The sequence below is a fragment of the Macaca nemestrina genome, chromosome 5 (assembly GCF_043159975.1).
Source record: "Macaca nemestrina isolate mMacNem1 chromosome 5, mMacNem.hap1, whole genome shotgun sequence".
Taxonomy (NCBI): Eukaryota; Metazoa; Chordata; class Mammalia; order Primates; family Cercopithecidae; genus Macaca; species Macaca nemestrina.
In genome coordinates this window covers 21,317,877-21,462,055 of record NC_092129.1, presented here as the reverse complement: position 1 = coordinate 21,462,055, position 144,179 = coordinate 21,317,877, and the positions used below count along the sequence as shown (strand labels likewise).

At 36.8% G+C, this 144,179-nt stretch overlaps 3 protein-coding genes and 1 pseudogene across 5 annotated transcripts; 2 read left to right on the top strand and 2 right to left on the bottom strand.

Annotated features, from left to right (window-relative positions):
• The first annotated feature begins 11,431 nt into the window (after nt 1–11,431).
• Nucleotides 11,432–44,787, top strand: LOC105465481 (G protein-coupled receptor class C group 6 member A). Its single transcript, XM_011713929.2, has 6 exons — nt 11,432–11,625; nt 26,491–26,794; nt 29,198–30,034; nt 35,648–35,860; nt 40,498–40,621; nt 43,430–44,787. The coding sequence occupies exons 1-6, from the start codon at nt 11,432–11,434 to the stop codon at nt 44,542–44,544; spliced, it is 2,787 nt and encodes a 928-aa protein (XP_011712231.2). The 3' UTR covers nt 44,545–44,787.
• Nucleotides 44,788–68,010: 23,223 nt separating this feature from the next.
• Nucleotides 68,011–85,178, top strand: LOC105465479 (family with sequence similarity 162 member B). The gene is given in 7 exon segments (XM_011713926.3): nt 68,011–68,016; nt 68,731–68,765; nt 68,767–68,916; nt 68,918–69,009; nt 69,159–69,267; nt 78,740–78,848; nt 85,122–85,178. Coding segments are annotated over 7 exon segments (504 nt in total). The 3' UTR covers nt 85,125–85,178.
• Nucleotides 85,179–88,260: 3,082 nt separating this feature from the next.
• LOC105465480 (karyopherin subunit alpha 5) lies at nt 88,261–143,103 on the bottom strand. Of its 3 annotated transcripts, XM_011713927.3 has the most exons (15): nt 141,237–141,440; nt 141,024–141,129; nt 133,268–133,401; nt 130,597–130,698; nt 130,361–130,460; nt 125,914–126,008; nt 122,611–122,742; nt 119,594–119,682; nt 107,435–107,534; nt 101,582–101,745; nt 99,491–99,569; nt 97,985–98,110; nt 97,194–97,321; nt 94,087–94,265; nt 88,261–91,730 (listed from the first exon to the last, which is right to left on the bottom strand). In XM_011713927.3, the coding sequence occupies exons 2-15, from the start codon at nt 141,094–141,096 to the stop codon at nt 91,543–91,545; spliced, it is 1,689 nt and encodes a 562-aa protein (XP_011712229.1). In that variant the 5' UTR covers nt 141,097–141,129; nt 141,237–141,440; the 3' UTR covers nt 88,261–91,542. The 3 variants fall into 3 exon arrangements, with proteins under 3 accessions (XP_011712229.1, XP_070952448.1, XP_011712230.1); XM_071096347.1 differs by lacking the exons at nt 141,024–141,129; nt 141,237–141,440 and adding an exon at nt 143,085–143,103; XM_011713928.3 differs by lacking the exon at nt 141,024–141,129 and having other exon boundaries at nt 88,262–91,730; nt 141,237–141,439.
• Nucleotides 111,618–111,713, bottom strand: LOC112423865 (U2 spliceosomal RNA; annotated as a pseudogene).
• Nucleotides 143,104–144,179: the final 1,076 nt, after the last annotated feature.

Genomic DNA, 144,179 nt, shown 5'->3' with positions numbered 1-144,179 from the left:
GAGGATTGGGGTCTAGGTTGTGAGGAGTCATGCATGAGTCACCGAGGAACTGAAAGTTAGGAGTTTTGTGGCTGAAGATGTCCAAGCAATGGGTAATGAATCATGCAGAAGAAATACGTGCTGAAATTTATATTTTAGGTTTATTTTGATGAGATGATACTAATAGCTTTATATGTGGTAACAATATAAACATTATTACTATACATTATGTTTTTAGGATCTAAATTTAATAAATTTCAGAAATACTTATGTTCATTGCTTCATTCCACAAATATTTATGGAGAGCCTTCTATATGAAAGTCTCTGATTTAGCCACTCAGGTGACAGTGTTAGGAGGAAAAACAAAAACGGACAAAAATTCTTGCCCTCAGGTAATTTAAATATTCAACAGTACATTCTTTTATGAATATTGGAAAAATTATAAAGGGTAGAAAATTTGAAACCTATAATTTTCTTTTCTTTCCTTTTTTTCCTTCCTTTCTTCTGCTGTTCTCCCTTCCTGATTTCCTTGCTTTCCGCTTTCTTTCTTTTTCTTTGTAGAATCTGTATCCCTCTATTCTAATGTACTAGATAGAGATATTTAATCATAAAAATGATGACTAAAAATTTTTAAATACTTCCAAATGCTTGTAAAGTTCAATATCTCAAAACTTTTGAAGACTGTTAAGCTGCCAAAACTATGATAGTTATTATGAAAAGTTCTGTGAACATTTTAGTATCATGTATTATTTAAGAGATAGAATACAATTGTAAATCAGTCCATTCTCCCACTTCTGAAAACAAAATTATATGACTTAATTGCCATTAATTTTTCTCAATGGGTATAAATAACCATGAGAGTCACATTGGCTAAATGAAATAGACAAGAAAGAATCTCACCAGAGGTTGTCTGGTGTTTTATCTTAATGCATTCCTAGGATGTATGATAAATTCACCCATGAGCTCCATTAACTCTATTCTCTAGAAGGCCATATGGAGTCATCTAGCACAGAAGTCAATGTGACATTTATGACTTCAGTGTCTCTTGGACATTAGGAGAGGGCTATGGGGTAGAAAAGATAAAAACACAGTCTCTGGATCCAGATCGATGTGGATCTGAATCCCAACTGCAGCATTTAGGGCATGCCATTCTCAGCAAGCAACAAAATTCCTTCAGCCTAGGATTTCTCTTATTTAAAATGCATTTATTAATATAACCTACCTTTTGGATTTTTAGCATAGTGATTGAAACATAATATTGTTCATTCTACATTATTGGCAAACAATTAGATTTAGATGTCCGAATAACTGAACTAAAAGGTTAGCCTTTGGAATATTTCAAACATCACCATATTAACCTGATAAATCCACAGTGACCCAAGCATCAGTCTGAAGGTGGCCATTTAACTAACTAACTAACAAACATTTAGTTTATCCCAAAACTACTCTCGTCAAGGTCATCAATGTCCTTAACATTGCTAAACCCAGTGCTCAATTTTTAGTCCTCATCTTATTTCACCTAAGCAGCATTTGACAATATAGATCAATCCTCGAAAGTGTTCTTTACCTCCTGAGTCTTCTCCTACCTCACTGGTCGCTTCTGCTCATTCTTCTGCTGTTTCTATCCTCGACACTGGAGTGTCTCAGGAGTCAGACTTTGGACCTCATCTCTTTAACATCTTCACTAATATTTGATGAGAAGATCTCTTCTAGTTCCATGGCCTTAACACCATATACATGATGATGATTTTTCATATTATATTTCTCACCCAAACATCACTTCTGAATATTGCACTCATATATTCTATTGCCTTGACACCTTTATTTAAATATGAATTATAAATATTTCAAACTGAAAGATCCAGTGTTGAAATTCTGGTATTTCTCACTCTGAATCTGCTACTCCTGCATTCTATTCTTCTGAAGTAATTGCAACTTGGTGCTTCCAGTTGCTCAGAATGAAAATTTGTAGTCATCCTTGACTCCTCATTTTTTTCTTGTATCCCATGTGCATTATGTCAGCAAATCCTGTTGGCTCCATTTTTTAAAATATATCCCGATTTTGCCTACTTTTCACTTCCTTTACTACTACCAGCCTTATCAGAGCCAACATCATCTTGCCTGAATTATTACAAGAGTTACCAAGTAGCCTGCAATCTATTCTCAACAGAGACAAAATGATCTTTAAAAATCTAAATCAGAATATATCACTCTGCTAGTCAAAACCTTCCAGCGACTTCCAATTTCAAAGTAAAAAACAAAGTTCTGAAAAAGCCCTTACGATATGGCTGTCAGCTCTCTAATATTTCTCACTCTGTTCCCCTTGCTCCCTTTACTCCACATCATACATCCCTGTGCTATTCTGCTGGGCTCCCTCTTCAGGTTGTTCCACTCACCTCTGCCTGGATCACTTTTACTTCCCACATCCACATGCTTCCCTCCCTGACCTGCTCTAAGTCTTTGCTTACATATTATCTTCTTAAAAAGGCCTTTACTGACCAACTTGCCTGACTAAAATGTCAACCCTACCCTAGAACTTCCTATGCCCTTCACTGCTTTATTATTTTTCAAAATCTTCTTAATACCTTCTAAGATGTTACAAAATATATATTTTTGTCATTGCCTGCCTTCCCTATTAGGATGTAAACTTTATAAGTTTTTTCCATCCTATTTCGTTCACTTCTGTTTCTCCAGCACTAAGAACAATACCTAAAACATAGTAGACACTCAGTAAGTATATGATGAATAAATGAATATATCATAGGCATGGTTTAATATGCCTCTTCAACAAGAAAAGAAAGCATCTATAGGCAAATGAAAAGTAACTTTGATCAACTGCTAGGTAATTATCTGAGGCTAATTTAGATAAAGTAAGCAATTCTTACAACAGAATTGCTGATATAAATGATCCAAGTTGTCTCTATACATTCCTAAAGCGTTGAATTGCTACGTAATCAGTTTACCTGTGACTGTACCACAAGAAATTTGATAATAGCACAAGTATATCTATGATTCAACCTCATTTCTTGTTTCCAACTTGTATTTTCTACTTTACCAATTTAAAGAATTATACACATTTATTTCTACAGTATTTGAGGACAAATAGATGGATTCAGTTAAACAAAACTACTGTTGATTGAAGAATCTAATCAACCAGAATTCTATACAGCAGTCCTAGGTAAATTTGTTATCTTTTTAAATTGGTTATCTGTTACACTGTCTTTTCTAATTATAATAGAGAGGGTTTTCTACCTTTTTTTTTTTTTTTTAAGAGTTCTAGTATCACGTCCTACAGGTAAACTTTCAAAGGAAACTCTCGATGATTGCTGGTCAACTGAAGCAGCTAGATCATCAGTAATTCACCAAGCTGGTCTAACCATAGTTGTCTGCATTTGTTTAAGGGATTAAATCTGTTGGTTGTCTAAAATCTCAAGGAAGAAGACCTGATATTGTCTCTCACACAGTGTCCTATTGCCCACTCAAAATTGCCAACCTCATATTTTTCCTTACATTAAGTAGAAATCTATAATGGCATGTACTCCTATTCCTGAACAATCTTTTACAATCTTTTCACTGATAGCCTATTCCTTATGAAAGAATTTCTGAATCTGTTGTCTAATTACTTTTCATTTGAGTTGGCCTGTTTCTTGCTACTGAACAGAGCCTAAAGTGGCATGTGTAGCACATATAAAAGGTTATTTATCCTTAAAACATAAACACGCCACACTCACAACATGAACTGTGAACCTGATGGATGATGGGATATGTCTGCTGAAAACAAATAACAAGTAAGTAGTGGGAAGTCTTTTGGGCTTACAACCAGGCAGGTGCTGACTATATTGTGTCATTAAGAGAGGAGCGCAAAGAATGGATAAATAGGAAAGCAGGTGTTACCGATTCTCCCAAACAAATCCTCATTCTGACATCACAGACTGGAGAAAACCAATGTGAACTTGGAGTTTCTGCTTTTAGCTTCTGAGTGTTCCTCACCAACATTCAGCTTTCAGAGCTGTTCCAGGTATTGCAGTTTTCCTAAAGCTACATCCACCGGGTTAAGAAAAGCAGTCTAAGCTGTAATCACTCATGCCTGTGCTATTTCAATGTACTCGTTCATTCATCTGACAACTAGTTATTGAATGTCTACCATTCATAAGTCCTGTTTAAGAAGCTGAATATATTTTAGTAAATATGTGCATATAATCTCTGTCCTTATAGAGCTTTAAAATAATGGAGGAGGTAGACAATACACAAAAAACTAACAATGATAGATATTGATAAATGCTGTGAAGAAAATGAGCACGTTTTCTGAGGAAAGTCACATTGAAGCCAAAATCAAACACAAGAAGGGTGAAAATACTCTGGTATTAACATTTGCAGGATTTATGTGCCCTCAACTTTGAGTCCAACATGGTAATCTGGGTTTCTTGCCAATTTAAGCATTTGTTGTGTGTGGAATGTTCTATCACAGATTGTGGGGATCTAGGGGCACAGTTTGTGATTCCTGAAGAAAGTTTATTTTATATATCCTATATTATTTATTTACTACATAGAAAAGACAGCTAAGTTAGTTAGTTGTTGAATTGGACTATGTGTATATACATCAGAAAATTGAAAAGAGAAATTCAATCAGCTAATTTTTATATCAACGGCACTAAAGTAGTAATTTGGCAGATTTATTTTTCATTGAATTTATACTTTAGCTTGATATCAAAATGGTTTTTAAGCTTATGCAACTTGCTATACAAAAAGACTGAAACCTTTTGGTATTTTTTAATGACTCTACTGAAAATACAGTTGCAATATGAGTGATTCAGTCAGTACCCAAAAAGAAGATGAGGCAATGATTAAACACTAAGCTGAGTAACCGGTAGATACTTTGGGATTTGGGGGGTGGAGGGTTGCTTGTTTTACAATTAGTGCTGAGTTGGATGAAAGAAGTAATTTTTATGACTAGTAGTGTAATATCGGGGCTAAGAAAGAGGATGATGGAATACCATGTTGCCATTCTATAGGAGACAATGAAAGACAGAGCTGGATAGTATCCTAAAAGATTAGAGCTCTTCCCTGAAGTGGTGGGAACATATACATGTATATACATGTATATTAAAATCATACAGTTGACCCTTGGACAATGCAGGGGTTAGAGGTGCTGCACCTTCCCTGTACAAAGCATCCCAGAACTTAACTAGTAATAACCTGTTGTTGACCAGAAGCCTTACGAATAACCTAAGCAATCGATTAACACATATTTCTTATGTTATATGTATTATATGCTATATTCTTACAATAAAATAAATAAAACATTATTAAGAAAATCATAAGGAAGAAAAAATATATTTCTATTCATTAAGTGGAAATGAATCATCATAAAGGCCTTCATTCTTGTCACCTTCACTTTGAGTAGGCTGAGAAGAAGGAGGAAAAGGAGAGATTGGTCTTACTGTCTCAGGTATAGCAGAAGCAGAAGAAAATTCATGTATCCATGTAGTTCAAACCCATGTTGTCCAAGGGTGAATTGTGTGTGTCTATATATATATATATGTATATATAGACACACACACATATATATATTTATATATATGTGTATATATATATCTCTTCAATTTACAACAAAGTATTTTAATAACAATTCATTTTTTGTATGATTGTTAGAAAATAATTTTTTGTTGCAGCACTATTTACAATAGCAAAGACATGGAATCAACCCAAATGCCCATCAATGATAGACTGCATAAAGAAAATGTGATACATATACACCATGGAATACTATGTAGCCATAAAAAGGAACAAGATAATGTTATTTGTAGAGGCATGGATGGAGCTGGAAGCGGTTATCCTCAGCAAACTAACACAGGAACAGGAAACCAAACACTTCATGTTCTCACTTATAAGTGGGAGCTAAACAATGAGAACACATGGGCACAGAGAGGGGAACTACACACACTGGGGCCTATAGGGTGGATCGGGGGAGGGGAGAGCATCAGGGTAAATAGTTAATGTATGCTGGGTTTAATACCTAGGTGATGTGTTGATAGGTGCAGCAAACCACCATGGCACATGTTTACCTATGTAACAAATCTTCATGTCCTGCACATGTATCCTGGAATTTAAAATAAAATTTTAAAAAATAGAAAATAGTTTTGAAAAGTGAACACTTGACTTCTTCTGTACCAATAAAACCTTATAGATTATTACTACTGCTTAACTTCACCAGAAAATTGCCACCTTCCCTATTTCACAGTAAGGTAAGCAGATCTGGTCTTAGGGTAGTGATCTAGCTGAGTTCTACACTTGGATGAATGAGAAGGAATTTGTGGACAATAATACATTGTTAACAATCTTTTCGCTGATGGTATTAAATGGTGATGTGTATCAGGCACATGAAGTTGTTGGTGGGAGATTAGTGAGGATCATTTGAGTTACAAACAGGTAACAACAAAGGCAGGATCATTATCTCAGAAAACATTCCTGTGTTTCCTGAAAGCAGGCTTCAAATCTGTTCTAATAGATTTGACAGTGTTCTAATAAAACAGACAGTGGTTCTTCACATTTCTGGGGCTAAATGTCCCTTTGATAATCTGATGACAGCACTGAATGTTCTCCCCAGAAAAATCTACATATGCATATTCACTCAAAACTTTTATACAATTTCAAAAGATTCACAGACTCTCATGAAGTCCATCCATAGACCTCCTAGGGTACCCTAAGTAAGATAAAATGCTGTATGTTGCCCATTAAAGAAAATTAATTACCTAATGTTAAAACTACACATTAAATAAGAAATGCTAGGCGGGATTTCAATTACAGACCAGGTACAGCAGGAGAAGAAAATGGAGCAGGATGAAGTAGAGTGTTGCAGTGATCAGTGATAGTTCAATATTAAATAGTGCAGTGATGGAATAATAAGCCAGCTGGGCAAGTACAGGGAAACAGGGCACCTGGTGAGGGAAGATACAAGAGAACCAAAATCTGACTTGGTTATTTTATGACCTTGTTAAGGACCAATCTTTCTCTTTTTTACATATTTGAAATTCAGCTAAATGAAATAACTTTCTTAGCTATGCATCCAGTGGGGCCCAGTGGGGATTTAGGCTTTTGCTTGTAATTTTACCTCTAGAAGAGGTTTTATTGAACTCTTCATTTAAGGTGCAGTGATATCCCTCTAGCATTCAATACTTATTAAGCAATATGAATTGATATTTTTATTTTCTTGGGTAAATGATAATAGCAATAGACTGTAAAAGTTGCTGATCATATCTAGTGAGAGCTATAGCTTGGATTCATTTTCTGGGGCTCATCTATCTACTATGAGCTTATTGATGATCTGTTAAGATGAGCAAACTGATCAATATATTTGTAATGTGATTAAATGCATACATACACAAGTAAATAATAACATTATAATAAGTAACATGTAATTGCAAGACATTTAGAGTCTTTAAACTCATATATGTTTGTTAAACTCTCTGGACAACCGAAGTTGTCCTAATAAAAAAGCCTGCCATTTGAACTATGAGATACACAAAGAAGTATAAAACTTTTATCTCAATCTTCAAAAAGCTTCAATCTAGTTGAAGAGGTAATAGTAAGCACGTGAAAAATTAGAAAATAATGGGAGGATTAAATAAGCTTGTAAGCTAGTAGCACAAGAGATGCCAGTTGAACGTGCCTAATTGTGGGATTCATGGCTTAGTGCTTATGGTTGTGTTTTTAAGGGCAAAATCTCTCCTGTTGTGACTTCTTGATAAGGAATTATTGAGAAAGACAGGCACACCACAAGCAGAAAAAAATGCATTCAAATTTAATGTTGATGAAATAAAACGGAATTGGAAAATTGTGTTTTGAATACCTGCTTGTTTTGGCTAAATATATTTTTGTTCATGCTGCCCTGAAAAACAAAAGGAAACTGAAGCAGTTTGACAATATGGAATGATGGGTCAGAAGTCATTCTTAAGTTCTGTTTATTTTCCCCCTAGGCTGTAGATATTGGCATCTACCCTCATAACATTGGTGTCAGCTTCTTCCCTTCCAGAGGCCACGCTCTGACCTGTTCCATCAGGCTGACTCCACGTGCAGCGGCATAGTCAGCTGCCTGCCTCGTGTGGGCTAAAGATCCCCCGTGAGCCCCTGCCACGCTCTACCTCCCTCGACCCCCTCTTGCAGACAACTGAAATGCCATTGTTATAAATGGATTCCTTTAATCTTGAAGACGTTTCTGTTTTAAAAATCTTATTGCAGATGCAAATAGCACTGAAAATAATTTTGTAGTGTCATTGTTAAGTTGAAACTCAATGAAGTATGAAAGACAGGTGTGCAATTGAGGAGGGTGAGTGGGAACCTGGAATAACAGGAGGGAAAAATAAAATGTTAAAATAAAATAAGATGTGTGTCAAACCTCACCCTCTTGAGGTCTTTCTTGAGTGCAAATGTGGTATTCCCTGCCCCTGCTCCCAGAGTATCATTTCCAGCCTGATCCCATCTTCATGCAGCCTTTCATCAGTGGGAAGCCACCCCATCTTCAGTGCTACAATCTCACCATTTTAGAATAAAGTATCTTTAATCATTGACGGTATTTTCCTACTAGGCTTGTTCAACCAGGATAATGGTATCTTTATGATAATTACTTGGGGAGTGATACTTTCTTACTTCCCTCTAAGTTATTTTAACCAGATAGCCCTCCAGGTAAGGCTAGTTACAAAGAAATATAGACTCTTGAGATCAAAAGGAGCAATAAGCTAGTCCTGTCAGTAATTCATATCTCAAAAATTTTTAAGAGGTTTTACCCTACAGAAATAGTTACTTAAGATAAAAATCAAAATCTTTTGGAATAGAAGTAGTTATTGTTGTCATTTATAATGATTTTTTAAATAGAAAAAATATAGTAACTGTACATTCTAAATTATGGCTAAAAGTTCTATTCCCAATAATAGGGAATAGAACAAGAGTGACGATAATGTTTCCAGTGGAATTCTAAAGTAATTAACATATTCTATATCTTCCTTCAAGTTTAACTTAACAATGGATTTGCATTCCAACGTGACAACAACCAGCTAGTAGTACTATTACAAAAGTCATTTCTACCATGCATTTAATGCTTGACAAAAATCTTTGAACAATGATTTAGCCAGCTGTAGAAAGCACTACAAATTTGACTGGGTGCAGTGGCTCGTGCCTGTAATCCCAGCACTCTGGGAGGCCGAAGCGGGTGGATCACCTGAGGTCAGGAGTTCGAGACCAGCCCAGTCAACATGGTGAAACCCTGTCTCTACTAAAAATACAAAAAATTAGCCAGGCGTGGTGGAACACGCTTGTAATCCCAGCTACTCGGGAGGGTGAGGCAGGAAAATCGCTTGAACCCTGGAGGTGGAGTTGCAGTGAGCCAAGATCGTGCCATTACACTCCAGCCTGGACAACAAGAGCGAAACTCCATCTCAAAAAAAAAAGAAAGAAAGAAACCTCTACAAATTTAGGAAATGATAACTTTCAGTTTAGTTTTGGCAAGGGAAAGAAGGGAAACGAACTAATTATTCAGTGCGTGCTAGAATACAGGAGCCGTGCAAATCAAACCAGCTTGTCTCACAACATATTTGTTAGATAGAGTACCTCAACTCCTTTATAGATGAGAAAATTATTTTTCAGAGAAGTTAGGTAACTCATTCAGTGTCACACAGCTAAGTAGTGGGCAGAGCAACCCAGGTCTATCTGATTCCAAACTTTGGGCCCTTTCTGCCACGTGATACTTCATTTTACAGCGCAAAAGTCTTTTTAGATGTTTTGTTTTCCTACCTTCGGAGGCTCCTTTAAAGACATAGTTCTTCAAACTTAGATTATATTTATTAAAATTTTAAAAGTGCCTTATCTTTACATTTCATCAGATTACAAAGACCCTAAATATTGTTGAAACTGCAACCTAAAAGACATTATTGGCATAACTTTTGTCATTGATTTTTCAAAGAAATGTCATCTGAATAATGCATCTTCAGAATCACTCTGAGTTGCTTAATACTTACTATAATTTTGCTGGGAATTATCTGGATTTCTCATTTTTTAGTTTAGTTTTCCTGAAATCATTTTTGAACTTGTAATTACATAAGACCTTTGAGGTTATCCGAGCAAAATAACTAAATTCATGAAAATATAAATCCATCCGACACCAAACACACACATACACCAATAAGTAATAAGATTAAGATGAGTAAAATGTAATTGCTAAACATTTCAAGAGTCTTCAGACTCATGTATGTTTGTTAAACTTTCTGGGCAACTGAAGTTAACTGGTTTTCATTCTAATAGAAAATCCTGCCATTAGTAAAAATGCTAAGACTTAAGAAAACATTTGAAGCTGCATGATGAGCTGTGACTTCTCCACTCCTCAGCTGGTATAACCCTACTGGACCATGGAATCTAAGCCTAATTTAGATAATGAAAAAATGCCACAGTGGCCATGGCACTCTTTCATTTTTTTGAAATTTCTTTAAATGTATCTGCTACTCATCAAACAAACTGAATGTATTGGATTTGAAACTGCTTGCCCATGAGATATTCATTTTTAATAAAATATTTTTAAAAGACTGATTTTATTAAATAAATTTTAAAACTTTGAACTTTTTCTTAATGGTGACTACATCATTGAGGTTTCTCTATCCTCTGTTAAATTCCAAAAGACACCCATCAAATTATGTTAGTTCAGATTCCTAAGTATTTAAGAATATATAGCCTGAAATTAGTTCCAAATTTATTAAAATATAGCATCCACAATAGTGGAAATGGCAATGATCTATGAACAGACCTTTCTTGTTCAAAGCAAAATACTGTATCAGACAAGTTTCATCTTGTTTTTAGTTTTACCCATCTTCACAAAAGCTATGTATTTCTAACACAGGGAAACTGGAAATGACAAATACCTAATGTGGGAGTGACAAATACCCAAATTTAACTGAATTTCATTTTTTAAATAGAGCTTTTCAGGAAAAAGAAAAGCAGGATGTTTTTTTCTAAACACCTGATAAACTATATTGAATTATTTGTGCCTTGAATGTGATACCTTTTTGAAATGTAGAGCTGTCTATTTCTAAAGTGGAAAAACTCTTCCAAACTGCTGCTTCTTGAAAGTTCTACATTCTGCTTCAAAAGAAATGCCAACGTGACTCAGGGCCCTTGACATATCACTAGAGTGAAAAAGTACCATTACAGTTAGACTTGTGTTTATAATTCTATCAGCTTTTACATCACATGACTGCTATCACATTATCTCTAACACTGGAGTGTTAAAAAGTCTATGTTCTCATTGGTGAAATAACTGTTTTGACTGTCATCAAGTATCTGAATACTGAGTGTTTCTGGCCCTTGACACTGTCCTATACCTTATAAGGTGTTTACAGGTGAAATAGGAATCTTGTTGGCACTCCATGCACTTAAGAACTCACATGAACTGAGCAAATGAGATGGAAACATGGCATTATTAATTATACTAATTACCTGCTTTATGATTATTCTTGCTACTTCACAGCCTTGCCAGACCCCTGATGACTTTGTGGCTGCCACTTCTCCGGGACATATCGTAATTGGAGGTTTGTTTGCTATTCATGAAAAAATGTTGTCCTCAGAAGACTATCCCAGACGACCACAAATCCAGAAGTGTGTTGGGTGAGTAAAGTCTCAAAAAATACATTTAGATTTCAAGATTCTGTCATGAGACTAGGACATATAAACTGTTGACTTGTATTAATATCTAAATCATTTTAAAAAATAAACTCATATATATTTTTTAGGTTGCATATGGTTAATCTTGCAATCTTTCTTTAAAAGAGTACTATAACAGCCCTATATGTATAATGAAACAACTTCCAAGTGCAGAGGATATGAATGCTTTTCATTAATATATTTATTTAGATTTTGCCTTATAAAACAATGCCTGAAGTCACTTGAGAAGACATTGTGGCCTATTTTTCACTACAAGCATACATAGCCCACATGTATTTCTATCACAGAAAACATGTATTTTATTTTAAACACAGATCTATTATTTAATGCTTTGTTTAAAATAGACTGTAGCTGAATTTTTTCATACTAACATTTCATTTTTTTTTTCAACACTGCATTCGTTTCATTCCAGAAATAGTCTAACTCTTTCCTGATAAATTAAGACCCTCCTCAACTCAAAGTGCTCCTTCCTCCTGGATGAACACTTTGTGTCATGAGAGCTTACCTATGAGAAAGACATTTCACTGGCACAGTGTAATGTGGAAAGGTAAAGCTGGGTGGAAGGTGTTGCAAATGGATTTTCCTTAAGGAGAAGAGGATATTCTAATTCTCATTTCAGTTTTGAGACAAGCTAATTTTGTAAACTTAGGTAGATCACTTAAACTCTGAGTTCCAGTTTCACTGTCATGTGTATTTTCTCATCTGTAAAACAAAGGCCTGGATAATCTCTAAGGACACAGGCAGCATCAGCTGCTGTTGCTATGGAATGTGCTCTTCATGCCTCCTTCCAACTCTAAAATTACCATTCTACTTTTATGTTTCTGTGTCTAAGTTTAATCTTGTTTTTTCTCTTACCTTTCTTTCTTTATCGACGAAGTATTTCCCAAGCCCTCTAAAAATACTTTTAGATAAAATGTGATCCCCTGTCATACTAAGATTTCTTGGCATTCTCCCTAAAAGTTAGGCACTTTTAGCTATTGTCATCATAATCATTGATTAGCAGGAATACCAGAGAATAGTAAAAAACATAATAACAATTAATGAAGATTTTCAGAGCACTACTTTGGCACACAAAGAATGGCTGCAGAGTTGAGGCCCGCAATTGCAGGCCAACAATTAAGGATGGAAAACACTGAATAGCTATTTGACCAAATAAGGAAATTTCCTATTTTAAAAAATCACTCAGTTGAAAATCTCTTACCTTTTTGTCACTCATCAAGAGAAATGGTACTCACTCAACATTGCACAACTACTTATTAATTGCCTACATTACCTGTACCCTATTATAGGCACTGGCACACTAATGTGAATACGCCAAGGAGGTTCCAACTCTAATGGAGTTTACACGTGGTGGCCTCTGAAAATATTATACAGTTTAATGTCAGACAACCTATTCGTTTACCCTTTTTCTCTTCTATGTTTCTCTTCTTTTAATTCATACATATTAGTTTACATATTTATGAGGTACATGTGGTATTCTGTTATATGCCTAGAATGTGTAATGATCAAGTCAGGCTTTTTGAGGTGTCCATCACTTTGAGTACTGTCACTTCTATATATTGGAAACAATTCAAGTCCTCTCTTCTGGCTATGTTGAAATATACAATACATTGTTGTTAACTAGAGTAACTGGGCTGTCAAACGACTGAACTTCTATCTTTTATCTAACTATATGTTTATACACATTAACCTACCTCTCTTTATCCCCTCTCCTTCCCATCTTTATCCACCCACCTTCCCATCCTCTAGTACCTTTATAATGTCAGCTCTCTACCTTTATGATATCAATGTTTTTATCTCCCACATACGAGTGAGAACATATGATATTCGTCTTTCTGTGCCTGAGTTATTTCGCTTAACATAATGGCCTCCAGTTTCATCTATGTTGCTGCAAATGATATGATTTTATTCTTTTTGTGGCTGAGTAGTATTCTGTTGTGTATATATAGCACATTTTCTTTATCTATTCTTCTATTGATGGACACAAGTTGATTCCATATCTTTGCTATTGCAAATAGTGTTAGTTATGGTAAGCATGTGAGTGCAGGTATCCCTTTAGTATACTGATTTCCTTTTCTTTGGATACCCAATAGTAGGATTACTGGATTACATTTATCATTTTTAGATTTTTGAGAAATATCCATACCGTTTCCCATAGGAGTTGTACTAATTTACATTTTCTCCAACAGTGTAGATGAGTTCCGTCTTCCACATGTCCTTGTCAGCATCTGTTTTTGTTTTTGTTTTGTCTTTTTAGTAATAGCTATTCTAACTGGCGTAAGAAAATATCTCAGTGTGGTTTCAATTTGCATTTCTTTGATGATTAGTGATGCTGAGCATTTTTTATATACCAGTTGGCCATTTATATGTCTTCTTTTGAGAATCATCTGTTCGTGTTCTTTGACCACTTCTTAATGAGATTTTGCTTTCTTATTGTTGAGTTGTTCAATTTCATCTATATTCTGGATATTAGTCTTTTGTTGGATGAAGAGTTTGCAAATATCTTCTCCCATTCAATGGCTGTCTCTTCACTCTTGATGGTTTCCTTTCCTGTACAGAGATTTTTATTTTAATATAGTAACATTTGTTCATTTTTATTTTAGTTGTCTGTGCTTTTGAGGTCTTACCCATAAAATCTTTGCCTAGACTGATGTCCTTAAGTGCTTTCCCTGTTTTCTTCTAATAGTTTTATAATTTGGGATCTTATGTTTAAGTTCTTAGTCCACCTCAAGTTGATTTTTATATACAGTGAAGGAAAAGAGTCCAGTTTTATTCTTCTGCATATGGATATCCAATTTTCCCTGTACAATTTATTGAAGTCCTTTCCCCTGAATATGTTCTTGGCTCCTTTGTCAAAAATCAGTTGGTAATAAATATGTGGATTTATTTTTTAGTTGTCTATCCTGTTTCCCATGGTCTATGTGTCTATTTTTATACCATGCTGTTTTGGTTACTATAAATTTGTGATATAATTTTGTCAGGTAGTTTGATGCCTCCAGCTTTGTTCATTTTGCTCAGGATTGCTGTGGCTATTCTGGCTTTTTTGTTGTTGTTGTTCCATATTAATTTTAGGATTTTTTAAATATTTGTGAAAAATGATATTGACATTTAATAGGGATTGCATTTACTGTGTATGTTGCTTTGGGCATTATGGTCATTTTAACACTATTATTTTTTCTGATCCTTGAGCATGAGATATCTCTCCATTTATTTGTGTTCTTTTCAATTACTTTCATCAGCATTCTGCAGTTTTCCTTGTAGAGATCTTTCACCTCCTTGGTTAAATTTATTCCTATGTATTTTTTTGTAGCTGTTGTAAATGGGATTGCTTTCTTGATTTTTTTTTCAGCTATTTCACTACTGGTGTACAAAAATGCTATTGATTTTTATATGTTGATATTGCATCCTGAAACTTTACTGAATTTGTTTATAAGCTCTAAGAGGTTTTTTTGTGGAGTCTTTTGGTATTTCTAAATATAAGATAATGTCAACTGCAAAGAGGGACAATTTGACTTCCTCTATTTCAATGTGTGTGCCATTTGTTTCTTCTCTTGCCTGATTGCTTTGGCCAGGACTTCCAATACTATGTTGAATAAGACTGGTGAAGGTGGGCATCCTTGTCTTGCTCTACTTCTTAGAGAAAAGGCTTTCCACTTTACCCAGTCGGTATGATGTTAACTATGGGTTTGTCATATATGGACTTTATTAATTTGAAGTATGTTCCATCTGTGCCTAGTTTGTTGAGAGGTTTTATCGTGAAAGGTGTTGTATTTTATCAAATACTTTTTCTACATCTATTGAGACGATCACATAGTTTCTGTCCTTCATCCTGTTGATGTGATGTATTACTTTTACTGATTTGTATATGTTAAACTATCCTTGCATGGTTGATATTACACTTAATCATGGTGTATTATCTTTGTGATACACTGTTGAATTCTATTTGCTAGTATTTTTTGAGGATTTTTGTGTGTATGTTCATCAGAGATATTGGTCTATGGTTTTCTGTTTTTATTGTGTCCTTATCTGGTTTTGGCATTAGGGTAATGCTGGCCTCATAGAATAAGTTGGAGAGAATTCCGTCCTCTTGAACTTTTTGGAGTAGTTTGAGGAAGATTACTAATATTTCTTCTTTATATGTTTGGTAGAATTCAGCAGCAATCCATCTGGTTCTGAGCTATTATTTACTGGGGCTTTTTATTACTGATGATTTAATCTTGCTATTTGTTATTGGTCTGCTCAGGTTTGCTATTTCTTCCTGATTTAATCTTGGTAGACTGTATGTTTCCAGGAATTTTCACATTTCCTCTAGGTTTTTCCATTTGTTAGCATGTAATTGTTCCTAATAGTTTCTGATAATCTTTCGTATTTCTGTGGTATCAGTTGTAATGTCTCCTTTTTCATCTCTGGTTTTGTTTATTTGGGTCTTCTCTCTTCTTTTTTCAGTTAGTCTAGTCTAGTGATTTATAAATTTTGAAGAATCAACTTTTCATTTTATTGATCCTTTGTGTTTTTATTTTTTAGTCTACATTTCATTTAATTCTGCTAGATCTTTATTATTGCTTTCCTTCTACTAATTTTGGGTTTCATGTGTTTTTGCTTTTCTAGTTCCTTAAGGTACATTCTTAGGTTATTTGAAATCTTTCCACTTTTTTGTTGTAGATGTTCATTGCTATTTACTTCCTTCTTAGTACTGCTTTTGCTGTATCCCACTGGCTTTGGTATGTTGTTGATATGGTTTGGATCTGTGTCTTTGCCCAAATCTCATATCAAATTATAATCCCCAGTGTTGGAGGTGGGACCTGGTAGGAGGTAATTGGATCATGGGAGCAGTTTCTTATGAATGGCTTAGCGCCATTCCCCTAGTGCTGTTCTTATGATACAGTTCTCATAAGATCTGGTTGTTTAAAAGTGTGTAGCATATCCCCTCTCTCTCTTTCTTCCTCCTAATCTAGCCATGTAAGGTGCCAGCTCCCCCTTTGCCTTCTGCCATGATTATAAGTTTCCTGAGGACTCCCAAGTCCCAAGTTGCTAAGCAGATGCCAGTGTCATGCTTCCTGTACAGTCCACAGAACCATGAGCCAATTAAACCTCTTTTCTTTATAAATTACTCATTCTCTGGTATATTTTATTCAATGCAAGAATGGGCTAATACAGAAAATTGATACCAGAGAGGTGGTGCATTGCTATAAAGATACCTGAAAATGTGGAAGCAGCTCTGGAACTGGGTAATGGATAGTGGTTGGAACAGTTTGGAGGGCTCCAAAGAAGATAGGAAGATGAAGAAAAGTTTGGAGCTTCCTAGAGACTTGTTAAATTGTTGTGACCAAAATGATAATGGTGATATATATAGACAATGAAGTTCAGGCTGAAGAGGTCTCATATGGACATGAGGAACTTATTAGGAACTGGAGTAAAGGTTATCTTTGCTATGCGTTAGCAAAGAACCTGGTGGCATTGTGCCCCTACCCAGGTATCTGTGGAACTTTGAACTTGAGAGTGATGATTTAGGGTATCTGGCAGAAGAAATTTCTAAGCAGCAAAGCAGTCAAGAAGTTGCCTGGCTGCTTTTAATAGCCTAGTTCATATGTGTGAGCAAGGAAATAATGTAAAACTGGAACTTATATTTAAAAGGGAAACAGAATGTAAAAGTTTGGAAAATTTGCAGCCCAGCCACGTGTTAGAAAAAACAAAACAAACAAACAAATAAAAATTTCTGGGGGAAGAACTGAAGCTGGCTGCAGAAATTTGCATAAGCAAAGAGAAGCTGAATGTTAATAGCCAAGACAATGAGAAGACTTCAAAGGAATTTCAGAGACCTCCATAGCAGCCCCTCCCATCACAGACCCAGAGGCCTAGGAGGGCAGAATGGTTTCTTGAGCTGAGACCAGGGCCCTGCTGCTTCTTATGTCCCAGCCACTCCAGCTCCAGCTTATACCAGTGTCCCCTGGGTATGAGACATGGAGTTAAAAGAGATTATTTTGGAGCTTTAAGATGTAATGATTGCCTTGCTGGGTTTTGGATTTGCATGGGACCTGTAGGCCTTTTCCTTTAGCCAATTTCTCTCTTTTCAAATAGGAGTATTTACCAAATGCCTGTACTCCCATTGTGTCTTAGAAGTAACTAACTAATTTTTTATTTTGCAGGCTCATAGGCAGAAGGGACTACTCAGATGAGACTTTGGACTTTCAACTTTTGAGATAATGCTAGAATTAGTTAAGACGTTGGGAGACTGGTGAGAAGGAATGATTGTATTTTGCAATGTGAGAAGGACATGAGATTTGGGAGGAGCCAGGGATAGAATATAAAAGTGTGTTACATCTTCCCTCTCTCTTTCTTCCTTTTGCTCTGGCCATGTGAGGTGCCAAGGCCCCCCTTTGCCTTCCACCTTGATTGTATATGTCCTGAGACCTCCCAAGAAGCTGAGCAGATGTCAGCACTATACTTCTGGTATAGCCTGCAGGACAATGAGCCAATTAAACCTCTTTTCTTTATAAATTACCCAGTCTCAGCTATTGCCTTATAGCAATGTGAGAAGAAGCTAATACATTCATGTTTCCATTTTCATTTGTTTTAATAAGATTTCTGATTTCCATCTTAATTTCTTCATTAACCCAATGGTTATTCAGAAGCATGTGGTTTCTGCTGATTTGTATAGTTTCCAAAGTTCCTCTTGTTATTATTTCTAATTCTAGTCCATTGCAGCCTGAGAATATATTTGATATAATTTTTATTTTTGTAAATTTGTTAAGACTTGTTTTATGGCCTAATATATGGCCTGATCTGGAGAATGTTCCATGCACTGATGAGAAGAATGTGTATTCTACAGCTATTGGACCAAAAGTTCTGTAAATGTCTGTTAGGTCCACCTGGTCTAAAGTTCAATTTAAGTCCTTTTCTTGAGATGAAGTCTCACTCTGTTGCCCAGGCTGGAGTGCAGTGGTGCAATCTTGGCTCACTGCAACCTCCACTTACTGGGTTCAAGTGATCCTTCCACCTCAGCCTCCCAAGTAGCTGGCATTACAGGTGTGTACCACCATGACTAGCTATTTTTGTATTTTTAGTAGAGATGGTGTTTCATCATGTTAGCCAGGCTGCTCTTGAACTCCTGACCTCAAGTGATTCATCCTCCTCAGCCTCCCAAAGTGCTGGGATTACAGGGGTGAACCTGGTCGTAAGTTTGTTATATTTTTGCTGATTTTCTGTCTAGATGATCTGCCTAATGCTGAATAGGGTGTTAAAGTTTCCCACAATTATTGTATTGCAGTTTCTTTCTCTTTAGATCTAGTAATTTTTGCTTTATGAATCTGGGTGCTTCAGTGTTGCTTGCATATACATTTTAAATTATTTCCTCTTCCTGGATTGACTCCTTATCATTATATAATGACCTTATTTTACTTTTTCTACTATGTTTGGCTTACAGTGTGTTTTATCTAATATAAATATAGTTACTTCTGCTCAATTTTGGTTTTTGTTTGCATGGGATATCTTTTTCTATCCCTTCACTTTCACTCTATATGTGCTTTTATATGTAAAGTGCATTTCTTGTAAGTTGCATATAATTGGATCATGCTTTTTTTTTTCATTTATACAGCCAGTCTATATCTCTTTTTTTCTTTTATTTATTTACTTATTTTTATTATACTTTAAGTTCTAGGGTACATGTGCACAACGTGCAGGTTTCATACATAGGTATACATGTGCCATGTTGGTTTACTGCACCCATCAACTCATCATTTACATTAGGTATTTCTCCTAATGCTATCCCTCCCCAAGTCCCCCACCCCCCTACAGGACCCAGTGTATGATATTCCCCTCCCAGTGTCCAAGTGATCTCATTGTTCAATTCCCACCTATGAATGAGAACATGCAGCATTTGGCTTTCTGCCCTTGTGACAGTTTGCTGAGAATGATGGTTTCCAGCTTCATTCATGTCCCTGAAAAGGACATGAACTCATCCTTCAATGGCTGCGTAGTATTCCACGGTGTATATGTGCCACATTTTTTATCCAGTCTATTATTGATGGACATTTGGGTTGGTTCCAAGTCTTTGCTATTTTGAATAGTGCCACGATGAACATACGTGTGCATGTGTCTTTATAGTAGCATGATTTATAATCCTTTGGGTATATACCCAGTAATGGGATTGATCAAATGGTAATTCTAGTTCTAGATCCTTGAGGAATCGCCACACTGTCTTCCACAATGGTTGAACTAATTTACACTCCCAACAGCAGTGTAAAAGCGTTCCTATTTCTCCACATCCTCTCCTGCATCAGTTGTTTCCTGACTTTTTAATGATCTCCATTCCAGCTGTTGTGAGATGGTATCTCATTGTGTTTTGATTTGCATTTCTCTGATGGCTGGGGATGATGAGCATTTTTTCATGTGTCTGTTGGCTGCATAAATGTCTTCTTCTGAGAAATGTCTGTTCATATCCTTTGCCCACTTTTTGATGGGGTTGTTTGTTTTTTTCTTGTAAATTTGTTTGAGCTCTTTGTGGATTCTAGATATTAGTCCTTTGTCAGATGGGTAGATTGCAATAATTTTCTCCCATTCTGTAAGTTGCCTGTTCATTCTGATGGTAGTTACTTTTGCCATGCAGAAGCTCTTCAGTTTAATTAGATCCCATGTGTCTATTTTGGCTCTTATTTCCATTGCTTTTGGTGTTTTAGTCATGAAGTCCTTGCCCATGCCTGTGTCCTGAATGATATTGCCTGGGTTTTCTTCTAGGGTTTTTATGGTTTTAGGTCTAACATTTAAGTCTTTAACCCATCTTGAATTAATTTTTGTATAAGGTGTAAGGAAGGGATCCAGTTTCAGCTTTCTATATATGGCTAGCCAGTTTTCCCAGCACCATTTATTAAATAGGGAATCCTTTCCCCATTTCTTGTTTTTGTCAGGTTTGTCAAAGATCAGATGGCTGTAGATGTGTGGTATTATTTCTGAGGTCTCTGTTCTGTTCCATTGGTCTATATATCTGTTTTGGTACCAGTACCATGCTGTTTTGGTTACTGTAGCCTTGTAGTATAGTTTGAAGTCAGGTAGCATAAGATACTTCCAGCTTTGTTCTTTTTGCTTAGGATTATCTTGGCCATGTGAGCTCTTTTTTGGTTCCATATGAACTTTAAAATAGTTTTTTCCAATTCTCTGAAGAAAGTCATTGGTAGCTTGATGGAGATGGCATTGAATCTATAAATTACCTTTTCACAATCTCGATGCTTCCTATCCATGAGCATGGAATATTCTTCCATTTGTTTGTGTCCTCTTTTATTTTGTTGGGCAGTGGTTTGTAGTTCCCCTTGAAGAAGTCCTTCACATCCCTTGTAAGTTGGATTCCTAGGTATTTTATTCTGTCTGTAGCAATTGTGAATGGGAGTTCACTCATGATTTGGCTCTTTGTCTATTAATGGTGTATAGAAATGCTTGTGATTTCTTCATATTGATTTTGTATTCTGAGAATTTGCTGAAGTTGCTTATCAGCTTAAGGAGATTTTTGGCTGAGATGATGGGGTTTTCTAAACATAGAATCATGTCATCTGCAAACAGGGACAATTTGACTTCCTCATTTCCTAATTGAATACTCTTTATTTCTTTCTCTTGCCTGATTGCCCTGGCCAGAACTTTCAACACCATGTTGCATAGGAGTGGTGAAAGAGGGCACCCCTGTCTTGTGCCAGTTTTCAAAGGGAATGCTTCCAGTTTTTGCCCATTCAGTAGGATATTGACAGCCAGTCTATATCTCTTAAGAGGGGAATTTAATCCTTTTAAATTCAAGGTTAATATAGACATATGAGGCTTTGTTCCTGTCATGTTTTTGCTTACTGTTTGTTTTATGTATTTTATATTCCATTCTTTTTCTCATTTTTTGTCATTGTGGTTTTGTAGATGAATATCTGTAGTAGTATCATTTGAGTCCTTCCTCTTTTTTACCATTGTTTTACACTTTGTTGTGTTTTCACCATGATAAGCATCATCATTTCACTTCCGGGTATAGAACTCCTTTGAGCATTTGTAGGGCCAGTCTAGCGGTGTTGAATTCCCTCAGCTTTTGCTTGTCTAGGAGCAACTTTATTTCTCCTCCATTTAGGAAGGATTATTTTTCTGGATATAGTATTCTTGGCTAACAGGGTTTTTGCCTCAGCACTTTAAATGTATCATCTTCTTCTCTTCTGGTCTATAAGGTTTCTGCTGACATATCTTCAATTAGTATGATGTGATTTCCTTTAGAGGTGACTAAATTCTTTCTGTTTTTAGAATTTTCTTTGTCATTGACTTTAGACATTTTGACTATAATGTGCTGTGCAGAATTTGTGCATTGTATCTGTTTAGGGATTGCTGGGTCTCCTGTATCTGGATGTCTAAACCTCCTACTGGATGTGGAAAGTTTTTATCTATTATTTTTATCTATTATTTTGTTATATATGTTTAACTATTTCAATATCTCTTTACCTTCTGGGATATCAATAATTTGTATATTTGATCACTTTATGGTGTTCCATATATCATGAAGGCTTTGCTTAGCTTTCTTTTTTTTTTTTTAGACGGAATCTTGCTCTGTCGCCCAGGCTGGAGTGCAGTGGTGCGATCTCAGTTCACTGCAAGCTCCACCTCCCAGGTTCACGCCATTCTTCTGCCTCAGCCTCTAGAGTAGCTGGGACTACAGGTGCCCGCCACCACACCTGGCTAATTTTTTGTATTTTCAGTAGAGACAGGGTTTCACCATGTTAGCCAGGATTGTCTCGATCTTCTGACCTCATGATCCTCCCGCCTCGCCCTCCCAAAGTGCTAGGATTACAGGCGTGAGCCACTGCACCAGGCCTGTTTAGCTTTTTTTAATTCTTTTTTTTTTTCCTTTATATTTTCATGGCTGGCTTATTTCAAAAGTTGAACCTGAACTGTCTTCAGGTTCAGAGCTTCTTTCATCTGCTTGAGCTAATCTATTGTTGAAGCTTTCAAGTGTTTTATGTTGTTCATTCAATGAATTGTTCAGTTGCAGAATTTCTGTTTGATTCTTTTACAACATCTGTGTCTTTGGTAAACTCATTCATATTCTGAATTGTTTTTCAGATTTCTTTGTAGTGTTTTTCAGAATTATCTTGTATCTCACTATCCTCCTTTAGAATCTGTAATTTGGATTATTTTTCTGGAATTTCATTAATTGCTTTTTGATTGAGATATGTTTCTGGAGAATTATCGTGTTTCTTTTTTTAAAAAGTTATTTAAATTTTTTTTCTTAAAGACCATTATTATAGTATATCTTCCTTTAAAAATGTCATCTTTTCTGGCTTTTTCATGTTTCCTGTGTTCTTATGTTAGTATATGTACATCTGATGTTTCAGTTGCTTCTTCCAATTTTAAAAAATTTGCTTTTGTAGGGGGAGAACGCTTCCTAAGGATGAATAGATAGTTTTGGTTGGGCAGGGTACTTTGACTTTTATTGTGGTTGCAGCAGTAGTATAATTACTTTGATTTCTTTGGCCATGACTAGCATAAGTGTCATCTGACATTTCCTCAGTGGCCTAGGGTACAGTTATTCTTGGGACTATGATGCAGCTTTGCTGGTGACTGGGATGCCAAGTAAGCCAGTCTTTGAGCCCCAGTGGTGTTAGCAATGGGCTGAGTATGCCCATCCTTGTGTCCCAGGGCAGCATTCCCTGGTGTTAGGCCAAATCAGGTCAATTCTTGGGCCTCCAGGTGCCTTACTCAAATACTGGTAGTGGAAGCCATGGAACCAGCAGGTGAGTGATTTCTTGGGCTCTTGGGACACTTGTGTGGCATGCATGATGGCAATGGCAGTGACAGGATGACCTTCTGAGTCCTGAGTGGTGCTCACTAATGTTGGTTGTGCCAATGATAAGCTGGGCTTACTTCTCTTTTTTAATGGAAATTGTAATGTTTAATTAAGGAATTAAAATTTCTTAATTAAATTTAAAATTTTAGTAAAGAGGGATTTTTTGGGTTTTTTTTGTTTCTTTTTTAATTTTTTTATTATACTTTAAGTTCTAGGGTACATGTGCATAATGTGCAGGTTTGTTACATATGTACATGTATGCCATGTTGGTGTGCTGCACCCATTAACTCGTCATTTACATTAGGTATATCTCCTAATGCTATCCCTCCCCACTCCCCCTACCCCACAACAGGTCTCGGTGTGTGATGTTCCCCTTCCTGTGTCCAAATGTTCTCATTGTTCAATTCCCACCTATGAGTGAAAACATGCGGTGTTTGGTTTTCTGTTCTTGTGACAGTTTGCTGAGAATGATGGTTTCCTGCTTCATCCATGTCCCTACAAAGGACATGAACTAATCCTTTTTTTATGGCTACATAGTATTCCATGGTGTGTGTATATATATATATATATATATATATATATATATATATGCCACATATTCTTAATCCAGTCTGTCATTGGACATTTGGGTTGGTTCCAAGTCTTTGCTATAGTGAATAGTGCCACAATAAACATACGTGTGCATGTGTCTTTATAGCAGCATGATTTATAATCCTTTGGGTATATACCCAGTAATGGGATGGCTGGGTCAAATGGTATTTCTAGTTCTAGATTCTTGAGGAATCACCACACTGTCTTCCACAATGGTTGAACTAGTTTACAGTCCCACCAACAGTATAAAAGTGTTCCTATTTCTCCATATCCTCTCCAGCACTTGTTGTTTCCTGACTTTTTAATGATCGCCATTCTAACTGGTGTGAGATGGTATCTCATTGTGGTTTTGATTTGCATTTCTCTGATGGCTAGTGATGATGAGCATTTTTTCATGTGTCTGTTGGCTGCATAAATGTCTTCTTCTGAGAAGTGTGTTCATATCCTTCACCCACTTTTTGATGGGGTTGTTTGTTTTTTTCATGTAAATTTGTTTTAGTTCTTTGTAGGTTCTGGATATTAACCCTTTGTCAGATGAGTAGATTGCAAAAATTTTCTCCCATTCTGTAAGTTGCCTGCCCACTCTGATGGTAGTTTCTTTTGCTGTGCAGAAGTGCTTTGGTTTAATTAGATGCCATTTGTCATTTTTGGCTTTTATTGCCATTACTTTTGGTGTTTTAGACATGAAGTCTTTGCCCATGCCTGTGTCCTGAATTGTATTGCCTAGGTTTTCTTCTAGGGTTTTTATGGTATTAGGTCTAACATTTAAGTCTCTAATCCATCTTGAATTAACTTTTGTATAAGGTGTAAGGAAGGGATCCAGTTTCAGCTTTCTACTTATGGCTAGTCAGTTTTCCCAGCACCATTTATTAAATAGGGAATCCTTTCCCAATTTCTTATTTTTGTCAGGTTTGTCAAAGATCAGATGGTTGTATACGTGTGATATTATTTCTGAGGGCTCTGTTCTGTTCCGTTGGTCTATATATCTGTTTTGGTACCAGTACCATGCTGTTTTAGTTATTGTAGCCTTGTAGTATAGTTTGAAGTCAGGTAGCGTGATGCCTCCTGCTTTGTTCCTTTGGTTTAGGACTGTCTTGGCAATGTGGGCTCTTTTTTGGTTCCACATGAACTTTAAAGTAGTTTTTCCAATTCTGTGAAGAAAGTCATTGGTAGCTTAATGGGGATGGTATTGAATCTATAAATTACCTTGGGCAGTATGGCCATTTTCACGATATTGATTCTTCCTATCCATGAGCATGGAATGTTCTTCCATTTGTTTGTGTCCTCTTTTATTTCATTGAGCAGTGGTTTGTAGTTCTCCTTGAAGAGGTCCTTCACATGAAGAGGGATATTATTATTCAGAGTTTTGATATTACAGTTTCTTTTCAGTTCATTACATTTTGCTAAATTAAGCTATTTGAAGATTACTATTTGTCATTGCAAACCATGGTTTGCAATGACAAATAGTAATCTTCAAATACTTTAACTTATTAATATATTTTTATTATTACTTACTTTATTATTTTAGGGAGGGGAGAGGAGTATCTGGCCAAGGAGCAAGAAGTGCAAAGTTGGAATGTCCAAAGAATAGCAAAAAGTTTAATCTGGCTATATCAGTGAAGCAGAAGAAAACATAGCAAGAGATGCATTTGTAGAGATAGAACCATCTAAACATGGTTCACAATGGCAAATAGTAATATTCTAATAGTTTAATTATCAAAACTTAATTAACTAAAAAGAAACTAGAATATCAAACCCTGAACAATAATATCCCCCTTTATTCATTTGTAAAAAGTGTATTGAACCCTTATTATATATTAGGCACTATTTGTAATATTTTGTATACAGTGGTGGATGAAATAAACTTAACAGTAAATCAGTAATCAGACAACTCAGTGCTCTGAAATAATCACAGATCAAGATGTATAAAAAATATCATCTGAATGTGGAAATAGCTATGCCTCAGAACTAAGCCTCAGTTAGGCTTTAACCAAAGCTGTCTAAATGTAATTCTTAAGAGTCTTATTTATCTGGTTTCCAATCCCACAGATTAGAATCAGAAACTAAAAGACAGGCTTATGAGTCTAGAAAGCAAGCATTTTGACAGCAATAAAATGCTGATCTCTAACAACAAAAAGGAACAAAAATCAAACATATCTTCATATTGATTTGTTCAAAATGATCAAAAAATCATCAAGAAAAGTTAATCCTGTAACATAGACTCCTTTTAAGAAACTGTGGGTTCCTATATTACCCTTTATAAATATTTTCATGAAAAATTGTTTTTAAATAAAATTTAGATCCTTTAAGACGTAAGATTCACTAATCCAGAAATTTTTATGAGGAGATGTAGGCAAAATGAGATATGGGCATGTCCATAGAAGAGTTATGTTCTGATTTCAAAAAAACTTGTTTCCCAACAGCTTTGAAATATCAGTCTTTCTTCAAACTCTTGCCATGATACACAGCATTGAGATGATCAACAATTCAACACTATTATCTGGAGTCAAACTGGGGTATGAAATCTATGACACTTGTACAGAAGTCACAGTGGCAATGGCAGCCACTCTGAGGTTTCTTTCTAAATTCAACTGCTCCAAAGAAACTGTGGAGTTTAAGTGTGACTATTCCAGCTACATGCCAAGAGTTAAGGCTGTCATAGGTTCTGGGTATTCAGAAATAACAATGGCTGTCTCCAGGATGTTGAATTTACAGCTCATGCCACAGGTAGGTTTTGTGCTACCTCCATACATTGATTTTGATCACATTTGTTATTATGAAAGGATCAGGAAAACCTGAGGAAACTAGTTAGGGAGTCACTTTTACTCTAACCTTTCTTTCTCTTTAGTTAAAGAAAGGATGCATACCATTACAGAGGGTATAGTGGAAAAGTACTAACGGAGTAATTACCCCTCAATCTATCAGGTCTAGTTTCTGACTGTTTTCAGCTTGATTTGTATAAGACACAAACATCTTTGGGCCTAAACTGCCTTGTTTCTAAAATAACATCAGTCACATGCTATGAAGAAACTAAAGAGACTCAGGAGTAAGGAGACAGAGAGGTCAAAAGAAGACTTCTTGAGGAAGTGACATTTAGTCTCAAGCTTGAGTGAGGAGTGTGAAGGGAGGATGAGGGAGGGGAGAAAGAGTATCTGAGAAAGTAGCAAGTGCAAAGTTGGAATGCCTGAAGAATAGCAAAAAGGCCAATCTGGCTAGATCAGTCGAAGCAAAAGGAAACATAGTAAGAGATGCTTATGTAGAGATAGGCAAAGCCTGGGTCATGTAGCATCTTGTAAGCCCTGGGACAGTTTGCATGTTGTTCTGAATATGATGGGAAGGCATTGAGCAAAGACTATAGAGCTATTTCTTTCCCTGGAATGCAAGCCAATAACCAGAAAGTAAGCAAAAAGTTCTCTGAAAAAAACAAATCAGATATCAGAGCACTGTGTACTAAGTTCTTGAACATTGCTCAGAGTCAATTAAGTCTCTTTAGCTTTCATTGTGAAATCACACTACTTTGTAACTCTCTACATCACTGATTTCTAATCTTAAGGAAGAAGAGAAGCCAAAAGTTAGAAAAGAAAAAGGTTTATATTCAGATTATTAAGAAATGACCATCTGACAGAAGTGAGCAGACAGAAAAAAATATATATATATATGTAACATAATGAAAATGTGTATAAGAATTCAAAATACATAACTTTTTGGAGGTAGAGTAAATAAATGCATATACATACAAAGACTATTAGAGTTCCATTATATTATAGTGACGTGGGTAATAAAAAAAATGTAATCCAAAATGATTAAACAAAAAGAACTATTTATCAAACACATCAAAGATAAGGCTTTGGCTTAAAAGTTCTAGACTATGTATGATACTAGTTAGGTGATAAGTAAGGAAAACAGACTTAACAACAACTGGCTAATGCAAAAATGCAATTTCTGTAATAGACAGCAGAAAAGGTAAGGGGACGTTCCATGGGTAACACTAATTTTAAGAAAGTTCAGCTCTTAATGTGGCTGAGCATAGCAACATCAGGTACTTGGAAGGTAACTTAGGTTTACTGAAAGTGTGCTCTTATCTATTTAAATTTTCTCCTTTAATCTTAGCAAGAATCTTATAACTTTACAGTAAAGAAACATTAAATAACATTCCCAAATTTATTTGAGTTGGGATTCTAACAGTTTATCTTGTTCCCAAGCCTATTGTCTTTCCACCACACCACATGGCAGCTGCAAGTAGGTAAAAAAAAAAAAAAAAAAAAAAAAAAAAAGAGAAAAGAAAAAAAAAAGAAGGAAAGAAAGAAAAAAAAAAGAAATGCTGAACAAGTGACATGTTGCTATTGCATCTATAGAAGGTAATAATTCACCAAAGCTATGAATCAGGCAAAACTTTGTGTACATTAAGTAGGTCTTCCAAAAATGCTGATACTTATTTGACTAGATCAGGAGTCAGAAAACTACAGCCTGTGGACCAAATGTGGCTCTCATGCTCTTGAGGTTCCAAGCTAAAAATAGTTTTTACATTTCTAAAAGGTTGTAACAAAAAAAAGAAAAAAGATATGACAGAGACTATACATGACCAAAAAAGCTTAAAATATTTTATATCTGGTTCTCTACAGGAAAATTTTGCTGATCCCTGGACAAGATGATTATTTGACTGATTGACTTTACCTAGAATAAAATCACCCAAATTATGCATTAGACAAGATTTTGAACACACTGATGTTCCAAACAGCATTTTGTTTATGTGATGGACTGCATTTTTCCTGTATTTACCTCTAAGTATTTGAATAATATCCACTCTTGGCCCCCTGCCAGCGATACAAGATAGATATAGAGGAATATAGAGGTGTAAATGGAAAATGAGATAGAGCCTGAATTCTCAGAAGGCCTGTACTAAACACAGTATGAAATAATTAGAAAGTCGTGATTCTAAACCATCATCGGGGCTAAGTATCATGATTTAAGCTGTTTGTAAAGTAGTAATTCATAGAAGAAGGATGAAAAAGGCTAGAGAATTTAAAGAAAGTCGTGAAAACTTACAGCAATCAAAGAGAGGAACACCTACTGTGAACAGTCACCTGGAGTTCATCAACACCATAACTAAAATATTCTGTCTATTTCCAGGTGGGTTATGAATCAACTGCAGAAATCCTGAGTGACAAAATTCGCTTTCCTTCATTTTTACGGACTGTGCCCAGTGACTTCCATCAAATTAAAGCAATGGCTCACCTGATTCAGAAATCTGGTTGGAACTGGATTGGCATCATAACCACAGATGATGACTATGGACGATTGGCTCTTAACACTTTTATAATTCAGGCTGAAGCAAATAACGTGTGCATAGCCTTCAAAGAGGTTCTTCCAGCCTTTCTTTCAGATAATACCATTGAAGTCAGAATCAATCAGACACTGAAGAAAATCATTTTAGAAGCCCAGGTTAATGTCATTGTGGTATTTCTGAGGCAATTCCATGTTTTCGATCTCTTCAATAAAGCCATTGAAATGAATATAAATAAGATGTGGATTGCTAGTGATAATTGGTCAACTGCCACCAAGATTACCACCATTCCTAATGTTAAAAAGATTGGCAAAGTTGTGGGGTTTACCTTTAGAAGAGGGAATATATCCGCTTTCCATTCCTTTCTTCAAAATCTGCACTTGCTTCCCAGTGACAGTAACAAACTCTTACATGAATATGCCATGCATTTATCTGCCTGCACATATGTCAAGGACACTGATTTGAGTCAATGCATTTTCAATCATTCTCAAAGGACTTTGGCCTACAAGGCTAACAAGGTTATAGAGAGGAACTTCTTCATGAGAAATGACTTCCTCCGAGACTATGCTGAGCCAGGACTCATTCATAGTATTCAACTTGCAGTGTTTGCCCTTGGTTATGCCATTCGGGATCTGTGTCAAGCTCGTGACTGTCAGAACCCCAACGCTTTTCAACCATGGGAGGTACTAACTCACACATCCAAGAAAAACTCTCCTACCATTATTTTCCGCATTTCCTTCCCTGTTTTAATTTGCAAAGATTTATATTCATTGCTCTTAATCCTATTCCTTTTATAAATAGACACTTTCAGTGTTTAAATAACCTGCATTTCTATCATAGTGCCTTACTCTTGAAGATAATAGAGTTGTATTTTATCTTCACTTCCTACTCTGACCTACCAAAGTTGTATTCTTTTATTTCCCACGAAAATTATTTTGATGATGCTATTTTCCTTGAGTCATATAAATTATCACTTTTAAATGCACTTAAAAAAACACAAGAGTTAGAGCTGACATGTTTAATAATCCTTTTGTTTTTTACTAAATATGATGGATGAGGAAACTAAAGCTAGGAAGTACCAGAAATACAACTGCAGTCTAGGTCTTCTGACTCCACCTTCCTTGCTTTTCACTGTCTTTAGTGGTTTATAATCACAACATTTATAGTTAAGACTCTCAATTAGGATGGAGGTAGAGTAAATAAATACATATACACATAAGACCATTAGAGTCTTTATGTGTATATGTATATACGTAAAGGACTTGGACTCCAGTATTCGTCAAAGGAATGTTGTTAGGTCAGTTATGATATTCCAGGTTTAAAGAAACCAGCAATTGTGTGTAAAAGAATTTTTTCCCTTTCTTCTCTTTGATTAGTTTGGGGAAACTTAAAATTTAACATGGTTTCATTTAGTGAAAAATTTCCATTGTGCTTTCTCAAATGCCCTTGAACAAGGCATTGAAAACTACATTGCTTCCTTTAATAATGATGTTTTACTTATTAGAAACAAATTTCTCAATAACGTGTATTCAGAGACAAACTTGTGTGTCCTGAGGCAGAATCATGTTACAAAATATGTATTTTTTAAATTTGTAAGAGAAAAGAAGGTAAAAGAAATAAGACAATTCTTCTGATCATACAAGTGGATATCTAGAACAAGTTTTTTCTACTTTTGTCATTTTTTTTTACTTTAAACACCCAAAAATACCATCTCTGAGGTCTGGTATGACAAGTTAACATTTGGGAGGATCATGCAATGGTGGGAGGGTATTTTAAATTGCTCATTTTTAAACTACTTTTTACCTTATAAATACAAAGCCAAAAATCTAATAAAGAGGTAAAACTAGAGATTAGGACCTTTTCTCAAGTGCAAACACTCTTAAAATATATATATATCTATATATAAAATATATATATATAGTTATGTCTGATGACTTTAAGACACCTATATGAAAGCATTCCCTTTGTAATATAAAACTTTAATGATGGTGGTAAAAGCCATAAATTATCTTTTTTAGATCATCATTCTTCACTATATTCCAAGGTCAGTACAAAGTTTTCTAATATATTCCAAGGCTTTTGGCCTGGTGCACTGCAGAAAAACAGTTTTAATTTTTAAAATTAGACTACAATAATAATACCACCACATAGAATTTTAGAAATAAGAGATTGAGAAAGAGACATAGAGAACAGTCATAGAGACAGATGACATAAAGTGGAGCGGAGGGGCGGTTATATGAAGAACCTCATAAGGACAAAGAAATGCAAATAGCAAGAGTTATTCACCACCTGAAGATATGGGGAAAAATAGAGAAAGTATTTTAAATTAGGAATAAGTCTCAAACATGTTGATGATAAGATTTGAGAAGAAATCATCTAAGCAGAGTCTCCTAAAATGTTTTATTTAAACATGAGGAGCCTGGAGTCATTCTTTTTGCCCCCAGAACCTGTTAATCTAGAAACAAACAGAAACAGATTGGAAAGGAAGAACAGGGGGATGACTTGCTCCTTTGATCATGACATGAGTGAGCCATATCAAGTCAGTGCAAGAGTCAGTAAGACAAATAATACAAAGAGTTATCCTTTTATAAAGAAATCTCTGTAGACTTAAATTTTAAAGATCAGCAACATTTAGGGTCCCTAGTCAATGATACATTCTTAAGGATTACTTTGTACCCTAGCAAAATTCACTAATATTTAAAGAGTACATTCTAAATGATTTTAGATTCAAATAATTTTAAAGGGGTTAAGTTTTCCCAGTGTTTGAGGATAGTACTTACTTTGACCCTATATGTGGTGATATTTGTGAGCCATACTCAGGGACAGCACAGTCATGCTTGTTTTACTTCAGCAGATTTTTGATGTTTCTCAGATGTGTGTGGAGGATACCACTTCCTTGCTGTGACCAGTGATTTTGGTTTTCTTTTTGGTTTTCCTTTACTTCTGATGATATATAAGCTAGTAAGTGATGTGCGAGAGATGAAAGAATGTCTAATAGTTAAACTTCTATTCGTATACTTATTTAGCAAATGTTTGGTGTCTCAATGTTTCAGGCAATGTGTTGGGTGGTGAAGATATTATGGAGAACAGGACAGAATTCCTTCCCTAAAGGAATTATCTGTCCAGTGATGTGTACAATCAAACAATTAAGGAGCTGATTACAATGTAGGATGGTGCATTATAGTGTTTCATATAAACACAAGATGGCGGAGAAGTACTTAAGTGAGACAGCTAATCCAGTATTACCAATTCAGAGAATATTCTCCAAAAAACATGACCTCTGTGTGAATGCAAGGAAGAGTAGCAGTTAGCCAGAACAGAAATATTCCAGCAAAGTCCCAGAAAAGAGAGAAAAGAAAGCATAGCATCTTCAGGAAGCAGGAAATCATGCTATATGACTGGAGTCTTGCAAGAGAGCTATAATGAGTTAGTGAAGGACTAACTGAATGAGTTAGTGAAAGATATTATTAGAGCCTTGTCCATCAGGGCATCTCAAACTTTGATGTGCAGTTGACTTTCTTGGGAATCTTATTATCTGTTAATTCAGTAGTTCCACAGTGGGATTGAAAAGTCTACATTTTTAACAATGTCCCAGATGATGCTGATACTGCTAGTATAGGGACACCCCCTTAAATGGAAAGGCTGCAAATTATGTTCAAAGGTTTGAACTTGACAGAGGATAGGGCAGCTAATTAAAGACATTCTCAGGCAGGAGAGTGATATGATACTTTTTCCATCCAAGGTGAATTGATTAGAGGGACACAAGACTGAAAGGAGAAAGACCAATTTGGTAAATCAGACATAAGATAAGAATGCCTACAGGTAAGACAATAAGGATGAAAAGATGTATACATGGATATTGAAGAGGGAGGATGAAGAGCATTTGAAGGTCGATTGGATGTAAATGATGACAGAGAGCAGGAAAAGTGCTGCAGATGATTCCAATATGGGACAACTGGTGTCATTTGTCAAGCTGGAAACGTAGAGAAAAGTGGAGGTCTGGTGGGAGTAAGAAATATTAAGCATTCCATTTTGGAGATGTTGAATTTGATGACTTTATGAAACATGTATTAGTAAGTGTAGCAAGGTAGTTGCATATTAGTCCAGAAGTCAAGAGAGACATGAGAGTAATTTTGGCATGGTAAGATAATAATAACTAATAATTTTTAAAACATATGGTATTAGATACTGATATACACCACCTCTAATCTTTATAAAATATGGTAGGCCGACAGGACTCATCCTCTTTACATTGCATCTTGAAGAAGTGGTAAGAAGAAGTGTTTCTAGTGACCAAGACTTGTCAGAGTTTAGAGATGGAAGAAACCTTAACAGTAAAGATCTATCCCATGGTGATTCACATAGTTAGCAATGAAACTGCTGCCCCAGCCTTAGATCAGTGTATTTTCTCCTACACAATGGAAAACTTCACAAAAGAAGGCATAGTCTGGGCATCAGGACACAGATGCAAGGCTGTTTCCTCTGCTCTTCTCTAACTTAGCCATGAAGATACCTCTTTCCACAGTAACCTTACTTAGGGAGGTAGAGCAGACATCAGCACAGTTAGAACAATGGAAAGCAATATCAACCACATCACCTTAACTGGTGTGATTCCTGGCCATGTGTGCTTAAAAACTGGGCATTATCATACACAGGTGAATAAGATGATAATTGAAATGCAAATCCCATTCTCTAAATTTGTAGTGTCAACTAATGGTGAATTTCAGAGTCTCCATGAAAAATGTTTTTAAATGCTGTGAAAAAGCATTTAACAGCTTAATAACAGCTTAAGAATTACCTTACTTCATAGCAAATGTTTTATTATATTTAATGAGTAATGAAAATACTGTTGTATTTGCTTCCACCCTGTTTCCTGTAAGAAGAAGCATAAAATTGTGGAAGTTTATTTACATTATACAATTTTATGATTATTTACAGAACAAATATGTGTCAGAACTTTAGCCTATAAAGCCTAATTAAGCACAGGAAAAAAAGAGGTAGAAATTATAGTTCAAACACTTGTGTGGAAGAGGATATGCTCCCTAAAGAACTGAGTCACTGGGGTTTACATGTATATATTGCTTAAGGAAAGAACAGAAGAAACAAACCAGTCAACAGATAGAAGTGAGAACATTGGAAGTAGGCTCTTGCATATTCTTTCATTTTTGTTCTCTCCTTTTTTTTTTCTTCCAGGCCATTGCTAGAATAAAATTTTGTTAGTGAATTCCACCATGTTAGATCTGATATCCTGCTTCTTTAAAGTAACACTAATTAATTGATATCCATTAAAAGAGCTAAGAAATCTGTGGAGACATAAAATAAATACACACATGTAGAGATTCTGCTAAAGAAACATTTCTCATTGACGTTATTATCATAGCTAATCTATTTACTTGAAAATGTAACTTATTTTTTATATTCTATTGACAAAAAATTGAAACACTCATAAAAAGTTAACTCAAAAGAAAGAGAATAGAATTGTCTTCAAATAGAATAATTTCTGCCTTATTCTATAGATTTTCTACCCAACAAAAGCCACATAAAACCATAGATTTAGGTAATAAATGGGCCATTATGAAAGCATTCGGAGAGGATATTTATTTGGCTTACTTATATATTAAGTTAATGTTGAAGCCAGAACAGCAGCCTGTTTCCCTACCTTCTAGTCTATTGTTCTTCCACTACAGCACAACCTCAATATGGCTACCCCATTTGTAAGCAAAATATTTTTTGTCCTAACTCTGTAGTATACAAGTTCTCACTGTACAAACTGGGTAGCAAGACAGGCAACTTATCCTTATATTTCTTTCCTCTCAAGTTAAAAAATAAATCATTTTGTGAATTAACTTAGAAATATAATTTAAAGATCACTTTACCACATAATCATTGAAACAAACTTAAGAACCATTGGAGATAATAAGATAGAAAGTAATTGTACCTGTCAAGATTTCATTGATGAGAGATGGAACCACAGTTAGATCCCAGGTGTCTATACCAGGGGACCTATTCTAAAATTCTGTAGGATAAATGCAGATACTTAGAAACAACCATTCATAGAAATTAACTTGCTTTTCCAAATTTATATGGCAAAAGTTAGGCAGAAATGAGGCTAGAACCCAAGTGAAATTCATTCTCAATTTGTTGCCAGATAGTTAAGAATTCTGGAACCAGTGATCTATAATCTTTTTTCTCTCATTTTTAAGTGATATACTTTATAAGGCAGTGTTATCATTAGAATAACGAACACACTTGCAACATTTATTTTAAGAGCTTATTTCTGTTTTTACTTTTTATAGTTACTTGGTGTGCTAAAAAATGTGACATTCACTGATGGAGGGAATTCATTTCATTTTGATGCTCATGGGGATTTAAATACTGGATATGATGTTGTGCTCTGGAAGGAGATCAATGGACACATGACTGTCACCAAGATGGCAGAATATGACCTACAGAATGATGTCTTCATCATCCCAGATCAGGAAACAAAAAATGAGTTCAGGAATCTTAAGGTAATCTTGTTGTAGGCTGCTTTGTAGCACTCAAAGCAATTGGTACCTCAACTGCAAAAGTCCTTGCCCCACCAAGACCTCCAGTGACCTTCTTGCCTGTTTACTGTCCCCACCTTTCCTCCTCAAATTCCATGGTCAACTATTTAACTCCCCCTTGTACACCCTCAATTCCCCTGCCCCTCTCTTCATCATACTCATCTGGCCAAGCACAATCCCTGTTAATCAAGTTTCTGCCTAATCAATGTAGCTCCTATTTAGCTGAAGTTGGCAAGAAAGGAAAGGAAAGGGAAGGGAAGGGAAGGGAAGGGAAGGGAAGGGAAGGGAAGGGAAGGGAAGGGAAGGGAGGAAGGAAGGAAGGAAGGAAGGAAGGAAGGAAGGAAGGAAGGAAGGAAGGAAGGAAGGAAGGAAAGAAGGAAGGAAGGAAGGAAGGAAGGGAGGGAGGGAGGGAGGGAGGGAGGGAGGGAGGGAAGGAGGTAGGAAGAGAGGGAGAAGGAAAGAAAGAAAAAGAAAGAAGAAAGAAAGAAAGAAAGAGAAAGAAAGAAAGAAAGAAAGAAAGAAAGAAAGAAAGAAAGAAAGAAAGAAAGAAAGAAAGAAAGAAAGAAAGAAAGAGAAAGAAAGAAAGAAAGAAAGAAAGAAAGAAAGAAAGAAGAAAAGAGAAGAGAAAGGAAAGGAAAAGAAAGGAAAAGAAAAGAGAGAACAGAAAAGAGAAGAATAGAAGAGAGCTAGGGAGGGAGGGAGGTCGCTGACTAGTCTCATTTTAAATTCATGATCTCTAGCTTCCAGTGGGCTCTTAACGCTGCAGGGCAATCAGATTATTGCCCTAGTTCATGCACTCACTCACCTTCCTAGATGGCTATTTTATGCCTTCTCTTCTATCCTCTGAGATCAGTACATCTTTCCCGTTCTCACTTCAGTTAACTCTATTTTCTGTTCTAACAAAACTGAAACATCAGAAGAGAATTCCAGTGGCCCCTGCCACCACATCAGGGGTACAGAAGGCCAGTACCCCTGCCTTCCATCTGGCACTATAGATGGACTGTCTGTGCTTCTATCCAAGGTCAGCTCCTCCACTTATTCAAAGACATTACGTTAATTTTATACTCTCTCTCCTTTATTCTCAATCATTCCTTCTTCTACATTATCCACTTAATGAAATAAATAGGTCATTATTTCTCTCATCTCAACAAACAAAGAACCTCTGTTGTTCCCTCAAGCTTTTCTTTGTATACTCTATTTCTCTTCAGTAAAACTCCCTGAAACAGTTGAATGCATTTAGTGGCCCCAATTTCTCTCCTCCCATACTCTTTTGAATCCTCTTCAATCTATCGAAATTGTTTCTGTCTAGCTCACCAAAGTTAATAAAGCCGAATATTATCATATATTCACTTACCAGCTAATTATTCTCCCCCCAATGACATCTTTTCCTTGTTTGCTTCCATCACACTACATTCCCTTGATTTTCTTCCCGTGTATCTGGCCACTAATTCTCTGTCTCCTTTGCTAGTTCCTCATCATTCACACTACCTCTAATCATTCAGGTGCCCAGGACTCAGAACTGCTCCTCTTTTTGTCTACCCCTTTCCTTAGTGATCTCATCCAGGTTTGGGGCTTTAAATGATATTATACGGGAGACTGATGACTACTAGATTTTTATCTTCTGACTTCTAACCCAAATAAATAATCAACTGCCTAATTGACATCTCTACCTGGATGTGTAGCAGTCAAAACAGAGCTGATATTCTCTCCCAACCTACTCGCCTCTCAATAAACAGCAACCCCCTTCCCCTAGTTGCTCATGAGAAAACCTGCTGGGATTCTTGTCACCTCTCTTTCAGTGACACTCCATAACCAATGAGTTTTACTTTCAAAATGTGTCCAGAACCTGACCACTTTTTACTACCTACTCCAGTGCTGTTGCAATCACTTCTCACCCAGATTATTGCAGAAAGTTTTCTGCCTCCTCTCTTAACCCTTCGGTCTATTTCCTTTTTTTTTTTTTTTTTTTTCCCCGAGATGGACTCTTGCTCTGTCTTCCAGGCTGGTATGCAATGGCGCAATCTCAGCTCATTGCAACTTCTGCCTCCCAGGTTCAAGCAATTCTCTGGCCTCAGTCTCCTGAGTACCTGGGATTACAGGCGTGCACCACCATGCCCGGCTAATTTTTGTATTTTTAACAGAGATGGGGTTTAACCATGTTGGCCAGGCTAGTCTTGAACTCCTGACCTCGTGATCTGCCTGCCTTGGCCTCCCAAAGTGCTGGAATTACAGGCGTAAGCCACTGCGCCGGCCCCCTTCAGTCTGTTTTCAAAACAGAGATACAAGTGGTCCTGTAAAACATAGTGCTCTGCTCAGAATCCTTTGATGGCATCCTATTTCTCTGAGGGTAAAAGCCAGTGTCTAAAACTTCTACACAATCTACCTCCAGTACCACCCTGACCTTATCTCCCACCCTCCCCTTACTGTACAGTCTTCCTGCAATCCCCACAGGCTTTTTGGTCTTCTATGCGTGTCTTCCCTTCTCATAGCCCAAGCACTTTGCCCTTGCTATTTCCTTTGCCTATAATAATTTTCTCTGATGTTCATGTGGTTAATTTTCTTATTTCTTTCTGTCTTTTCTAAAATGTCACCACCTCAGTGAGGCTTTCTCTGGACACCTTATTTAAAACTTGCAACATCAACCTAGTAGTTCTTATTCACTGTCCTATCCTTATTTTTCTCCTTAGCACTTATAACTTTCTGTCATTCTGTGCATTTTGCTTATTTTAACTCTGTCACTCTTGTCAACTAGAACTTAAGTTCTATGAGCTAAATATTTATGTCTCATTCCCCACTGTGGCTTCAACAATTAGAACAGTGCCTAACATAGATAGGCACTCAACCAATATTTGGTGAATGAAAGAATGAACATAGTAATGCTGTAAACCATTTTCCTTAATCAGATTTCCCCTGGCTGTAAAAGTTTTAGTAAAGCAAGACACTTTTTCCTTGAAAGACATAAATGTAGCCATTCTTCTGTGTTCTCAAACTTTCGCTGTCATCATCTTCATTTTTCTTACCATTATCCTCACAACTACATTACGAACCCAGCACTCTGCTAAACACCGTAACTCACACTGAAACTTTTAAAACATGCTCTGATTCATTTTCTTTTTGAATACAGAGATGGCTATTATTTTTGCAAGAAACACTGTTAATTGCTATAAAAATATTTATCTCCAGACTCTGTAGGGAATTCGCTTAATGAAGAGAAGGTGATAGAATGACAGGTAATTATGTGAGGCTCTTAGTGACTAAATGGAAGGGGCTGACCACTATGAACAGAGAGACAAGTCTTCCCTTCTGATGGAGACACCTATAATTATTTCAAGGATACACTAAAAACCAACAGTATCTGAAATCATTTAGGTCAGATTTCTGGATTTGTCAATTTGCAGGCTAGTTGGGGTATTGACATTTCTGGTAAGTCACAAGAACTCATAGTACAAAACATCAGATAATCCTAAATCAATTGAAGCCTAAAGTAATCAGTACAAGATTTTAGACTGTCTTTGCTCTTGATGCGGAGGGAGAGAAGGGACCCTAACAAGGTCCGGCTTTATCTCGTAGTTAAATCCTTTTGTGTCCTCTGAGCACCCTCCAGGAGAGTGGATACTTTAAAAGTTTACCCTGGGGAATTCTCAAGGCATATATACTACCTGGTGAAAACCCAGGTCAGCAATAAGTGGAGAGAAGAAGAAAACCAGTGCTTGCAGACCCAGGGCCTACTGAATCTTTTCTTTTCTATCTCAGACAGATCAATTGTATCTTCCAGAGAAAGACTGGTTAGCTTAGTACTTCAATTGTGTTCCAGAGTAGGAAATAATGGATAACAGAATCTTGAGAAAGACTCATTTAACCATTCTGCCCTGCTCCAACGGTAAAAGTGACAAGACAAAGCAAATTTCTCTCACAAGATATGCCATGAAAAAGGGACTATGAATAGAGAATAATAACATAGCTGAAATGCAAAGAATTACTAGCTAGGGTTCCATAAAAGTAGAACACTGCATGTAATTCAAATTGTGACGTGCAAATTATAACTTGAATTCTCAAGATTATTTAAATATTATATATTTAGGGCTGTCTTTTAAATCTAATATTCTAATATTAGAGTATTAAGTTTTAAATTTTATTTTAAACTCATTTTTTTTTTTAGTTTTTAGAGTTAGATAGGACATGATCCTTGCCAGCATGATAAGAACTTTCTTTTAAAGAATACAAAAATCTAGCCATGTGCTATTTTCTTATCTAGTGGAACCCCTCATTCAACATGGGATTGAAACTTCCCAACCATCATTATTTTCTTTAGTTCTAGCATTACACATTTCTCCCTCTACTAGGGACTTTCTGAAAGGGCTAATTTCCATAATTTGCTTACAGAAGTTTTTAATGCGACAAAAACTGTGTTCTTCTTAAAGCAGCTTCTCCATCTTAAAAGCTTGTTTACATTTCCCAAGATGGAAAAAGAGTCTATAATCCTATGAAAACAGACCAAAATAGTATTTAGTAAATATATCTTAAATTAAGCCGAGGATAATTGATTAGGATAATTCTTTTTACAAATTTACTTGTGATTTTTTTTTTCACCTTTAATATAGCAAATTCAATCTAAATGCTCCAAGGAATGCAGTCCTGGGCAAATGAAGAAAACTACAAGAAGTCAACACATCTGTTGCTATGAATGTGAGAACTGTCCTGAAAATCACTACAGTAATCAGACAGGTAATTACAGTCACTCCACATGGATAGTGATACATGTGAATCATTCCTCTTAGGTTTTTTTTTTTTATTTGCATGAATTTGATTTTGGTTTGTTTTTTCATTTGAAAAAATTTAAAAAGCTTCCCATGCTCCTGTGAAATTAAATTCCAGTGAAGTTTCATTTTATCTTGGAATTTGCTCTATTGTGTCAACAGGTGCACAGCTAATAAACAATAGAGATGTAAAAGTTACTTTACTTCCAAGGGAAAATGTCATCCCTTCACTCATGTTTTCTAAAGTATGTAACTCTTAAACTGATGCAACTTCTCCGTCAATTTTGTCCATGTATTCCTATACAGATGTGCTTGGCTTGTAACTGAGGTACGAAAAAATACAAATAAGTAAACGCTGAATTAACTAAACATAATAGAAACCCAGAGGCACCTGAAGTTGAGAAACAGGTGTGCACATCCTGATGATCTCATTATGTCTACCAAGAACAAAAGTTAAACCTGAAAGCAACTTCTTCTGTGAGACAAGGGACCAACTATTGACAGGGATGAGATGCTGGTAACTGACTGTTTGCCAACCCTATCTTTAAAAAATTTCACAAGATGAAAGCAAAATACACAAATTAAAGTATGAGAGTGAGGTCAGCAGCTTTAGGAGCCTAAAAAGAAACTATGAGCACTTTCCCTGGAGTTCAGCCTAATTTAAAAGCATCAGATTTCCTTGTTTATTAGAGCATTCCCATTCATCTTGTAGAAAAGCTGAGAACTCCAGAACTGGAATAGTCCCGAGATACCTATTCTTTTTGCTTATTGGCTTCAAGGAGAAAAGTACACCAATGAAAATATTCCAAGTTTCATGTTCTGTTATTGTGTCACACAAAAAAAATGTCATTTATTCCAACCTGAGAGTATCAGAACTTTATATGTATCTGCATTTTATTATCTCACATTTAAAATTTTCCCATTCCTTGGTATGTTTAATAATGTTTATATTAGTGGAAGTAAGCATTTAAATGATGAATAAATAAAAATGCTATACCACCGCCTAAAAAATAGATAATTAGGGAGGGAGTTTTTCAGGCAACATGGTAACTAGCAACTATCTTCCAAGTGACAGAAATAAAAACACCAAGGAGTATGTAACATTTATTTTCCATAAAGATGTACGGGACTCTTTAAAGGCTGTATCTGGGTTTTCTTTTGGTAACCAGGGTAAGTTGCTTCCAAGAACAAATGTAGAAATGTAGAAGACTGAAGACAACTTAGAGGATAAGCTAGGAGTTAGGAAAGCCTAAACGGATACCATCTGCTGTTCCTTTCTATGTCTCTTAACACACAGCTCTCATGCCTAGATGAGGCCAGTAAATGTCCACTGGACGAATAAAATGACAGACACTAGCAACTGTGGTTACGGGGCAAACAGAAAAGAACAGGTATTTTCAGGGGAATAGAGTTCAGAAAGAGGAGGAGGCTGGAAGGGTCATGAAGTTTATAAACAGAAATACAACCTTACTTTGAGGTTAATAAAGAAGAGAACACAAAATTTTAAAGAGTTGTACAGACACTGTGGGGTGTAATCTGATGAATGCCCTGACAGAGGCCCTTTGGTTGCAGCTGGGACTCACCAACTTTGGGTGGCTGGAATGGGGAGCAAATGTAATATCACTTCTAGAGATACAACTCTAACATCAACTGTTTGTGCTGCCCTGCAGCCAGAATCAGCATAAATACTTTTCAAAGTTATCACTTCCAGTGCGAGAGGCTCCGATTTACCCACTACTTGGAAAAAAAAATAAACTTTAATTCTTCAATTGCCATTGACTGCAATTTTGCATTATCTCACTTTTAGAAAGAGACTTCAAGCTTTTAGAGTAACCTAGCCATAGTGCCTCTTCTTTTAAAAGAATTGCACCCTTATTCATGAGAGCAGCTCCCATACATTGAGGGTCTTCTATGTGTAATGGTCTGTGTGAAGCATTTTACATTTATTATCTCATTGAGTACGGCATCCCAATAAGGCAGAGTCTTTTCATTTTATTATTTTTTGAGATATGGGAGATTCCGAAACAGGCTCAGAAAGTTCCGTTAGTTTGTTCAAGTTTACAGGAATTACAAGTGGAAGAGATAAGAAAAGCTATGTCTGGCCGGGCGCGGTGGCTCAAGCCTGTAATCCCAGCACTTTGGGAGGCCGAGACGGGCGGATCACGAGGTCAGGAGATCGAGACCATCCTGGTTAACACGGTGAAACCCCGTCTCTACTAAAAAATACAAAAAAAAAAATTAGCCGGGCGCGGTGGTGGGCGCCTGTAGTCCCAGCTACTCGGGAGGCTGAGGCAGGAGAATGGTGTGAACCCGGGAGGCGGAGCTTGCAGTGAGCTGAGATCCGGCCACTGCACTCCAGCCCGGGCGACAGAGCGAGACTCTGTCTCAAAAAAAAAAAAAAAAAGAAAAGCTATGTCTGATTCCAAAGCCTTATTCTTAAGAGTGCTGGAGCCATCATCTATAATAGCAAATGCATAAGAAGCTAGCATGTATTCTGAGTATATTCATCTCCTAAACATTTACAATCCAGCTGGCTTTTTTTCTCTCTCTCTCTTTTTTCTCTTTCTTTTCCTTTCTCCTAACTTTTACCTTTTCTCTCTCACTTTCTCTAAGTTTGAGCATGCTTTATTTTAATAAGTAACCAACGTGACAATCATCTGTATCTGTTCTCTAGTCAGAACTATTACAGAAGGCGAATCTCATTTGTAGTATTGTGGACTATCACCTAGTTTAAATGTTGACAATGTAACTGTCTCCTCTGTCTTCTGTCTTTTAGATATGCCTCACTGCCTTTTATGCAACAATGAAACTCACTGGGCCCCCGTTAGGAGCACTGTGTGCTTTGAAAAGGAAGTGGAATATCTCAACTGGAATGACTCCTTGGCCATCCTGCTCTTGATCCTCTCCCTACTGGGAATCATATTTGTTCTGGTTGTTGGCATAATATTTACAAGAAACCTGAACACACCTGTTGTGAAATCATCCGGGGGATTAAGAATTTGCTATGTGATCCTTCTCTGTCATTTCCTCAATTTTGCCAGCACGAGCTTTTTCATTGGAGAACCACAAGACTTCACATGTAAAACCAGGCAGACACTGTTTGGAGTGAGCTTTACTCTCTGCATCTCCTGCATTTTGACGAAGTCCCTGAAAATTTTGCTAGCCTTCAGCTTTGATCCCAAATTACAGAAATTTCTGAAGTGCCTGTATAAACCAATCCTTATTATCTTCACTTGCACGAGTATCCAGGTTGTCATTTGCACACTCTGGCTAATCTTTGCAGCACCTACTGTAGAGGTGAATGTCTCCTTGCCCAGAGTCATCATACTGGAGTGTGAGGAGGGATCCATACTTGCATTTGGCACCATGCTGGGCTACATTGCCATCCTGGCCTTCATTTGCTTCATATTTGCTTTCAAAGGCAGGAAATTACCTGAGAATTACAATGAAGCCAAATTCATAACATTTGGCATGCTCATTTACTTCATAGCTTGGATCACATTCATCCCTATCTATGCTACCACATTTGGCAAATATGTACCAGCTGTGGAGATTATTGTCATACTAATATCTAACTATGGAATCCTGTGTTGCACGTTCTTCCCCAAATGCTATGTTATTATTTGTAAGCAAGATATTAACACCAAGTCTGCCTTTCTCAAGATGATCTACAGTTATTCTTCCCATAGCGTGAGCAGCATTGCCATGAGTCATGCTTCACTGGACTCCATGAACAGCAATGTCACAATGACCAATCTCAGCTCTAGTGGCAAGTCTGCAACCTGGCAGAAAAGCAAAGATCTTCAGGCACAAGCATTTGCACACACATGCAGAGAAAATGCCACAAGTGTATCTAAAACTTTGCCTCGAAAAAGAATTTCAAGTATATGAATAAGCCTTAGGAGATGCCACATTCCAGAATAAAATGTTTCCAGGGTCTTTGCATCTAAGATATGCATTTACTTTCCCAGCAAATATGTCATATATATTTCCTTGCCACCATCTTTACCAAGTTTTAGTTGAACAGTCACTCTGTTCAATCACCTATTGAATTGAGCCTTCAACCTGAAACTCCCTTCATTTCCTACCTCTTTCATTGGTCTCCATCTTTACCTGCTTCCTCTTAGGCACATCGTTAAAGACTTCTCTTCTATTCAAAGTTGTCCCATAATGTGTCGTCCTTACTCCATTCCCAACCACTTCTTTTCAAATCTCTTTGGATTCTCCTCTGTTGAACATTTTTACTTTTCTTCCACTGTTCAGTGTAGTTGAACAAGATTTGAGCAATTACTATGAACCAGGTGATATGCTAAATAACAAGGTACAAAAGCAGCAAGGTGTCATTGCTGATCTCAAGGAGCTCAAAATCCAAGGTGAATCAGGCACATGTCAACATCTTCAATTAGTGTGAGGAAGTCTATGATTATAATGTATATAGAGTGTTACAGTGGTATAGAGAAATGGCACTCAACCACACTGGGAGAGGATGGGAGGGCTTAAAAGAAGACTTTAAATAAACAGTATGATGGTTAGGTGAAACCCTGAAAGATGAGTAGGAGTTAGCTAATTAGAGAAAGCACAGAAAGGTATTCTAGATAAAGAAGGAAAGTGGGAGCAACAACAGAAAGTGTGACAAGAAGGTACATTCAGGGAACTACCATCGTTTGGGTATTACTGGAGAGGAGCACTCTTTGGTATGTAGAGGTTAGGTCATGAGAGAATTCCACCCATTGGAGTTTCTTGCTAAGGAGCATGAGTCTTCGTCCTGTGGGCAGTGGGTAGCCATTAAAGTGTCTGGCACAGAAGGGACAAGTAGCTCAAACTCCCCAGAATGATCACTCTGATACAAGGTGGAGGATGGAGTCTAGTTAAGAGAGGATTAGGATCTGTACCAGGGAATAGAAAGGGGGATATGTATGTGAATTCAAGCTATATTATAGAAGGTGGTAATTTATTTGAAGTGGTTGGTGAAGAATGAGTTATAGGCTTCTAGTCTGGTTAATTGAAAGGTGGTATGTAATATAGGAAGAAGAAGTAACTTAGAGTAGAAGATGGAATGTTGAATTTGAGATGCCTGGAAGAATTTTTAGATGTATCAAATATTCACATAAACAAAAGACTATGAGCTCAGGGGATGGTGGTCAGGGCTGGTGATAAGGATTTGGATGCCATGTTCACATTGCTCCCATCTGTATAAACCACAAATATACAAAATAACACTGTGCCCAATCTTTACTTTTTCTTTAGCTGTCACCCTCTTTCTTCCTCCATCTCACAATAGACTGTTAAGAGGAAGATTGTCATTATTGACTTGTGACCTATTAGTTCTCAGTTCATTTAAAATCTGGCTTCTAGTTCACCTCTGATGAAATAGTTCATGGAAAGTTTACCTGTTACTCTTTATTTCTCAAACTTGATGATTATTTTTAAGTGTTTATCTCCCTTGAATCTTAACTAGATTTCTGATCTAACTCTTCCTCATTGAAATTCCCCTTCTTGGTTCCCTCTGTAATTTATAAAGCCTTCTATGAGTCAAACTCTTAAGTCTGATGCAAAGGCTCTTCTGGTTCTACTCTGATACCCGGGCCATTGCATTTTAGTCTCCTTGGCAGATTTGTCTTCCTCCACTTGACTATTAAATGTATTTCCCAGAGTTTCATCCTCAACCTACATCTGTTTTCCTATAACACACTCTCTTGCTACAAAATTACCCAGCTCTCTGTCTTAACTTTGACCCAAATGACTCCCCAAACCATATCTCTGGCCCAGGTCACTCTCCAACCAACCTGGTTGCTTGTCCCCCCTCATACTTCAAAGTCAATATTCATAAAATTGAACTCATATTTTCCTTCTCCTTACTCCTCCTCCTGTTTTTCATTTCTCAGTATGTAATAGTACCACCTTTGGGTTAGTGGGCCCCTGGGATGCATCCTTGACTCTACTGCCTGCTTCACAGTCCTATACCTTTAATTCATCACCTGTATTTATTTTCTAACACCTACGTTTTTCAAAACCTTACCATAATCTGTATCCCTGTCATCACTTCCTTAATCCAGGTCTTCTTCACCTCTTTTATAGATTGTTGCAATAGCCTTCTCATTTGACTCTGACCTCAAATGTTTTACTCTAAATATAGAGGAGGTATTGCTAAACCTTCTATTCACTTCCACTAGATCTCTTCTATAGTAAAAGCCTCTTCATGTTACTAAATTATTTAAAAATCTATAATAAGTCAAAAGTCCTTATCTTGATACCGAGGCTCTTCAAGTCCAGCACCAACTTCTACTCCTTCCTGCTTAATGAAGCATGCTTCAGAATTGGCAAACTGCTGGTGATTGTTGGTGATTGTTCATCCTCATACCATGCTGTTTCAGGTCTTGGAGCCTGGGCCCTTCCCTCTGCCTTGATATCCTCTCCACTTCTTGTCTTTCTGAAACACTCTAGCTAAATCCACTAGACACAATTCAAGTATCTCCTCTTCTATGAAGCCTTTTTTTCTGCTCCTGTTATAGCACATATTACATTTTATTGCATTTACTTGCTTTTATCTTAATTTAACACTTATTGAGTTCCAATGCATACCAGACATAATTCTATGCACAGGGATTATTAAAAAGTTAAAAAAAAGAAAAAAAGGCAAAGTCTCTGCTCTCAAAGAGTTTACATTCCAGTGTTTTCACCATTTTGCAGTGAAGAGTCAATTCTTTAGTAATAATTCTCTCAACTGCCCTTTCCTCTCTAGGACTACTACTGTCACCACAACTAATATCACCCCAATTCAGGCTCTTACAACTTCACATCTTTGCTGTTGAAATATCCCAAACTAGTTACCTACCTTAGGATTTGCAGTCTAATACGTAGAATACATCATTACAGAATCAATCTTTCTCAAATTCATTCCAATACTATCAAGCTCCTCTTCAGAAAAATTTAATAACTTCCCATTGTCCTTAGAATTAAGTTGAATTTTCCTGCCTTGCTAAGCAAGACTTTCTGCAGCCTTGCTTCAACACAAATTGAATGTTTTTTTAAAAAAAAAATACTAATTTTAGTTTTCTGCTTATCCTACATTTATTCATATACAATATAGTGATAATGTCCCATAAAAATTGTTATGGAGAGAAAATATTCTGATGTACATGAAAATGTTAAGAAATTATTATTCTGTTTGTGATTTCATTGACTTACTGGTCTGTTGATATGAAAACAATTTCTCCTATTGACATGAGAGCAAAGTTGTAGGAGAGTTTTCATATTCTTAAGTGTTGTCTCCCAAAACAAAAATCGCAGCACTGTTGTGCCAATAGAACAATAAAAGAAATATTGTTTCATAAGAGTTGTGAGTTTTACTGCAATTACATAGCTTTCAACAATTATTCTGGAGGAAAAATATCCTACTTAACCTAAGAAATTAAGTTTTAAATTCCTTGAAGCCAAAACTACATCCTTATCATCATTTGAAAAACACAAGTAAGAGAATGACTATTTTACTTTATCTTTTTTTTTTTTTTTTTTCTCTGAGACAAAGTCTTGCTCTTGTTGCCCAGGCTGGAGTGCAATGGCACAATCTCAGCTCACTGCAACCTCTGCCTCCCAAGTTCAAGCGATTCTCCTGCCTCAGCCTCCCAAGTAGCTGGGATTACAGGTGCCTGCCACCATGGCTGGCTAATTTTTTGTGTATTTAGTAGAGACAGGGTTTCACCATGTTGGCCAGGCTGGTCTCAAACTCCCAACCTCAGATGATCCGCCCACCTTGGCCTCCCAAGGTGTTGGGATTACAAGCATGAGCCACCGTGCCCAGCCTTTCTTTTAACTTTTGAGGCCCTTAAATTCAATTGGGTGTAAATTGAATAATTTCTAACTCTTTTTGGAATAAAGGATTTCCTCCCCTTTTATTATAAAGGCTATACTTAAATATTATTTTTAAAATAAGAAAAACAAAAGTGAAAAAAGTACCTATCCATTCCAACTAATCAGCAATCCTTCACTATGTAAGTATTCAACTCTTTAAAATTTGTCTTGATAAGTCCAAATTGTTATTTAGATAGAAACTTTTCCATAGTCAAGACAAACTAATCTGGGGCAGGGCAGGGGTAAGGTATTTAGAATGCAGTGTCAGTTTGACTCATATAGTTATCCCCTACCCTGCCCACAGGGACACACATAGTAAAACACTTTATTGCTAAAATGCAGAATGAGGGAATAACACACATTGCACCATAGCTTTTATTGGCAGGATCAAATGAGAAGCAGGTCAACTCGGATTGTGATGATCTCAAGAGCAAGATCCACCTATAATTGTTATGATGTGTCTGGATTTTGTACAAGGCCACACCAAAACTGGTACTCAATAAATATTGAATGAGTAACTTTTAACATTCTCATGAATATTCTTGAAATCTTGTTCACAACAGTAACTCAGTGACTTTTCCCGACCTTCCCTCTGATATTAGAATCTCCACATCTCTTAAACTGTCTTTAATCTAAACCCTCAAATAGGCCCCTGCTGCCATTATCAGCAAAATAAGACTTACGGAAAGTTAGAGTGGAAAACAATTAATGCGTAATCCTCAAAACTTGGGTGAAGGGAAGATGGAGAATAAGCTTGTAGACAACTAAACACAGGAGTGAAAAGTGGAACTTCCTTTGTGACATAAAAAGGAAAGGAGTATCTCCACGCCATACTTTTTTTCACCTTCTTGCCAGTCGCTGTGCAAAAGTAGAGCGGCCATCTTGGACCATGAGATGAAATCTGCAAGGTGAAAAGGACAGAGCAACAAGATGAAAGAGGACTTGATCCCCAACACTGTGGAGCTGCTCTTGCAGCACTGCACCCCTTACGCTTAGAGCATATGGAACAAGAACAGACTGATAAATTCATGTGTGGGCTTTCTGTCTATTTTAATGAGTGACCAAGCACAAAAACAATATGAAGAATGGGAGAATCAACATAGTATGTAGATGCACTCACATTCAAGAGTCTCTTGTAGGAAAATCTCAAGTGATTGAAATTTCTTACATTTATAACTTCTCTTAATTTTTCTAGTAACCTGGAAGTACATTTGCAGACAAAATTAGATTACCAGAAAATGAAATTTTCAGACCTAAAAACAAATGAATCAAATAAATTCACAGTTTTACATATAGCCAGTTTCACATCTGTAAATATGTGGACTTGATCTGTGTTTTAGCTTGTTAGACATAGAAGGGCATGACTAAAAGTATAGAATCTTAAATAAAGTATAATATCCAGTCTGTAAATATTTTTAACTTTATTTTTAACTGACAAATAGAACTTATATATATTTATGGGGTACAATGTGATGTTTTGATGTATGTTTACAATGTGGAACGTTTAAGTCAGACTAATTAACAAACACACATACTTATCATTACTGTGGTGAAAACCTTCAAAATTTATGCTTCAAGTAATTTCAAAATATACGATGTATTATTATTTATTTTAGTCACCATTCTGTGCAATAAATTATTAAAGCTTATCTTCCTGTTAATGGAAACTTTCTACCCTTTGATCAGTATCTCCTCTTCCCCATTTACCCTTCCCCTCCCTAGCCTCTGAGAATCACCATTCTACTGTCTACTTCTGTAAGGTCGCCTTTTTTAGATACCACATGTAAATGAGATCATGCAGTATTCCTGTGCCTGTTTATTTCACTTAGCATAATGTCCTCCAGGTTCATCCATGTTGTCACAAACAACATGGTTTCCCCATTTGTAAGGCTGAATAGTATTCCTCTGTTCCCCAATTAACCAGTGAGTCTGTGGTAGTATATTTCTCATCTAAAGGGCTATCCATTGTAAATACTCCGACAGAAAACATGAGAGCAAAATTCTGGGAGTTGCCAGTGTAAAACCAATGAAATTAGAAGAATTGCTATGTCCTTTCATAAGACTAAATAGAAATGAGAGCAGCTAGTAAGACCCCTATGATGGTAAACAGAAAAGAAAAAGTGAAGTGTTGACAGGGTTAATTTGTTACATTTGCAGCCACTTATTTCCAAAATAGATTGAAATTAATTTTACAATAAGAAAACATATTTATTAAGGTTCTTAAAGATGTTTACAATTAAACATATAACAGAACAAGGCCAATAATAATCATTGAAATCTAGGCTGACTATAGTGGTTTCTCTTGTACAAAATTTGGCAGTGGACATCACAGCAGACAATAGAAGTGGACACCACAGCCCTCAACAGGTACAGCCTGCAATGATATTGGAAATTTTATAGTCTAGGAGGCTTGTTTTCTGTTCTCAGCTCCTTCCATATCTGCTGTGTAATTCTGTAAGTTCCCCACCCTCTTCACAATTCTTTTAGGAATCTTCCCACTCCATGTGCGACTGGAAACGCTGTAAAACCAGAATGATGGAAAAGTGGCTCAGACTGAGCCATAAGACTTGTTATGGGTCCTTTCTGGCCTCGGAGGGAAACAGAAAAACTCCTTCTGATTTAGGTTTGTGAATGATAGGATTTCTGACAATCGTCTTTCCTGCAAATGTAGGAAACCTGTTTGAGGCAGGAGATAATGAGGTAAAATGAACAGTGAAGCCGAGTAAAGTGATAGAGAGAAAGAGAGAGAATTACATGACCACGTTGATTTAGCTGTGCCTAAAGCTGAACTATCCTTAGACCTTTTAGCTATGAGAGCCAATACATATTCCCTTTTATATTCAGCTTATTTTACTTGGATTTCTATCATTTGAAACTAAAGCATCATAACTAAAACCCTTGTGCTTCACATCAATGGTTAACCTTTTCCCACCTGTAAAATGAAAAGCATGAACCAAATTATCTCAGATTTCCTTCTGAGTCTAAAATTTTACAGCTCTAAATTAATTGTGCATTGCTCTAGGACAGGGCTATTATCTTACCTGTTTTGATAGCCAGAATTTCTGGCAGTTAGTAGGGTCTGAATAACTATCTCTTGTATTAAATTTTTTAAATGGTCTGTCCACTCTTTAAACCTAGCCTTTTGTAAAGCAGTTACCTCTGTTATTTTTGCTTTCTTATGTCCCCTCTGTATCTCTAATAAAATACAGCGTCAAGCACATGTTCACAGGTTTCCCTTCCAGGGAAAGAGAGCTAAATAATGTTGGTGAGGCTGCACGCGGTGGCTCACGTCCATAACCCCAGCACTTTGGGAGGCCAAGGTGGGTGATCGCTTGAGCTCAGAAGTTCAAGACCAGCCTGGGCAACATAAGGAAACCCTGCCTCTTCAAAAAAAAAAAAAAATAGCCTGACGTGGTTGTGCACACCTGTCATCCCAGCTACTCAGGAGGCTGAGGTGAGAGGATCACCTGAGCCCAGGAGGTCGAGGCTGACATGAGCCGTGATGGTGCCACTGTGCCCCAGCCTGGGTGACAAAGTGAGACCCTGTCTCAAAATAGTAATAATAATAACAACAATAATAATAATGTTGGTAAAATGATGAGAAATACACATTGTACTATTGATCTGATACCATGGTAAATATAATAATTCAAAAGAGTTATTTATTATTGACAGAATCCAAGCTAGAGAGAAAAATTATTAATCATTCCATTTATAATTAACTTAAGATTTGATATTTCTTGCTCTGTGGAAAACAGGGAAAAAGTAAAAGGATTCATTGAATCAGTAGCTAAAAGAAGCATAAGCCAAGTTTTAGAAATTTAGTTCATACTTCCGCTAAAGTTTATGTTCAGACCTCCTTTACTTTCGGGTACCCTTTACATATACATACACACACACAGAATATACATATATATACACACACACAATTATATCTACACATAATATATATATGTAAATGAGTGTGCATGTGCTTGCACACGTGTGCACATGCACACACACACACCATTTGCCCCTCCAGGATGGGGGAGAAAATAAGAAGTCCCTCTGCTAAGACACATAAGAGTGGATTCTTTTCCTTTCTCTAAGATGCAGTGTGTACTGTGCTTTGGTTGTTACCCTAATAACCTAGTGTACGACTCACCCAGAGTAGATTTTTCAAGATCCCAAGTCGGTGCTTGGAATGAAGTTCTAGCATAAGCTGAAAAGACAGAAGCTGGAAGTTAGATACATAACGAAGTTTCCAGTGGTGACAGAGGGAAGAAAACTTGAGGATCCCACTGTCAGTGGGCATGGGTGAGATGAATTGCTATATAAAAGTAATGATTGTCCAAGAAGTCTCAGTGTTTATACAGCATATATACTTATAAATCTCACACACACACACACACACACACACACACACACAAACTTCTACTATTTTCTGTTAACTTCCCTATAACCATATACAAGGAGTTTTGGTGGGAAAAGTGAGGGAGAAAGGTTGGTCACAGAACTGTCTTCTCTTCTTAGTAAATAACCTCAGGCATGTTGGAAGAAGAAACGCCATATACACAGCCTTCTCTGATGTTACTTGCCAGGAAAACATCTGTATTTCCTTGTTCTTGGTATTACAGTTGTGCGATACTTTTAATTTCCCAAATAAACTTTTCTTGCTATTACGGAAACTTAACAGTGTCGTTTTTCACCTGAAAAATGATAAAAATGTCTATCCAGTCTACCATATGAGGTTATTATAAAGATCAGAAGAGATAATGCACATTAAAGTACTTCAAAAGCTATAAATCACTGTCCAAAATATTATTACTATCCTCACCACTGTTAGTATTTGTTTTCACAACATCTTGTGAGGTGGGTAACTATTACTAAGGAGGAAATTAAGGAACAATAAGATTAATTGTCTTGCTTAAAGTTGTATCTCTATTTAGTGTCCAAGTTGAAGTGAATTCAGACACCCTGACTTAGTTCTAGAACACCATGTCATATACAATGAAAATCAAAAAAAGAAAAAATTTCCAGAATTTTATATGAACACTTTTTTTTCATACATTTTACCTATGTTGTTTAAACTTGAAAGAAAGAGAGAAACAGAGGGAAACAGAGAGAGATTAGATATTTTTACAGGCATCCAAGTCAATGGATCAGGTTAGAGTCATAAACCTCTTTTTCCATGAATCAATCAAAACAATGTATTGAACAGGAGGAAAGGATAGGTTTCACAGAGTGTTTACCCAACAGTAAAGATACAGATATTCTTAGACCTTCAATGTATGTTAAATTTACTAGTTTGGAAATAGGAATTGTTATGTACTATCAATGAAAAGGTAATTCAGAGCAATTTTTGGAAACCAATTTGTCTCCAAATATCTAGATTTGCTAATATCTATCACAATTAAAGAAAAATATAGGCTGAGCTCATGCCTGTAATCCCAGTGCCTTGGGAGGCTGAGGTAGGAGGATCACTTGAATCCAGGAGCTTGAGACCAGCCTAGGAAACACAGCAAGACCTTATCTCTACAAATGAATTTAAAAAATAGCCTAGTGCATGTCATGTAGTCCTAGCAATTCAGGAGGCTGAGGCAAGAGGATGGCTGGAGCCAGGAGTAGGAGACTGCAGTGAACCATGATCATGTCACTATATTCCAGCCTGGACAACAGAGCGAGATCTTGTGTATAAATAAATAAATAAAATAAATAAAAAATAGTAAAAAACATAGTCTCTGACTTAGGAAATCCACTGTTAGAAATTTAGACCTCAGAAACAAATTCTCAACTACACAAAGATATATTTATTTACAGGAGGCTCTTTGTAATAATTCTTAACATTTCAAAAATTTCAAACAACAAATATCCATAAAGAATGAATTATATAAGCTATGATTCATTTTATTGAAAAGACTGCTCAGCCATTTTAAAAAGTGAGGTAAGCTTATATGAGTAGATATTTGCAGAATAGCAAAATTGTCACATGTATGATATATGTAAAGAGTGGAAAGACATGTATCTAACTGATAATGCTGGTTTCCCTTAAAGAGTGCATGATTGGCCAGGCACGTTGACTCAGGCCTGTAACCCCAGCGCTTTAGGAGGCCAAGATGGGTGGCTCACCTGAGGTCAGGAGTTCGAGGCCAGCCTGCCCAACATGGTGAGACCCCTGTCTCTACTAAAAATACAAACAGAATTAGCTGGGCATGGTGGCGTGTCCCTGTAATCCCAGCTACTCGGGAGGCTGAGGCAGGAGAATAGCTTGAACCAGGAAGGCAGAGATTGCAGTGAGCCAAGATCACGCCATTGCACTCCAGCCTGGGGGACAAGAGCGAGACTTCGTCTCAAAAAAAAAAAGAAAGAGCGAATGATTGAGTAGACTTTCTCTTTCTATATTTCATTTTTATGTCAATTTTCATTACAATGAACATGTTTTATCTCAGAATAAAAATGTAAATAAAACGTCATTTCTAAACTGTCCATTTACTGATTTCACGTAATCACAATGAAAATCATTTTTTAAAATACTTTATATAATGAAAATAGAAAAATACATGCTAAGGAATATTCTAAAAAGTAATAAAGGTGGAAGAAATGTCAGGAAGCACAAGTCCCTCCAGATAAAGTAACAATAATTAGATGATGCAATATTGATACAAAAATAAATATAAATAAAATGGGATTTTTAAAACCCAAATATATTCATTTATGTTTTAATCTAAATATCTGACAAAATAAGAATCACATGATTTCAGGAAATGAACATTACTTAATAAATAGAAAGGGGCATTTATACTACAATATGGAAAAGATTGATTTAGATCTAAAATTTACACACTAAATGAACACCATGTCAATTATTTGGAAACAGAAATCCTAAAAGAACACTGGGTACAGTGGCTCACGCCTGCCTGTAAACCCAACACTTTGGGAGGCCAACGTGGGCGGATCACCTGAGGTCAGGAGTTCAAGACCAGCCTGGCCTCTACCAAAAAGCATACAAAAATTAGCCAAGTGTGACGGCACGCAACTGCGGTCCAACTACTCTGGAGTCTGAGGTGGGAGGATCACTTAAGCCTGAAGGTGAAGGTTGCAGTGAGCCAAAATCAGGCCACTGCACTCCAGCTTGGGTGATAGAAGGAAATCCTGTTATTTAAAAAAAAAAAAAAAAAGAGGAAGAAGAAGAAGAGGAAGAAGAAGGAGAAGGAAAAGGAGAAGGAGAAAAGAAATGCCAAAAGAAAAAAAAAAGCAAAGCATTAGTTACACAAAACAAAGAGATGCTGATATTCCCAGAATTTAAAGTGTAAAGAAACATTATATTACTCAGATATTTTTTTCATTTGAACTGTTTCTTTAAGTCAATATCCCGGAGTAAAATTGTTGGCATTCTCTCTCTCTCACACACACACACACACACACACACACGTTTACATAGTTCTTTGCAGGTGTTGGGAATCCAAATCAAATTCAGGACACATGCTTTGACAAATATTAGAGTATTTATAGTCGAATTAAACAAAATACCTGAACTCAAACCCACCCAGAACATCATCCATACTGTAATTAATTGCAACACGTAAAATAAAAAACAACGTAAGTGTCCGCCATAGAAATAAAATGAACTATATCTTTATAACACAATATTAAGATGCCATTTACAAAAATAAAGATTATGCTGCAAAATTGAAATGTTTATGAAATAATAAGTGAAATTTTCAAAATGTTATGGGTGCTCTAGAACTCTCCATTAGGAATGATTATATGTGGGATAAAGAGGAAAAACAGAACTCTGTATAAATGTGGATAAAGATTCTAAAGAAGCATAGAGAAATAGAAAATAGTTTGCGTTCAGAATGTGGGAATATGAGATAATTTTATACTACCTGTAATGTTATTTAACAATATATATTTTAAACCTAATGGGGTCTATTGAAATTGCACATGTGACAAGAATAAGATGTTCCTGGTCAACTTGAAGCTGTATTGCCACTAATTACACTAGAAATGTAATAAATGTGAACTGGATGTCCTAAAAGCACAATCACTTTCTAGTAAATGGAATGCCAGTTGCCATTGTCTGGAGGCTGAGAAGAATCATGAAAAAACACATGCCTGAAACCATGTATATTTTTAGTGAAAAGACTATTGTAGAATGTTATTAGATTAATTTTTGTGTGAGTGACTTTAAACTCTTAATTGGATTCCAAGCATGTCAGACATAGGCAAAATGACTCTAATTGCCTCACTTTTCCTTCTGACGCTTGAGAATAGCCCATATTTAGACTTTTTTACAACCAAAAGATAAAGAAAAAGGACAGAAAGAAAAAATATATATTTGAGCTACAGAATACAGACTGTGAGATAGCTGAGGGCAGTGGGAGGACGACTCTAGGAACTTAGTAAAATGCCCCATTCTTCGGTTATTTGTAGAACGATTTGAAGATACTGCTGCCACCTTGTGGGCAATTATATTTTTACTTTTTATTTATAGACAGAACAGTGCAATTGGAACTAAGACCCTCACTGAATATTTATAGAACAATTTCGTGATAAGCACTAATATCGATGTTTCCGTTTATTACAATACTGAAGAATACAGGCAATAAAACTAAAAAATATGTTTTATGGCCCGGCGCGGCACTTTGGGAATCGCAGCACTTTGGGAAGCCGAGGCGGATGGATCACCTGAGGTCAGGAGTTTGAGACCAGCCTGCCCCAAATGGTGAAACCCCCGTCTCTACTAAAACTACTAAAATTATCCGGGCGTGGTGGCGGGTCTCTGTAGTACCAGCTACTCGGGAGGCTGAGGCAAGAGAATCGCTTTAACCTGGGAGGCGGAGGTTGCAGTGAGCCGAGATCGCGCCATTGCACTCCAGCCTGGAAGACAGAACAAGACCCTGTCTCAAAAAAAAAAAAAAAAAAAAAAATTGTCCTTTCTTCCAAATATTATAATGCATACGAATAAAATCATCATTGCCGGGTGCCGTGGCTCACGCCTGTAATCCCAGCACTTTGGGAGGCCAAGGCTGGCGGATCACGAGATCAGATCAAGACCATTCTGACTAACGCAGTGAAACCCCATCGCTACTAAAAATAAAAAAAAAATTAAAAAAAAATAATTAGCCAGGCGTGGTGGCGGGCGCCTATAGTCCCAGCTACTCGGGAGGCTGAGGCAAGCAGAATGGCGTGAACCCGGAGGCAGAGTTTGCACTGAACCGAGATTGAGCCACTGCACTCCAGCCTGGGCAACAGAGCGAGACTTTGTCTCAAAAAAAAAAAAAACAAATCATTAAATACTTTTTAACTTTTTCACTACTTATTCATTCAGTAAACATTTTCCAGTGTTACAATATTCAACCCCTGGTACAAGCAACAAGAAAAATTATTTCAGCATTTCAAGTATCTTTCATAATGTGTGTCCCGGCTCACTGGTTGTTATAATAAACACCAAATATCATCTGATTTTCCCAGCTTAACTCTTTGTATTCAGTATTAAATTCAAGGGTTTCTTTGATGCTAAAGATATACTTGCATTTTCAACATATAAATGAAATAAAAATTACAATTTCAAAGTCTTTAAAACTCTTCATTCGAAATGTATGCATCATATAAAGTTAGTTTCCTGGAACAAAGCGTCAGTTGCTCCATGCTGATCATAGCTATGGCCTTCATGGAAGGAAATTATGTGAAATGCTAGAGCTTCAGAGCTAAATCAAACCCTAGTGTTTGATTTGTCTTACAAATCAGCAAGAAAAAAAAAATCTCAACAAAAAGTGGGCGAAGGACTTGAACAGAAAAGTCTCAAAAGAAGCAATACAAATGGCCAACAAATATATTTTTTAAATGCTCAATATCACTAGTTGTCAGGGAAATGCATATTAAAACCACAATGAGATACCACCTTACTCCTGCAAGAATGACTATAATTTAAAAATAAAAAAATAATAGATGTTGGCGTGGATGTAGTGAAAGGGGAACACTTTTACACTACTAGTGAGAATGTAAACTAGTGCAACTAGGATGGAGATTCCTTAAAGAACTAAAAATAGAACTACCATTTGATCCAACAATCCCACTACTGGGTATCTGCCCAGAGGATAAGTAGTCATTATAGGAAAAGATACTTGCACATACATGTTTATAGCAGAACAATTGGCAATTGCAAAAATGTGGAACTGGCCTAAACGCCCATCAATCAACATAAAGAAAATGTTTTTAAAATATATATATATATAGTATATATATACACCATGGAATACTGCTCAGCCATAAAAAGGAATGAATAATGGCATTCACAGCAACCTGGATGGAGTTGGAGACCATTACTCTAAATAAAGGAACTCAGGAATGGTAAACCAAATATTGCATGTTCTCACTCATAAGTGGAAGCTAAGCTGTGAGGACACAAAGGCATGAGAATGACATAATGGACTTTGGAGACTCAGGAGGAAGATTGGGAGGAGGTGATGGCTAAAAGGCTACACATGTGCGACAGTGTACAGTGCTTGGGTGACGGGTGCAGGAAAATCTCAGCAATCACCACTAAAAAACTTTTCCATGTAACCAAACACCACCTGTTTCCCAAAAACTATTGAAATAAACTTTTTAGAAAGGCAAAAAGGAGAATAGATAAATAAATATTTTTAATTTAAATAAATAAGCTTCATAATATCTAGTATTGCACTGATTTAGATATTTAATTTCTAAAAATTGAGATTATTCTTTTTTTCCCCATTTATGAGTAGGCAGGGATAATGGAGATTGTTCTTATCACTAAAAATGACTAATGGATTCTAAAAGTACTAACATGTTTAAAACCTGCAAAATATTTCATCCAAGCGGCAGAGAACAAATAGTCCACAGGATGGACTTTAAGGAATAGCATGAGGAGTGAGTGCAGGGGAGTTAGGAGAATAAAGTTACGTTATTGTCATGCTCTATCAAATCCTACTTTTCATCTATAATGAATACAATAAAGATTTTTATTCACTTCCATTCAGAAATTCCACTTCTAGGTAAATACCCCAAAACAAACTATTGCACATGTACCCGATGAAATTTGTCAAGAACGCTCATTGAAACATCTTTTACAATAGTAAAAAATTGAAAAACAGAATAGGCAAGCAATGTATAAAAAAAAAAGGAGACTACAGAGCATGTAAAATGAATGTATTAGTGCAACAGTAGTAATATAGATACATTTCATAGACATTGTTGGATAATGAAAACATTTGTTAGAAACATTTGTTGAATAATGAAAACAATGTTAGAACATTGTGATCTCACCCTAGGGAAGTCTCCTAGTGATTGTTGAAGTTGAGGGAAGAAAACAAAACTGAGCCTACTTGGCCCAGTCCCTTCTATGAATCTTGCTACCTGCAAAGAGGAATGACACATTCTGGTCTATTCCTTATGCCATTCATTTCATAAAGTAGACTCTGGCATGGTTGGGGGGTCTGCAGGTCCAGGTAGTCTAGGACTTCATAAGTCAGTCAATGTCATTCTAGGGCTCAGTACTAGGAAGGCCACTGCCTGCAGACGCCATAGCTTTCAATCAACTTTATGAATAATAAAGGTAAACTTTGCTTTGCTATTAGCAGACTATTCTTTTGTATCTCAACTACTTTAAAATTGATGGGAAACAGAGGTGTCATTTATTGAGCCTCCTCATATAGCCTGATATTCTACAATTATTATAATAGCCATAGTTTGTATTTAGTGACTACTACTAACATTTTTAATGTATTGTATTATGTAATTTACATTTTAGTCTTTCCCTAAAATTTTATATTTTTCTCCTTTGTATACTCTGTACGTTTTTGTGCATTTGTACTTTGTGATAGAGATTCATCTTGTACTTAATGCAACCAATTACTATACGAGGCACGACATTTTTCACTTATATATAACTAAATTTATTTTATGAAAGCAATTATTGTAGCATATATAAAAGCGACCTTACAATTCAATTTTTAAATAAAGCACTTATACAACTAGCAAGTGCTTCAAACACTTCTTTAAAGAGTTTTTTAGAGCAGTCTAGCTTTTTAGGAACTAGCTTTGAAGGTTTTAGATGACTATTAGAAAAACGTTGGAAACACTTCAAATTCAGAACATAATGGTAGTAATAGAAATAAAGATGCTAGGGCCGGGCGCGGTGGCTCACGCCTGTAATCCCAGCACTTTGGGAGGCCGAGGTGGGCGGATCACAAGGTCAGGAGATCCAGACCACGGTGAAACCCCGTCTCTACTAAAAATACAAAAAATTAGCCGGGCGCGGTTGTGGGCGCCTGTAGTCCCAGCTACTCGGGAGGCTGAGGCAGGAGAATGGCGTGAACCCGGGAGGCGGAGCTTGCAGTGAGCCAAGATCGCGCCACTGCACTCCAGCCTGGGCGACAGAGCGAGACTCCGTCTCAAAAAAAAAAAAAAAAAAGAAATAAAGATGCTGAAGTACAAGAGTTTCCATCACCATCAAAAATTTTTGCATGATTTTAGCAGAGCTTCATTACTGAATTAATACATCTCATTCTGTAGGTGCCATAAATTATTTCTCTTTGGAGTTATTATTTAGTCAAAGTAGACACTGACATTCCAAAAATAATTAAGTATATATTCAAGGAGGCAGCTGTTTCAATGTTTAGGGTTTGATTTTTGGATAGCATGGTATAGATAGATTTTTGGCTAGATAGGTACAGTGCTGGGCCTCTGAGAGTAAACGTTTGACACTTTGCATTTGAATGAAAGAAGAAAAAGAATGAGCAAAATATAATAGCTGATTTTTAATCCCCAAAACATTCTGTGCCTTAGGTTATCCAGTTTCAATTTTGAAAAACTTCCCTAAATTTTGGTATTTTAACCTAGCACAGAGGTCTTGTTAGAGAGCACTGATAATTAAATGATTTTTGGTAACAGTTCCTTGCCAATTATCTTTAACAAATTTTATGGCAAATTTTAGCTATCATGATGATAAACTATTAAGTTAGTATTTGTAGATAGTGGTATAACAAGAAATATGAAAAAAAAGGTTACACTGCAAATTGGAAATCGGTAAGAGTAGTCTCAAATAAAAAGATTTGGAACAGGAAAAAAAATTATTTTGATGAGTCGATTTTTACCCCTGAATAGGCAGAATGTTCAAATAGGTTGGTTTCCAATTTCGAAGAGAACATGGCCTTATAATCCAAGAGAGAGCCAAGTGGTTTAGAGTAGTTAAAGAGGAATTATACCAACGCATGTAGGACAACGGGTAGTTGTCCTAAGATAATCTGAGGTGGCATCATTCATGGTGATTAGGAGAGAACAACCTTCTTTTACTGTAACTACATAGGTAGGAAATTACATTGTGTATCTATTATGAGTGTGATTAATTTTGCTGACACCTATGTTTATGAGGGGGTGGTATGGGATGAGGAGCTGCAGAAGCACTAGCAAGTCATCAGAAAACTGCATCCAGGTGGGGTGTGGTGGCTTACACCTGTAATTACAGCACTTTGGGAGGCTGAGGCGGGTGGATCACCTGAGGTCGGGAATTCAATACCAGCCTGACCAAGATGGAGAAACCCCGTCTTTACTAAAAAAAAAAAAAAAAATTAGCCAGGCGTGGTGGCACATGCCTGTAATCCCAGCTACTTGGGAGGCGGAGGCAGGAGAATCGCTTGAATCTGGGAGGCAGAGTTTGCAGTGAGCCGAGATTGCGCCACTGCACTCCAGCCTGGGCAATAAGAGCAAGACTCCACCTCAAAGAAATGAGAAAAAGAAAATTCTATCCAAGCATGCAGATTTGAACCATGTAGTCATTATTGTGGATTAAGGATGGAAAGCCTGTAGCAGATTTAATTTCTTGGAATGATAAAATGCTAACTTTGTCATGCAAAATTGTTACTCAGAGCTTAAGAGTTTGAAATTAATCATTGGGTCCAGAGGCTGCTTCACCATAAAGTGATTAGGCAATTGCACACAATCTGACATATATAAGAAAGTCTTGATAGCTACTGAACTAGACTACATAACTAGACAAACATAACCTTTCTGCTAAAGAATGGGAGTGACATAGCCCTTGCAAATGGACTTATTTTTTTTGCTGTCTTGTTCCAATGTGCATGTATTTCAGATTTGCAACTTCTAAAACAAAAGCTTTGTATTATTGAAAATATGAAAGGCTTTGAACTGTTCTTATCTGCAGGAATAGTTAACCAAACCTCCTTTCTCCTGAATGCATTTATCAGACTAATGTTTAAAACAATGGGACAACAAGCAACTCAACCAACTCAGTCATCCCCTAGTGAGCACTGGTCACACACACAATTTTTACCCCAGCCCTCCAAGCCAGAACTAAATCGTTATGTTAGTTGATAGCTGCTGTACATCACTATTAGTACCATAGAGTAATTAAATGTGACCTACCTTCCTGTGGTTAGTGACATTTTGTGTCTGGGGATATAACAAGGACAGAGAATTTGAATCGGACCATGCAAAGTATGAAAGCAGAAGACTTTGGAAGAACCCTCCCAGAATCATTGTGATTTTTTCCAGGGCTGTTTTTCTGTTTTGTTTTTTGTTTTGTTGAGACAGGGTCTCACTCTGTCACCCAGGCTGGAGTGGAGTGGTGCGATCTTGGCTCACTGCAACCTCTGCCTTCCAGGCTCAAGCAATCCCCCCACCTCAGCCTCCTAAGTAGCTGGGACTACAGGCCTGCACCGCCATGCCCGGCTTCTTTTTTAACTTTGTGTAGAGACGAGGTCTCATTATATTGCCTAGGCTGGTCTGGAACTCCTGGGCTCAAAGCAGTCCTCCTGCCTCGGCCTCTCAAAGTATTGGGATTACAGGTGTGAGCCCCTATGCCTGGCCTCAGGGCTGTTTTTGTATTCTGTGGATAGAGATTTGAGAGTTAGGGTTAGAGAAAGAATAGGGAAGAGCTTGGCACCATGAAAGTTTTGCATGATTACAACCATGTTTTAGAAAGCTCTCTGTAGGCTATGCAAAGGAAGGATTGGAGAAAGAATTAACCAGAAGTGGGGAAAATGCTTTGGAGGTCATTATAATAGGATTGTTGAGAGATAATAAAAGACTGAACTACAAAAGTGAAACTGGGAATCAAGAGGAGTAACATGAAGACCTGTAAGTAGAGCTCATCGATCTTGCTTGACATCTCATTTTGAGCAGAACTACAGGGTAAAAAGCCAAACCACCCAGAGCTGAGGTATAAAGAGGAAAAGACAAAAATTGACACAATTTAAAATATGCTTCTTTTTTTGAGAGCTCTGTTGGAATGAGGTCAGGCAATATCTGTCATCCATCCATTCCTTTATCCAACACATATTTGAGAATCTGCAAGTGTGCTAGGTACTGTGCTATATCCTGACCATCATATAGTGATGTCCCGAGACCATCAGGGTTTCCCTGGTCATGGAGATTGCATTCCGAGACAAAGCATGTATGCAACACACAGAGATTGGCAATTGCCAAGGAGAAAACACGGTAATGAAATAGAGGGTGGGAGGAGGGGTAGGGCAACTTTCGCTAGCTTGGACAGGAAAGGCCTCTAGAAGGTGGTGACAGCTATACTGAGACCTAAAAAATGAGGAAGATGGCCGGGTGTGGTGGCACATGCCTGTAATCCCAGCACTTTGGGAGGCGGAGGCGGGTGGATCACGAGATCAGGAGATTGAGACCATCCTGGCCAACATAGTGAAACTCCATCTCTACTAAAAACACAAAAATTAGCAGGGCATGGTGGCATGCACCTGTAGTCCCAGCTACACGGGAGGCTGATGCCAGAGAGTTGATTGAAGCCAGGAGGCAGAGGTTGCAGTGAGCTGAGACTACGTCACTGCACTCCAGCCTGGGCAACAGAGCGAGACTCCATCTCAAAAAAAAAAAAAAAAAAAAATGAGGAAGAGGTGAGCATGTGAGATGAAAGGAAATGAAAAGACCCTGACATGAGAGCAAGCTTTCCCCATTTGAGAAAGTCAAAGGAGACCTGTGTGACTGGACCATATAGAAAAGAGGGAGTGGCTGGAGTTGAGCTTGAAAAGGTAGGCAGGTCCAAGTCATACAGGGCCCTGTAGACCCTGGTAAAGAGTTTCCATTTTATTCTAAGCACAATGTGCTTGGAACCACTGGAATGTTTTGCCAGGATAAACAGATGATCTGATTTATGGTTTTTTTTTTTAAAAAAAGATCACAACCGGAATAAGTTCTGATGTTATCATGAGCTCTGACCCTAAGAACCTAGGCCAAATTAAGACCTTTGGCATCCTCAGTGCTGAAAATGCTATGGTCTTCATCAACCCATATGTAAATATATATTCAGAAAACAAGTGTGAGGACATTTTACAAATTTCTGGTGCTCCCATGAGGTTTGTTTTGTTTTGTTTTGGTTTTTGTTGTTGTTGTTGTTTTAATTCTAAATTTCGGAATAATTTCAAAACGCTCCCTCATGTTTTCGGTGCCTTTTCTGTTGTTGGTGTCCTAAGCATATGCTTAGTGCCTAATGAATAATCAGGCTCTCATTTGGACCACCCACTTAATAAGGTTACCCCAAGCACTGGAAACCCCTGTGAGCTGAGTCTAGAGATAAACTGTCACTTTAGCACTTTCCCTACAGAAAGACTAGCAGGGGATTGAGAAACAAGTTTGTTAAAGTCCCGCTCAGGCCTTTCTTTGGGAGCAAGTCATTTCCTGATGAGGGAACCTCATCCCAGCTAAACTGAGAACTCCTCAGGGGCAGCACTACAGCTCTATCTTTGCATCCTCTGCCTTGGTCCAGCAAGAAGCACACAGTTTCCAATTAAGAAAAAAAAAAATTACCCACACTGTCCAGTGTTTATGGAATTACTTTATTTAAAATCTAGTCCTAGTTATAACAGTGTATCTTAAGAAGTAACTAAATTAGCTATAGAAAATGAACATGTGAGCCATTCTAATCAAAAACAAGGCTTGAAGGAACAATACTGACAATCATATGTTCAAACAAACTGCAAATTACATGAACCTTTGAAATGAAAAATAACGTAGAACAGAGTGAGTAAACTAAAACCACATGGATTAATAAGCTCTGTGATGGACAGAGATTTTTGTTTGGTTACCTGCTATAACCTCAGGAATAAAACAGTATCCAGCACGTACGAAGCACTCAATCAATATTTGTTTAGTGAATAAACATGCTGGCTAGGCATGGTGGCTCATGCCTGTAACCCCAGCACTTTGGGAGGCAGACGCAAACAGATTACCTGAGGTCAGGAGTTCGAGGCCAGCCTGGCCAACATGGTGAAACCCCATCTCTACTAAAAAACGACAAAAATTAGCCGGGTGTGGTGGCAGGTGCCTGTAATCCCATTTAGTGGTAGGCTGAAGCAGGAGAATCACTTGAACCCAGGAGGCAGAGGTTGCAGTGAGCCGAGATCACACCACGGCACTCCAGCCTGGGCAACAGAGGGAAACTCCATCTCGAAAAATAAAATAAATAAAATAAAAATGTGTTGTCCTCATTAGAAAAAGAAATAAAGGAATATAATTAGCGTATTATTGTATTACAAGTTTATTCAAATTTTTTTAATTTGTTCTAATTATAGAACTGAAAAAAATCTCTAATGCAGCTATAAGTAATTTATTTTATGAAGACCACTGCCGAATAGTGATATTTTAATCCCATCAGGGATAGAGAACAGCAAATTGTTCTTTCTCTCATGACTTGAGCTTATTCTGTTGACCTGTAGTTCTGCAATACTGGAGAAGCTCGAAATAGAAGCCCTGTGTGTATGTATGACATTTGATTCCCTCCAGGGAAATAAACATATTTCCCTTGTTTAATATTTCTTAGTGAATTATTAACAATTGGTTGTTTCTCAGAGGTGGCTTTCGCTAGCTCTATGGATACTCCGTCTCAGTGATGTGAAGACAAATAAAATACTAATAGAAAAAAACACATTTAATAATGGAAGAGCAGTATTAGCTATGGTAACATACTTTCTCAGGCAGGAATTCATTCAGTTGAATTTTATAAATATTTATTTGGAGACTGCCATGTGGTAAGGAACATGATACACTGGACATATGAAGTTTAAAAGGACATAGATTGTCCTCAAGCATCTCAGACTTTTTTTTTTTTTTTTTTTTTTTTTTTTTGAGACAGAGTCTCGCTCTGTAGCCCAGGCTGAAGTGCAGTGGTGTGACCTCGGCTCACTGCAAGCTCTGCCTCCCCGGTTCACACCATTCTCCTGCCTCAGCCTCCCAAGTAGCCGGACTACAGGCACCTGCCACCACGCCCAAGCTAATTTTTTTTTTTTTTTTTTTTTTTTTTTTTTTATCATTAGAGACGGGATTTCACCATATTAGTCAGGATGGTCTCGATCTCCTGACCTCAGGATCCTCCCGCCTTGGCATCCCAAAGTGCTGGGATTACAGGCATGAGCCACCGTGCCTGGCCGCATCTCAGTCTTTTCTTAAACTAGCCTAGGTGCAGACTATTCTGTTTTCAAAGACTTGTATTCATCTATTCATTTATTTAACAAATACTTATTAAATATATACTAAGTGCCAAGTTTTCAGCTATATCTTGGGAATATAATAACAAATCCTGAAGGTCAGGGAGCTCCTAGTTCCCCAGAGGAGATATCATAAATTAAAATACCCTTGTGTTTTGGGACTAAACAATGTGAAGGGAAAGAAACCATTATTTTCTGAAGTATTATTACACACCAGGGACATTTAGAGGGACATTGCTAACCATGCTTTCTAATATCTTCTCACTCTACTCCTGCTTATTTTTTTTCACCTGGTTTTATTTTTCTTCATCCTCACCTGATGTCATCACCACTCTATCCCCAGGTCTGAGAGGTAGCTGGCACATAGTTGGTTATTGGTGGTCATCGCATGAATAAATCTAAAAGATAGGAATTCTGGTTTTACAAAAGAGACCAAGCCTTATAACTTAAATGATTTACTGCTCGCGATTGTGCAACTTTTAAGTCACAAATCTGGGATTTAAACCTACGTGTGAAGGCAAAGTCCATGGTCCCTCTGCAAGCGCTCCTCTAAATGCATGTCTTCACAGAACTATTAACCCCTCCTTTTTTGTTTAACACTGTTACGTAAAAAGAAAAAAAAAACTGGGCTGGCAGTTACAGAAAAGTTATTGCCTTCAAGAGCCTGACAGTCTAGTTAGGAAGAAAAATATCTAGAAATCCAACAAGCGTAAAGCAGTGTCTAGATAAGGAGGGAACCTCACAGGCAGTGACAGGAGAGGAGGGTGAGCTGGGCCTGGTGCTGGGCTGATGAGCACTTTGACTTGGCAGGAGGTCTGTTGTCTGTGGAACAAGATCAGTAAATTGCTTGTACAACGCTTCTCTCCCATCACTGAATCTGAATCCCTGTTACCATTCAATGCCTGAAAATAATAGATTCTTCTACCTTTTAGCATAGAGGAGATGGTGGAAGATAACAGAAGAAAGGCACATGTTGAAGAGAGTGTGGAGAGTTTGTGGGTTGAGATGAAGAGGTAGGAGGCTGGCATGGCGGCTCATGCCGGTAATCCCGGTGCTTTGGGAGGCAGAGTCCAGCGGATAGCTTGAGGCCAGGAGTTGGAGAACGGTCTGGGCAACATAGTGAGATCCTATCTCTTAAAAAAAAAAAAAAAATAGTGGAGCTTGGTGGCGCACGACCAAAGCCCTAGCTACTCTGGAGGCTAAGGCGGGAGGACTACTTGAGTCCAGGAGTTCGAGGTTACAGTGAGCTATCAGCATGCCACTGCACTCCAGCCTGAGTGACAGAGCCAGCGGCTGTCTCTGAAAAGAAGAAAAGATAGAGAAAGACAGTTGGAGGAACTGAGTTGTTTTCCATAGGAAAGAGAAAAGGTATGGGGGTGGGAGAGGATGAAGTGAGGAGCTAACTTCAAGAAATCTCATCCAGAAGTTCGTGGAGTGCCCTTACACTTACTGGGAAATGTCTTCATTTCCTGCACTTGGAGGATTGTTGTCTCTTCCTGGAGGAGAGGATTTAGATTTATTCTCCTGGGGAACAAACGATGGACTCAAAGGCTAAAAGCCTAGCGGAAACACATTTCTACTCAATACAAAGAATTTAAAAGGAGCTGCACGCACTGTCTCAGGGGGTGGTGAGCCTGTTTCAAACGGAGGCAGGCTGACTTCCGGAGGAACCAGCCCCTAGGGCCTTGACGCCCTGATCCGGGGTCGCTAGCCGGGGGCGGAGACGGGGACAGCGAACTGAGTGTGCGAGCGCCAGGGGTTCCAGCTGCATGTCCCAGGCTCTCCGGAGCGCTGCAGGGCGGGACAAGGAGAGCTGCGGGGAGAACGCCTGTGGCTGGGTCCGGAGGTGCGGGTGCGGCGCGGGAAAAGCGGGCAGCATGCTCAGGGCAGTCGGGAGCGTACTGCGCCTCGGCCGCGGGCTAACAGTCCGCTGCGGCCCCGGCCACGCCGCGGCCCGCACAGGCTCTTCCGCCCCGGGGTCTCCCCTGCTACTCCAGCGGCGGGGCCCCCAGCAATTCTGGGCCCCAAGGTCACGGTGAGCCAGGGCTCGGACGGGGAGGTCCTGGGAGCGGGGAGGTTGCGGGAGGGCAGCCAGGGGCCGGCCCGGGAGTCGGTTTGAGGGCGCCCTGGTCCTCTGTGCCGGTCAGTCAGTTCCCTCGTCCATCTGGTTTCCTTTCGCTGCAGGGGAGATTCACCGAGTTCCCGCGCAGCGCCGGCCTTCGCAGTTCGACAAGAAAATCCTGCTGTGGACCGGGCGTTTCAAATCGATGGAGGAGATCCCGCCTCGGATCCCGTAAGTGTAGCGAGCGCCGCGCGGAAGAGAGTCAGTCGGTCCCCGGCCGCTCGGGTGCGGGGTCACCCACCTTCCGACCGCGGCCACCTAGGAGCGAAAGCGGCCGCAGTGGCAACACTTAGCAATAGCACCCACCACACACGGAGTTCACCTACACACACCCCGCCTCCAGTGCGGTGTGTCAAGAGTCAACTAAGCTTTCAGGGAGATTGCAGAAGGTGGGTGAAAACTGAGAGGCTCAGGGGACACCAGCATCGCCCAGATTGCCGGTCCCCAGCAAGCCCCGAACGGGGAGGCAGTGGGGCTCTTGTGCCAAACAGGCCACGGTCCTCGCGAGCATCCGGATGGCTGCGGGGACGCCAGACGGCAATCCACGCTTTGGCCGGAGGCGCCCCCCTACCCCACCCAAGGAAGGGGTTCCCTGATCTTGGCTTGCGGGGCGGCTGGGCGGGGCCGGGTCTCTGGAAAAAAAGCCGCATCCATGCGGCCTCCTCTTCTGGGGCAGGAGACGCCTGGCGGACGCGTTTCTGCAGCCCTCGAGGCTCCGGGTTTACTCAGGGTGGGACGCGCGGGAGTCAGCACCATGGGCGTCTTCAGCGTGCTAAACCCACCAAGACAGAAGATAAAACTCAAGCTATTAACTCCCCCTCTAGAGTAATGTAACCTGTAAATTAAATGCTAATAATAAGTAAATGTAACTTGTAAAAAAAATCTTTCCAAAGTTTCTGTTTCTGCCAAGCCCAAAAACCTTTGCAGCATTTTTACAAGGGATTGGGTAAAAAAGAGAGGGACAGAAACTAAGAATAAAATCAATCTACTACTTTTTAAGTTTACCTTAAAAAAAAATAGTAAAGCCATAACGCGAAAGAAGGATTTTAGAGATTCTGTGCATTGGTACAATGTAATGAATGCCTATTAGAATGGAAAATGGAAACTGGGCCTATTTTTCTGTTTTTCACATGGTGCCTGCAATGTTATTGTTTATAAACAATTGCAGTTTATCAGTTAGCAAAGCATCTCAGATAGATGGGGGCGGGGTGGGAGAACATGGCGGGAAATGTACACTCAATAATGAATTCTGAAGCATTTTCGTTCTTTTATTGGAGCAAGTCACTAACTGGGAAATGGACATGGAATTTGAAATAACATTGCATTTGAATCCGTTTTCAGTATTTATTCAACTACAGAGGCACTTTCTAAGATTACTTTTCCACGAGATCTATACACTCCAAACTACAGACTTAGCTGAAAGCAAAACTTAGCCTCACAAAAGTCTTTATCATCATAAGCTCTGGTTATCGAATTGTAATTGATTCCTGAAAATTTAATACATTAAATGCCAAACAAAAGTAAAAAATAATTAAAATTAAAAAGCCACCACCCTCAATTGGTTTGAATTTTTATTTCTAGTGGCCTAACCGAGCAATCAAGAGTGTAAAGAACCAACATTATTGTATATTGTTCGTCGAGAAAACCTATGCCCAGTATTGCATTTAACATAGCTGTATGTGTGAACAGACTCATTTTACAGAAACAATTTAATTTCCCCAAGATCATAGTCAAAAGATGTATTATAAGCAGGAACACTTCACTAAGAACAAGATGCCTATAAAAAGCATTGCAGTTTTGCATTGGAAACAAAAAGTATTTGAGTATTTTTCATTTTATTATTTTTCTATAATTTTTTAAGCATTACTATTTAAGAGAGAGATTCCTGTTAAACTAAGTGTCACACTTACAATGTAAACAGCTTTTACCTTTTAATGGACATATAATGAACAAGTGACCTATAATTTTTGTATCATACACTAATTATGTTTAATAATAACTGTACTTTGTCTTGTTTTTCTCAGTGCTAAACTAATTTGTTAGATTAAAGACAAATGACTAGGTAAAAAAGATCAGAGCTTCTAAGTTCCATCTGGAATGAAAGTTAGCAGCAAATATAATCTAATAATTTCTCCATACTCACTAATTGGACCTGTTTGCAACTAACATCTTAAAACTTACATCATTCTGCCTAAAATCTAAAGAAAATAGGCTACATAGGAGTTTTCTATAGTCTTTCAACCAGTGGAAAAGTTCAAAAGTTTTCTATTTTTAAAAGAAAATGCAACTTTGTCTTTCTGGATTTTTTTTTCAATGCAACTACACTCTATTTAAACTTCACATAGATAGAAAAGACTGCCAATGAATATATTCTTATGAATGAAATTCTTTATGCCTATTCGAATATAAACTGCCACTTCATATTATTGAAAATTGTTAAAGTTTATTTCAACGTAAAAGTCCCACAGACATGATGGCTTTTGTATCACTACTTTGTAAGTAGTATTATTAAAATCTTGGACAACATGCATAAAACTATGAATGAATAAGAATATCTAAAATTTAAGTATACCAAATTTCAGAATAATAATAACATGAAAATGAAGGTCTCTTTTATCTTTTTCTTTGGCAAATTATTGTGATTTTGATCACTTTTTAAAAAAAATTATTGGCCGGGCGCGGTGGCTCAAGCCTGTAATCCCAGCACTTTGGGAGGCCGAGATGGGCGGATCACGAGGTCAGGAGATCGAGACCATCCTGGCTAACACAGTGAAACCCCGTCTCTACTAAAAATACAAAAAACTAGCCGGCGAGGTGTCGGGCGCCTGTAGTCCCAGCTACTCCGGAGGCTGAGGCAGGAGAATGGCATAAACCCGGGAGGCGGAGCTTGCAGTGAGCTAAGATCCGGCCACTGCACTCCAGCCCAGGCTACAGAGCAAGACTCCGTCTCAGGGGCGGAGCAAGATGGCCGAATAGGAACAGCTCCAGTCTCCACTCCCAGTGCCAGCGACACAGAAGACCGGTGATTTCTGCATTTTCAACTGAGGTACTGGGTTCATCTCACTGGGGAGTGCCGAACGATCGGTGCTGGTCAGCTGCTGCAGCCCGACCAGCGAGAGCTGAAGCAGGGCGAGGTATTGCCTCACCTGGGAAGCGCAAGGGGGAAGGGAATCCCTTTTCCTAGCCAGGGGAACGGAGACACACAACACCTGGAAAATCGGGTAACTCCCACCCCAATACTGCGCTTTAAGCAAACAGGCACACCAGGAGATCATATCCCACACCTGGCCAGGAGGGTCCCACACCCACGGAGCCTCCCTCATTGCTAGCACAGCAGTCTGTGATCTACCGGCAAGGCAGCAGCGAGGCTGGGGGAGGGGCGCCCGCCATTGCTGAGGCTTAAGTAGGTAAACAAAGCTGCTGGGAAGCTCGAAGTGGGTGGAGCTCACAGCAGCTCAAGGAAACCTGCCTGTCTCTGTAGACTCCACCTCTGGGGACAGGGCAATAACAAACACAGCCGAAACCTCTGCAGACGCAAACGACTCTGTCTGGCAGCTTTGAAGAGAGCAGTGGATCTCCCAACACGGAGGTTGAGATCTGAGAAGGGACAGACTCTCTGCTCAAGTGGGTCCCTGACCCCTGAGTAGCCTAACTGGGAGACATCCCCAACTAGGGGCAGTCTGACACCCCACACCTCACAGGGTGGAGTACACCCCTGAGAGGAAGCTTCCAAAGCAAGAATCAGACAGGTACACTCGCTGTTCAGAAATATTCTATCTTCTGCAGCCTCTGCTGCTGATACCCAGGCAAACAGGGTCTGGAGTGGACCTCAAGCAATCTCCAACAGACCTACAGCTGTGGGTCCTGACTGTTAAAAGGAAAACTATCAAACAGGAAGGACACCTACACCAAAACCCCATCAGTACATCACCATCATCAAAGACCAGAGGCAGATAAAACCACAAAGATGGGGAAAAAGCAGGGCAGAAAAGCTGGAAATTCAAAAAATAAGAGCGCATCTCCCCCGGCAAAGGAGCGCAGCTCATCGCCAGCAACGGATCAAAGCTGGACGGAGAATGACTTTGACGAGATGAGAGAAGAAGGCTTCAGTCCATCAAATTTCTCAGAGCTAAAGGAGGAATTACGTACCCAGCGCAAAGAAACTAAAAATCTTGAAAAAAAAGTGGAAGAATTGATGGCTAGAGTAATTAATGCAGAGAAGGTCATAAACGAAATGAAAGAGATGAAAACCATGACACGAGAAATACGTGACAAATGCACAAGCTTCAGTAACCGACTCGATCAACTGGAAGAAAGAGTATCTGCGATTGAGGATCAAATGAATGAAATGAAGCGAGAAGAGAAACCAAAAGAAAAAAGAAGAAAAAGAAATGAACAAAGCCTGCAAAAAGTATGGGATTATGTAAAAAGACCAAATCTACGTCTGATTGGGGTGCCTGAAAGTGAGGGGGAAAATGGAACCAAGTTGGAAAACACTCTTCAGGATATCATCCAGGAGAACTTCCCCAACCTAGTAGGGCAGGCCAACATTCAAATCCAGGAAATACAGAGAACGCCACAAAGATACTCCTCGAGAAGAGCAACTCCAAGACACATAATTGCCAGATTCACCAAAGTTGAAATGAAGGAAAAAATCTTAAGGGCAGCCAGAGAGAAAGGTCGGGTTACCCACAAAGGGAAGCCCATCAGACTAACAGCAGATCTCTCAGCAGAAACTCTCCAAGCCAGAAGAGAGTGGGGGCCAATATTCAACATTCTTAAAGAAAAGAATTTTAAACCCAGAATTTCATATCCAGCCAAACTAAGTTTCATAAGTGAAGGAGAAATAAAATCCTTTACAGATAAGCAAATGCTTAGAGATTTTGTCACCACTAGGCCTGCCTTACAAGAGACACTGAAGGAAGCACTAAACATGGAAAGGAACAACCGGTACCAGCCATTGCAAAAACATGCCAAAATGTAAAGACCATCAAGGCTAGGAAGAAACTGCATCAACTAATGAGCAAAATAACCAGTTAATATCATAATGGCAGGATCAAGTTCACACATAACAATATTAACCTTAAATGTAAATGGACTAAATGCTCCAATTAAAAGACACAGACTGGCAAACTGGATAAAGAGTCAAGACCCATCAGTCTGCTGTATTCAGGAGACCCATCTCACACGCAGAGACATACATAGGCTCAAAATAAAGGGATGGAGGAAGATTTACCAAGCAAATGGAGAACAAAAAAAAGCGGGGGTTGCAATACTAGTCTCTGATAAAACAGACTTTAAACCATCAAAGATCAAAAGAGACAAAGAAGGCCATTACATAATGGTAAAGGGATCAATTCAACAGGAAGAGCTAACTATCCTAAATATATATGCACCCAATACAGGAGCACCCAGATTCATCAAGCAAGTCCTTAGAGACTTACAAAGAGACTTAGACTCCCATACAATAATAATGGGAGACTTCAACACTCCACTGTCAACATTAGACAGATCAACGAGACAGAAAGTTAACAAGGATATCCAGGAATTGAACTCATCTCTGCAGCAAGCAGACCTAATAGACATCTATAGAACTCTCCACCCCAAATCAACAGAATATACATTCTTCTCAGCACCACATCGTACTTACTCCAAAATCGACCACGTAATTGGAAGTAAAGCACTCCTCAGCAAATGTACAAGAACAGAAATTATAACAAACTGTCTCTCAGACCACAGTGCAATCAAACTAGAACTCAGGACTAAGAAACTCAATCAAAACCGCTCAACTACATGGAAACTGAACAACCTGCTCCTGAATGACTACTGGGTACATAACGAAATGAAGGCAGAAATAAAGATGTTCTTTGAAACCAATGAGAACAAAGATACAACATACCAGAATCTCTGGGACACATTTAAAGCAGTGTGTAGAGGAAAATTTATAGCACTAAATGCCCACAAGAGAAAGCAGGAAAGATCTAAAATTGACACTCTAACATTGCAATTAAAAGAACTAGAGAAGCAAGAGCAAACACATTCGAAAGCTAGCAGAAGGCTAGAAATAACTAAGATCAGAGCAGAACTGAAGGAGATAGAGACACAAAAAACTCTCCAAAAAATCAATGAATCCAGGAGTTGGTTTTTTGAAAAGATCAACAAAATTGACAGACCGCTAGCAAGACTAATAAAGAAGAAAAGAGAGAAGCATCAAATAGACGCAATAAAAAATGATAAAGGGGATATCACCACCGACCCCACAGAAATACAAACTACCATCAGAGAATACTATAAGCACCTCTACGCAAATAAACTGGAAAATCTAGAAGAAATGGATAATTTCCTGGACACTTACACTCTTCCAAGACTAAACCAGGAAGAAGTTGAATCCCTGAATAGACCAATAGCAGGCTCTGAAATTGAGGCAATAATTAATAGCCTACCAACCAAAAATAGTCCAGGACCAGATGGATTCACAGCTGAATTCTACCAGAGGTACAAGGAGGAGTTGGTACCATTCCTTCTGAAACTATTCCAATCAATAGAAAAAGAGGGAATCCTCCCTAACTCATTTTATGGGCCAACATCATCCTGATACCAAAGCCTGGCAGAGACACAACTAAAAAAGAGAATTTTAGACCAATATCCCTGATGAACATCGATGCAAAAATCCTCAATAAAATACTGGCAAACCGGGTTCAGCAACACATCAAAAAGCTTATCCACCATGATCAAGTGGGCTTCATCCCTGGGATGCAAGGCTGGTTCAACATTCGCAAATCAATAAACATAATCCAGCATATAAACAGAACCAAAGACAAGAACCACATGATTATCTCAATAGATGCAGAAAAGGCTTTTGACAAAATTCAACAGCCCTTCATGCTAAAAACGCTCAATAAATTCGGTATTGATGGAACGTACCTCAAAATAATAAGAGCTATCTATGACAAACCCACAGCCAATATCATACTGAATGGGCAAAAACTGGAAAAATTCCCTTTGAAAACTGGCACAAGACAGGGATGCCCTCTCTCACCACTCCTATTCAACATAGTGTTGGAAGTTCTGGCTAGGGCAATTAGGCAAGAGAAAGAAATCAAGGGTATTCAGTTAGGAAAAGAAGAAGTCAAACTGTCCCTGTTTGCAGATGACATGATTGTATATTTAGAAAACCCCATTGTCTCAGCCCAAAATCTCCTTAAGCTGATAAGCAACTTCACCAAAATCTCAGGATACAAAATTAATGTGCAAAAATCACAAGCATTCTTATACACCAGTAACAGACAAACAGAGAGCCAAATCAGGAATGAACTTCCATTCACAATTGGTTCAAAGAGAATCAAATACCTAGGAATCCAACTTACAAGGGATGTAAAGGACCTCTTCAAGGAGAACTACAAACCACTGCTCAGTGAAATAAAAGAGGACACAAACAAACGGAAGAACATACCATGCTCATGGATAGGAAGAATCAATATCGTGAAAATGGCCATACTGCCCAAGGTAATTTATAGATTCAATGCCATCCCCATCAAGCTACCAATGAGTTTCTTCACAGAATTGGAAAAAACTGCTTTAAAGTTCATATGGAACCAAAAAAGAGCCCGCATCTCCAAGACAATCCTAAGTCAAAAGAACAAAGCTGGAGGCATCACGCTACCTGACTTCAAACTATACTACAAGGCTACAGTAACCAAAACAGCATGGTACTGGTACCAAAACAGAGATATAGACCAATGGAACAGAACAGAGTCCTCAGAAATAATACCACACATCTACAGCCATCTGATCTTTGACAAACCTGAGAGAAACAAGAAATGGGGAAAGGATTCCCTATTTAATAAATGGTGCTGGGAAAATTGGCTAGCCATAAGTAGAAAGCTGAAACTGGATCCATTCCTTACTCCTTATATGAAAATTAATTCAAGATGGATTAGAGACTTAAATGTTAGACCTAATACCATAAAAATCCTAGAGGAAAACCTAGGTAGTACCATTCAGGACATAGGCATGGGCAAAGACTTCATGTCTAAAACACCAAAAGCAACAGCAGCAAAAGCCAAAATTGACAAATGGGATCTCATTAAACTAAAGAGCTTCTGCACAGCAAAAGAAACTACCATCAGAGTGAACAGGCAACCTACAGAATGGGAGAAAATTTTTGCAATCTACTCATCTGACAAAGGGCTAATATCCAGAACCTACAAAGAACTCAAACAAATTTACAAGAAAAAAACAAACAACCCCATCAAAAAGTGGGCAAAGGATATGAACAGACATTTCTCAAAAGAAGACATTCTTTTGAGACATACAGCCAACAGACACATGAAAAAATGCTCATCATCACTGGCCATCAGAGAAATGCAAATCAAAACCACAATGAGATACCATCTCACACCAGTTAGAATGGCCATCATTAAAAAGTCAGGAAACAACAGGTGCTGGAGAGGATGTGGAGAAATAGGAACACTTTTACACTGTTGGTGGGATTGTAAACTAGTCCAACCATTATGGAAAACAGTATGGCGATTCCTCAAGGATCTAGAACTAGATGTACCATATGACCCAGCCATCCCATTACTGGGTATATACCCAAAGGATTATAAATTATGCTGCTATAAAGACACATGCACTCGTATGTTTATTGCAGCACTATTCACAATAGCAAAGACTTGGAATCAACCCAAATGTCCATCAGTGACAGATTGGATTAAGAAAATGTGGCACATATACACCATGGAATACTATGCAGCCATCAAAAAGGATGAGTTTGTGTCCTTTGTAGGGACATGGATGCAGCTGGAAACCATCATTCTTAGCAATCTATCACAAGAACAGAAAACCAAACACCGCATGTTCTCACTCATAGGTGGGAACTGAACAATGAGATCACTTGGACTCAGGAAGGGGAACATCTCACACAGGGGCCTGTCATGGGGAGGGGGGAGGGGGGAGGGATTGCATTGGGAGTTATACCTGATGTAAATGACAAGTTGATGGGTGCAGCACACCAACATGGCACAAGTATACATATGTAACAAACCTGCACGTTATGCACATGTACCCTACAACTTAAAGTATAATAATAATAAATAAATTTAAAAAAAAAATTATTGCAAAAGTCATGAAGGAAATATTTTTCTAACAGGCATTCTCACGAACTGGATAATAGTGTCTTTTTGGGGTAGCATGTGAAGGGACAAGAGATTGGGAGGCCAGTGAAAAAAACAAAGTGATGAAAATGAGTTTAAAAAAAAAAACTGTTCAAATGGAAAACAAAGCCTACTTAACAAAGAGGCTAAATATGCTTTAACTCTTCCTTTATCCAACTTAGTGAATAAAAACAATGGAGAGCAAGTTAGCCTCTTTAGTAGTTATATTTCGTGGAATTAGAAACTAATATTCTATACAGTGGTTTCATAATGGCTAACATTAGTTTAAGATCTGAATAAATACTTGTTAATTTGAAATTGGTAAAAATAACCAGCGAGCATTTCAATGTCTTTCACATGAAAATGTCATCGAATGCAGTTTGCATTCAGGGAATTTTTTGGAATGTTTACAAGGCAAATTATCTATCATGCCTGTCAGAAAACCATATTACTTATACATATTTAACAAAATACACATCTTCATTTAGGCCAGAAATGATAGTCACTGCAAGAAACAAAGCTCGAGTGAAAGCTTGTTACATAATGATTGGACTCACAATTATCGCCTGCTTTGCTGTGATAGGGTCAGCCAAAAGGGTGAGTACCTCCTTAAGAGGGCAAGTCAGTTAAAAGGGTGAGTACCTCCAAAAGGGTGAGTACCTCTTTTTAAGTACCTCCTTAGAAGAGTATCTCACCAAAAGGGTGAGTACCTCCTTAGATCAAAGGGTGAATTTTAACAAATGTCATGGACATTGCTCTCGATTCAGGATTACTGCTGTCTTTTAATATAAGAACAATTTTGTCTTTGAGACTTGAAGTCATATATATATAAAATACTGGAGACAAATTCGTTCATGGAAATTTGAGTCAACAAATCAACACTATATGACCGGGAGGGACAAATGCTTGTTTCAACTTAAAAACAAAAACAAGACAGTTTACACCCTGGTTAAAATCTGCAGAAGACAGAGAACTTTGTCGTTGAATGTTATCCAGACTAGGTCATTCATTATATCAGGAACTCAATTAGCTGTTGCACAGAGATATGAACTAGTTAGAAATGCAAAGGTTGGAAGTGATTGCCAAGGTCATCTAGTGTGTCTGGATCCTGTATGTCAGCCCTTTCCTTGCCATTCCCAATGTATGGTTTCTGTTTAATACCTCTAGAGGGAAATTAAGAGCTGACTACCCTCTAATTTTGTTTTCTGCCTCCCAAAATCCTTCCATCTACTGGTCACTTTTTACCACAAAGAGCAGCCCCACAAGTATTTTGACATTTCTAACACATCCTTAAGAGTATTTGCTTCTTCAGTTTTAACCACTCTAACAACTTCTTTGTACCTTGGAGCTGTTCTCAACACACTCCATTTTAACAGTGCCCCTCCTCATCGTGGCACCTGCAACTGAAGCCATTAGATGTGGATTATAACATTTTTGGTTATGAACACTGCGTTTCAATAGTGCATACATATCATTCATAATAGTTTGCTTGGCTCCATAAACCTCACTCTCTGGGCATACTTAGCTATTTACTATTCTGCCCAATTCTGTGATTCTGTCCTTTACTCCTCAGGTGCCCAGGTATATCTGAGCCCACTAACTTCACGCAGGGGTTAGGACTTACAAGCCTACTGATATTATATAAATGTCTTTTCATTCCTATTAGCCTGGAAAAAAAATCTATGCCATGAAATGGTTCTCACCAAATGAGAAATTTTTTAATGTTTACTGGACTCAACACTCAAGCATGTAAATAAATAACTTTGATAATATTTTGTTTTTAACCTAACCTTAAATAAATGACTGCCTGCCAAATTGATGATTCTCTAGTTTCTAGGAATATTTTGATGATTGGTGTATTGCCTCAGCTACATCAAAAAGATAAACACTGATTAGACAATTTGTGTACTTAGAATCACCCTCTAATAATTTATTTATAATGGCACTTTAATGTTTTTTAATAGTAATCACAAGTTTCCAAATGAGACATTAAGACCAATTACACTTAATATGTATTTTATGAGCAAGTTGGCCTATTAGAGATCTACTGATGTCGTCATTTTATTTTCAATACATATGATTTGAATTGAAGGAAAGATTTTTTCATTTCCTATTAAAATTCCATATTTCAAATATAATTCTACTATAAATCAACAGCCAGGGTTTTTCTCTGTGTGAATCTGACACAAAAAGTAGCAACTGAGAATAAATTGAGTTTTATGTATAGCATTAGTTATTGCTGTTTCCTCTTCTCCAAAAGTGTGACAGCAAACATTGATTTTCAATCATTAATACACTAAACACTTTTGAGCACCTGAGACATGCCAGGCACTCTGCATTTTATTATTAGAATATCATGGAATTAAAATACAGGTATTTTGTAGTAGGGAAAATGGAGAGTGATCAAGTAAACACATAAACTAAAAAGATCTGAGGAATTCTTAGTGCAATGAAGGAAAGGAACAGGATGATAAAATAGTAACACTCTAGGAGAGGCCATTTTTGATGGAGTGGTCAGGCAAGTCCTCTCTGAGGAGGATGAGAATAAGCTAGCCATGAGAAGACCAGGGGAAGGAAAGAACTGCATGTGCAAAGCTTAGAGATGAGAAAGGGTCTGGTGTGTTAAGAAATTAAAAGGAGCTAGTGTGGATGGAGTATAATGAGCAAAGAGAAGATGGTATGAAACGGAGAGTCCAGATAGTATCCGGCCTATGGGTCACTGCAAATAGTTCAGGTTTTTAAAAATACATTGGGGAATCCAATGAAGAGTTTTAAGCAAGATATGACAAGATTTAAAAGTTTTCACTCTCCTCTTTATTCAAAACCCAGTGAAAAGAAAGATCAGAAATAAGGACCCTACTTAGAATAGCAACAAACAAAAAAAAGCTAAGGCACGTAAGAATGAAATTAAAAATCAAGCAATATCTATATAAAGGCAACTTTTAAACACTACCAGTGGTCACAAGAAAAGGTATAACCTAAGAAATTTTTATTTGGAATAGGAAGACTTGACATTTTAAAGACAGCAAACTTCTCTAAGTCTGTAAAGTTGACATGACTGCAATAAAAACAGCAATAGGATTTGTTTTGGTAGAAAAACGGAGTCTAAAATTCATATATAAAAATAAGCAAAATATACAAGAAATACTAAAAATAATAGTTCTAAGGGAGGACTAGCTCTAAAATATATTAAAACAAAACAACAACAATAATTAAAACTGCAGTACTGACATACAAATAGGCAACTTAATAAAACTGAATTCAAATCACATAAATAACCCACTACATAGGGATTTAATATATGAAATAGTGACTCTGTATATGAGTGGAGAAAGATAAATTAGTCAAGAAATGATATTGGGACATTCCAACTATACTTTCTACATAAAATAAATTGCAGTGGGATATAAGATTTTCACATTAAATGCGAAGCCTTAAAATCACCAAAAGAATATATGAGGGAATTCTTTAGAGTAGTTGGGCAGACATTTCTAAATATAGAACAAAACTGAGAAGCTATACAAAAGAAAAGATAGGTAAATTTAATCATATAAATGTATTTAAAATTCTGCTTGGTAAAAAAGTGCCATAAATAAAGTAAAAACACAAATGACAAACCGGGAGAAATACAAAATAGATCACAAACTAAGAGCTAATTTTCTTAAATTTTAAGGAGCTCCACTAAATAAAACAGCAACAACCTTTTATTTAAAAAAAAATGGGCAAAAGATACAAAAAGGCAGAGTTTGCAGAAAATAAAATGCACATGCCTCTTAAACACAGGAAAAGAAGTCTAGCCGTCCAACTATTTCATGCTTTCTGTCTCCTCAGACCTTACACTTCCACAGTCCTCCCCATTGATGACCTTTCCTTTCACCTCACTGAGAGAATTGTAGCAGCCCAAGGAGCAGTTTCCAGTCTTATGACACATAATCCTGTATATTTTGCTTTTCTGCCTATTATAAATGATCCTTGCTCCAATCTAGAAGCTCTTATTAATTGTGCTGTGGATCCCATTCCATTTTGCCTTTTCAAGAATTTCATTCCAGGAATTCTCAGGTTTCTTTGCTCGTCATTAGTTTTATTTCTTCTCTACTGTATCATTTTTTATCAAAACATAGAAATGTTTCTATTTCCCTCTTCAAAACCAAAAACAAAACTTCTTTTGATATAGCTGCATTTCTCTGTGGCAAACCTTTTCAGTAGACCTGTCTATATACACTGTCTCTGATTTCCTGTCTCATTCCCTGTTTGATCAGGCTGGTGCCTCAAACCCTCCACCAAACTGCTGTTTTCAAGGTCACCAATGATACACTCATCTTCATTGACCTATCAGCATTTGACACAGTTGGTCTCTCCACCTCTTTTTTCTTTAATTTACATAAATTGTGTTTTGCTTGTGTTGTTTTTTCTTTTCTTTTTTTTTGGCGGCGGGGGGAGGGATGTGGATGAGAACAGGGTCTCACTCTCACCCAGGCTGGAGTGCAGTGGCACGATCATGGCTCCCTGCATCCTCTGCCTGCCAGGCTCAAGGGATTCTGCAGGTTCAGCCTCCTAAGTAGCTGGGACCGCAGGTATTAATGACCAGGCCTGGCTAATTTTTTTTGTATTTTTTGTAGAAATTAGTTTTTGCCATGTTACCCAGGCTGGCCTCAAACTCCTAAGCTCAAAGTGATCCTCCTGCCTTGTCCTCTCAAAGTCCTGGGATTACAGGCATGAGCCACTGCATGCTTCCAATAAATTGCACTTTTGTATATTTCAAAATTGCTAAGAGTAGATTTTAGCCAGACGCAGTGGCTCACGCCTGTAATCCCAGCACTTTGGGAGACTGAGGTGACGTGGGCGCATTGCTGGAGGCCAGGAGTTCTAGACCAGCCTGGGCAATATGGTGAAACCCCGTCTCTACTAAAAATACAAAAAACTAGCTGGACATGGTGGTGCACGCCTGTCATCCCAGCTACTTGGGAGGCTGAGGCATAAGAATCACTTGAATCTGGGAGATAGAGGTTGCAGTGAGCCGAGATCATGCCACTGCACTCCAGCCTGGGTGATGGAGTGAGACTCTGTTTTGAGGGGGAAAAAAAAGAGTAGATTTTAAATGTTCTCATCATAAAAAAGGGTTTGTAAGGTGATAGATATGTTAATTAGCTTGATTTTTATCATTTCATGATGCAAATATATTTAAAAAACACAATATACCCCATATATACCATTATTTCTCAATTTAAAATAAAAAATACATTCATGACAGAAAGAAAAAAAATGTCTAAACAAATGGAAAAGCAAAAAATTTTTTAAATATGTTAACATTAAACTAGTATTTCTGAATCTATAGTCACTGAGCTAACTACAATATCGTGATTAAGTAAGATTAAAATCTTTTTAATTTTTGAAATGTTGATTATACTTTAAAAACTCATTTGTACAGCTGATTATTTAAAATTGGAATATCAATTAGTAGAGTGTGACATCTTTCAAAACATAGACTCTAGGGAGAACAATAAAAAGGGGTGTTTGTTCATTTAAAAAAAAAGGATTTTTCCCCTTTTAAAGTAACCAGTATAATTTCCAATTCCAACAAAAAACTTAGTGGCAAATCCCCAGCACTAGGATAGATTTGAGTTTTATGGGTACAACTGGAATACCTCTTCTTACATAACAGAATATTATTTATATAAATTGTCCTCAACTTTCACACAGAAAAAGTGTTGTGATAGCTGTAAATTTTCCTTAATATATACGCTTCAAAATACAATATTGAAGGATTATCCTTTGAAAATTTTTAAATCCCACTCTAAGATGCAAGCAGGAATAGATATTCACTTAAATACAGTAAGCTGTGACAAATTACTGAGTTAGAAAGTCAATATTTTAAATTTTTATACTGATAGGATTTTCCTATTTGTTGAACTTTTTAAATTGGTGTCTTCTCTTCATGTGATACATCAAAACTCTTAGAGCACAGTGAGACATAAAATAAAGTAGGTAAGTTCAAGTAGTGCTTTCAAAGATGTGATAGTTTTAAAACACACCAATATTTAAGTCTATTTTTGTGTGTCTTATTCTGTTAGGAGTATATAAAAAATATCCTGTGGTTAGTACAACAGAAATCAGTATCAAATGAAGGAGAATTGTGTTATCTGGTAGAGGGATTTCCAAAAATGACTTATACTTTGGGTTAAATATGTTTATTTAAAAAAAACTTTCTCCATAGACGTTTTAGATGTCTATTATCGATAGAAACTTGTGGTTCTTGAAACTCCTGTTTACATTTCATGAGGTAGTTCACACATATCTTTTCAAGTGGAATGGGTAATGGCCAGTGTATTTGTTAAAAACTATATATATCACATGTGTTTATGTATGTATGAATGTATATTCTATACACACGTGTATTCTATTATCTTTCTGAGGCAACGTTAATGAATTGCCATATGCACAGGAAAAAGAATAACTGTCATTTGATCCATAAATCTGCATTTGTGTTTTAGTATGTGTATATAAAAAATTATTTACCCAGTAATGTTATTTGACATTAAATTGCAACAAATAAAATTTATTGGTGCTAGTGGTTTGCATGATAAACACAAGTTTTTTGTGTATTGATGACCAGCACTTGTATTGGGTGAAAAGATAGTTACTCCTGCGGTTCAAGAAGGGGGAAAATAAAAGACTTGACTGTTTCATAAAAGGCATAAAACATTAATACACAAAGTAGATTCTTTTATTCTGGAATTGTGACTGAAGGACAGTCATGGGGATTAAGAACAATGCTTTAAAAACAAAAATCTTGTTTCCCTTCAGTTAAATCATTTCCTTCACTGTTTCCTATCTCATCTTTTTTGTTGTTTTTTGTTTGTTTTTTAACAGTAAATCCCAGAACAAAGGTTTAATAATCTTCTTTTCCATCGACTGACTGCTTTTTTGGATGGTAGGCATTCTCTGGTGCATTGGTTCAGAAGACTTCACCAGGGAAGCCCATGGTTGACCTTTCAATATGATCATGATATTTTTCATCTTCGCATAATATGGCTGCTGTGTCCTCATCCTTCAATGAAAAAGTCTGTCATTTCCACCACAAAGACCAAAGGGAAAACATTTTCAATTAAGTTTCAACTATTTTGTTAAAATTCACTTGTCAAGTACTCTGAAAATGTTAACTATTGTTCTGTTCTTTTAGCACATAAATGTACAAATTCTCATCTGAACCTTAAAAAAAAGACATAATTCTTAATTTCTATGCACAAAATAATGTAAAAAATATATAAAACATTAAAAAATTATCAAAACTATACGGAAAATTCAAAATTGACCAATGATCTTGGGAGATTTTAACACACTTCTCTTACAAACTGGCAAATTAAAAACTGATGAATTAAACAGACTGGTATGTAAAAGACATGAATCAATTAACAAAACACATTCTTTTCTTGCACACATGGGCCATTTCACTAAAACCAACACATACCAGATCATAAAGCAAGTATCAATGAATTTCAAACTCATGTAGTCACATCACAACTTAGAAGTTAGTGGCATAATATTTTTAAGGTCTGAAATTTAAAAGCACATTTCTAAATGATTCATAGGTCATGAATAAATCATAAACTTTAAAATACTTAGAGCTGAATAATTTGTGGAATGCAGCTGAAATGGTACTTCAAGGTAAATTTTTAGCCTTCTCAAATTAAACATTTAACAACTTTAAGAAATTAGGGAAAGACTTAAGAATAAATCCAAAGAGAATAAAAGATTGGAAATTGTAAAATTAAGAGCAAAAACTAAGGAAATAAGTAAAGACTATAATCACTATAACTGAATTCAGCAAGAGTTATTGAGACAAAAAGGCACAAAGAAAACAATATGAAAAATGATAAAAGCGCACATTAAACAGAGATTTTAAAAAAGAACATGGATTGCTATGCTAACTTCTGCTTTAAGCCAAACTAGAGTAATAGGGACCAGGACAAAAACAAGAAACAATAGTTTCCAGACATTAGACATCAGATAATGAGGAACCATGATCTGCGAAACAGAGGAAGCAAATTAGCTGAGCCCTATGACTGCTCTGTCTCTTACTGCTTAGAGTTTCACAATTGCCGGGCAAGGAAGGGAAATCCAGGTATAGCTACGAAGTCTCTAAGTTGGGGAGAAAGAGTTAGGAAGCCACGGAGGACAAAACTAGAGTTCACAAGGTAGAGTACCAAATGTGACGAAACTACAGATTGCTCCAGATTATCTGCAGAGGATTCCCCTTGAGTCTTCAGCTGAGTATTATTGACCACATGTGACTACTACCCAAGGCCTTCTAAAGAACCACCTGAAAGCACAAGGGGAAAAAATTTTTGGAGCCCACAATGATCAGGAACAGTTTAAGTTCCACTAGCCAAAGTGAAAATCCCTTGTAATTCATAGGGTAATAAAGTACTCGGAATGGTACTGACTCAGCAGTAAAATAAATGTTGTTCTGTGCCTGCCTTACAAAGTTTAAAAGCAATCCTTTGAATGTTCACATTTTTTCCCCTAGTAACTTGTGTTAAGAAGAACAAATATGGGAAATTCAATATCCAAACATGTAAATGCATGCAAATGAAAAATACTACCCATAATAAAAAAATCAATAAACAGAAACAGACCAAGAAATGACAGAATTAGTAGCAAGGCCATTCAAATAGCTATTATTATTATACTTGCTGTGTTCAAGCCAGCAGAGGAAAGCTTGAGTATGATAAAAACTGGAAGATATAAAACAGATCCAAATTGAATTTTTAAAGATAAAATATACAATGTCTTATATAAAAAATACACTAATGGAATTAAGAGACCAGACACAACAGAAGACTAGTGAACTTGAAGACGAAGCAATGAAAACTACACAAAATGAAAAATAACCAAAAATAAGCAAAGCATTAATAAGCTGTGTGAGTATTTCAGGCAGACTAAGTAGAATTGGAATTGAAAAAATGTTTAAATAATTGCTGTGTTTCCAAATTTGATAAAAACATAAATCCATGGATCCTAGGAAGCTCAGCTAACTCCAAGAACAAGAATTGGTTGCTTTGGGGTGTAAAATATGCGTTTAAAACTTTGTGTTACTGGCATGTAATTTAAAAAACATACTGTAGCCCTGCACTCCCTACTGAGCACTTGAAATATGGCTAGTGCCAGTGAAAAAGTGAACTTTTCACTTTTTATGGTGATGGCAGCATATCTCTATGAATTTATTAGAAAATCATATTGTTATTGCCCAAAGAAGAAACTTTGTACCCAGTCACCTCCCATTTCCAACTTTCCCCAGTCCTAGATACTAATTTATGTCTGTTTCTATAGATTTGTCTATTCTGAACATTTCATATAAATGGAATCTGGTTTCTTTCATTTAGCCTAATGTTTTCAATGTTCACCCATGTTGTACTATATATCCGTATTTCATTTTACTACTGAGTAATATCCCATTTTATGAATATAACATTTTATTTATCCATTGGCTGATGAACATTTGTTTCTACATTTTGACTATCATGAATTGATCCCTTTATCAAATGACACTCTTTATCTCCAGCAATAAATATTCCTTGCTCTGAAATGTACTTTGATATTAATATGGCCACTCCAACTTGCTTTTGATTTGTGATAGCATGGTATCTTTTTTCCATCCTTTCACTTTTCACCAATTTGTTTCTTGAAAATGTTTTCTTAGAGGTAAAATACGGCCTTACTTTTTTATTAAAACTGATAACCTCTGCACTTTAATTGGCATGTTTAAATCATTAGTAATTACTGTGATTACTGATATAACTGGGTTTGATCTATCTTGCTATTTGTTCCATCTTCATTTGCTTTTTCTCTTTTTCTGTCTAGTTTTGGATGAGCTATTTTTTATAATTCTATTTTTTCTCCTTTGTTGGTTTTAGAAAGTAAATGGATTTTTAACCAATAATAGCATCTGTCTTTGTTCTGTTAGGAAACAACAATCTTAAGAAAAAATGAAATGGACACATTTATATAAATGCAATTTTAAAATATTTTATTATTTGTTAATATAGTGTTGTAACATTTCATAATATTGCATACTGCTCAAAAGTTGGTTTATTTAGTAGGGTAAGAATATCTTCTCTTCTTACTCCCCAGTCAGAATTTAAAGATATACTATCCTTTTAGAGCTCTATTATATTGGCTCCTAAAATGTCACATTTCATAAAACCATGTAATGAATAAAGGTTAAGAACAGTTTGATTTCACAGTTTCACAAGCAGCCAGTAGATTGCTGAATTGAGAACCGCAACAAAAATTCGCTAAGACTTTTTTATATTTATTTTTCCATAATGCTCCGTCTTAAAAGAAGAAAAAAATATAAAGGCAAAGGTAATATATGCTTCTTTTAGTCCTTTATCCAATAAATCAACCTTTAATTGCAAATAGGTTTTACAGTTACCAAATGATATGTCAGTTCCGTGCCAGCAGAATGTATTACTTTTTTGCTTTCTTGTTCTGGTGTTACCAGTAAGTTGAACAAATGACACTAAAATTTAAGAACACTATCACTTAAAACAATGTTTTGAAATAAAACATAGTAAAAAGACCACACCAGTCAGTCAAGTGCTTATAAATATAAAACAAGCATAATTGCATAGATTAAATAGGAGAAATTCAGATTCAGACAAAAATAAAACACCAAATTTAATTAAATAAATGAAAAGGACTCTTTCAAGTATTTTCTTGATATTTGCATTAATACTACATGCATTCCTCTTTATAACACTTTTTTTGGCATAGTTTATCTTGGATATAAACATAACAAATCTTAGAAAAACAAGTTAAAAAAGTATTTTTTCCCCCCACAAGGGCCAGTGAAGACTAACGAAAATACATTTTGGAGCATTTTATTTTTTTTCTTTCTTTCTTTCTTTCTTTTTTCCTGGTCAGGGCTCTGCCTGATGAAATATTTTAAATGTTATACTTGAAAAGAGTAGCTATATTTTTGTAGAATTTTAATAACAAAGTATTTGTTAGTCTTGATCCAATAAACTCATCAATAAGCCAAGTCAAGCCAAGTCAAGAGCTGGTCCCAACTGCTATATAGTGCTCTTTGCAATCAAATATAAAATTAATTACCCAAGTAATATATTCAAGGAAATAAATATAACTGTATTTAAATGCTTATAAAGTATAATCATAGTCTGTAGAGATATGTTTGTTTTACCGGCAAAATTTAAGTTCCCTTTCATAGGTCATTCTGTGTGCATGCATGAACACACACATATATATTATTTTTCCTTCTATAAGAACTATTTTGTTTGAAAAATTTGGCTTAGAAATTTATTATAGTGACTACAGGGTGCTCAAAATAAAAGGAGGCACAGCTGGTCAGTTTATGAATCATGCTGCATTATCAATTTTAATTGACTAGAAAGAGTAGAATACCCTGTCACCTGATACTTAGAACCATCTGCACCACAAAAATGTTCATCTGATAAATTCACCATCAATTTGGTAGGCTTTAATGTAACTACCCTGTTTTTTTAATACAGATAATGCAAAAGGAAATCATTTTATACTCAACTATATACCTTCCACTATGAAAAAAGGGGCACAGATACAATCTTCTACTTAATAATAAAAAAGGGCTGGCAGATGCACTCAGCATTACGAACACCATTTAAACCTGTATTTTACACCTGTAGGTTTTAAGTGTCTTGTCAAAAGCTTAGTTTCATGATATGTAATTTACAAAGTGATATATTCTTTAAAAGTACTCCTATATACATTTTCCTCTTGGAACGTGCCTCTGATTTCCAGCAGAAACATTACAAATACTATCATAAATGAAATCTTTCTTTAAAGAATAGACCATGAATCATATCAAAATTGCCTTAGTTCTCATCTTAAAAAGAGCTGTAAACTAAGTTTTAAGTAAGTGTTCTAGGTATATAATTGGACACGTAAATAGCCTATGTATAACCATAAATTAAAAGATTGAGTTCAACAGTAGTTGAACTGTGAGAGTAACGAACACACATATATATGTATAAATAAATATATATATAATTTTTCTATTGAAACCTTTCTTTTAAATTTTCAGTTTGAAGAGGTTTTCGCTGTTAAATCATAAAACATACATATTGACCAATCTGACATGAATGTAATCTATGATTTATAACAAGCAGCAATATGACCCTCCGAGTATTACTAAAAGAAAAAAGTCTATCATAGATTTGAACCATATTAAAGAATCTTTAGCAATTTTCATTATCATCATCATTTAGCATCCAAATGTTAAACGTATTTAATAAAATTTAACACATAATAAGGTTATTTCTTCAGGATAATTTTGTCATTCAAGTACCTAAACTTACTATTATATAGAAAATGAAACTTTTCAATTACTGCTCTGAAAAATCAGAGAAATAATTAGTTATTATTTTAGATACGTAGCACTACTTTAGATTCATGATAACATCTCTTTCATGATGATCTTTAAAACAATGAGTGAAAAACAAACACTGTTTCAAAAATGGTAGCATATTTGGTTGAAATACAAAATATACTAATATACGTAGCACTTATATGTTAAAAACAGAAATATTTAAATGTTTTGTAATCTTTTTATGTGTTCAACATGAAGAACAGCTTCTCTCTTCACAATTGCCACATTTGAATGGATTATCAGTACAGTATTTCTCCTGTTTTATAAATAAATTTTATAGGTATTCTGTTGCAATTTTTTGCAAAGTATAACCTACAGCACAGTGATATATATAATTTAAGGTAATAAATACTTTCACATTCTAATTTAGCATTTGCATTATTTCATGCTTCTGAAGCTTTTTTGTTTTTATTTCTGCTTCAAGATAGAGGTAGATTTAGTAGAGATTGGGTATGTAAGACTTACTGCCAAAATGCAATTATCAATAGGTTTACTGCTAATGTGCAGTTTCCAAGAATGCTTGAAAAAATTCAGAATCACTAAGTAATACTTCACCAAAGTTCTCCTTTTCAAGCTTAAATTACTAAATAATTGCATATTCAATTATTCACAAATAGATACAAAAATCCAAACAATAGAAGATATAAATACAGGCACAACAACAACAAAACTAAAACAACAACAAACTACAATGAAAGATTGCATTTGAATGGAAATTTTTGTTTCATTTTGCTTTCTAAAAGTGCACCAAATTCTCTTTTCTGTTCTATGTAAAAAAAAAAAACATTCTTACTGACGCTGGCAACAAAGAGGAGTTACCTGAAGCTACCCTTTTTAGCCATAAATTTTTCTTCCTCCAGTATGTTAAAGTTGAAATCCATCCATTGGTGCTTCCTGCTGCTGAAATATAAACTGTTGTTGGTTTTCATCCACCTGAGGTACAATGCTGGGGTCATCTTCTTCTACACCAAAGTAATGTTCAATCAGATCAAATGCCTTCTGGTAAATTTCCTGATTTTCATGGCTTTGCAAAAACTCAATTTTATCCAGACCTATTATACAAAGCATATATATAAAAACAAATTGTTACTACAATTTCAATATATGTTTAAATCAAAATAATAAATGAACATCATCTATCACCTCACTGGCAATGGGACTGCTATTTTAATCTAATGGTTGCACATATTGATAGCCATCACTTATGGTTTATACTTCAAGAATGAGAGTATGTGGCAGTGTGATATGAAGAAGGACCATAGGCCTGGGAGTAAGATCACAGACACCACCCTGCTAGGTGTGTGATCTTGGCCAGGTAAGTTCAGTTCTTCTGTTTCTCAACTGTAAAATGGCAGTTTTAGATAAAGTAACTCCACAGGTCCTTTCTAGAGCAACTAACATAGCGCAAAAAGGGAAAGCAACAAAACAAATTAAATGAAGAAACTAAAACATGCTGAGCCAGAGAATATCAGTATGAAATAAATGTGTAAAATTTGCAAACCCATACAATAAAAAACATACAGCTGCTGTATGATTTAACAGAATTACAATCTACAATTGAAACTGAAAGGCCTCATTTTGAAAGGATGACGAGAATCTATAGCAATAGATTTTACTGCTTATCAGAAAAAGCTCCACACATAAGTCTGGGTAGTGCTGAAAACATATTTCATTTAATTACAGACAAACCACTTCAATCAGATTATCACAGAATAAAAAAGCAGCAAAGAAGTCATATCTATATACGATCACAGAATAGCTCAAACCCTAGTCTAACTTGGGGTCAAAATAATGACTGTAGTAAGACAATACTCTTAAATCAATGACTAAATCTTGTATTCATGTAATGTCTTATCCAGTGATGTTATATAATTTGAAAGAAAGACAAAGTGATATCATGGGCTTTAAGAATCAAAAGTAAAAGTCTGAATCAGCCATACAATGTAAGCAGACTTAATACAGAAAAGTGAATATTTAATGCAAATAAAAGAAAATCAATTTAGATTCATGCCTTATCTAAAATAAATTCCATATGATTAAAAGTTTTAAGAATCTAATTTTTAAAACTTGGCAAATAAAAAAATTAATTTTCATCAAATCTCTGTGGAGGCAATGACTTTGTAAACTTTGAAAGAATAGAAAATTAGACTGAGTTATTTACGTTAAACATAAATGAACATGGGATGTTTTATTAAAATAAAAGAATGTACTCAATGGACGATCTGAAAAAAAAACAGACCTAGGAAAAAGCCATATCAAAATAAACTACTATAAAATAAAATTCAAATTTTTACCAAAAAAAAGTCAAATAGATAACCAAAGTATAATAAATATGCAATTTGGATGAGGAAATAGACTAACTCATGAAAAATATATACTACTATCTATAGTAAGTAAACCAAAAAAATGTACATAAAAGCAACTTGGTGTACTATTTTACATCTGCTAAGTCCGCAAAAAAAAAAAAAGTATGAGGTTGTAGAATAGATTCATACAATGCCAGTAACTCTGTCAGCAACAGGCCTTTGGAAAGCAAAATGAGAAGACATATCAAAAGCTTAAAAAGAAGTCAGTGCCTAAGACTCAGCAACTGAATTCCTGAAAATTTATCCCTGGATATTAATTCCATAAAAGAAATAAATTTATACACAGAAGGATGCTTATTTTGGTATACATAAAGTGATAAACTGGGAACAAACTAATGGTCAACAACAGGTTATGGTTAAATTTCCATTCAAATGGCTAAAACTTCACTCAATATATAACATTATGGCCAGACACGGTGGCTCATATCTGTAATCCCAGCACTTTGGGAGGTTGAGGTGGGCAGATCACTTGAGGCCAGGAGCTCGAGACCAGTCTAGCCAACATGGAGAAACCCCATCTCTACTAAAAATACAAAAATCAGCCGGGCATGGTGGCATGCACCTGTAATCCCAGCTACTCAGGAGGCTGAGGCACATGAATTGCTTGAACCTGGGAGGCGGAGGTTTCAGTGAGCCAATATCACACCACTGCACTCTGGCCTGGGAGACAGAGTAAAACTGTGTCTCAAAAAAAAAAAAAATTACATATTTATATATAGTATATATATAACATTATGTGGCCATTATAATAAAAAGTATGTAGAAATTTAAAATTTCTCCAAATGTTAAAAAGTAGAACATAAAACTATACATACAATACAATTAAGTCAATGTAAAGTATTTGTGCATAAAGACAACGTAAAAAAAGGTAAATAATAAAAATAAATTGTTAGGGTAATAAAATTATGGGTGACATTTTAAAACTTAAAAAAATATATACTGCTTTTACAACAAAAAAAATGTAGGGAACTAGAAGGGGAAAGTATCTATGACAGATAGTTAAGAACTGACTATAATTGCAAATTTTTAACTGATTGCTTACCATATGCTTCTTCAATGAGAGCACAGTATGGATTAACGCCGATTCCATTCTGCTTAGATTCTTGTTCTCCAAGACGTAAAATATTTTCAAGTCCATTTAAAGCCACTTGGACTATTTTGGAGTCCATAACAGTCAAAAGATCACAAAGTGGTTTAATGCAGCCTAAGGCTACCAAATACCTTCAGATTAATTTAAAAGAGAAGAAATGGGAAAAAAAGATTTAAAAAGACTTAAGTACAAAAGTTTGTAACAATAACGCAAAAATATTTTTCATAGTGAAATGTTATATAAGCAATTAAGAAAAAGTATTCCTACACAAATGTAAACATTACACATATTTAAATTCTCACATAGGAAACTTAAAATTTTCTTTACTCAACTATTCTCTAATTTAACATACTTAGCAATAAATGGTCTTGCAAAGACTATAAAATACACACACAAACTGGTACTTGGGCCTGTTTCTCATGGTGCTCATCTGAGCACTAAACGTACGTTCGAAAGGTTTCTGCTTTTTTTTTTAAAAGGCAAGCCCACACACACACACACACACACACACACACACACACACACAGAGGTCATAAGGGGGTAGACAGAAATGGAAAGAAAGAAAAGACATCTAAATTAAACTTGAGAAAATTTCCCATAAAAACAATCACAGCTAATGTTCTAAAACATATGCTGTGTTTCAGAAGCACAGAAGACCTCTACGAACAAAACAGGCTCTCTTGTGAATAATTTTCATAAATAATATTCACCAAAAAATTCCATTAATTTCTGAATGCGTGTCCTTTTCTAGTTATTGGCTGGTTTTTTGTACTCTATAATGTAAATTAAGTAACTGATTTGTTCACTTGGCAAAAAATCCGTATTAAGTACAAAGGTTAAAAACATACTATGAAGCCAGGCTGTGTGCCTTCAAGTCCCAATTCCACTCCTTATTAGTTTTGTGACCTTGAACAATTACTCTGTGTCTCAGTTTCCCCATCTTAAAAATGGGAATAATAATAGTACCAACTTCAGAGAGTTGTTGTAGGAACACAATAGACATTTAATAAAAGTTTCTGTCCCTCTTTAAAAAAAAATGTATATACCTTCACTGGAGCACTCATTTGCCCTATACTGTACTGTAATTGATCAAAAATATCTGTTGAATGAATAACTGCCTCACAGTTAAGAGATTAAAGGAGATAAAATACATGAAAGTAGCTGATACATTGCTGGTGCTCAATAACTGAAATGACTTAGCGCAATAAATGGCAATAGTAGGCACTCAACTAGTGGTATGGATGCAGAACTTAATCTGAGATCAAGAGGTCTTTTCCCATATATGCAGACTTAGTGAAATGATTAAAGTGGTTAGAAAAATAATTATCTCAATTTGGGTACGTGATCCATACTAATAAATTAAAGGAATAATATACAGAGTAGATATAACCACAAAAATTAATTGAAAAAATACAACTATTTGCAAGTGAACAAACTTGCAGCCCTAATAAAATAAAAATAACATCAGCATTTAAAAAATACAAAATAGAACAAAGGAAGGGTCTTGATTTATTACTGCTTGTATCCATGACACAAAGTGGAAATACTGATTAAAGCAAAGAGAATAGAAAATAAAAGGCAGAGACAGATGTTACCAATATACACCAATATAAATTTGAGAGAACAAGATAATACTACAAATGAAGGCAATAAAAGACAATTTAACAATAGGTAGATTTCAAAATCATGTGATTTATAAAATAGCATTGTAATTTGACTTGTTTTATAAATTGAAAAATAAATCAAATATGCATTAGAAAATATTTTCTAAGAAGTCTAGTTTCATGGAGGGATCCTCCAAACAAGACGATTCTGTAGAAGTAAAGCTTTTAATAGAGGTATAAGTGAAACTTTGCTATGTCAGATAAAAAAGAGTGAAAGTACATGATAAAAAGAGATTCAGGAATCAATACTGACAATAAAAATTACGATGATTACAAATAATAATAGTAGCTATTCTTAGTTATTATCTATTAGTTATTAATAATATGTTTAGGAACTGTGCTGACACTTCAAAGACATAAATTTCACTTAACTATCCAGATACAGTCCCTCAGTTTCATCGGAGATTGGTTCCAGGACACCCTTCCTCTCAATACCAAAATCCACAGATGCTCAATTCCTTTATATAAAATGGCATAGTATTTGCATACAACCTATGCATATCTTTCCATGTATTTGAAATCATCTTTAGATTACTTATAATACCTAAAACAATGTAATTGCTATGTTACTAACTGTTGTATTATGTTTTTAAATTTGTATTATTTTGTATTGTTGTATTGGCATTTTTCACTGTTTTTTTCTTTTTTAATATTTTTGACCTGCAGGTGGTTGAATCCACAGATGCAAAACCCAAGTATATGGAAGGCTGACTATACTACCATTACTATTTGTTACTGGAACTCATTTTTTAAAATGAAGAAACTAGATTAGAGGGGTTAAATGACTTTATCAAGACCACACAACTTTTACTGAAGGAGCAGGATTTGAAATCAGGCTGACTTAAAAGCCCATGCACCTATTATTTATATTGTCAGCAGAATAAATAAATTTAAAAAGCTTAGACTCAAAAAGCTAATATTAAAAAAAGGTAACTAGTATAGAAAAATAAAAGTAAGATACTATCCATAGGCAAGGCTAACAGTCAATGAGGAGCAGAACGTCACCATATAAACAGTGTCTACTTCACTTTTTATTTAAAGAGGATATTCAAATTTGTTAGCCATTTCTATATAATAAAGCTATATTTTTGTGATTAAAAAATATTTAATGCCCATGACAGTGTACTCTACAAATTAACACAGACCGTTCCCATTTGGATTTTTAATCTCTGATTTTTCATAAGCAGCCTATCAAGGAGAATGATGTTATATTTTAAATGAAAAAAACAAAAAAACCATTGTGAATGAGTAACTGATATAATACATGCCGTCATTTCATATTATCAAACTGACTTAGAAATAATACTTTAGTTGCATCAGTAAATAAAAAATACGTTTTATTTCAACTTTTGTCTCATTTACATTTAAAAAACAATTAAAAAGTGTATATCATACCTTATTTGCTCTGGAGTACCTCCTGATGTCGCATTAGTTATAGCCCAAGCTGCTTCTTTTCTGGTACGAAACTCTGCTTTCTGAAGAATCTCAATCAAAACAGGAAAAATATTTGCATCTATAACAGCCTGAGAGGGGGAAAAATATATAATCAGTACAAACACTGTTTCTAAAATATTACCAGTAAAAAAAATATTGAAACTCAATGGCTTCAAAATGTCAAGGTTTTTGGAAATACTTTTCCAAGAATTTTTAATTTCTATTCTATCAGCAAACTTTCAAATATTTTTCTTTTTACATAGGAAATTGGCTTTTTAAAGACTGGAGAATAACAAAATATAAATTTTAGAGATGATAAAGCACAAGGCATGTGACTGATCAAAATGGATAAGTAATCACTGACACAAAAAGCTTGATAGGACCCTAATAAATCATTAAAAGCTTTGAGAGGAAGATTATTGCATAACTTATTTAAAACTAATGCAAAAAATATATATATTTCTAAAGACAAACCATTATGTGTCAGGCACTGTGCTAAACACATACACACACACACACACACACACACACGCACACACACACACTCTTGCTATATTTCACTAGAATACTACAAGTAAATGTTATTATTTTAGAGGAGGAAAGGCCATGTTCTTTAAAATACTTTTTCGGTATCTTTTTAAAAAGGAATCTTTTTTAGTAACTCAATAAAAAACATTTAAAAAGTGTTAACTTTTGTCCAAACTGGTTTCTTAGACCTTGCTGTTCTACTCTCAGATCTGGAGGGCAGTTACCTGAATCTGAGCTCTATTTCCAGCAGTGATGTTAGAAACAGTCCAGCAGGCTTCTTTTCTAATTGACTCCTTTGGGCTACTCAATAAATGTAAGAGACAGGGTAATGCAGAACAATTCAAAATTACCTAAAACAAGTTAGAAATGGAAACAAAAAGTTTTATAGTAAATAACCTATGTGAAAAGCTACTAATGAATTATTTAGATGTACAAAAAACATTCTAGAAAATGAAATTAAGAAAGGAGAAATTCCTTCCAAAGGAAAATTTGCTGTCTTCTACACTTCTGCGATTGATAAACCTAGTCTCATGCCACTATAAGGAAGTGTCCTGTTCTCAGCCCATTAAAATGAAAATCAGAGGTGTATCCTTCATATTTACAAATGTTCTAAGAGTTCAACTAATAAAACTGAAAAAAGATTTGGTGACTTGAGGTCAGGATCCAACCTCTAGTTTTCCCAAATGAATTGTTGAAAAATATATATATATCATACAGTCTGAAAAAAATCTAATTCTACAATAATTAAAAACATTAGCATGTAGAATCAATTGGCTTCATAAAAATTTTTACTATCTTACTCTTCTTCCGTAAACAAGTATATTCTGCATTGTCCCTTTACATTCTTTATTCCATTGCAAGATTAATTATGTTCCTATATTCAAAATACTCCAATGATTTACATTAAATTCATCTGGTGAAGAAGTATGGAGCAGTGCACCAGAAATCCAACGGAAAATTACAGTATATGTCTAGAATGGTATTTTCATTTAAAGAGCTATATTAAATGAATAACTGTCAATTACTAAAGAGCAACTGTTTAATAACTTTGATTAGTATCCAAATAGGCCTTTAAAAGGATAAAACTGAAAGAAAATATGTAAGTTAGAATAAAAAATATACTGTAAAGCAGTAAACAAAGGAGAATCCAACGTGTTAAATAATTTAAGTTTCTCTATCTTCAAGAAAGATTGTGCTGGGCATAGCGACTCATGCCTGTAAGTCATACTTTGAGAGGCCAAAGCAGGAGGATCGCTTGAGCTCAGGAATTTGAGACCAACCTGGGCAACATAGCAAGACCCTGTCCCTAAAAAAATAAAAAAATTAGCCAGGTGTGGTGGTGCACACCTGTGGTCCCAACTACTTGGAAGGCTGAGGCGGGAGGACTGCTTGAGCTGGGAGGACTGTTTAAGCCAGGGAGGCAAAGGCTGCAGTGAGTCATGATCACACCACTGCACCCCAGCCTAGGGGAAAGAGCAATATCTTGTCTCTAACTAACTAACTGACTAAATAAATAAATAAATAATAAGATTGTAACCCAAATCTGGCTGGAGTCGATCTTGACAGCATATCTTCTTTGACATCTCACCATCCTCCAAGATACAGACACAGACACACACACAATTATGGTGATGTTAAAATCTTGATTAATATGTAATCAAGTTGTATGAAACATAAATTTGTTTAAGTCCCTTATGTTAACAACTTACGATACTCAAGTTTGAACTCACCTGTGTTTGAATATCATCACCAGTCACAATATTACCAACTGCCCTTAATGCAGGTGATACAACTTTATAATCATTGTGCCTAAAAATAATAAAAACATGAACCTAAATACTAGTAAGAATTAAAAATTTACACAAAAGTTACAAAAATACTACAAACTCCTGCAGGGTGTTCAGCCAAAGATCCCATTGAAGTTTTACTAATTATTCTGATAACCTTTATAACAAAGGATCTAATCCAGGATCATTCACTACAGCCAGTTTTCATGTCTCTCCAGTCTCTCCAGAATGGTTTCTCAGTCTTCCCTTGATTTTCATGATTTTGCCATTTTTGAAGATCAGAAGCCCGTTAATTGGGTTTATCCAATGTTTTTCATGATTAAGACCCAGGTTATATACTTTGGCTGGGGGATATCATAAGTGCTATAATCTTTTCATTATATCCCAGTCTTTTTTTTCCCATTATATTGGTACTGAATTCTGGTCACTAATTACGATGATGTCTGCCAGACTTTTCCACTTTACCATTATCGTTTTCCCGTTTATAATTAATATAATTAATATTTTGCAACAAAATACTTTGAGATAATGCAAAATTCCACTCCTTAACCTACTTTTACCACTAAGTTTTAGCATCTCTTGATGCTTATTCTGAAGTATTGGTAATTATTAGTATTATTACCAGTGATGTATTTCTAATACTATCATTCCAACTACATGCTTTAATGTGGACTTATGGGTTTCGTATTTTATTCAATAAAATGTACATTAATATAATTTATTTCAAAGCACAAATTGTCCCAGGTTTGGATAGTGAGAACCCCTTCAAATAGGCTTCTGATCCTTTTGACATCTGTCCATTATTTGAGCACTCATTACTTCCTGCATTCATCTTACATTTTCTCAGTCCCACCCCTGAAACCAGTCATTTCTCCAAGAATCATGGTTCCTTTTAATGGAGAGTAGTGTTTAGAAACTTCAATCTGAACTTCAGTTTCCTTAGCTTATTAATGTAGAAGTGTTACTGCTCCCAGGCCCTTCAAGAGGATGCACACACACACTTACACACATATATATTTACTTCTATACCTAGCTATGTTAAGAGCCATGAGTTCACACTGATATTTTTAGTTCTAATCTAAAATCATTAAATTATTCAGGCTTTCTCCTCTTCCATATTTTTATCTCTATTCTCTGATAACAAGAAATAGCTTCTATTTTTCTAACCTCCCTATACCAGCCAATCTTCTACCTCAGCTAGACTGGTATCCCACGATGTGCTGGCTCCAAGCCCTGCTCCAGTCTGCTTATCTGCTCACCCCAGTGGGTGTCATTATCAAGTTTAGGCCCTGATCCCCCCTGCTGAACCTGCATGCCCACCCTCCTCTGATGCTGTCCTCATGCTGGGACCCCAACTCCTTATCAGACCTCGCTTTGTGCCATCTACTTTGTTTGGCCCTACAACGGCTTCTTGACAAAAGAAGAAAGGAAGGAAGATAATACATTTTTTAAAGAAGGTAAGAAGATGAAGTTATGAAGTTACAACATCTTTTTAAAACAAGTTTTCTTAAATGTTTTTAACTTCTTTGTATAGAAAAGCTGCTCTTTTTAAGGAAAATAGCTATAACAGCCCAGCAAAGAGAAACATGTTATCTTTAATAGAGGTGAAATACTAAATGGCTTTCACTACATGGACTTTTACTCAAATTAATTACTATAATGAAAAATAAACTAGATTATTCGTTCTGTGAGAGGAGAAACTATGTTCTATACTTCATTAACAATGTCTCACACAATACCTTAGCAGATAACAGGCATTCCATAAACACTTATTAAGTTTCTCTAACTCATAAAGAGATCACATTAAACTAAGGAAATTCATTTACAAAATAATTAGTCCCAACTACAAGACATAAGTTCCAAATTTTAGGGTCAACTTTCTAGGATTGTGTCTATTCTGTTAAGTGTAGGGTCAGTAGCTTTTTAATTTTCCCTGAAGACAGTGACTCTTGAGATATTTACAAAGCTATTACTTGAATTGCTCATTTTAAATCCCAATCATACAATTATTAAGCATAAATTATTTATAGTTACATCAAAAGTTCCACCAATCTTCGACAGACTCCAGAATCAATGACTGCTTGAATTTTATCATTGGGTCCATCAGAGAGATAAGAAAGGGCCCAACACACATCTGCTAACACATCTGGGTCACTGCTAAACAACAGTCGTGACAGGACATTTAAGCAAGGTGAAACCTGTAAGGGAAGAAAGAGCATATCTAAATTTTTTTCTCTATTTAAAGCCAAGTTTCCTCAGAAAAATATAGAAATTAATTTTAAAACAAAAATTTAATGTTATAAAAATTTATATTGTTTTAAAATTATAATCAGATATATGAATATGAAGCTAATTATGACTACTGTTAATCTTATATTGAATAAGATATGTAGTAAAATTTGTCTTAAAAAATAGTAAAATATTTGGGATCTCTTGTCTGTGTCTAAATCATACACACTCCCACAAAAAAAGCACACCAAAACTGAGAAGTTCAAAAGTTCTACTTAAGTGTTTGCTATGAGGATCACAGAATATAATCTAACTTTAATAAGCCTCACTTGACTCATTACATGTACTTATCTGGAAATAGATCTACTAATCATTTGAGGAACTAAGGTACAGAAAGTACAAAAATAAATATATTTGTGAAGGGTATTCAAGTGGAAGTCATTATTAATAAACTATTACACTGATAAGAATGCATGTAGCACCTAAGAACAGTGCCTGACATAGAGTAGGCACTCAAATGTTGGCTTTTTTTTTAACTCCCATGATCACTATTGATGCTATGTTCCTTAAAGTTGTTTTTTTTTTAAAATAAGCAACGTAACATATCCCTTAGTCTTTCTCCTCAGTTAAGAACTATGTTAAGCTGGGCACGGTGGCTCACGCCTGTAATCTTAGCACTTTGGGAGGCCGAGGCGGGTAGATAACCTGAGGTCAGGAGTTCAAGACCAGCCTGACCAACATGGACAAACCCCATCTCTACTAAAAAAAAAAAAAAAAAAAAAAAGAAGAACTATGTTATATGTTATATACCCCACAAATAAAAAGTGATGACATTTTTCTTAAATGTTCTAATATTTTAGATGACTTTTCCCTTTAACCATGTTTTAAAGATTATCAGTATATAAACCATTCTCTTCTGAAAGCAGTTACCATCTCTGCTGGGCCTGTCCTCTAAAGATGATTTTCAAGATTATCAGTATATAAACTATCGTCTTCTGAAAGGAGTTACTGTCTCTGCTGGGCCTGTCCTCTAAAGATGACCCTAGGACTCATGTACACAAATCAGTTAGCTTACAAAATAGGTATGTCCATCTGTTAGTAGGCAAATAAAATCAGCACAACTGGATCCTTCTCCAACGATCAAGCTTCCACCCTTGCCAACCTCCTCTTCCTTGAACAGAGAAATCAGGGTTTGTTTTTCTTTTTTTGTTTTGTTTTGTCTTTCAGACAAGGTCTTACTCTGTTGCCCAAGCTGGAGTACAACCTCCACTTCCTGGGCTCAAGCAATCCTCTAGCCTCAGCCTCCTGAGTAGCTGGGATTATAGGCGTGAGCCACCATACGCAGCTAATTTTTGTACAGACAGGGTTTCACCATGTTGCCTAGGCTGGTCTAGAACTCCTGTGCTCAAAACAATCCGCCCACCTCAACCTCCCAAAGTGCTGGGATAACAGGGCATGAGCCACCATGCCCAGCCAAATATCAGGTTTTTAAAGCAAATATAAAGTATGTTTAAAAAAATTAATATAGCTGACATATGTCTTTTCACTGAGTTAAAAAACAATGAACTAATACATATTTCCAGTATTAAGTGAGCAAAGTAAAAACATTTCTGCCCCAGTATCTTCTCAGGAAAAAAGAAAAGAAACAGAAATACAAATTCTAACTCTGAAAAAGCCAGTAGACATTAATAATCCTGTCCACAATATATAAAGACAAAAGTGAATAAAGAAACAGTAACCGACTCAGGAGAGAAAAGTGGAACCTTAATGCCAGGAGAGGGAACTACCAGTAAGAAGAAAGCTAATTTATCTCCCCACCATCATCTCCAAATGCTTAGAAATCAGAGGCATCAGGTATCACAGACAGGAGGGGAAACGGTGCTAAAATAGAGGAAGAGATTAAAAATCCGATAAGCAGCAGGTTAGACTTTGGGTCCCTACTACAAAGGTAAGTGACTAGCATTCTCAATGCTACCAAAGACTGGAAGTTTATTTGAAGGAGAAACTGGACAACAAAATGTGAATCACAGAAACTGAACTTCAGGATATAAAGCACAGTGGAGGTTGAAATGAAGCACTAGACTAGAAAGTAGGAGATAAGTGTAAGTCTGCATACTGACTACTGAAAACCTCTAGCTCTCTTCCAATACTCAGTTCCCAGATGTTTATTATTTGTATTTTTTATTTTTGAGACAGGGTCTTGCTCTGTTGCCCAAGCTGGAGGTACAATGGCATGATCACAGCTCACTGTTGTCTCAACCTCCCAGGCTCAAGCAATCCTTCCATCTCAGCCTCCTGAGTAGCTGGGAGGACAGGCATGTGCTACCACACTCGGCTAAATTTTTTTATTTTCTGTAGAGACAGGTTCTTACAATGTTGCCCAGGCTGGCCTCGAACCCCTGGGCTCAAACGATCCTCTCACCTCAGCCTCCCAAAGTGCTGAGATTACAGCATGAGACACAGTGCCCAGCTGCAGGATATTTAGTAGCCAGGTGTGTTACCTACTCTATACCTCAACCCAATCTACCCATCTTCCAGCAAGAGAATGGAAACTCTGTCTCTGAAAAAAATGAATGGTCTCTGAAGAGAGACTGAAATTTAGTGTTCCTCAAAAAAATATGGTTTTGCTGCCCAATTATCCTACAATGAAGTCCATTTATACACTCATCTTCCAATCAGCTTTTTAGTTTCTTCCGAAATTTGTTCAAAGATCACCAGATAAATGAAGATAGCCTCCAACATTAAAGTGGTTAAGACAAACCACAAACAAAACAAAAAAAGCACAAAGAAACAGAGACACCAAAAAACAAACAAACAAAAAACACTATAAATCCTTAGATATGACAATTTGCTGAGTCCATAAAGTAGAATTCTACCTAAAGATGAGCAACCAGAGAGTAAGAAAACTAATTATTGAAAAGATAAAATATGATTGTAGAAATGAAAATTTCCAGCCTGGCATGGTGGCTCACGCCTGTAAATCCCAGCACTTTGGGAGGCTGAGATGCGCAGATCCAACATGGTGAAACTCTGTCTCTACTAAAAATATAAAAATTAGCCAGGCGTGGTGGCAGGTGTCTGTAATCCCAGCTACTTGGGAGGCTGAGGCAGGAGAATCGCTTGAACCCGGGAGGCAGAGGTTGCAGTGAGCTGAGATCGCACCACTGCATTCTAGCATGGGTGACAGAGCGAAACTCCATCTCAAAAAAAAAGGAAGAAAAAAAAGAAAATTTCAAAAAAAGTGAATGATTAAAAAACAAATCTCTCATATAAAATTACAGAAAATGTACTTAACAAACAAGCCTTAAGCCCCAAAATGTGATATTATTTCATAAGTTTGGAATACATAAGTAAACAACAAAGTTTCCCTTAGGAGTTCACATTTTAGTGGAAGATTTTTAAAAATTAAAATACATATATAAGGGCCAGGCGTGGTGGCTCACACTTATAATGCCAGCACTTTGGGAGGCTAAGGCAGGCAGATTGCCTGAGGTCAGGAGTTCGAGACCAGCCTGACCAACATGGTGAAACCCCGTCTCTACTAAAAATACAAAAATTAGCTGGGCGAGGTAGCGTGCGCCTGTAATCCCAGCTACTCTCAAGGCTGAGGCAGGAGAACAGCTTGAACCTGGGAGGCGGAAGTTACAGTGAGCCAAGATAGAGCCACTGCACTCCAGCCTGGACGACAGAGCGAGACTCCATCTCAAAAAATAAATAAATAAATAAATAAAATTAAAATACATAAACAGAAAAACACATATATTATGTTAAAAGGTGATTTGAAGAAAATAGAGTAAAAACGAAGAAGGTCAGGTACACTCATGGGCTGACAGCAGTTGTTACAGTAGGTAGACAGACTTAAGCGGGGCATGGAGGACTGCTCCCCCACCCACTAGGAATGTCAGGTGATGGTTTGGCAATTATCACATTGCATCTTTAAAAGTGATAAATTTGGCAGCCGGTGCCAGGAAGAGGCCATTTCCTGATGATCCTCACCTGTTGCACTAAAGTGTTAACTGAATGCAGGCACCAGGGAGATGCAACTTCTCAGGCACGTGCATTAAGAGACAAAATGGCAGAGTATAACTTTCCGGGGGTGGGGGGCACACTATTGGAAAAGGGAAGAAAGCCTCAGATGGGCATGCATACAACTTCCTAAACACACTGCTCATGCTCACCTTCCAAGGGTAAGGAGGGCACTGGGCATGGAGGCAGCACACCCTTAAGGGAAGAATCATGGGAAAGGGGCCAGTCTATAGTCCTAGGATCAAGGTTAATTTAAACACGGCACTTGACCTCAGTGCCTGCTTGGGTCCCTTCCAAGAGTACTTTCCTTTCTTTCCTGTTCTAAAGCCTTTTAAATAAACTTCCACTCCTGCTCTGAAACTTGTCTTGGTCTCTTTTTCTACCTAATGCTCTCAGTTGAATTATTTCTTCTGAGGAAGCAAGAATTGAGGTTGCTGCAGACCCATAGGGATTTGCCGCCAGTAACTTGGATACTGGCACCACAGTGACAGATTACATTATTAAAAATAGTGGTAACAGTAGAGCTCATAAAAAATGTGACTTCTAAGCAAACAAAGATGAGGGAATCAGTCAAGTAGTTACCTACAAGGAGACTGTTGTAAGACAGTGGTTGTCAAAGGGTGGTCCATGGACCCCTGGGGGATTCCTAAAACCCTTTTAGGGGTATATGTGATGTCAAAACTATTTTCATAATAATACTAAGACATCATTCGTCTTTTTCATTTTGTTGACATTTGCACTAAAGGTACAAAAACACTGGCAGGTAAAACTATTGGCATGTCAGCACAAATCGCAGCAGTAGTATCAAAATGTACTGCATATCTTTGTATTCTTCACCTCCAGCTAGAAGGGCAGTGGATGGGGAAGAGCCAGTTTTATTTAAGAGTTAATGTGAATAGACAATAAAAATTACTACTTTTATTAAATCTCAACTCTTGAGTTTATGTCTTTTGAATATTTTATGAAATGAAATGAAAAGTAAAATGAGAAGGCATACTAGTTCATGATTTACCTTTGTGAATTACAAATGTATTATTTTTTATCCCCAGAAACTTTATCACTAGATCTTTACCAAAGTTTAAACTTCTCTTAGTGCTAGATACTAAATTTAGATACTAAATTCAAAAGAAGTAGAATGGTATTCTAAAAATTTACCCCCTTTCTGCCTTCCTAACAGCATCTTAAACAATAAAACTAAACTGGGAATTAATTAATCATCTGTATTTCTAGAGGCAAAATGCAGTAGATAGGGAAACAGATACCCTAAGATATAAAAGTTACAATGGAAAAGTACAAACGGTGAACCTAAAGGAATTATTTAATCTTTTGGGGGACTTATTTTCCTATAAATGAGAGAACTAGACTAGAAGATTTCTAAAGTCAATTCCTTCATACATGTGGTTGCAGTGACTGCCTCTGGGCACAGGAATTTAAGGTGTGTTAGGAAAAGTACAAGGGACACTTCCTTTGTATTGTAAAGCTTTTGAATATTGTATATGTGCAAACATTGTATGGTCAATAAAGAAAATAATTACTAAGCAAAAAGCGGAGTTCCTTAAACATCAAAAAGCTATTATATAGAAACTTAGGTTTATGGAAACAGATTTTTTAATTTGTGTATTTTACTCATACCTTACTAAAGTTTGGAGGAGGGTTTTTGCCTCTACATAAATTTGAGAGGGCCCACACAGCATTTCTTGTTGTTGTGAGTCTGTTTGAATTTGTTAATAACCTGCCAAGAAAAAGGAAAAAAAGGAATTATCACCTTACATTCATTTTTCCTCTTCAGCTATCGTAACATAAAATTTCTCTCCAATATATTTTATAAGATATTCAAACTAGTAAAATAGGAAAAAAGAATCTAAAATTCATTATGTTTTCAGAAGCAAAATAAGCATATTACAGTTCTATTTTCTAAAGTTTGAATCTACAATCTGAATTCTTAAAAGAATTCTTAAGAGGATGTCATGGGAAATTTACTTATTTCTATATATATTAAAGAAAGAATACTAGATTAATTTTTCTTTTTTTTTTTTTTTGAGACAGTCTTACTCTGTCACCCACACTGGAGTGCAGTGGCACGATCTCAGCCCACTGCAACCTCTGCCCCCTGGGTTCAAGCGATTCTCCTGCTGCAGCCCCCTGAGTAGCTGGGATTACAGGCGCCTGCCACCGCGCCTGGCTAATTTTTATATTTTTAGTAGAGATGAGGTTTCACCACCTTGGCCAGGCTGGTCTTGAACTCCTAACCTCGTGATCCACCCACCTCAGCCTCCTAAAGTGCTGGGATTACAGGCGTGAACCACCATGCCCGGCCAGATTAATTTTTTTAATCATGAAAATAATATATGAATTCAGAAAGCAAGGAATACAGTTTCAAATTATATAAAGATTACCTACTGACAAGGGAAGTTCTTTTGTTGTGTTTTTAACAGAGTATGTCTTAGTATTTTTTTACCTGGTTTGCAATGAACCTTGGTATCTACTAAGAAACTGAGTATCTATAATGAGAATTTTTCTTCTCAGCTCCTAAGGAGTTACTACTTACAGGTTTTTTTTTTTTCAAAGCATAACTTTATGTTTTAGTTATTTATATTTAAATAGGAGATCCCCTAAAATAGTAGTACTTGAAACTTTTAGAATTATGGACCCCCTTGAGACCATAATGGATCCTTACCTCAGAAAAAAAGCACATACATCAAAATTTGGCATGCAATTTCAGGATTTTGTTAACCTCCTAAGGACCTCCACAAACCTGCTAGAGTACAAAGAACCTAGGTTAAAAAAAATCCCCGTTTTAGAGTGACATATGCAAATATGGTGCAGAACAGGTGCTTGTTCCTGGGGGAACACCAAGAAACTTGCAAACACTGTCAGAATCAAGTTGATTAGAATTCTGAAGACAGTCAAAAGTTTATGGCAACTAAGATAACTTTTAACCAGGAAAGCGCTGAAATCTGGTAGGAAAGGTTTCCAGCATTTTAACCTACTCTTACCCAACCCCCTCCCCAGCCTGACAGCAACCTTTAAGACAGAAGCCTGAGTTCTCACTGTGGGTTCCTGGTTCTGAAAGGAGTAGAGCAGAACTTTTTTCCAAGGAATTGTGTTTGTCTGTTCTGACCTATTTGGAGGCTCCCTGAAAAACTGATGCAAAGGGCTACCCTTTGTTTTGCATAACTAGGAATTCTCTCAGGGTGGAAAAGTAGCTTTGTAAACAAGGAATGGTCCTCAAAAACATTAAAAGGCAAATGAATGAGATGTGACACCTGAGCAAAAGATACAGTTGAGGCAAACAAGGGACACATTGAAAACCTGTCTGGAAAGGTGGGGAGTAAGATACTTGGGCTATGAGGGATGTGAAAAGCTCCCACATGTATAAAACAATCTGAAGGCCCATGCACATGTCCAGGGCAGAGTCCACAATCAGAAAAAACATGAAGAGACCTACACTTTCACTTCTAGTTTTTCTTTAGACTTAGCACTAGCAGGGAGTAAAGTAGTGCTAAGTCACAGCTGTAATCGGCCTGACTAAGCATTGAAGAGGTGGCTCAATGCAGGGCCAATCTTTAAAAACCTGGAGACTTTTTTTGTTTATTTTTGGCTCCAGATATTTAAAGCACTCTCTGCTGTCAAACCATTAGCTACCCACTGAGTTAAGGGAAAAGAGATTTCAGAGATCACGCATGACAAGGAATACAGGCTTTATAAAATTAATTTTAAAAGTCCCCAAATAAATAACTACAACAAAGAGCAACACGAAAACCTGGAAAGAGAGGAGAATCTGATTTCCATAGTTCCACAGTTACAATAATCAGTCCAGTTTTTCAACAAGAAATTATAAGGCATGCAAAGAAATTTTAAAAGTGTAGTCCATTAACAGTGAAATATATAAATTAAAAGAAATTTTCCCTGAGAAATCACAGACATTGGATTTACTATGCAAAGATTTTAAATTCATTGTCTGATACACTCAAAACAGCTAAAGGACCTATGCACAAAAAAAACTAAAGAAAACTATAAAAACAATGTCTCAACAAATACAGAATCATCACTATGGAAACAGACATTATAAAAAGGAACTAAATAGGAATTACGAAGCTGTAAGTATAAAACTGAAATTAAAAATTCACTAGAGCGGTATAACAGCAGATTGAGCAGGGAGAAGAAAGAATCCACAACCCTAAGATAGGTTAACTGAAATTATTAAAACCGAGAAGCAGAAAGAAAAAGAATGACAAGAAATGAACACAATCTAAGAAAGCTGCAAAATACCATCAAGTATACCAATATATGCATAATGGAAATCCAAGAAGAAAAGGACCGAAAAGAATATGTGAAGAAATAATTATTGAAAACTTTTCAAACTTTATAAAAGAAATGAATCTACATATCCAAGAAGCAAAATAAACTCTAAGGATTAACTCAAAGAGATACACATGAAGACACATGTAATCAAAAGACAAAGACAGAATCTTGAAAACAAAAAGAGAGAAGTGACCCATAGTATACAAAGATTCCACATAAAGATCAATAGCTGATTTCTCATCAAAAACCATGAAGGACAGAGGCAATGGGATGACATATTCAAAGTGCTGAAAGAAACTCTCAACCAAGACTTGAATATCTGGCAAAACAATCCTTCCAAACAGAAGGAGAAAGTGAGATTCCTACATGAGCAAAAGCTGAGGAAAGGCATCACCAGCAGACTGGCTTTACAAGAAGAGCTAAAGGGAATCCTTCATGCTGAAATGAAAGGGCAATAAACAATACCTCAAAACCATACAAAGAAATAAAGAATACTGCTAAAGATAGCTACATAGGTAACTCTAAGAGCTAGTATTACAGAATTTTTGGTTTGTAAATCCTCTTTTTTTCCCTACATGACTTAAAAGTAAAATGCAGGGGCCGGGCACGGTGGCTCACGCCTGTAATCCCAGCACTTTGGGAGGCCGAGGCAGGCAGATCATGAGGTCAGGAGATCGAGACCATCCTGGCTAACACGGTGAAACCCCATCTCTACTAAAAATACAAAAAATTAGCCAGGCATGGTGGCGGGCGCCTGTAGTCCCAGCTACTCAGGGGGCTGAGGCAGGAGAATGGCATAAACCTGGGAGGTGGAGCTTGCAGTGAGCCGAGATCACACCACTGCACTCCAGCCTGGGTGACAGAGCAAGACTCCGTCTCAAAATAAATAAATAAATAAATAAAAATTTTTTCAAAAGTGAAACGCAAAAAAAAATTATAAATCTAGGGTAATGGGCACACAATGTGTAATACTGTAATTTGTGGCAATAACAAGAAGGGTGAGACAGAAATGTATAGGAGTAGTGTTCTTTGTATAATTTTGAAGGTAAACTGCGAGTAATTTAATCAAGGTGGTTACAAGTTTAAAGTGTTAATTATACTCCTTAGAGTAACCATTAAAAAAAAAAAAAACTTTTAAAAAAATAGGAAAGGAAACAAGAAAGGAATCAATACTGTAAATTATTTAAAAAAAATAAGTGACATTTGGAAAACAAATAACAATGGCCAGGTGCTATGGCTCACACTTATAATCCCCTTGCCTTGGGAGGCCAATACAGGAGGATTGCTTGAGTCCAGAAGTTCAAGACCAGCCTAGGCAACATAATGAGACTCTGTCTCTACAAAAGCTCAAATAATAATAATAATAATAATAATAAACTGGCAACAGTAAGTCCCCATTTATCAGTAGTTATAAATGTAAATGAATTAAACTCTCAAAAGTAGTCAGTAACTGGCAGAATACATTAAACAAAACCCATAATAAGTCTACAATGCAGTCTACAAATGACTCATAGAATCAAAGACAAAAATAGGTTGAAAGTGAAATAGAAAAAGATCTTCCATGCAAATAATACACTTGATCTCAGCCAAAAGGCCGAGAAGCGATTTTCCATGCAAATAATAACAGAGCCAGAACAGTTATACTAATATGAGACCAACTAGACTGTAAGTCAAAAATTGTTTTCAGAGACAAAGAAGAACACAATATATTGATAAAAAGTCAATCTATCAGGAAGAAGTAACACATGGGCCAGATGCAGTGGCTCATGCTTGTAATCCCGGCACTTTGGGAGGCCAAGGTGGATAGATCACCTGAGGCCAAAAGTTCGAGACCAGTCTGACCAACATGGTGAGATCCATCTCTACTAAAGATACAAAAATCAGCTGGACTTGGTGGCATGTGCCTGTGGTCCCTGCTATTCAGGAGGCTGAGGCAGGAGAATAGCTTAAACCTGGGGGCGGAGGTTCAATGAGCCGAGACTGTACCACTGCACTCCAGCCTGGGCAACAGAGAAAGATTCTGTCTCAAAAAAAAAAAAGAAGTATCACTTAAAAACTTACGTGGTCTAGGCCGGGCACGGTGGCTCATGCCTGCAATCCCAGCACTTGGGAGGCCAAGGTGGGCGGATCACAAGGTCAAGAGATCAAGAACATCCTGGCTAATACGGTGAAACCCCATCTCTACTAAAAATACAAAAATAATTAGCCAGGCATGGAGGCGGGCACCTGTAGTCCCAGCTACTAGGGTGGCTGAGGCAGGAGAATGGCCTGAACCCGGGAGGTGGAGCTTGCAGTGAGCTGAGATCACGCCACTGCACTCCAGCCTGGGCGACAGAGCGACACTCCGTCTCAAAAAAAAAAAGCAAAAACAAAACAAAAACAACTTACATGGTCTAACAAGAATGCCCCAAAATATACAAAGCAAAAACTGACAGAATTGGAGTGAGAAAAAGACAGTTGTGCAATGAAAATTTGAGAGAGCAATATGCTGCTTCAAATAATAGACAGAACTTCTAGGTAGGTAATTAATAAGAAAATAGGGGAATTCAACACTATAAATCAACTAGATATAACAGACATCTAGACAACATTCCATTCAAAAATAGCAGAATATATATTTTTTCTCAAGCGCACATGCAACATTATCCAGAATACATTATATGTTAGATCACAAAGCAAATCTAATAATTTTTTCTTTTTTCTTTTTTTTTTTTTTTTGAGACAGGTTCTCACTCTGTTGCCTAGGCTGGAGTGCAGCAATGCAATCTCAGCTCACTGCACCCTCTGCCTGCCTCCGGGCTCAAGCTATCTTTCCACTTCAGTCTCCTGAGCAGCTGAGACTACAGGCACGTACCACCACACACAGCTAATTTTTGTATTTGTGTAGAGATGGGGTTTTGCCATGTTGTCCAGCTGGTCTTGAACTCCTGAGCTCAAGTGATCCGCCTGCCTTGGTCTCCCAAAGTGCTAGGATTACATGCATGAGCCACCACACTCAGCTCCAATAAGTTTTTTTTTTTTTTGAGACAGAGTCTCACTCTGTCACCCAGGCTGGAGTGCAGTGGCATGATCACCGCTCACTGCAACCTCTGCTTCCTGGGTTCAAGCAATTCTTCTGCCTTAGCCTCCTGAGTAGCTGGGATTACCAGCATGCACTACCAAGCCCAGCTAATTTTTGTATTTTTAGTAGAAATGAGGTTTCGCCATGCTGGCCAGGCTGGTCTCAAATCCCTGCCTCAAGTGATCCGCCTGCCTTGGTCTCCCAAAGTGCTGGGATTACAGGCATGAGCCACCATGTCTGGCTCTGGCCCTGATAAATTTTTGAAAAGTGAAATCATAAAAAGGACCTTCTCTGACAACAATGGAATGAAACTAAAAATAAAGAGGGAAAATTAGAAAATTCAGAACTATGAGTAGAGTAACATACTCTTAAATAACTAGCTAATTAAAACACACACACACAGACACACACAGAGAGAAAATACTTTGAGATAAATAAAAATAAAAACACACCAAAACTTAAGGGATATAGTGAAATTAATACTCAGAAAAAAATTTAACACCCATATGAAAAAAGATAACCTTCCACCTTCAGAAATTAGAAAAATTAGAGTACATGAAACTTACAGCTAGCAGAAGGAAGAAAATAAAGTTAAGACCAGAGATAAAATACAGAATAGAAAAACACTACAGAAAATCAGTTAAACAAAAAGGTAGTTCTTTGACCAAAAAAAAAAAAATCAACAAAAACAAGCCTTTGTCTAGATGGACAAAAGGAAAATGATTCATATTACTACAATTTGGCTGGGTGCAGTGGCTCACACCTGTAATCTCAGCACTTCAGGAGGCTGAGGCAAGCGATCACCTGAGGTCATGAGTTCAAGACCAGCCTGGCCAACATGGTGAAACCATGTCTCTACAAAAATAAAAAAAATTAGCCAGGCGTGGTGGTGTGCACCTGTGATCCCAGCAACTTGGGAGGCTGAGGCAGAAGAATCACTTGAACCCGGGAGGCGAAGTGTGCAGTGAGCCGAGATCATACCATTGCACTCCAGTCGCAACAGATCAAGACTCCATATATAATCATATTACTACAATTAAGAATGAAAGTAGAGACACTACTATCAGCATTTCAACAACAAGAAAGAATTATATGAGAATATTATCATCAAAAGCCAAGAAAGATAAGCTAGAGGAAACGAAAAACCACTTGGAAACACAGAAACTACTGAACCGACTTAAGAATAGAAAATCTAAATAGAACTATAACAAGATATAGAATTCTAATCAAACATTTCCCAAAAAGGAAAAGTCCAGCATCAGATGGCTTCACTGGTGAATTCTACCAAACATTAATGAATAATTCTCAAACTCTTTCAAAAAATAAGAGAACACTTAAAATAATGGAAAGAATGTAACTGGATTATTTGTAACTCAAAGGATAAAAGCTTGAGGGCACAGATACTCCATTCTTCATGATGTGCTTATTTCACATTGCATGCCTATATCAAAACATCTCATGTACCCCATAAATACACACACCTACTATGTAACTGCAAAATTTTTCTTTAAAAAATAAGAGAACACTTCCTCATCAATTCTATGAGGATAGCATTACCCTGATACCAAAGCCAAAGACGTCAAAACAAAAGTTACAAAAGAAAAAATATTTCTTTGGAATATACATACAAAAATCCTCAACAAAATTCTAGGAAACTGAATTTAGCAGCATATACTATGACCACATGGCATTTAACCAATGAATGCAAGGAAGGTTCAATATACAAATATCAATCAAAATAATAAACCATATTAATATAATGAATTTAAAAAACAAGTTATCATTTCAACTGGATGCAAAAAGTATTTAAAAGGGCTCAACATCCTTTTATGATAAAAACACTAAACAGGTTGGACCTGTAATCCCAGCACTTTGGGAGGTCGAGGCAGGTGGATCACGAGGTCAGGAAATCACGACCATCCTGGCCAACGTGGGGAAACCCTGTCTCTACTAAAAATACAAAAATTAGCTGGGCATGGTGGTGCACGCTTGTAGTCCCAGCTACCTGGGAGGTTGAGGCAGGAGAATTGAACCCAAGAGGCAGAGGTTGCAGTGAGCCAAGATCGTGCCACTGTACTCTAGCTTGGCAACAGAGCATGACTCCGTCTCAAAAAAAAAAAAAAAAAAAAATCCAGAAATAGAAGGAAACTACCTCAACAGGATAAAGGGCATGTATCGAAAACCATAGCTCACATCACACCGAATGGTGAAAGAGTTATAGTTTTTACTCCGAGATAAGAAGACAAAGACACTCATTTTTGTCACTTCTAAATAACACTGTAATGGAAGCTCTATCCAAAGCAATTGTGCAACAAAAAGAATGAACACAGCCAAATTGGAAAGCAAGAAATGAAACTATCTGTAAAAAAACAAAAAATTTAGAGATGGGGTCTTGCTATGTTGCACAGGCTAGAGTGCAGTGACTATTCACAAGCATGATCATAGTGCACTACAGCCTCAAATGACCCTGACCTCAAATTCGAGTTCAAGACCAGCATGGCCAACATGGTGAAACTCCATCTCTACTAAAAATACAAAAATCAGCCTGGTATGGTGGTGCACACCTGTATTCCCAGCTACTTGGGAGGGTTGAGGCATGAGAACCACTTGAACCCAGGAGGCTCCTGACCTCAAATGACCCTCCCTACTCAGCCTCCCAAGTATCTGGGACTACAGGCACATGCCACTATGCTCAGCAATGAAACTACCATTATTGACAGATGACATGATCTAATATATGGAAATCCACAACAATCCACAAAAAAACTATTAGTGCTAATAAATTCAACAAAGTTGCAGGATACAAGATCAATACACAGGCTGGGTGTGGTGGCTCACACTTGTAATCCCAGAGCTTTGGGAGGCCAAGGGGGGATGGATCACTTAAGGCCAGGAGTTCAAGACCAGCCTGGCCAACATGGTGAAACTCTATCTCTACTAAAAATACAAAAATTAGCCAGGTGTGGTTGTACATGACTGTAATACCAGCTACTTGGGAAGCTGAGGCACGAGAATCGCTTGAATCTGGGAGGCATAGGCTGCAGTGAGCCAAGATTACGCCACTGCACTCCAGCCTAGGTGACAGAGCAAGACCCTGTCTCAAAATAAATAAAATAAATACATAAATAAATAATCAACACACAAAAATCAGTTGTATTTCTATATACTACCAAGGAACAAGTCAAAAAAGAAATAAAGAAAACAATTTCATTTACATTTGAATAAAAAGAATAAAATACTTTGGAATACATTTAACCAAAGAGGTATAAAACCTGTTTACTAAAATCTACAAAATACTGTCAAAATGAAAGAGCTTAATTAATCAAAAGATATCTCAAGTTCATGAATTGGAAGCCTTAATATTATTAAGATGGCAATACTGCTTAAAGTGATCTACAAAGTAAATGAAGCCCCTATCAAAATGACAATGACCCTTTTATAGAAATGAAAAAGTCAACTTACACCCACTAAGAAGATCTAAATCAGAGTAACAGATAATATGTGTTGGTGATGATATAGAGAAATTACAACACTCATACATTGCTAGCAGAATGTAAAATGGAATAGCTGCTGTGAAAAAGTTTAGTAGTCTCCAAAAATTAAAGATAGAATTACTATATTACCTGGCAAACTCCACTTCTACGTATATACCCACAAGAATTAAAAACCAGTACTGAAACAAAACCTTGTATATGAATGTTCATAGGAGCACTATTTATAGTAGTCAAAAGGTGGACACACCAAAGTGTTCATCTATTAATGAATGAATAAAATGTGGCAGATGCATAAAACGGAATATAATTCAGCCACAAAAAGAACTAAGTACTGATACATGCACTATAATATGGATGAACATTGAAAACAGTAAGGTAAAAGAAGCCAGACACAAAGGTAATATATTGTATGATTCCACTTATGTGATATATACAGTATACGCAAATCCATAGAGAGAGAAAACAGATTTGTAGTTTCCAAGGCACAAGGTGATGGCAAAACAGGATGTGACTGCTAATGGGGGTACTGGGTTTCTGTTTAAGGTGGTAAAAAAAATTCCGGAACTAGACAGTAGTGATAGTTGTACAATGTTGCAAATCTACTTAACGCCACCAAATTGTACACTTTAAAATGGTTAAACTGGTTACATGTATTCTACCACACTAAAAAAAAAGTTTCTGTTCTAAAGGCTTTCCTAAAAACAGATGTGAGATTTCTCCAAAATAAAACAGATTTGGAAATAAAATAGTTATACTGATTTTGTATGCTAAGAGTTGACAAATTTTTAGGGTTTGCAGGCCCTCTTTCTTGTTTCTATTACTCACCTATGCTGATATAGCATGAAAGCAACCAAAGACATTAAGTAAGTGAATAGGTGTGACTGTGTTCCGATAAAACTTAATTTACAAAAACGTGAAGCAAGCCAGATTTGGCCTAAGAGATAAAGCTGGCCAACCCCTGTTGTATATTATTGTTCTTTTTTTGTGTTAATGGAGTTATTATGAGAAAGTACAAATATGCTGCATTATAAAGTTGAGTTAAATTACAGCAAAGTTGTATCGGAATAGTTTATAGTAGGAAAAGACTTACTGAGAATCAAATCAATACTAATAAAATAAATTAAAATATCACTCAAACAGAACAGATAAAATGACACATTCGTTTTACATTTATTTAAGCATTACCAAATATGAATTACAATGTGAACAACAAATAATGCATAATCATTTTTTAAGCTGAAAACTTTTCCTTTTGCCCAACTCCAGTGAGAGTATCTAACTTAACTTCCTTTTAACTATCTTTCTTATTTTTTTTAATACTTTGCAACTAAGATGAAGTTTTATAATGAAACTCTGAAACTTTCCAACTTTCTAATACCCTTTTTGGAAATTATTATTATTATCTGAAATGGAGTTTCACTCTTGTTGCCAAGGCTGGAGTGCAATGGCACGATCTCAGCTCAGTGCAACCTCCACCTCCCGGGTTCAAGCGATTCTCCTGCCTCAGCCTCTCGATTACAGGCATGCACCACCACACCCGGCTAATTTTGTATTTTCAGTAGAGACGGGGTCTTTCTCCATGTTGGTCAGGCTGGTCTTGAACTCCTGACCTCGGGGGATCCACCCGCCTCGGCCTCCCAAAGTGGTGGGATTACAGGCATGAGCCACCACGCCCAGCCTGAAATTGTTTTTATAACTATTACTACATAGCTGGGTACTGGTTATTCTTCCTTCATTTTATTTTTTAGTTTGGTTTCTGCAATCATGGTTAAAAAGCACCTTAGGACACTTAAAGAGATTAGACCTAAGAAATGTTTACTACTTCATAAACCACTACCTACTTGAGATATTAACAAATAATAAAATGAAAGAGACAGAACAACAAAAACAAAAATTGCTCAGTTAATTTATACACCACATAAATCAGGTGAGACAAGTATCAAATTGAAACTTTAAGAAATGTTTTTAATAGTACAGACTTCAAAAGGATTAATATTGAACTCTAAATCAGTACTCTCTTTTATAGCTCAGCTAAATTCTAAAATAATATGGACCATTAACTTTAAGCCCATAATAAATGAAATTATAGTGAGTGGTTCAGTGGTTTGCACACAGATCTTTGATTAATATTGGTTAAATGAAATCATGCCAAGAAATAACTTGTCCACAGAAAGCTAGAGTAAAACGTTTTATGAAAACTAGTGTCTAGAAATTTATTCTTCCTATTCAATTCCTCAGCTGGAGAGGATGAAGAATGTACCTCCACGCAGAAATGAAGAGTAAAATATTTACTTCTAACCATCTCCTTGATTAGTATTTTTCTTCACTACCTGCCATTGGCATTTATCCTACATAAAGATCCTCTTAATCATAAACAATATGTATAAACCTGTCTTTCAAAAATTTTTATGTCATTTCTATAAAGGACCTTATATTACAGGGTAATTTCTTTTTTAAAAAAATACATAAAGTAGTTGGAGAAACTATTAGATAAATCACTTTAAGTAAAATTCTAATCCTGAAAGAAAAATCTCTATCTTAAAATCTTTGTTCTTTTAATAAAATTTAAAACATACTGACATCCTAAATACACTATCTGTTCAAGTATTAAGGATTCCCTGCTATAGCAATATGTAAATTTTATTGTATTATAAACTACTATATATCCTTGTTTTTGCAGAATAATTATTTTATATTTATATCAGTAAGCATCAAGTGAGCAATGACCACTGTTAAGTGTGGTTTAAGAGAACATAAAAGACACAGATAACAATTTGAAAATTTCTCTTGGTTCTACCTACTTTCAAGCTACTGTAGGCCTGATAACCATGAGACAAATTTAAAAGTATGACTGAAGAACTTAATTACATATGTAGAATATAGTGGAGTATATAGTTTTTGATACATACTTAATTGTGATAAAGTACTTACTCTAAAAGAGGTGGAAGTATTTCACAATTCAAAACAAAATCTCTGCATTCTGCATTGTCACCAGCAATATTGCCAAGTGCCCAAACAGCCTTAGGAAAAAAAAAAATTATCTTAAAACAATATTTTAAATTAGAGGCTTTCCTTCAGGAATGAGATTTTAGTACAGAATGAACAAAGCAACAGTTTGTGACATGTTAAAAAAAAAAAGTAGAGAAGAAAAACGTTCAAAATGCAATTTAATATTTTTATTCAAATTGAAAGATAGGACATTTAAAAAGTTTTCCAGCTGAGCAGGGTGGCTCACATGTGTAATTCCAGCACTTTGGGAAACCGAGGTGGACAGATCGCTTGAGACCAGGAGTTCAAACCCAGCCTGGGCAACATGGTAAAACCCTGTCTCTACCAAAAAAATGACAAAAATTAGCTGAGTGTGGTGGCATGCACCTGTCATCTCAGCTACTTGGGAGGCTAAGGTGTGAGGATCACTTGAGCCCAGGAGGCAGAGGTTGCAATGAGCCATGCTCCACCTTGGGCAACAGAGTGAAACTCTGTCTCCAAAAAAACAGTTTTCCTTGTGTACTAGTGAAATATCTATACTGTTCAACAAAGAGCATAGTTTACTCTGAATTTACACAGAAAGACAAAATATATCTATCTAGCACATTTTCCAATTATAATCATGCACTGCATAACATTTTAGTCAATAACAGACTGCATATAAGATGGTAGTCTCAAAATATTGTAACACCATATCTTTACTGTACCTTTTGTATTTTTAGATACACAAATACTTACCACTATAGTCTATAGTAGGCCAGGTGCAGTGGCTCATGCCCGTAATCCCAGCACTTTGGGAGGTGAGGTGGGCAGATCACTTGAGGTCAAGAGTCTGAGACCAGCCTGGCCAACATGGTGAAACCCCGTCTCTACTAAAAACACAAAAACTAGCTGGGTGTGATTGCAGGTGCCTGTAATCCCAGCTACTCAGGAGACTGAAGCGTAAGAATTGCTTGAAACCCAGGAGGTGGTGGTTGCAGTGCAGATCATGTCACTGCACTGCAGCCTGAGTGACACGGCAAGACTCTGTCTCAAAAAAAAGAAAAACTGCCTACAGCATTTTTAGTACAGTAACATGCTGTATAGGTTTGTAGACTGGATGCAAAAGGCCATGCTATAAACCATCTAGGTCTGTGTAAATAGACTCCATGGAATATGCACAATGATGAAAATGTGTTTCTCAAAACACATACTGATTTACTAAATTTCAATTAGGTAAGAAATTATGCAAATGCAAATTATCATATTATTTTATCATTTACTTTTGTACTAACACCATAAACTTTTCGTGTTAGTACAAAAGTAGACATGCTACTTTTCAATTGGGAAAGTTTTATTTCAATGTTTAAAATATAAGTTAGTATTTTTAACATCTACTCTAGACCTAAGATTTTTCTGTTTGTTTTTAAGAAAAACCTTTAAACTAAAGACATTTTCTACCTTGTGGAGGATAATATTCTGTTGGTGGAGATCTTAATTGGTATAACATTCTTGGAGTCTGACTTTGAAATACATAGCAAGAGCTTTAAAAATTTTATCTTTTGGCCGGGCACAGTGGCTCACGACTGTAATCCCAGCACTTTGGGAGGCGTAAGCAGACGGATCACCTGAGGTCAGGAGTTCGAGACCAGCCTGGCCAACATGGAGAAACCCCATCTCTACTAGAAATACAAAAATTAGCTGGGCATGGCGGCAGGCACCTGTAATCCCAGCTACTCGGGAGGCCTGAGGCAGGAAAATTGCTTGAACCTGGGGAGCGGAGGCTGCAGTGAGCCGAGATCGTGCCATTGCACTTCAGCCTGGGGGACAAGAGCAAGACTTCGTCTCAAAAAAAAAAAAAAAAAAGAAAATTTTTCTTTTGACAGGGTAGTCATTTTTCCTAGTAAAATAATCAAAAGGCACATAAAGAGTGATAACATATAATGATATTCATATTATTAACAACACCAATAAGCTAGAAATAATCCAAGTGTACAACAATTGAGGAATAGATAACAAATTATGGTACATGTCTGAGCAGATATTGAGTAATCAGTAAAATTTCCTTGGAAGAATAATTACTGCCATAAGAAAAGGCTCCCAATGTTAGTGTTAGCTGAAAAAATATATATATAAAATGAAATGAATAAAATGATAGAGAGATCAACAGATTCATATACATAAAAATGACGCAAAACAAAAATGTCAAATGACTTGATTTTATTCAGATGGTACAATTATATGTAATTAAATTTTCCCTCTTACAACAAAACTTTATTAAATTTATTAAAAAATGGTTCTATTCAAAGTAATGTGATACTCTTAAAACAAGCAACAAAATAATCTACATACACGCAGAGAACAAGAAGTCAAACCAGTCCCGCTTTAAAACCCAGCTCTGACATTCATTGTGACTTTAAGTAAGTTACTAACTTTTGAGTCTCAGTATGCACTTTTTTTTTGAGACAAATCTCGCTCTGTCACCCAGGCTGAAGTACAGTGGCATGATCTCAGCTCTCTGCAACCTCTGCCTCCAAAAGCTCAAGGAATTCTTGTGCCTCAGCTTCCTGAGGAGCTGTGGCACCATGTCTGGCTAATTTTTGTATTTTTAGCAGAGCTAGGATTTTGCCATGTTGGCCAGGCTGGCCTCGAACTCCGGGCCTCAAGTGATCTGATCGCCTCAGCTTTCCCAAGTGCTGAGAATATAGACATGAGCCACCATGCCCAGCCTCAGTATGCACTTTTATAAACAGGAATAGTAATTCCTATGCTAGCTGCAATCACATTTATAGAGAACCCAGGATTATGTCTGGAACTGTTCATTCTTCCTCCCTTCTAACTTAACACCAAAAGCACTACTGTAATTTAATGCAATATACAGCAATTAGAAACAAAAATGAATTATACATTGTAAATACAAATGGTACTTTCAAGAGAAAACTGAATTCTAGTGCATATAACAATACAAATTAGAAACGTACCTGCTCTTGAACATCTTCATGTTCAGAATTAAGAAGTTTGATAAAAATTGGAACAGCCCCAGTTTCAATCACTACCTTGGTATGCAGAAAAGTTCCAGATGCTATATTAGTTAATGCCCATGCAGCTTCAAACTAAGAAGAAAAAAAGATAAAATAAAGGAAAGAACCAAAGAAATGCCAGAAAGGCAAAGAAGGAAAGAGAGGGAGTAAAGACCTGCTAGGACAACTGTGAAAGACTGACTTAATAAGGTTCACCGTGAAGTCAGATTTAAGGATTAAAAACTCTTAGGAAAAAAAGTAATTGTCATCAAAGATCACTGATTACAGAAAAGATAACTGATACAAATGTAATGAAAATATACAAAATCAACAATATATAAACACCTTTGAATTTATAATTCATAAAACTCCTCTTTATTATTACAGAGCCAAGCATTCTAAAGCAAGCAGTTTAAAAACAAATACGAGACACTACTTGTAACAACAGTATGTTCAGGACACTTAGAATCATAAGAGGTACTTATTTCTCTACAGATCATGTAACTTTCTACTTATTTAAGAAACAAAAAAATTAGAAGTTGAGAGATTTAGGTATCCGTCCAACATCAAGCTTTCATTATTAACAGAGCCAGTGCTGGGACTTCTGGTATTTTTTTAAGCTGCAGAGTCTCTGAGAAGTTACTCATATCAACTCAATTAAAATCTGAATATATATATACATTATGGATTTAAAATAAAAGCAACTGAGAAAATTCAACCATGGCTCCAAAACAATGAACTAGTGAATTACTGAAAGCAACCCACAAATCCAAAGGCAAACTAAGCAGCGACTATAGCTTAAAAAATATTTCACATATTTGACATATAAAATTAACCATGAAAAAATTTTTTTTAATATTTCACATAAATGTAGATGTCATTATAAGTAACAAAAAATGTACCCAAAGGCATTACTGAAATACTAAAAAGTACAGTTACTTTTACGTTTAGGACTAAGAACAAATTTTAAAGGGAATTTATATTTAAAAATAATGGAGACCATAGTTCTAACCAATTGTAGATAATGAAATAAACTAGTGGACAACTAAAAGGTTACTCTACAAACTTGCCCCTAGTATCCCCCAGAAAGCCTTAGTGGAGACTGGTAAAGTCAGAAGCCTACCAGCAACCAATTAAACATAAAACGAGTGATAAGCAAGTGACAACTGTGAAAACCTAGAGCGTATGGCTACAATTTTTTAAAAAAAGGTAAACTTTCCAGTTAAAAAAAGAAAATAGAGACAGAATGCCTATTCAGCCTCCTTTCATTTTAACTATCTGACAACAATGGCAACACCTCTGATTTGTCAAAAGGAGCCAAAAACCTGGATATTCATTTGAAATCCCCCAATTTTTTAACGTTTAATATCTAATTCACGTTTTAAAACATGCGCAGGCCAGCAAAACTTGTTTGTAGGCCCCCAGTGTGAGATCTGTTAGTTAGATGGACCAATCATATGAACTAACATGCTTCACATGTGCTTGGGTAACATGGCACAACATGTAGCTGTCCCAAGACCACACTGTTGAATTTCTATAGTTTTTAATTACAGTGATTAATAAATGTTTAACTTCTCAGTGTGTGTGTGTGTTTGTTTATTTAGAGACAGGGCCCAGGCTGGAATGCAGTGGTGTGATCACAGCTCACTGTAACCTCAAACGTCTGGGCTCAAGTTATACTCTCACTTCAGTCTCCCAAGTAGATGAGACTACAGGTGCATGCCACCACAGTCAGCTAACTTTTATTATTTTTGTAGAGATGAGGTCTCACTATTTTCCCAGGCTGGTCTCAAACTCCTGGGTTCAAGAGGTCCTCCGTCTTCAGCTTCCCAAAGTGCTGGGATTACAGGTGTGAACCACCATGCCCAGCAAATCTTCCCACACTGTGCTGTCTACACATGCTATCTTCTAAACCTAGTATTAATTTTCCTCTTTTCAGTCTGCCAAAGGCTCCTTCATCCTCAAGACTAGTCCTGCAACACTACCTTTGTGAAGTCTTAAACTTAAACTTCCCCTAAACAGAGTAAGTTGCTATGTTCTGTATCCCCAGAGTACGTTGTTTATAGCTCTGTTAGAGCACTAAGGACATGACGTTACCACAGATCTTTTTTATGTCTGTCTTTCCCAGGAGAAAGTGAGGAATTTCTCTGGACAGGACATCTGAATTTTGGAACTACAATATCTTACATGATGCGTGGCTCAAACTAGTTCTCAATAACTTTACTTATTCACATTCAATCATTTCTTCTTTCATTCAGTTGGAATTAAAAAGCCAAATAATAGGTATCAAGAGGTCTGGGTTTTAGTCTGGACTTAGGGCTTGTATAAAGCCATGGAACCAGATTTCATGATCTCTAGTTCAAAATAATTGACAATAAAACTGTAACACGACTAAAGTAGCCTCTTAGAGACTCTTATTGTAAACATTCTCAACAATTTTTCACATTCACACATGCAATACATTCCTTTGCTTATACCTAAAATGTGAGGATCTTTCCCAAATTATTCAGCTAGGTAGACCACTACTCTTAAGTCTTAAATTCAATAATTGTTACTGAAGTAACAGTCCTCCATTATTGACAATAGCATTTATAAGTTAGATGTATGTCTTGTGCAATTCCTGATACACAGATAAAATTCCAACCTGTACTCTGACTTAAGAAAATACATAGCAATGAATGTCAGGAAAACCAATCTTTTTTTAACATTAAAATATTCACAAACTTCAGTAAATTACCATTAGTAGCAAATTATTTGGAAGACATCTTAAAATTGTAACTATATCATGGTTGAGAACCCATGTTCTTTATGACAAACTTAACTCTGATCACATTTCTACTAGATAACACTAAATACTAATTTATTCTGTTTTGAAAAAAAGAACTAATCAATCAGCTAAAAGTGTTTTAAGAGGTAAAAGTTAGAACCCTGGCTAGCTAAGAATCAAAATAAATTTAACAACATTTTAGTCCGAAGTTTTCTAAAACAAAAAAGTTATTAAAGGTTAACAACTATAAATTGTTTATTAACAGTAGTAATGATTTTATATACTTTTTCCAAAATTGCTTAATAAAATAACAATTCCTAGAAAAAACTAGCACTGCAACCATGTCCAAGGCAAGACAGGTGGCACTACCTTTTCTTTTAATTACCAAGTATTTACTTAATGCTTACAATAGAGTCAATACTGCAGAAGTTGCTTTCACTAGAAACTTTAACATGTCATTTCTAGAGAAAAATTAAGAAAGAAAACTTTAGACTCACTTGTAAAGTGCAATTTTCATTTCTTTCAAGAAATTTCACAAATCTCTGTACAACTCCTGGTTTCTGTATAACTTGATCTATTGGTGGATTAGGTTCTAAAAATTTAAAAAGACTTAAGTTATTACAAATACATAAAAAGAAAACAATCTGGTCCCTGTGTCCATTAACAGGGCACATAAAATAACTCTTTCCTAGGCTTCCCTGACCCAAGATTAAAACCCTTAGCTAGATGTAATTGAAGTCAAATTTTCTCCAGAGTATAACTTTTTTTGTACATTTTGCAAATTCCACTTTCTCATTCACTGCAAGAAATTTTAAAAATGTTTCCTACATAAACATTTAAATTTTATAAATTGAAGGCTATTGAGGACACCTTCAAAACACTGATTATTTCTGTCTAAAACTCAAAATACCAACTGAGGAATAAAGTTGCCACTAATTCTTTACAGTACTACCCTCAATTTCTAAGCATATCTCCTTCATTATCAACCACAATTTACCTAATGTCTGTCAAACGAGATTCTTTTTTGTCCGGGAATTATTTTTTACAGAAATGCTAATGGACTGCCTACAATTATTGATAATTTTCATGAAATGCAGACAGTTTTTGAGAATCATAAAATATCTAGGAAGCTTATATAAAATCCAGACAAAGACATTTCAGGTACTGGTCATCTAAGTATAAAGAACTCTCTCTTCTACCTTGGCTTCAGCAAAACGTACCCTCTGTGGTTCTTCCGTAACTTCCCTATTGGTGCCCCTTTGGGATAGTCTTATTCCTGTTTATTCTCATCTTAGAAAATGTACCTATTTTGTTAATTCAAGTACCAGATATTATTACTATTTGTGATAATTCACAAACCTAACAACCTTAGCTTCATTGTTCTTAGCTGAATTCTCCTTTCCTAGATTTCAGACCATATTCCTAAGTGACTATAAGATGTATTTTTATTTTCACAACTTTTAAAATGAATTTTCATACCTTCTTTCAAAATACAGCATACCCAAAATCAAACTCATTATATCATCATGGTTCCTTCCCTTGCCCTGCATCCACCAGCCAAATTGCATATTACTGAGTTATGTATTCATGTAGTCATGCAAAAGAGAATACTCATTTCCACTTCTGATTCTTCCTTTTCTTCTTACTTCCTCTATTTGACTGTGTTACTGATCATAAAGAACTCATATATTAATGTTAACATACTGCGTTTAATGAGTAGGATGAATAAGCAAATGCTGGATATAAAACATCTGTACAAATCGTTCTTTTTGATATAGAAAAATATTTTCATTAAGTTTTAAGTCAGCTCAAATCCTAGAAACCTTGCTCTCAATTGTTAAGAAAGATTTACTTAGAAACAGACTTCCTTCTTCCTTTTCATTGTTCTACAAATTTGCTATTCTTCTAACTTGGGCAAAATTTAGAAAATTTCTGCAAAGTTAGTAAAGTTACACCCATCAAGTTTTGTTTGAGTGTTCTAAATGAAAAGCCCCAATTCTTCAAAATGGAAAAATGAATTCTAGATCCTAACTTACACTGTTATAAAACATCGACAGGATAAAACAGTAAGTATTCTTAATCATTTTACCTTCCACCTTAAAAAAATCAAAACAAAATTATAGGATTGCAATTACCACCTTCACTTTCTTGTTTTTTCTTTATTTCCAAAGAAAATCATAAATATATTATCCTATTTTGTTTTAAATTTAATGGACAGAAATTTTGTCTTGCTCTTTATGAAAGAAAGAGATGAGAGAGAAGGAAGAAAACACAGGGTTTTGTGGTTGGCGGGTAGGGCGAGGTGGGCATTGAGACTGTCAGCTATATATATAAAAGTAAATATAGATATGAGATATACCCACACATACGCATAAGAACCCAAATATAGTTTCTTCCTGGTGAATTAAAAGCAACACATTTGTATTTATCTTCATCTAAAAGAAAGCAATTAAAGTGCACTTGGATTGTCAGCTAATCTAACAGGTATCATGAACTACTATTAGTATTATATTGACAGGAAGATAGTCTATATAATCTTATAATGGTGATAAACTGCTACCGAGAAGACTTTTAGTCATTATGGCAATAAGTAGTATATGGGGAACATCTCCTTCAGAACTGAAAACTAAGCAAGAGTCAAGCAAAAGAAAAAAGCTTTGGAGAACTTTCTACAAAACTGGGATTGAAGAAAAGGATGGTTTGTGATTTACATCCACAAGGGTGGCCATGACAAGGAAATAAGTAGAAGATGTAACAAAAGGTCACTGTCACAGACTTAAGTCAGAGGAGTAAAAGCTAGAGCTAAGACAGGCTGTGCAGTACCCAGGGCATATTCATATCTTCCTAGTGTCTACAGTAAGAACACTAATTATAATAAAGAAATGCTTGCAAAAGAGGCAAAGTTTCCTGTGGTTTCTGCTTCCAGTTCTGGGCTCTAGATGCTTGCTTTCTCATATTTCCTACTTTGACAGATCAAATAAAAATACAGTAAATCTATTATTTTTCTAGGGCTGATAGACTTGGCAGGAACCCACATCAATCAGTGAAAGAAAACGTCTATTAACTCCTTGCTGTATGTCCAAATAGGCAAGCATAATTCCATTACAAAGAAGAAACAGAGAACACAATTGTCTCTGTGAAAGATAGTACAGTTTAACAGAAACAGAATACCTTTAGGAATTAAAGTAAATGAGGACAAAATCTTCTGATCAAGGAATTCGATACCCAGACAACTTGCTCAAAGACATCAGAAATATAGTATTTAGACATATAAAGGCTTAAAAAAATTGTACCAATGCAATTTTCCTAGAATGGGGGTAAGAAAGGGGTAGAAAATCCTTCAAGCAATGCTTTAATAAAAATTTAATCAAGATAAAGAATTCAATAATAAGGAAATGTTACAAAAACACCGGCGGCAAACTCTAAAACTCTTAAATAAATCTAAATAAATTATGTTAACAGTATGACATGTCAAAATAAAATCTTGACGAAATATAATTAAAAAACAATTTAACAATATTAATCTGACTCAGAAAATAATCCCAATTATAAAAACCAAAACTATGAAGTATTGTGAGGAAGAGAGAAGCCATTCTTGATTGCATAAGGGTTTCTTGACATTGCTAAGGTATGTGAGGAACAGAAATTGAAAGTTAAATTTATTTATGAACATAAATTACAGTAAAAAAGCAAAAGTGAAAGCCTTATAATCTATGCTAACCTGATCACAAGATTTCTTTCATTCTTCATGTGTCACTAACCTCTGTCTCTCTTAGGATGATAAGGCAGTTGAACTAAGGGCATTTTCAAAACCTTATCAGTTCATATATAAAATCCCATAAAATTAGAACTACTAGTTCAATAAATTCCATATATGAAACACAAGACAAAGATTTAAATTTTTACTTAAATGAATTCTTATTAACTCAATATAAAATTGGTCAAATAACATAAAAAGGCAATTATGTATTATAAAGAACCAATAAATAAGGCAAAATATTCCACCGAATTACAAAAAAAAAAAAAAAAGCCAAATAATGAATTACTATTATATAAGCATTTTTTTCCTAAAGATAACTGTGAGGCCAGGCATGGTGGCTCACACCTGTAATCACAGAATTTTGGCAGGCCAAGGTGGGAGGATAACTTGAGCCCAGGAAATTGAGACCAGCCTGGGCAGTATGACAAAACCCTGACTCTACTAAAAATACAAAAAATTAGCTGCGGTGGTGATGTATGCCTGTCATCCCAGCTACTCAGGAAGCTGACGTGGGAGAATCACCTGAGCCTGGAAAGTAGAGGCTGTAGTGAGCTGTGATTCCGCTACTGCACTCCAGTCTGGGTGATGGGAGTGAGATGTTGTCTCAAAAAAAAAAGAAAAAGAGAATTGTGAATGTTGGTAAAAATAGTGAAATGAATGCTTGTACAAACTGAAGATGGGAGTGTAAATTAATACAGTTTATTCCCTTTGACCCCCTACTTCACTTTTATGAATGAATATTAAGGAAATTTATATTGCTTAACAATTATTGTAGCATGTTTATGGTAATCTAAAATTGAGAAAAATTTAAATGCCTGATTACATCATTTTATGTTCATACTCTATGTTATGGTACCATTTAAAAAATCATGTCTGAAAAATATTTCTACAAGAATTAAAAAATATATATCTCTAACCTTATTTCTTGGCAGCAGGATTAGTCTCTTTATATTTGCCTCTTTAACTGCTTTTATATTTTTACAATTTTTCTAGAGTCAACATATGTTACTTTGGTAACATCATATTCAAAAATGGATGTTACTTTACAATATATTTTACAGAGAATATAACACCTGTGTCTAGCAAAGAAAGGTATTTTAAAATTAAAAAAAAAAAAACAATAAAATAAACCTCTACTACAAAATCCTGTAATATCAAATAAGCATACTGAAAATAATTCTTGCCTTTAGAAAGCAGCTTTCTAAATTTCTGTGTTGCTGTTAGCTGTTGATCAGCATTATTAGAAAAAATCATCTGAACCATATCTGTAGTAACAACTTCTTCCTAAAACACACACACAAAAATATAATTAACATTTAAACATTTTACATGAATAATTTTGCATGCATAAATATTTATTATATACACTATTGCTAAAATTATTGAAGTATAATTTGAAATATATTTTTGTAAAATATACCTCTGGAATGGGTACAGTGGAACTAATATCTGGATCCTGTATAGGACTTTCAAGCATAGATTCATCATTTCTGGGCAAAGAGACATTTCTGCGTTTGAACAACTGTAATAAAGAGAAATCAGTTTACACATTGAGCTTTCCATAAAACATTCAATTGCCATAGAATTCCATATTTTCATTTGAGTGGACCAAAAAACCCTATCAATTTTATAACTTAAAATTCTGAATATTTGAGTATTTCCCAATCATTACACTAGGAAGTAAGGTATTTATGAGAAGTCAGAATTTCCGGGCTAGCTTTTGGCTGCACAGACTACTTCACATCACTTAAATCTCAGATCTTTTACCAACAGTAAGCTTGTAAATGGAATACACATAGTCATTCTATAGCACTTTAAAAAGCACATATTTCCACACTGGATTATGAGGTATCTAAGAATTTTTGCAAGAAAACTTAAAAAGCACATGTTACACAGGAAAGATAACATCTGATACATTAACTGCTTTAGTATATCTGATTAACAAGGAATAGAAAACAATTCTTAGGAATAACAGTCCTATGCTTATTAATTCAGGAGCAGATAAAAATGAAGCAGAAAAAAAGAAGAAAGAAACATGGTGAGTTCACTAAGGGAGATTTATAGGTACGGTTGACCCTCCATATCTGTGAGTTCCACGTTTCCAGATTCAACCAACCTCGGATCAAAAATAATAATAAGAATAAAAAATAATAAGCCAAACATGGCAGCACATGTGTCTGGTCTCAGTTACTTGAGAAGCTGAGGTGGGAGGACTGAACAAGCCCAGGAATTGGAGGGCAACCTGGGCAACACAGCAAGTCCCCATCTCTTAAAAATCAACAACAACAAAAATACAAAAATAAAAAAAAATACATATTTTATTTTACTTTATTTTTATTTTATTTTTTGAGATGGAGTCTCGCTCTGTTGCCAGTGCAGTGGCACAATCTCAGCTCACTGCAACCTCCACCTCCTGGGTTCAAGCAATCCTCCTGCCTCAACCACCTGAGTAGCTGGGATTACAGGCATGCGCTCACCATGCCTGGCTAATTTTTGTATTTTTAGTAGAGACAGGGTTTCACCATGTTGGTCAAGCTGGTCTCAAACTCCTGACCTCAGGTGACCCGCCCACCTAGGCCTCCCAAAGTGCTGGGATCACAGGCATAAGCCACTGAGCCCGACAGTAATACGTATTTTTAAACAATACAGTATAACAACTCAACTACACAGCATTTACACTGTATTAGATATTATAAGTAATCTGGAGATGACTTAAAATATACAAGAGGATGTGTGCAGGTAATATGCAAATACCATGCCACTTTACATAAAGGACCTGAGCATCAGTGAATTTTGATATCCGCAGAGGATCCTGGAACCAAGGAATGACTCTACATTTCCCAAATCAAAATTTGAGGAAAACAAAATCTGATTATATTGTTTTTGATAGCTAAATAAATATCAGGGTTTTTTTTTTTTTTGAGATGGAGTCTCACTCTGTCACCCAGGCTGGAATGCAGTGGCATGATCTCAGCTCACTGCAAACTCTGCCTCCCGGATTCACGCCAATCTCCTGCCTCAGCCTCCCGAGTAGCTGGGACTACAGGTGCCCGCCACCATGTCTGGCTAATTTTTTTGTATTTTTAGTAGAGACGGGGTTTCACCATGTTAGCCAGGACAGTCTCATCTCCTGACCTCGTGATCTGCCTGCCTCAGTCTCCCAAGGTGCTGAGATTGCAGGGGTGAGTCAGCGCTCCCAGCCTGTTCCTATTTAATATGTAAACAATCCTCCTTCTAATCATTTATTCAACATGATTTTTTTAGTACCTACTATAATGCATGAAGGACTGTGTTAGATGCTGCAGATAGGGAGATGAGAAATCACAATCATATTTCTGAAATAGGTCTTGCCTATTACATGCCTGTAATCCTAGCACTTTGAGAGGCACAGGCAGGAATGTTGCTTGAGGCGAGGAGTTCAATACCAGTCTGGGCAACATAGCAGGACCCCATCTCTACTTACAGAATAGAATAGGCCTTTTCTACTTTCTTCACTGCTAGTCCTTTTCACACATCAGTTTTAACTCATATGTGTGAGAACCACATTCTTTTACTTATTTATAAATACTTCTACATTTAAGTACACCTGGGAATAAAAAATGTTGAGATATACTCTCTTAAATGATTTTACATTCTTTATGTCACATCTGCAAAGTATAAGCAGAGATCTGGCTAATAAGACAATGGGGGAACAGTATGAGTAGCATGGGAAGATGACAATAATTTACTTATGGGCAAGAATTGTGAAAACTACAAAGGAGCAAATAATATATAATGTTTCTTTAGGGGGCAAATTTTATAATGACAAATGGAAGTGATCTAAATAGAGCAAGGGGAAAAATGTATTAGCAGTGAGGTAAAAATATAATTAACACAGCAGGTTTATCAATAAAACAGAAAATCCATTTCTCCCAGGACTAAAAGTAGCACAGAGTTCTGTTTCACAAATTTACAATTATGATGCCTGGAGTCTAATAAATAATAGAGTTAGCTATATTCAATTTCTTAAAACATTTCCATTTTAAATTATCCAATAATTAGCAAATAATTAAACTTTTAAAAAACAAAATTAAATAGCTAAAAACACCTACCTGTTCTTCCCTTTTTTGTTTTCTAAGCTGTATTCCCTCTTCTTCTCTTCGTCTACGCATCTCTTGAGGATTTAGGGCTTTATTCTTGTAACTTTTCATTCTATAGTTATCTTTCCCTGGACTAGCCATGGCATCTTAAAGGAAGGAGAAAAGAAAACAGACACTGATAACTCACTCTCTTAAAACAACAGGAGACACTTAATCTAGCAACTAAATTCAGGCTCACTGATTAACAGGCTAACAAAACCCATTCTGAAAATTATGTACAAAGAATACTTTCCCTTAATTCCACATCAAATATGACCACATATTTGAGAAATAATATCTTAAACAATTTTGGAATAAACAAAGACAAAGTTTACCCTATCTCATTGATTCTAAGATGCCACAACCTTTCCTGTCTCCCTAGCCCCCGCAGTGTTTTAACCTTTCTGAAACATAATTACCATCAGGAAATAATCATGAATTATTTGGGTAAAAAAAAAAAAAAAAGTCTTCTAAATTACAGTTTCTGGCTAGATCAAGAAATAACCAGCATTGAAGTGTCTTATTTTTAATGGAATATGATATTAGGCTCCAGTAAGCACATCTCAAATATTTATTGGGGTCTGGCTTCTTACTGAAGGCGCTGCCTTAAGAGCTATGGCCACAAGGGTCAGGACTTGAATTATGACTACAATATCAGTTTTTAGTACTCCAGTATAATTAGTTCTTTTGAAATACTAAAATACATGTATACTTTATTTTTAAGTAGTTTTATTGCAAATGTATTTTAAAACATTAACATTTTTATACATATTTTATAAATACATAGAATACATGCAAATATATTTCATATTTGAAATACATGTGCTAGTTTTACTTTTAGAAAGTGAATTATAAACTTTTTAACAATGTAACAGTATTGATATCTTGATATTATCTTATAGGAATATTAAAATACTGAAATTATAACCTATTCTGGATGTATACATCACACACACAAAAAAATCAGCCTAAAGCAGGGTGCCAACTTCAGTTTAACATTAGATAGTGAGTACCCAGTATGTTATTCTGTTAAATTCAGAGGACATATCCATGTCTAACCAGAGACAATATTGTGACCAATTAGCTTATGAAGTAAACAGAAGAGAAGGAGAGGCTGGCATCTGTCTGCCATCCCTGTTACTGAAGAGACAGACTAATGAATTGGCAAATGTTATTGTAAGCAGTAAAGTACACTAAAATACATGCTTTAAGTCTTGTGGGAGCAGTGAAGATATGGCAACTAATTGTGCCTTAGGGACTTCTGAAAGCTTCATGGGTATCCTATCTTAAAGGAAAAGCAGGAAAGAGAAATGGGAAGAATCAAGCATTTCAAGCAGAAGGAACATATGCAAAGGCAAAGTTTTTGAAGAAGCCTTGCATAACCAAGAACAGTAAGAGATTGAGTGTGTCCAAAATGAGGATGCATGGGAGAACATAAAGCTATAAAGGTAGGTTAGAGTCCATACGGTTCCTATAATGCAGCTGTGAAATTTGGACTTGATCCTAAGGAACAGAATTAAAGAAATTAAGGAAAAGGTTCTTTTACATAGTTAAGAGAGAGAGACAGGAGAGATGTTGAAGGCATGAACTAAACAAGTTACTACAATGAAAACACAGAAGACAGGTTGGATTACAGAAACATTTCTGAAAGTGATTCAGTAAAAATTAGAGGCCATATGAATGTAACAGATACCTGGTTAGGAAGAAAAAGGAGTTTAGGATGACTCCATGGTTTTTAACTGAGCCATTTAAGTAGTATGGCAAGATAACATAAGACAGAGAATACAGATGGAGGATCAGAGTAGTGGTTGCTCTGTTTACATATCGGCTTTTTTCTGAGACAAGAATAATGAATTCTGTTATTTTAAGTTTATTTTAAAATTTATATTTAGTAAAAATCACTCTTTTGGTATACAGTTCTATGAATTTAACAAATGTATAGGCATGTAACTATCACAATCAAGATACAGAACAGTTGTTACCCCCAAAAACTCCCTCACGTTGCTCCTATTAGCCCTCCCTGACCCTTAACATCTGGTAAAAACTGAATTCTTCATCCCTACAGTCCTGCCTTTTCCTGAACTTCAGGAAAATGGAATCATACAGCATGTAGTCTTTTAAATCTGGCTTCTCAGAAAAAGTATAGAACACCTCATAATATAGCCAGCCAGGGAGGTGAAAGACCTCTAGAGTGAGAATTACAAAACGCTGCTAAAAGAAATCAGAGATGACACAAATGAATGGAAAATTATTCCATGCTCATGGATAAGAAGAATCAGTATCGTGAAAATGGCCATATTGGCCAAAGCAATTTACAGATTCAATGCTATTCCCATCAAATTGCAAATGACATTCTTCACAAAACTAGAAAAAACTATTTTAAAATTCATATGGAACCAAAAAAGAGGCTGAATAGCCAAGGCAAACCTAAGCAAAAAGAACAAAGTTGGAGGTATCATATTACCTGACTTCAATCTGTACTACAGGGCTACAGTAACCAAAAAAGCAGGGTACTGGTACAAAAACAGACATATAGACCAATGAAACAAAATAGCCCATAAGTAAGGCCACACACCTACAACCATCTGATCTTTGACAAAGCTGACAAAAACAAGCAATTGGGAAAGGACTCCCTATTCAATAAACGGTGCTGGGATAACTGGCTAGCTACATGCAGAATATTGAAACTGGACCCGTTCCATATACAAAAATCAACTCGAAATGGATTAAAGACTTAAATGTAAAACCCAAAACTATAAAAACCTTGGAAGATAATCTAGGCAATACCATTCTGGACACAGGAATAGTCAGAGATTTCATGACGAAGGGGCTATTGCAACAAAAGCAAAAATTGACAAACGGGATCTGATTACACTTAAGAGCTCCTGCACAGCAAAAGAATCTATCAACAGAGTAAAAGACAACCTACAGAATGGAGAAATTATTGCAAACTATGCATCTGATAAAGGACTAATATCCAACATCTATAAGAAACTTAAACAAATTTACAAGAAAAATACAAACAACCCCATTAAAAAGTGAGCAAAGGACATGAACAGACACTTTTCAAAGGACATACATGCAGCCAAGGAGCATATGAAAAAATGATCAACATCACCGATCATTAGAGAAATGCAAATCAAAACCAGAATGAAAAACCATCTCACACCAGTCAGAATGGCTATTACTAAAAGGTCAAAAAGAGTCAGGTATGGTGGCTCATGCCTGTAATCCCAGGACTTCAGGAGGTGCAGACATGAGGATCGCTTGAGCTCAAGAGTTCGAGACCAGCCTGGGCCACACAGTGAGACCAAGTCTCAACAAAATATCAAAACATTATCCACGCAGGGTGGCACGTGACTATAGTCTCAGCTGCTCAAAAGGCTGAGGTGGGAGAGTCACTTGAGCCCAAAGGTCAAGGCTACAGTGACCATGATCACACCACTGCACTCCAGCCTGGGCAACAGTGAGACCATGCCTCAAAAAAGAAAAGAAAAAAAGTCAAAAAACAAACGTAAATTAGTTCAATCACTGTGGAAAGCAGTGTGGTAATTCCTCAAAGAGCTAAAAATAGAACTACCATTTGGCCCAGCAATCCCATTACTGGGTATATATCCAGAGGGATATAAATCATTCTACCATAAAGACATATGCACACGAATGTTCAGTGCAGCAGTTTTCACAATAGGAAAGACATGCAATCAACCTAAATGCCCATCAATAACAGACTGGATAAAGAAAATGTGGTACATAAATACTATGAAATACTATGCAGCCACAAAAAAGAATGTGATCATGTCTCCTGTGGGAACATGAATGGAGCTGGAGGACATTATCCTTAGCAAACTAATGCAAGAACAGAAAAACAAATACCACATGTTCTTACTCATAAGTGGGAGCTAAATGATGAGAACACATGGACACAAAGAAGGGAACAACAGACACCGGGGGCCTACCAGAAGGTGGAGGGTAGGAGGAGGGGGAGAAGCAGAAAAAAATAACTATTGGGTACTAGGTTTAGTACCTGGGTGACAAAATAATCTGTAAAACGCCCATGACATGAGTTTACCTATATAACAAATTTGCACATGTGACCCTGAGCCTAAAAGGTAAAATAAACAACAACAACAAAACCAACAAAATAAATCTGGCTTCTTTCATTTAGTGCGGTATTTCAGTCATCCACATTGTTGGCATCTATCAACTCTCCTTTCTTATTGCTATTATTCCACGGTAGGGACATATCACGGTTTATCAGTTTTCCAGTTAAAGAACATCTGGGTGGTTTCCAGTTTTTGGAGGTTATGAATAAATTTGCTACATACATTCATGTAAAGGTGTTTGTGTAAACATAAGTTTTCATTTCACTCAGTAACTATCTAGGAGTAGAACTGATGGATAATACAGCAAGTTTATGTTTCACTTCATAAGAAACTGCCAAACTTCTTTCCAAAGTGAGTATTCCATCTTGCATTCCCATCAGCAATGCATGAGAGTTCCAGTTGCTTTGCATCCTGTCTCCACTTGATAATGCAAGGGGTTTTGTTGTTGCTGTTGTTAGTCATAGCCATTCTAATAGGCGTATAGTGACTCCGGTTTTAAACATGTTAAATGTATAGTACTTGGTGCACATGTAGGAGGCACTGATCTATAGATGGTTGAAAATATGGATCAGAACTCAGGACAGGGATCTGGAGTGATCATTCAGTATCCTGTAGAGCTACAGAAGAAGGATGACCAAAGGAGAAACCTTGGGGACAATTATATTTTAGTGGAAAAAGGCAAGAGCAAAAGAAACCAAAAAGAAGAAGGTCAGAAAAGTAGAAGAATAAGGAAAAATATAAGAGTCCTGCAAAGGAAAGGAGTTCAAAAGATAAAGGAATATTTAAGATGTAGTACCACTGATAACAGGCCACTCGGTTTATTCATTCATTGATTCATCCAGAAAATAAAAGTGCCTGTAATAATCTAAGTACCATATCAGGCATCAGATGTGGTAATTATGTCACTGGTAAAGATAGTGAGACAAATCTCACTACTGGTGGAGCTCAAGGTAGAAAAGAAGGGGCTGAGACCTTGAGAATGATTGAAAAGAAATGCATGATTAATCTGCCAAAATTCCTTCTTTAAAATATTTAATGGATTCAGCAATACTATGTGCACCTACAAATAGTTATCATTAGTAACTGCTCAATATGGCCAGGCAGGGTAGCTCAGGCCTATAATCCTAGCACTTTAGGAGGCCAAGGAGAGTCGATCACTTGAAGTCAGGAGTTCAAGACCAGCCTGGCCAATATAGTGAAACCCCGTCTCTACTGAAAATACAAAAATCAGCTGGGCATGGTGGTAGGAGCCTGTAATCCCAGCTACTTGGGAGGTTGAGGCAGGAGAATCGCTTGAACTCAGGAGGCAGAGGTTGCAGTGAGCCAAGATCGCGCCAAAAAAAAAAAAAAAAGGCCAGGCGCGGTGGCTCACGCCTGTAATCCCAGCACTTTGGGAGGCCGAGACAGGTGGATCACAAGATCAGGAGATTGAGACCATTCTGGCTAACACGGTGAAACCCTGTCTCTACTAAAAATAAAAAAAACTAGCCAGGCGTGGTGGCAGGCGCCTGTAGTCCCAGCTACTTGGGAGGCTGAGGCAGGAGATTGGCATGAACCCCGGCAGGAGGAACTTGCAGTGAGTCGAGATCATGCCACTGCACTCCAGCCTGAGCGACACAGCGAGACTCCATCTCAAAAATAAAAAGGGAGGGAACTGCTCAACATATCTTTACTAATAACAATGTTTGGTATTATTCTCTATTTTATATCTATAAAAAGCTAGACTCTTGAAAGGAAAGAGATCAGAGTTCATTACAGAGCAAACTGACCACAGTATTAGTTGTTGAATTATACAATACATATAAAATATTTAAGTAAAATAAAATGCTCATGGAAATAAAATTCTTAAAATGTTTATCACCTATATATGTAGCATATTCTAGGCCACTGGCTGTAAACGTTTTTAATCACACATCCTACATATGTAAAATGTATTTGTGCATTCATCCTCAACATATTTATTTCTATACATGCATTACTATTCTAATATACTACTCTAGCATAAAATTCACAAAAAATAGAAATTTTTAATGAAAGTTTGAAAAGGTAAACAAATATAAGTTCTAATATTTTCTTACCACATCTGACTGGATCATCTTGTGCCCTCCCACACACACACACAAAGGCGCTACTTATGATAGCATTAATCCAAGCAACCACATTGTAACCTGTTCAGCATAAATTTTAGCCAAATAAAATATAGCCCCGACAACTCATATATCACTTGTTCCTTTTTCTTCAATAGTACTGACTTCCGGCTTCAGATTTAACACCTGCATCCATCCTCACTGCAGTTGATTTAAAGGGGACAATAAATCAAGGGAAATTATCTCTAAAGGGGCCCCACCCAAGGGGATTGTTTCTTTCACTGAAAAATAAATTTAAAGGCTGCACTTCAAAGGTTGAGGTCTCATAAAACTTAAATATAAGAAATGTTATTCAGGCACTTTAAAGCTACAGAACACAGGAATTTTTTTTCATTCATAAGCTTTCAACGGCTCTTAGAAAAACCATGTTTAAGTTGAGCAAATAACTAGAATCTGAACTTACGATTTTCTTTCTTTAATATCAAACGACATTATTTCTCATGCCAGTAAAGCCTTCATTTCCATGGGGCTGGGCGCCTCATTAGAGAAAGTAAAAGACTGCACAAAGTGGGGAAAGTGCCAACTAGAGAGCCCTTATAACCAAACAAGCAATACTTAGGTCGGAGAGACAGAGTTGTTCCTGACCTACCAAGAAAGCCACTTTCCTACAGATTATGAGTCATTATTGGGTGTTGTAATTGAGAGATAAATCATTAGTGTTTTTGTCTTTTTTAAAAAACGTGTCCAAAAAGCTCAAAAGTAAATGCCAGTGTCATATTCTTTTTTTTGTTCGTTTTTTGTTTTTTGAGACAGAGTCTTGCTCTGTCGCCCAGGCTGGAGTGCAACGGCGAGATCTCGGCTCACTGTAAGCTCCGCCTCCCGGGTTCACGCCATTCTCCTGCCTCAGCCTCCTGAGTAGCTGGGACCACAGGCGCCCACCACCACGCCAGGCAAATTTTTTTTTTTTTTTTTTTTTTTTTTTTTTTTGGTAGAACGAGGTTTCACCATGTTAGCCAGGATGGTCTCGATCTCCTGACCTCGTGATCCGCCCGCCTCGGCCTCCCAAAGTGCTGGGATTACAGGCGTGAGCCACCGCGCCCGCCGCCAGTGTTACATTCTTTAGGTGTATCACTGTCATTTCACAGCTTTCAAATACTTCCATCTCCTATGCATTATCGATGAAAAACTAAGTTTTCATCTTAGAACGGAGCTGACCGACTATTAGAAGCGTGGAACCCAGGCTTGCCTTGTCGTCGGGAATGAGCACTAGAGGCACCTGCACGCAGGTGGAGGAGGGCAGCTGGCGGAGTGAGAGGGCGAGGCTAGGAGGCCCCCGGGATGGAACCTGTCTCTTCTTTGGACACTGTGGAATTTCCATAAGCTGCTGGACACAACCGCTGGGTACCAGGTATGAGGGGCAACATTTGGCAATTCCTTTAACTGAAAAGAACTACCGGGAAACGGTGAGGCGGGGAGGCGAAGACGAGACCGGTTGCCCATCACTCCTTCTGAGGACCTGCTGAAAGAATCTGAACTCACCACGCCTTCGCGTCCGCAAGAGAATGGTCCGGCTGCCACGCCCCCGCGACCGCTGTCGCCCTGGGGAAAACATGAGAAACACCCGGCACCGCCAGGTTCCAGAGACCTTTGCAAAGGAAGGGGTAAATAAAAACTATGGCCCCAGAACTAGTAGTTCCCAAAGGGACGAAACCCGAGGCTCCCCCAACCTAGCCCGTGTTCACTCCAACTTACCCATTAATGTGGCACTCTCCGATGCCCTGATTTCCCAGTCCCCAGCGGCGACGTGTGTGGCGGGTAACAGAAGGGCCGCCACTCCGCCCCTGGCGTGAAGCCTAGCGACCCAGTTTGCAATCCAAGATGGCGGCCACCTGCGCCCCTTCTCCGAGACCCCGAGGCTCGGCTCCCAGAAGCCCTTGCACTCGACGCGGCGGCGGCGGTGGCGGCGGCGGCGGCGGCGGCGGCGAAGGAGTGGTGGCCGCACATCCTAGCAGTGGGGCGTAGGGAAAGTGCGCGCCTCCGCCCCACCCACCGAAGGAGGAGCCTGTGCCTGCGACAACCCCTAGATTTTAGCTGCGCTTGCGGTGGCCAGGCTGTGGGTACTCTGCAGCCCCTAGACCTCCGTGCGTGCAAAGGGACAACCCCCTCATTCATTTATTCTTCACGCGTGCGTGCATGCATACATTCTTAAGGATATAAACTGTGTCAAGTACCATTTTAGATTCATTATTGGGGCTACAACATTGCAAAAAAGATGGTAAAAATCGCAGCCTTGTTGAGTGTACAGAGAGGCTCACGTTTTCTTCAGCATTAACTTCCTTTTATATGCTCTGCTCGTTTTGTTTCAAGCTTTTTAATTTGTCATTTATAATTTTATATTCTATAACATCTGTGGGTTTTTGTTGTTTGTTTGTTTGTGTTTGAGACGGAGTCTTGCTCTGTCACCAGGCTGGAGTGCAGTGGCATGATCTTGTGATCTCGGCTCACTGCAACCTCCGCCTCCCAGGTTCAAGCCATTCTCCTGCCTCAGCCTCCCAAGTAGCTGAGACTACAGGCATGCACCACCACGTCCAGCTAATTTTTGTATTTTTAGTAGAGACCGGGTTTCACTGTGTTGGCCAGGATGGTCTTGATCTCTTGACCTCCTGATCCGCCCACCTCGGCCTCCCAAAGTGTTGGGATTACAGGCATGAGCTACCACACCCAGCCACATCTGTGGATTTTTGACAACAATGTAGTCACCAGTAAACGAGTAACTTCAGTTAAAGTAGTGTAGATTATAACACACAGCCCTGTAATCTACCCTGGAGTTCAACAAACGGTGTTGAAAGCAGACTGTGTTCCAGATGCAATGCTAGGAAGAGAATAAACAAGATAATAATACATGAATCCTGCCCAGAAGACGTTTGCAATTTTTTAAGAGGAAAAACATGATGACAAATTGTTTTAAGATGTTTGCTATTTTCAATAGTTAAAAAACAAACAGGAGAGAAGGGATTATTTAACTGTGAGTATGTAGGGCTGAGAAAGGCAAGCTTGAGAGAGGAAACCTGGGCTGTTACCAGAAAGCGTTGCCAATCATGTAGTGAAGTGAAAGCAAGTTTATTAGAGAAGTAAAGAAACAAAAGAATAGCTACTCCGTAGGCAGAGCAGTGGCTTGGGCTGCCGGACTGAGTATACTTATAGTTCTTTTTTTTTTTTTTTTTTTTGAGACGGAGGCTCGCTCTGTCGCCCAGGCTGGTGTGCAGTGGTGTGATCTCGGTTTACTGCAATCTCCCCCTCCCGTGTTCACGCCATTCTCCTGCATCAGCCTCCCGAGTAGCTGGACTACAGGCGCCTGCCGCTACGCCCGGCTAATTTTTTTGTATTTTTAGTAGAGACAGGGTTTCACCTTGTTAGCCAGGATGATCTCGATCTCCTGACCTTGTGATCCTCCCGGCTTGGCCTCCCACCGTGCTGGGATTACAGGCGTGAGCCACCAAGCCCGGCCAGTTATTTGTTAATTATATGTTAAACAAGGGGTGGATTATTCATGAGTTTCCAAGGAAGGGGGCAGGCAATTTTTGGAACTTAGGGTTCTACCTTCTTTTAGACTGTATGACTTCTGGATGTTGCCGTGGCATTTGTAAACTGTCATGGTGCTGGTGGGAGTGTCTTTTAGAACGCTAATGCATTCTAATTCGCGTATAATGAGAAGTGAGGATGACCAGAGGTCACTTTTGTCTTCATCTTGGTTTTGGTGAGTTTTGCCTGTCTTCTTTACCACATCCTGTTTATCAGCAGAGTATCTTGCATGGACCGCCTATCTTCTGTGACTAAAAATGCCTAACCTCCTGGGAATGTAGCTCAGTAGGTCTCAGCCTCACTCTACCCAGCACCTGTTCAAGTTGGAGTCACTCTGGTTCAAACGCCTCTGACAACAGCACTATTGAAGTATTGATAGGAGTTTACTTGCCTTAATCACCTGGTCACCTTATCCCTATCTTATTTCCTCCCTACTCCTCTATCCTGGGAGACTGAATTCAAAGAGACAATGGCCAGACAATATATACAAATAGAACACTAACCTATAATCTTCAACAACCAGTCCAGGAAGGCAACTTGCTGTGTCCAGTAACTAGTCCAAGAAATCAGATTACTAAATGTAGCAACCAGTCCAGGAAGCCAAGCAATAACCCTTGTAGCCATCTACCCCAAATGACCAGGATGTGATTAATAACTGATAGCTTCTCTAATTTTTGTCTGGGATTCCAACTCAAAGCCAGCTAGAGAAAGCCAAATATCTACCCATCCCTAAATAATTACACAGGATGCCCTGCTTTTAATTAGCCCACCTGCAGCTTCTCCATGCCAACAGCCTTGAACTGGCATACCTGAAGCTTTCCCTTTTTTTCCACTCTAAAGCTTTTTCACTCCTCTGCCTGCCACTGAGTCTCTGACAAATGCAAGTGATGGTGGCTGACTCCCTTGCTATTGTAAGCTTCAAATAAATTTGGCTTTGCTTGTTCTCATTTAGATGGTCTGCACTTGTTTTTATACTCCTGAAGAAGATTCCTGCTATCTGGACATGTCTTCCCTCTGGATAGATATGGCAGAAGAGATGGTAATGGTGTCTTTTAGACCACTGCTCAGAAGGGTCTAGGTCCTGGCTTTTCATATCCAGGAAAGAACTGGAGG

Bases quoted from the DNA above. Each gene is read 5' to 3' on its own strand.
- LOC105465480 (XM_011713927.3), bottom strand. From the start codon at position 141,096: ATGTTTTCCCCAGGGCGACAGCGGTCGCGGGGGCGTGGCAGCCGGACC. The intron at 101,746-107,434 runs GTATGAGTAAAA...CTTCCCTTACAG, and splicing joins CTCCTCCAAACTTTAGTAAG to GTTTCACCTTGCTTAAATGT. The intron at 97,322-97,984 runs GTAACTGCCCTC...TCCCCCTCTCAG, and splicing joins GAAATAGAGCTCAGATTCAG to GCTGTTATAGATGCAAATAT.
- LOC105465481 (XM_011713929.2), top strand. From the start codon at position 11,432: ATGGCATTATTAATTATACTAATTACCTGCTTTATGATTATTCTTGCT. The intron at 30,035-35,647 runs GTACTAACTCAC...TACTTTTTATAG, and splicing joins ACGCTTTTCAACCATGGGAG to TTACTTGGTGTGCTAAAAAA. The intron at 35,861-40,497 runs GTAATCTTGTTG...CCTTTAATATAG, and splicing joins ATGAGTTCAGGAATCTTAAG to CAAATTCAATCTAAATGCTC.